This window comes from Arvicanthis niloticus, chromosome X (assembly GCF_011762505.2).
Source record: "Arvicanthis niloticus isolate mArvNil1 chromosome X, mArvNil1.pat.X, whole genome shotgun sequence".
NCBI classification, from domain to species: domain Eukaryota; kingdom Metazoa; phylum Chordata; class Mammalia; order Rodentia; family Muridae; genus Arvicanthis; species Arvicanthis niloticus.
In genome coordinates, this window is record NC_047679.1 from 9,975,332 (window position 1) to 10,119,510 (window position 144,179).

The window sequence follows — 144,179 nt, forward strand, 5'->3', positions numbered from 1 at the left end:
GCTCTAGTCTTACAGCTCTTGTGACAGAAACTCTCTCAGCCAACGGGATGATTCTTGCACACCTTTTACTTCTCCTGAGTTAGCTCAATATATACAGTATTGGGGTAAGTTAAGGTCTGGTAGTAGATAACCCCTATTATCTTGGTTTGAAATCTTGGGGATGCCTCATCTACATATGAGAGAGCTTGAGGCACTATTCCTATGTGACCAGTGGCCATAGACAGAGATCTATGGGAGGGGCTGTGGGTGACTGATTTTTGATTAGTCACTGAACTTCGGAGAGGGATAAGGGGGTGGACAAGAACATCAGGTTCTTTTCCTAGGGTTTGCAGGGCTCTATCCCTGCCATTTTAAATTATATTGACGAGTGTATCCACTTCATTTAAAATTCGGGGTGCACCAACCATTGGGGTATGGAGCCATTCTAGCACCCCATGTGGTTGGTAAAGGGCTCCTACAAGCGTAGGGGAGGTGTTAAAGATAAGGAGGTGTTCAGGTATTGTTGGGTCATACCTAGCAAGAGCCATATCTTTGAGGGCTGAATTGACAGAATTTAGGGCTTGGCCTGCTTCCGCGGACAGTGTTCTTGGGGAGGAGGGACTTTTATCTCCTTTCAGGAGGTTAAAGAAAGGTTGAAGGATGCTTGTGGGGAGGTGGAGCCAGGGTTGAAACCAATTGAGGTTGCCCATAAAGCTCTGGAGGGAGGAGAGAGTTAATTTTTGAGGGAAGGAAAGGGTGGGTTTGAGGGGGGTGTATTGAAGTAAGGGAGATCTCTGTTCCTAAAAATGCAATGGAAAGATTAAATTGGATTTTGTGAGGGGCTATTTTGAATCCTAGGGCAGATAGGGAAGGTATTAGCTGGTCCTAAGTTGGAAGAGGGAGGTGGAAGCATCTCCCCATAGAAGGATGTCATCCATGTAATGATAGATGTTGTGTCCTTTGTCTAAATAGGGTTTTAATGCAGTGGCTACAGCTTCCTGACAAATGGTAGGACTGTTGGCCATTCCCTGAGGGAGAACTGTCCATTCATATCATGAGGCTGGGCCAGAGTTGTTAATGGGGAGCACTGAGAATGCAAGGCATTCACAGTCCCGGGGGTGGAAAGGGATGGGAAAAAAGCAGTCTTTTATATTTATTGCTAATAGTAGAACATTGGCAGGAATGGCTGTGATGTGGGGTAGCCCTCTTTGTGGAGAGCCCCAGATTTGCATGGTTTTGTTAATTGCCCTCAAATCTTGCAATCTCTACCCCCTGAGCTCTTTTTTTTTAAAATAGCAAACACAGGGGTGTTCCATGGACTGCAGAAGGGATGGATATGTTGTAGACAGCTGCTCCTCTACCAGTTCTCTGAGGGCTCCTTTGATAGAGGCTACTGTGGGACCCAGATGGCTTCGTTAGAGAGCCAATCAAAGCAGGGAATATTAAATCTAACAGTGGCCTCTAGAATTCGGGGTGATTTGGAAGAGGGTTTCTTGGGTCTCCTTGAGTACTATTTTCTTCATAAGTAATATCCTCTATCTTAATGTGGTCTCTTTCTGGTTGGGTGGTAAGAACCATGTCTAAGGCCCATAAGATATCTCTCCCTAAAAGACTGGTGGCTACTTGAGCCACCAGGGGGCATATGAGGCCCGTAGCTACATCTGGAGCTTCCCACCTATAGGTCTGTTTGATGATGCATGCATGAGAGGTACCCCCTATGCCTAGGAGCTGGGGCCCAAGGATCAGTTGCCAGTCTTGTGGGACCTCTTGCTGTCTTAAAAGTGTCCTATTTGTCCCAGTATCAATAAGACACTTGAATGATTTATCATGTATTTTAATGGTTAACTTTGGGTGGCAGCCTTCTGAGATGCTGGACACCCATAAGACTTGTACGGTAGTAGTTGTCCCTCTTACTGTTGGGGCTAAGGGTTGCCCCATTTGAAGTTTAAAGGCTCTAGTGGCTTTCCATCCTTATCATATAGAGTGGTACAGTGCTTCCTCCAGTGGAAACCTTTTCTGCAGTGGGGACAGATGGCCTTAGAGGGATTAGAATCTGTTATAAGAGGAGAGTTATGTGGGCATTCATTCCTCCAATGTCCTGCCTCTCCACATTTGAAGCAGATCCCTTCTGTTTTTACTGCTGCCACAAATGCCTGACCATGGATGCAACCTGGTGCTCTTTTTTCTCTGGTTGCCACAATCCACCTATCATGATGCTTTTCTTGGAGACCCTGGCAAGCTAGTCTAGACTCAGAAGTCATGCCTTCCCAAACAATGGTTTTAAGAAGAAGGTCTCTAGCTGTGGGGTTGGAGATTTTTCTTTCTAAGCTCATTTTAGTTCTGAGAATAAAATCAGATAGGGATTCCCCAGGCTTCTGATGGAGGGAAAGCAGGGAGTAGGCGGGGTCTTGTGACCCTGAGGGTGGAGTGAGCCTATTCCAAGCTTGAATGGTACAGAGGTGGACCTGCTCATAGTACCCTGCTGGCTGATTTGCCTGCTGTGCTCTAGTAGAGAAATCTTCCTGGCCAAAGAGTTCCTTAAAATCCCATGGGGTTCCATCACCCCTCTTCTGGTTTTGCCTGACTTGTTGAAGGCATTTGTCACAAAAGTAAGCTTCCCATTCTAGAAACATTGGGCCAGGAAGAACAGAACGGCAAATATCTCTCCAATCTTGGGGGGTGTTTAAGTTGGCAATATGGCTCTGCAGGAGAGATTTTGTCCACGGTGCATGAATTCCATCTTCCTTCACTGCTTGCCTGAGTTCTTTTATGTCTGAGGCTTGGAGTGAATACCAGTCAAGTGGTTTAGCTCAAGTGAAGTTGATATTAATTGGGAATTCTCGAGCAGTTTGGGTTTCAAGTTCTGTATCAGACTCCTGAGTAGCATGGGAGGCAGGGTTGGTTTTTTCATGAGAGTCCCTGAAATTGCAGAGTTGTTGGGTGGTTGATAGTGAGTGTAAGGGACTATGGAATTTGGCAGGGTTTTATCTACAGGTTCTGAAGGTTTCTCACTTTTTCCAGCTTGGAGAAGGGGGAGGGGATTTATCTCTCTTTGGTTGGTTGTGAGTTTGTGGAGTAAGGGAGGAGGCAGGCAGAACTCCTTTGGTATTTTAATGGAGTCTTGCCTTTGGATGGGGAGGGAGGAGCTGGAGGAGCAGACGGCTTGTTTGTTATTTTCTCCAAGGCATAAAGGGGGAGGGGGGAGTAAATGTATTTTATTTCTCTTATTAATTGGGTACAGACTGCGAGGTCTGAAATAGGGTGATTTTTGGGACCTTGATCTTTGGGTTCCTTTGACTAAGGGGTGTCAAGAGCTGTGTTGTTCTCAGTCTGTCCTATTTTAGATGGCCGTATACATTGGCAAATTGCAGCTAAGATCAGCAAAAAAAAAAAAAAAAAAAAAAAAAAAAAAAAAAAAAAAAAAAAAAAAAAAAAAAAAAAAAGAGGGTTTTTTCCTTCTTGGGTATTTCTGTTTTTGATGAGGGAAGCTACTCTGCTCCATGAGTCTGGGTTATAGATATTGTTGTCAGCCATGTGTGGGACTATCTGAAGGACTTCCTCCCAAACCAAGGAGGCTTGTTTTTTGGTTATTTTCATCCCTTGGGATTTTAGTAGGGCACATATTTGCCTGGCCTGGGGTGATGTTTTATGATAGTTTATGTGATGTTGACAGAAAAGAAGAGAAACACTTTGTCCAATGGAAACGTTCCCTTGGTCTATAGGCTTTGGGGGATTCCACAAAGGTCCAAAATACTAAGCCTTCCCACAGATTTAAGAACTGGCAGTGTAGAGTGAAAAATTATAAAGGCTATTTTATGAAATATGTGTAGATTTCTTTGCCCTTAGACCTGGGCAGAAAAGTGCAGATCCTAGAACGTGGAACTGAAAATAAGATTTCAGGCCTTCATACCCCAGGGCACTTGCTGGATGAATTACATTCCTCAAGCCTCAAGCAGTAGGCCCACCTATGGGTGGGAGAGGCCCAAAGCAGGAAGACACATTCCTGACCATAAAAAATAAAAGCCATCTAGGTGGGGCTATAGCAGGAAGAAGTAAAGATAGTTAATCTGAAATAGTTGATAAATGACAGGGTGGGACACAGTGACATGACACTAACCATTCAAGGTGGGTTTCTCTGGAATGTTTCACTATTCTTATGTTATGTATCCTTGGCAAACCCCTCACCCCCCTTCCCACTCCCCTGGTTTGTGGTTTTTCCCTTTAAAACTTTCCATGGACTGGATGTTGGGGTCAAACCCCACTCCTGCGCGAGTGCGTGGTAAACCGCTGGCTGCCAGGTTTCTTCCCTAATAAACCTCTGCTGATTGCATCCAGGTATGATTTCTTGTGATCTTTGGGTGGTCATGATTTCCTGAGACTTGAGGAAGGGTCTCCCGAGTATGGGGGGTCTTCAGCAGTCACCTTATTATGGCTTTTAATTGGCTGCTGTGTCACCAGGTTTTCTTTTTGTTTTAAAGAGAGTCTAGATAGAGAGTCTTTGCCAAGGCCCATTGCAGGCTGTTGGGATTTAAACAGAGGCCAGAGGGACCTTCACCCAGCACCAGGGAGTAGCTCTGGCCAGAAAGATCAGTTGTTCCTTTGGCTTATCTAAATCCATGCAATGGCTCCCACTGAAAGCACAGCAGGAAATAACAGGTTGCTTGTCTCCAGAGTTGGAGGCTCACTTTTCCCGAGGTATTAGTTCCTGTAGCTGCGTGGCTGTTTGAGCCAGATGTTTGGGGTACCAGCTGAAGATCCCTGTTCCAAGGGGTGTCCCATGAGGGTCTCCAGCAGGAGGGCTCACACTACTGCCTCTGCCTCTGCCTGAGTCTCTGCTGTCACCACCCAGTTGCTCCCAGGTGCTTCACTCATCTCTCTGCACCAAGCCAGTCCAGGCATCGGGGAGGGGAGAATCCCGAAGGCATTTTGGGAAAGTAGAACTCTTCCCAAGTGTTACAGCTCTAGTCTTACAGCTCTTGTGACAGAAACTCTCTTGGACAATGGGATGATTCTTGCACACGTTTTACTTCTCCTGAGTTAGCTCAATATATACAGTATTGGGGTGAGTTAAGGTCTGGTAGCAGATAACCCCTATTGGCTTGGCCTGAGAACTTGGGGATGCCTCATCTACATATGGGAGAACCTGAGGCACTATTCCTACATGACTGGTGGCCATAGACAGAGGTCTATGGGAGGGGTTGTGGAGGGTTGAGACTGAGTGAAAAGAGCCAGGTGCTAGGAGTGATGCCGAATGCCTTTCATCCCATGAGGGTCTGGAGTTCACAGCTTATGCCTGAACAGGCACCCAGTTGTTTCTCACAGCCCAGTGCCCCACACAAGTTGTAGGCACAGATATATTTAAGGAGGCAAAATATTAAATGAAACAGGGCATCCCATTCCAGTGCTAGGGCTGAGTGACTGATAAATGCAGGTTGATCGAGACTCCCAGAGAACCAAGCCATGACATCAATGCTTGGCATGGACTCAAACAGGCAAGATGGGACTAGGCAAACACTGCCTTCCTCTGTTTGTTGATCTCAAACCAGGAGCAGATCAAATGTGGGTCAGGCAGTACTGAATGTCTAAGGAATCCCTGGAAGAAGCCTCACATCAGGTAACTATTAGATCTGGGGGTCTTGTGAGTTTGCCAGTCAGAATATACTCCTGATACTGGTCTGCTAGCCTATTTCCAATGACTATTGTCCAGAGCAAGATCTGAGAAAAGTTAACAAATGTAATCCAATCCCTAACGCCTGAGCTGAGATCCAAATATATAGTATCTCCTGAACTTTGATGGTGGGCCTGCTTGGCTGACCTGGCCTCATGCATACACAGACAGGTTATCTATCACACCAAAGAGTTTTGTGTGCTGGTCCAGCCAGTAGCAAGAATCATCCATCATGTTGATGAGGGGATAATGGGATAATGGAGGTACTATTTAATACAGGCAAAGAACTTATAAAACATAAAGTAGAGCCTTTCACAATTATGTTGGCCACCATAATGGGGTGGGTCTTGTTGGGGCAGAGACTGGCATATTCTCAGTAGCCCTACAGAGTTTCAGCTATGTCAACTTTAAAACAGCCATAGACATTATGAACTGAATGAGGACATTAATGAACTGAAAAGAATAGCTCACTTAAAAAGATCGATGAACTCCCTGGCAGAAGTTTTGTTACAGAATAGAAGAGGGTGATCTTGTTGTTCTTACAGCAAGGGGGTGCTATGTGCTACTCTAAAAGAAGAATATTGTTTTTACATAAATCATTCTGAGGTGATAAGAGACTCACAGCTAGAATAAAAAATTAGATAAAGAACAGAAAAAAATATGCAGCACAAAGATGGTTCAAATCATGGTTTAACTATCCTGATTTCTAACTTATTTGGCCCATTATTCATACTATGCTTACTATTAACTTTTGGTCCCTTCATATTAAACAGAGTAATGTGCTTAAGAAAAGAAAAAATAGGGGTAATATATAGCTCATGGTACTTAGATTCCAATTTATCAAACTAACACCTAAAGGATGGAAGGAACAGCTTAAAAATATTCCCCTGACCCCATTGGGAGCCCCATAATTAGGCCTCCTAAAAAAAAAAAAAAAAACAGAAAATAGGGAAAATTGTAAAGCCCAACAAACTCTGTGTTTTAGAAGAAGCACCATTTTGTGCCAAGGGGTTAAACTCCAGTTCCAGGAAGGAAACCAAAGTCTACTAGAGCAAACATCCTATGGAAACCACCCTCATCTCTTAACAACAGCCCTAACAGGGCTATAACAGGGTCAAGGTACACATAAATAACCTAAGACATCCTGCAGAAAATAGATAACCTAGCCATCATGTTTGTCAGGTGGTTTTGCCCCAGTGTTTGGTTCCTGCAGGTAATGCTAGAAATGCAGTTTTTAAAATATTAATTTGCAGTCCCGTAGGAAAATTCACCAAGCTTACTATAATCACAATAAATAATCTGTACCCCTAGACTCTCGGCTTTCTCTTCTGATCCTGTTAGGAGCCACGGTGAGCGTGACAACATTCGCCATTACAAGATGGCACGGGCATCCTGTGCTCCCACAAGTAAACAACTAACTGTGCAGGTGCAAAAGGCAAAAGCACGCCAAGCCACTGCCCATCCCGGGGCGTAATATGGGGTGATGAGTGAACAGCCAATCAGAAGTAAACACACCACTCTAGGGTACATATAGCAGTGCCTTTCCCGGGCTTGGGGTCTTCCGCTTCTGCTGATACAAGAATAAAGCCTCGTTGTAGTAACTACCCGAACACTGCCTCACGTGTCTCTTTCGAGGGCGAAGGGGACTCGGAAGGGGCACGGAATATGATCCAAATGTGAATGTGTGAGTATTTTCTCAAGAACTCATAATAAAGGTCCTTAAATGTTTACATCAAAATGAGCTCTGCTGTAGTCTTTGGGATCCCTATGACTCGGGTATAAGTGTTTGGCTTGAACTGGTAAAAAAATTCTTTGAATTGGTGTAAACACAAACTTTCATGTGAATAAGATGCCTATGTCATCAGTAAAAGTAAACAGTGTTGTGATTGGTGGAAACATGGTCCTTCATTTGCATAGGAGGGATTTTGTGATTTTTAATAAACCTCTGTAGTGTGATTGGCCCAAACAGAAGCCTGTATATGCTTAAAGTGCTCACTTCTGACATTGATAAAATGGAGAATGCTCTAATTGGTGCAAAAACCACAGCCCATACTTTGTATAGTAATGCTATTGTGTCTTGGCTGAAAAGAACTGCTTTGATTGGTTTAAGCATAGGCCTTCAATTATATGAGATGCTTTGTTTTAACTGGTACAAAATATACTTTAAATTGGTCAAAAGATAAACCTTCCTGTGGATGAGATGCATGTGTCTTTTCTAAGAGTAAACAATATTGTATTTGGTGAAAACATGCTCTGTCATTTGCATAGGAAGCATTATGTGATTAGCATAATCATGACAAGTGAGATTGGTACATACAAAACCGTTCATTTGCATAAAATGCTCCCTTCATTTGGTGGTCAAATGGTGACTACGCTGATTGGTGAAAACCTAATCCTTCATTTGCATAATTTGGCTCTTATGAGTGGCATAAAGGGGAGTAAGGTGATTGGTCCAAATATAAGCCTTTATTTGCATAAATTACAAATTTTTACTCAGTGATCAAATTCAAAATACTATGATTGATGCAAATGCACTATTTATATAGTATGGCTATTATGACCGTTTTTAAAAGTAAGTGCTGTGATTGGTCCAAATACAAGCTTTCATTTGTATACAAAGCTTTCTTCTATTAATGATCAAATGCAGAATCCTATGGTTGATGCAAATAGAGTCTTTCATTTGCATAGTAATGCTGTTATGTTTCTTTTAAAGTTAGTGCTCTGTAGGTGAAAACACAGTCCTGTCTTTGCATAGTAATGCTACTGTGGTTTGGCTAAAAAAATCAATGCTTTGATTGGCTTACACATAAGCCTTCATTTGGTATAAAATGCACACTTTAGACAGTGGAAGAATATGATTAGTGCAAACAAATACCTTCATTTGAATAATAAGGCTCTTATGAGTGATTTAAATTGAATGCTGTGATAGGACCAAATATAAGCCTTTGATTGCATAAATTGCTCACTTTTTTAGTGATCATATGTCATGATTGATGCAAATACAGTCCTTTACTTGTATAGTAAGGCTACTGAGAGATGGTTAAAAATAAATGCTTTGATTGGTTGAACCATAAGCTGTCATTGGCTTAAGAGGCTTGGTTTAAACTCGTATAAATCACTCCATTTTTTGGTCTAAAAACAAACATTTATGTGAATTAGATGCCTAAATCATCAGTAAAAGTGAACATTGTTGTGATGGGTGAAACCAGGATCTTTCATTTGCATAGGAGCTATTTTTGTGATTGTTGTAAATGTGAGTAGTGTGGTTCATCTAAACACAAGCCTTAATTTGCATAAAATGCATACTTTAGACAGTGATAATATGGCAAATGCTGTGATTAGTTAAAACACAGTCCTTCATTTGCATAGTAGGTCTATAGTGACTGGTATATAAGTGAGTTTTATGATTGGGCCAGATATTAGCCTTTGTTTGCATGACTCATCTAAAAATAAGTGCTTTTATTGGTTTAACCATAAGCTATCATTGGCTTAAGAGGCTTTGTTAAAACTGGTACAAAACATTCTTTGATTGGTCTAAACACAAACCTTCTCCTGAATATGATGCCTATGTTATCAGTAAAACTAAAAATAATTAGCATTGTTATTGGCCCCAATACAAACCTTCATTTGCATAAAATATCTTATTATGATGGTGATTAAATGGAGAATACTGTGATTATTCATTCAGTCTTTCATTTGTATAATAAAGCTATTAAGACAGCTAAAAATAGTAATTTGTTTAGTTTTTAACATGATGCTTGATTTGCATAAAAGCCTTGGTTTTAACTAGTATATACCACTTTTTGTATTGATACAAAGACAAGCTTTCATTTAAATAAGATGTCTATGTCATCATTTAGAGTAAACAGTGTTATGATTGCTACAAACTCAGTGCTTCATTTATATAGTAATTCGAATTGTTACTGGCTGAAAAGTAGGTTCTATGATTGGGCCAAACACAAACCTTCATTAGCATAAAATGTGCAAGTACTAAAATGGAGAAGGATCTTGTGAAAACACACTTGTTCATTTGCACAGTAGGACAAAATTGGGACAGGAACAAAATGTGATTATTATGATCAGTGCAAACACATTCTTTAGCATGAGAACCTAATTTTGTAAGTTGCACAAATTACATTCTCTTGATTGGTCGAATCAGAAACCTTCATTTGCATAAGATGCCTATCTCCTTATTAAATTCTAAGAGTGCTATGATTGGTGAAAATGTGACACCTAATTTGCATAGGTGTCAATTTGTGATTGTTTCAAGTAAGTGGTTTGGTTGGTCCAAACACAATACTTCATGTGTATGAAATGCTTACTTTTTACAGTGATCAAACGGAGAATATTGTGATTGGTACATATACAATTTTTTATTTCCTTATTTCAGGTATTATGAGTTGGTTAAAGTGCATTGATTGGACTAAGATTAAGCCTTCACTTGTATAAAATGCTTACTTCTGACAGTGATTGAATAGAAAATACTGTGATTAGTGCATACAGAATCCTTCATTTGCATAGCAAAGCCATTGTGACTTGTCTAAAAATAAATCCTTTGATTGGTTTAACCATAAGTCATCATTGGCTTAAAAGTCTTGGTTTACACTGGTATAAAACACTCTTTGATTGGTCCAAACACAAACCTGTATGTTGAATAAGATGCCTGTGTCATCAGTGAAACTAAGCAATGTTGTGATTGGTGAAAATATAGTCCCTCATTTGCTTAGGAGATATCTCATGATTGGTATAAACATAAGTAGTGTGATTGTTCCATAATTAAGCCTTAATTTTCATAAAATGCATATTTCAGATAGTGATAAAATGTAGAATGCTTTCATTGGTTTGAATACATTTCTTTCTTTTTTATAGTAGGATACTTATATATGCTTTAAAAGCAAGTACTGCAATTGGTCGAGATACAAGCCTCTGTTTGCATTAATTGCTCACTTCTGTCAGTGATGAAATGGAGAATGCTTTGATTGGTGTATACACAATCATTCACTTGCATATTAAGTCTATTGTGACTGGTTTAAAAGTGAGTGCTCTCATTGGTCCAAATAGTAGTCATCATTTGCATACAATGCCTATTTTTGACAATTTATTTGTGGTACAAATTATAGGCAAATAAGGTTAAAATTCCTGGGTGTAGACCAAGCCTATGTAATTCTAATTGCACTCCAGAAATAGTTACTAAATAGGTTATCACTACAGCTTTTTGATGTTAATTTACCTGGTCCAGGCTTTCTGAAAGTTGGTCTATTTGACATCTGAGGCTGGATTTATTTGGATGCAAGGTTATCCTATATATTGTAGGATAAATATATCAACATATCTGATAACTTTCAATTATATGCCAGTAGTAAATTACTCCATTATTATGACAGCCAAACATACAAATATATGTATAGTTGTGAAACTTCATGATCATGTTCACCTCTAAACAGTGAGAAAGTCAGATGATTGCAATTTATTACTTTTGTCTGAGCTTGGGAGTCTTTTTTCCCTACTGAGTTGCTTTATCCAGCTTTGATATGAGGATTTGTGCCTATTCTTCTTATAATTTGTTATGCTATGCTTAGTTTATATACCTGGAAGACCTTCTCTCTTTTATTGACAGGGAATATTGGAGGAATTAGTCTGGGGAGAGAACAGGTGGAGAAGAAGTGAGAGGTATAGAGGCAGGAGAATCTCAGGTCAGGATGTAATGTAGGAGAAAATAATATTAAAAAGAAAAGTCCATAAGGTCATATATTTGAATGCGTAGTCACATTGGAGTGGCACTGTTTGTGAAGGATTAGGAGGTGTAAAAATTCTAATCAGCCCATGTGTATATCAATGGGTAAATATGTAGTAGGTATGTGTTAGTATTCTGTCTAAACTCCACCTCTACAGTTACCTGGCAACAGCCAGGTATGTTCCTTCTCACAATTACCTAGCAACAGCCAGGTAGGCCTGGTCCACTATAAAAGGGCTGCTTGCCCCCTCCTCTCTCTCTCTCTCTCTCTCTCTCTCTCTCTCTCTCTCTCTCCCTCTAAATCTCTTACTCTTACTCTCTTACCTTCTTGCCTTTCTGTCCCCTCCCCACTTCCTCTCTCTCCACGTGGTCATGGCTGGCCTCTACTTCTCTACTCCTCTGCTTCTCTACTTGTCTCTCTTTCTTTCTTTCTCTCTCTCTCTTTCTACTACCCTCCTGGCTCCCCTCCCCATGCCCTCAATAAACTCTATTCTATACTATGCTGGTGTGTGACTGGTCCCTCACAGGAAGAGATGCCTCTACATGGGTCCACCGAGACATCCCCTTCCCCATACCTCTCCACACACCCACAGAACATACTCTCTTTATCCATTTATCTTTTTATAAACTTTAGTATGTATTCCATATGCATAAATGAAAAAAACTTTATGTTTAGATGGATTGAGAATGCAGTGTGACCAAAATATGACAGGGATTGTGTACAATGTACTTAGGAAGGTATGAATGACCATGACTCTATAGAGAATAAATGATAAATAAATGATGTGAGAATAAATTGTAAAAATGAAATTTTAGGTCTCAACCTGAGAGTTTCTTAGGTTCAGAGTTTCAATTTACACTCAAGTGTTAGCTGCCCCTGGGGTGCATTCCAAGGGCTTGAATAAACATTTCAAAGGCACAAAAGACCCAAGATAGAGGCAATAAAACACCTGGGTAAACGGAAGTCACTTGAAAGGAATTCTCCCAGGAGCAAGATACAGATGTAAATTAGGATAATTGGGATGGGGGCTAGATGGAAACCAGGCTTGGGAATGGATGTTTGAAATATCCAATCATATGTAACCGCGCCAAACTTTCCCGCTCTCCCCAACCCCTACCCATAAATATCCCAAGTTTCCTGGGCTAGAGGTCGGAATCTCTATCTCCTGCGAGAGATATGTTCCGGCCCGTGGGCCCTCGTCATTAAACCTCCTCTGCAATTGCATCAAGATGGTTTCTCGTGTGTCCTTGGGTGTGTGCAGGTCTGGACTTGGGTGGGGGGTCCCCTCTGGGGGGTCTTACAGTAACAGGAAGCATATAAATACAATATCTTTTCTAGATTCACTCAGAGGACTTTAAAACAGGAATTCATGCCAATGTCTTCACTAAGAATATGGAAAAGAAAAGAAAAAGCTTAAAATGTGTAACAAGTTCAGTGGGGGGTGGGAGCACAATTGTTGCTCAGACCCATGGCATGACAATTGGGTTTAACTATAAATTTGATATAATCTAGAATCCCCTGGGAAGAATTTCAAACAAGGAATTATCTAGATTGGCCTGTGGTCATGCCTGTGAGAAACTATTTTAATTATTGTACTAGTTTGCTCTCTGTTGCTGTTTTACAGACTCCAAAGCTAAAGGAAAGGGTTCATGTCACCTTATAGCTCACAGTCTATCATGAAGGGAAGCTTAGGAAGAAACTGAAGCAGATACCATGGAGGAACACTGCTTCCTGCTTGAATCCATGGCTTGCTCAGATTCTTGTTTTATACAAGCCAGGACTACCTGCTCCATGCCACAGAGCACCATCACCCATAGTGGACTGAACCTTTCTACACTAAACATTAATTAAGACAGTGCATCAGAGATTTGTTTACATGTCAATGTGAAGGTAAAATTTTCTTAATTGAGATTCCCTCTATCAAGATCCTAGCTTGTATTACTTTTACAAAACACTAAACAAAACGATCAGCAATTAAAAAGGCAAACAGAAAACAAAATAAAGCAAAACCACAAACTAGCACACTATTGGTTGCTATAGAAAGACCTAATCCACCATGGCCAGCTGCATTATCTAAGCACAGGATCCTGAAGCATGTAAGAATTAAGAAAGCTAGATGAAGGCAAGCAGTCAAAGATACAGGATGCATTCTTTCTGTCTTTGCTCATGATTGTGAATATGGCATCCTTATTGCTTCAGCTGTTGTGTTGACTTCCCTGAAATAATGGACAGTAACCTGGAATTGTAGGTCAAATAAACCTTTTTGTTGGGATAACTACAACAGCAACAGAAATGAACCAGAACCCAGGAATAGCTCTGAGAATGTGCCAGAAAAGGACGGTCCTAAATACAAGAGAGAGAGAGAGAGAGAGAGAGAGAGAGAGAGAGAGAGAGAGAGAGAGATCCTTCATTCATCAATAGCTGATTAAAGGATCTGCATCAGCCCTAGGAAATGTCCCCTGCTGTGGTATTATGGTTTTCTATGCCCCCAGACAAAGCTTTCTCTATTAGTATGAGTGTTCTCCATCTGTAAGACTGGAGCTCATGGAAAGTAGGTATGAAAACTATGAGGAGCCATATTTACTAGAAAATACAGTATGCCATGCTGGGCTGCAACCAAAACTGGGGCATATCAAGTAAGCACTCTAGTGGCAGATAAAGAGAGGCAGCATTGATTAAATCTATATTGCAAAGCAGTCAGAAATGATTGAAGCTCCCAGAGTAGGTGTGGGAGATAAGATGATACTATCTTTTGTTGTCTGAAAAGACAGATCCACCCTTCATGCAGAAAAAAAAAAAACAGATTTCCCAGTGCATTTGCAGGTGAGACATGGGGATTATTACAGACAAAAGTGGCAATACTGCCAACTAAAGAGAAGCTTTTAGCTAGGAAATAACACCACAAAAAGTGTACATTTACTCTCTGCTTGAAGGCAAAATAAAAGAAAGTTTCCTTAGAAAAACCACTTAAGCTTGCTCTTGGATTTCAGAGGTTCTTGATTTCATAATAGCACCTTCTGGGAAGACTTGAATGTCAATTTATACTGGCAAACACTTCTTCTCTAACATTCAGAAGGATAATGAGTTATAGGCAATAAAGTTTCCCATGTCATACAGGATAATGGAAGTTACACTGTGAAACTAGTTTAAAGTATTCAAGCTTGACATCTTGAATCCTTTCTCTGTTGGCAACAATCTCCTCACTGGCTTCTGTTGTAATACCTAAGCCAAACAAAGCTCTCAATACTAAGGGATTGTTAGGAACACAATCAATACTGACATATCTTTTCCACTGCAAAAGGAAGTCAGTATTTTTGAAATATTATGGACTACTAATTCTGATCTTTTATCTGTAGAGGAATCAGTACTGATAGCTCACACTCCACCTTAGCTGGGTAATAGATTAAAAATGACAAGTCCCCAGGGCTGCTCCCAGGAAGTTATAAACAGCTGATAGACTGTACTGAAATGAGTGATAAGAAAGGAGACTGTTTCAAACAGTTTGTACTGAAATTTTTCTTAAGGTATGTTATTACCTTTATTTTATTTTCAGGAAAAGTAATATCCTTTGTGTAAAGTGAAATAGACTATACAACACATAAGAGAAAACTCTATAAACAGAATTAGTAGTGCCTTTCTAGGTATGCTCATACATGCCTTTAATCCCAGGATTCAGGTGTCAAAGTTAAGCAGTTTTCTGTGAGTTTGAAGCCAACCTGGTCTATGTAGTGATTTATAGAGCAGCCAGTGCTATATAGAAAGATACTTTCTCCAAAACAATAGTACATAGAAGTAAAAATGATCAGTGTCTTAATTGTCATTTCTCACTTTTAATCAATTATAATTATTTGCATTTAACCTTTGCCTTAGGGTTTTACTTCAGTGAGCAGACACCATGACCAAGACAACTCTTTTAAGGACAACATTTAATTGGGGCTGGCTTACAGGTTCAGAGGTTCAGTCCATTATCAAGGCAGGAACATGGCAGCATTCAGGCAGGCATGGTACAGGAGGAGTTGAGAGTTCTACATCTTCATCTGAAAGTTGCTAGCAGAATACTTACATCCAGGCAGCTAAGACCAGGGTCTTAAAGCCCACAACCACATTGGCACACTTACTCCAACAAGGCCACACCTACTCCAACAAGGCCATATCTCCTAATAGTGCTACGCCCTAGGCCAAGCATATACAAACCATCACAACTGAGATGAAATATTATCACATTAAACATATTAAAAGTACACAAATTTAACATTTTATCTCTCTAATACCTTTACATTGATCAGCTACTACTTCCTAAGTATATAAATGTTGATGAACCATTGGTGTATGTGTATGGTGTGTGTGTATGTGATGACACATCTCATGTGTGGAGGTAGGGGGCAACATTGTAGAGTAGGTTCTCTGTTTCCATCTTTCCTCTGCTTCTGAGGATCAAACTCAGGTGACCAGACCCATATGGTACATGCTTTTACCTGATAAGCCATCTTACCAGCTTGTGTTTTGTACAGCTTCCTATGTCTTTAAAATTTGGAAATTTGGGATCAGCAAGATGGCTCAGTTCATAAGAGCTTGCCAGCAAGCATAGGGATCTCAGCTTGATCCACAGCACCCACATGGCAGAAAAGTATGAAGTCTTATAAGTTGTTTTCTGCTCTTTACATATGCTCTGGGCAGGCACTCATGTACACACACACACACCACAGTGTAATGAAAAAATAAAATTTAGGGAATGTCAAAACCAATGCATTTTTTTTTAATTCTCAAAAAGGAATCCAGTTTTTTAAAATGTTCAACAGATTAACTAGCATTTTACAATATGAAAATAAATATGACCTATAATTATGTTGAAGGACATTTTAACTCATTACGAACTTTGACATTTAAAATGAAATCAATAAAAATTATTTGACCCAGCATACTAACAAAAACCACAATAACGTTTTGTAATTCAAAGTATTTCTGAGAACAAGAAAATGGATTATCAGGAGCTAAGTCGGCAGAGCCAGGGGGACACTGTGTGTTATTTCTTTTTTCTTTTTCTTTTCTTTTTTTTTATTATCAAATCATAATTTTTACTTTTTAATGTAGGGGTTATAAACACAAAAATGCAGGATGTGGGGAGCATAGGTATTCAGGCGGAGTACAGATATCTTTCAGAACAGGGTATCAACTGGATGAAGGTTCAGGGTCACTATGACTCTGCCTATGATTCACTTGTCCTTATCTAAGTTGGTACTATCCACCAAAGCTGCCTATTTACAAGGTCTATGACTACTCAGGCTGGTAGATTTCCACGAAAGCTGCCTGTTTACAATAGTTTATAGCCACCTGTTCCAGTGTTTTTCCATAGAGACCCAAGACTTTGTGTTAGCAGGCATGAATGTCAGGCCTATTGCTGATTTTAGGCTTATGGCTGATTTTAGGCCTTCAGTGTATAAGCAGGGCTGACCCTGACATCTCCTCCCTTCTCCAAGTATAGAAGGGCTGTGGTGATTTTAATTTTGCAAGGCGGGGATAGAGGCCTGACCTCCAGTAATTAAAGGGGATCTTGTAATGGCTCCAGTCCTCCTGTCGTCCAGTGAGGCATGAGGGCCATACCCATCCCGATGTCTTTTTCCTGGAGAGGGGATACTTTTGACATCAACCCCTATGCAGTCAGGCTTGTCCCTCAGGGAACCCAGAAACATATTTTTAACTTTTATTTATATTCCCTTGCAGTGCTTAGCCTCGCAGCCTAAGCAAGAATTCAGATCACCAGACAGAGGGGGTTCTGAGTGGCCCCTCTCTGCTTGGTCTAGGGGCAGAAGTCCCCTCTTTTAGGTTGGGTGGAGATGGGACTTGGGAACACCCTGGATAGAGTAACAACCTTATCTAGAGTCTTGTGATCCTCCATAGCTAACTTATGATAATGTATCTGAATAGATTTTGCTATCAGATTATCTATCTGTTGTTTCACAAAGTTAGTCAGCCTATTTACGGCCCAGGGACCTAAGGAAATAAGCAAAAATAACCCAATTAATGGCCCCTGTGCCACGCTATCCCAGAGCAGCTGAAAATAAGACACGGACAATTGAGTCCTTCTCTAGGTGGTTTAATCAGGTTGCTGGTACAGCTTCTTCCTAGTGACCCCAAGCCCTTCCCGTGCTCAGCTAAAATACTTTCTAGTGGATCAATGCAATCCGGCCACGTGGCATCTCTCCATATGTCCACGTAAACTGGGGCCATTCTGCTCAATATCCTCATAGCCAAATAAGGACTTGTTTGTCCTCAGCAAGCAAGCTACCAGCGCCATCTTAGGGCGAGGTCCAAAGTGCCTTACAGGCCCCAAGATGGAAGAAAGTAGGGTTAACAATCATGGAGAGGTTGAGGACCAATTCTTGTACAAGCTCTCATTTTTCTTTTTCTCTCTCTGTCTTTTCTCAAGACCTTCTCTGGCCTTTTTCATGCTCTCTTTAAACATCCTTGTTTTGTCTATGTAAAAGCAGCATTCTTCTTTAAGGGCTGTACACAGTCTAGAGCTGTACACAGTCTTTTCTATTGTGGTGGTGCACTCTGGTAGGATTTGCTGAAGGAGGCAGAGGCAGGAGGATCACAAGTTCGAGGCCAGCCTGGGCTACACATTTTTTCTGAGAACTCCCTTCTTTTTTCCTTTCCAGATGAAAATTAATCACCCGTCATGTCTGCTGTTAGGAGTTCTAATCCTGATGCTGGTCTCTGGACTTATACTACTCAGACCTCCAATGGGCCTTTGACAAGGACATCAAACAGGTATAGACTGACATCACTAATCTGAAGAAATTACTCATTTTGCTGTCTGATGTGATCCCCCAAAATTGCAAAGGACTTTACTGCATTGGTTTTTAAAATAAATACTGTTTCTTAATTCTCAAGCTATATGCATGGTAAGAAGTCGGCATCACTTCTTAAAGGCTGTCTTAAGTCACTGTTCATTTGCATGATCTCTTGTCTTACTGTGATCAAATGCCTGATAGAAACAACTTAGGGGAGAAATGGTTTACTTCAGCCAGTTTCATGGAGGCAGAAGCCTGAGGCAGCCTGCTTATATCTCCTTGTGTCAGGAAGCAGAGAGAGAATCCTGATTAAACTGACGTGAGACTGTAGCCCTCATGCATCTGCCCGATAACAACCCACTTTTCTAGTTAAATTCTACTCTCAGGTTTTATAATCACCCACCAGCTGAAAACCAAGTGGGGGACATGTAAACCATAACGACAGCTGACCAAGTACCCTTATATTAGTTCCTGCTGAACATCTAAGAGATTTGTAGCTCAGCCATTGCTGCACATTAGGAAACCTTCTAACACATGGAGCCATTAGAAGATGGCAGAAGATGCCTCCTTTAAATCTTCCAGTTTATCAAACAATAGAGACGTGAAAATCATTATGACACTGTTTATCTTAGTAACAAGACACTTTTTTACTACTTGTTAATACTTCACATATTCTATACTTGTGGCATGTCACGTCATGCAGTTTGTATGACTGTAGAGGACTCCACAATATATGCGACATAGAAAACACATCATTGTATTGTTATAGCCACAAAGTGTCTTAGGTTTTAGACAAGTTTAGTTGACCTTCACTATTTGTTAACATGACATAAGTAGATAAACTTACAAGTGGCCAGCATGGTCCTTCCTTATTACATTATTCTTAAGGCAGATGTGCTTATTCTTTGTTAGATATTATAAATAAAATGTGGGGATATGGATCATTATTTGGCAGAGTACCTTGCCTTCCTTCATGATTTCTCCAGTCTTTTTGTCAGTAGACATATATGCATCAAAGAAGTATGAATCTGTAACTACATTCAGCTTATCTCCTGGTAGAAGAACCATCACAGTTAAAAATGTCTTTGGCAGCTATTTCTCAGCTCCTTCTAATGCACAATCTGATCAAAATCTGTTTAGAGCTGAGAGAGAGAGAGAGAGAGAGAGAGAGAGAGAGAGAGAGAGAGAGAGAAAGTGTCAAAGTTTTCAAGTCTTCTAACTTGGTAGGAATATGGTGGTGCCAACCATATTTCTTTTGAAAGAAAACTTTCAGTTCTGTTGGAGATGACCACCTATAGCTCACTATCTCTGACAGGTTAGGATATATACACATAGGATTTTTAAAAGGCAGTACCAAAGGAAGTTGATGCCAAGGCAGCTGCTCTGTTCATCCAGCTTGAGCCAGCCACTCCAGTCTTGCAGTGTTCAGATAGTTGTCATGTAGCCCAGTCAGTACTGAAATCTTTTTTTTTTAAAACAAGCTCGCATTTAATAAGTCTGAAATCATTCTCAGCACATGGCATTGTACACGGGCAACTGTGGAAACAGATTCATTTTAACAAGTCGTAGCTTTAAAAAAGTCATAGATACTGTGAGTTCTGTGTAATCTAGTGGACAGCAAGTTAGTTCCTTTTGATTTATAAGCATCAGTGTCGCCACAGAATAAAGAATGTAGTCAAAGAAAGCCTTATTGGACACTCATATAGGACAGTCTTGTTTCTATAATTTGAAGCTTTCTGAATGGACAGGTTCAGGCCTGATCCAACTGTAAAGAGATTACTCAGTGAATAGACTATATGGGAACTGGACAAAGTGTCATTAACTTCCATCATTAATAGCTTATCCAGCACTACATCACTATTGGTCGTTAAAATAACTTGCTTCTGAGTCCTCATGGAGGCAACCTGTGCATGCAGCCTCAATGCCCTGGCCACCTCATGTCCAAGGCATGCCAGTACAGTCTAACAGAGACTTTGGCTTTAGGAAGGAGTCACAGACATCAAAAAGAATGGCTTTAGTAGGAGGGAGTATGCTTCAGATAGCCTGGGCAGGGGGAGCAGCAAATCCCTCCTGCTGCCACACCTGCAGACATTAGTTTGTACATGACAAGACAAGGAGGGAAAGCAGTCCCTTTCAAACAAACTTGAAAAAAAATCGTTCACAGTGGTTTATATCAGCAGAATGCATTTATGACAATTACATGTACAGACTCACGCACCCTAGTGCTGTCTTTATATCCTAAAGAAAACAAGCATTTACATTATTCATGATTTATACTAAAATTAAAAAAATATCAATTGTACACTTTCCTCTCAGACAGGATAAACTGTGAGGGTGTACAGCTTAACACCATCATCAAAATTGTCCAAAAAAGGAAAAAAAGGTTAAAAACAAAAACAAAAAAACCCCAAACAACAACAACAACAAAACCATCTTGAGAATAAATGAAGTTCCTTTCAGTTGCTGCTATAATCAGCAAGTGCCAGCAATAATCAAAATAGAGAATGGCCTGACAGTTCTACCTGGGCAAGCTGACCTGCACACATCACAGTTTAAAAAGGAAGGTTATGGATTCTATGTTACAAGTCCCAACTAGGCAGTGTCAAGTGACATCTATTTCTTTGCTTGCTTTGTGATCATACCCTGTGGCAGTTGTGACAGGTCTCGTGGCACTAGACTTCTTTTTTCTTCAGCCTTTAAAATCTGGAAGGAAAACATGAGGGTTTCATTCACACTCATCATTTCTGCATTGTCAAACTTGCCACAGTAGTTGGGTGCAGAAAACAAAGTGACTAACTGACTCTTTGCAAAAAACGCATACCCATCTTCAACTACCTGATGGATTCTCTCTACATGTAAGATCCAAATCATGCTTATGGAGAAATTTTGCAACCATAGATTGAAGATCTGGTGATAAATCTCCATGACAGCAGAATATTTTCTTGTCCATGATGGTTGCTATTGGTAAGAGTTAAAACAGTCTGTGAACGTTTTCCACAGCTTAATGTTGTAACTTCTTTTACGTTCATCATAAAATCTGTAGATTCTATTGACGCTGGCACACTCATGGTTCCATCTGAGAAGAAAAACATTCTCTGGATACTTGATTTTGTAGGCCCGCAGGAGGCAGATCGTCTCTAGTGACTGTTTGCCCTTTTCCACATAGCCCCGAGAAACAAATAGTTGCTTTCTGAAAGGAAGCCACATTATTTAAACAGATGGAGCAAAGTTTAGTGCTGCCCTTGGATGTTACCACATATCTTGAGTGGTTCTTCAAGTTCTAAAAGGATAGGATGACAGAGGAAGATCTCCCGAGACCTCAGGCAGAGTCCTCAGATTTAGTTTGGAGCTGGACATTTTTGCCTGGCCTGGACCTCTTCTAGCAGCTGTTGGGTGATACTGTGAATGTTGATTTTATAGATATCTGCCATAGCCTTCCTGATGCTGACCCACCTATAGAGGCGGTGCTGCCACAGGCTAGCACCTGGGTCTCACTCACCCTCCTTCCTAACACCTCAAGCCCCATGACCGGTGGCAGCAGCTGCCCCCCCCACCCCCAGCCCCCAGCTGCCCTGCTCCCAGCTTCCTCCTCCTCTCTTTAATATCACAAGCCTCTGCAAACTCTAAGTAAGCTTAGAGTGTGTATACTTAGGTGTTAGAGGGAGAATACATGTCCTGTGTGCTTACAAAAGAGACTCACGTGACTGACAAAAAAGAAAAATTCCATAATTGGTACAAACATAAACCTTCCTTTATATGAATGATCTGCTATGACTAACTCAAAAAATATATTGCAAGTATTTGTGCGAAAAAGATAACCTTCATTTACATAAAGAAATTTCTGTGACTGGTACAAAAGGGAAACTATTGTGATTGGTGTAAATACAAATTTTCATTTGCATAAGAAGTATAATGGTCCAAAACAGATTCTTCAAAACTGATGATGTTATGCTTAGTTCAAACACAAATTTTCATTTCCATGAAATTCCTATGTCAGTTATAAAAATGAATAATGCTACAATTGGTATAAACACAATACTTTTTTATGCATAGGAGAGCTGTTCTGACTGAAATAATAACAATTAATATTAATATACATGGTTAGAACAAAAGCTTTCATTTACATAAGATTTTTGCAGTAATTGGTAGAAAACTGACTGGTAAGAAAGTGCTGTAAGTGGTTTCAATACAAACCTTCATTTACACCAAATGTATATTGTAATTGATCCAAAAAAGACTGCTAAAAATGATATAGTGTTGGGAGCTGACTTTTATCAGAAAGCCGCTAGAAAGCAGCTATCCACATGCTATCCATGCTATACATGCCTGCAAGGCGCACGTGGTATCTATGCCTGCAAGGTGCACGGTGCACGTGCTATCCATGCCTGTAAGGCTTACATCATATCCACATGTCTACAAGGCACGTAGCAAAAGTGTATAAATACCCCAGATTTCTTCAGAACTAAATGTTTCAGTTAGGATAGATGACAGAGGTGCTGGTTAGTCAACAAAATGATGGACTGGGTATTAGGACTATCTTGTACCTCACTGGTACAAATTGGCATAATTATGCTCTAATTGTATTTTGAGAGAAAAGTTTCATTTTAACAGGAAGGGTGATGTGTAGGAGGAGCTAAGGTAGGAGGAGTACTGAGAGCAAGAAAAGGAGTAAGAAGAGGAGGAGAAGAAGGATAGGAGAAGCTAGGTGATGAAAGAGAGAAAGAGGGGGGAGACAGGGAGGCAGATATTCATGTATCTCCACCAGTCAAAGATAGTTGTTATATCTAGGTCGGTCAGTGGGTTACACCTCTGATTGAACAGTTCCAAACTTATAACGCTTATGATTAACATTATTTTAAAAAAATGTATAAATGCAAAAAGGAAAAGGGGGCATGTGATAGGGGTTTTCTAAGGGGGGTGGGGGGGAATGGGGAAAGGGGATGGCATCTGAAGTGTAAATAAAATATCTAATAAAAAAAATACCCCAGATTTCCCTTCAATAAAAGAGACTTGATCAGAACCTCTGTCTTGTCTCCATTCTGTGTGTCTCATTTCTTCCCCTTATCCCACTCTCTCTCTCTCTCTCTAGACCCTGACCCGAAGACTGGAGCAGCAGTTTGAGCCGAACAGTGGTGGTGCACGCCTTTAATCCCAGCACTTGGGAGGCCAAGCCAGACAGAGCAGAGCAGGTTGCAACATTTTTGTTATAGTAACTATTCAGGCATTGTTAAGTCTTTTGTCTCTAGCCAGGCATAGCTGAGCAGGCCACAACAATACAGTACTGAGACTGGTCCAAACATAAATCTAAATTTGTATAAAGGTCATATGTCAGGTATAAAATGTGTAATGCTGTAGTACAAAACCAGTTCATTTGCATAAAAGGTCTATTGTTGCTAATATAAAGGTAATGGCTCTGATTGGTTCACACATAAGCTTCATATGCCTGAGAGGCATGTCACTGATTCAAAACTTACATTCTTCTGATTGGTACAAACAGAAACCTTAATTTGCATTAGACTTCTGTCAACAGTAAAAAGTGGATAATGCAGTGATTGGTGAAAACATGGTTCTTTATTTGCATAGGTGTTCTTTTGTGACTGGTACAATAGTGAATGTTGTGATTGGACCAAACTCAAGACTTCATTTGCATAAAGTTCTTACTCTGTCAGTGACCACATGGAAAATATGGTGACTGGTACAAATATAGTCCTAGGTTTATTGTGACTGCTGTAAAAGATAATTCCTGAATTGGTTCAAACACAAGCCTTCATTTGCATAAGAAGTTTGGTTGTAACTGGTACAAATCTTATACTACTCACCTTGGTCTGAACAGAAACCTCATTTGAATAAGATCCCTGTCAGTGCTAAACACAGTCCTTCATTTGCATAATAGGGATCCTATGAGAGGTTTAAAAGTGAGAAATGTAATTGGTCCCAATACAAGCCTTATTTGCATAAAATTTTTAATGATGGCAGTGATTAAAAGGAGATACTGATTGTTCATACACAGTCCTTTATTTAGATAGTAAGATTATTGTGACTTAGCTAAAAATATGTGCTTTGTTTGGTTTTAACATAAGCCTTCAATTGCATAAATGGCTTGGTTTTAACTAGTACAAAACACTCTTTGTATTGGTCTAAATACATTCATTTAAATAAGATGCCCATGTCACCATTTAAAGTAAGGCAACTGTTGCAAATGAGGTGCTTCATGTGTATAGTAAGGACATTGTGACTATACTATAGTAGGTTTTGTGATTGTTTCAACCACAAGCCTTCATTAGCAAGAGAGCCTTATAGTAGCAGGTATATAATATATATTCTTCTTGCTGGTCCCATCACAAACCTTCATTTGCATAAATGCTGCGATTGGTGAAAATGTGATCCTTCATTTGCATATGAAAAGTTTTTTGATAGATTTTTAAAATGTGACATGATTTTTCCAAATACAAACTTTCATTTGTATAAAATACATATTTCTGACAGTGATTAAATGGACAATATTGTCAATAGTACAAAGTCCTTAATTTACATAGTATGTGTATTTTGACTTAGCTAAAAATAAGTTCTTTGATTAGTTCAAGCATAAGCCCTCATTTGCATAAGAGGCTTTATTTTAACTAGTACAAATTTAATTGATCCAAACAAACACAAGTTTTTATGTGAATAAGATGCCTTTGTCATCAGTAAATTGAACAGTTGTGATTGGTGAAAACCTGGTCCTTCATTTACATATTTACATAGGAGGCATTTTGTGATTGTTATAAATTTTAGTAGAATGATTTGTTCAAACTCAAGCCTTCATTTGCAAAAAATAGAAATAGAATGTAGAATGATATGATTAGTGAATACCTCCTCTTTCATTTGCGTGTTAGGCCTCTTATGGCTGGTATTAAAGGCTGTGCTGTGCTTGGTTCAAATATAAGCCTTTAGTTGCATAAATTGTTCATTTCTGTCTGTGATCAAACAGAGATTGCTGTAATTCATGCAAATGCAATTCTCATTTGCATAATAAGGCTATTTTGACTGGTTTAAACCTGAGTGCTCTGATTGGTCAAAAAAAACCCCTTCATTTACATAAAATGCTCACTTCTGAAATTGAAAAATAAAGCATTTTCTGATTGGTCTAAACCCAATCCTTCATTTGCATAAAATGCAATTTTCAGATAGTCATAAAATAGAGAATGCTCTGATGGTGCAAACACGGACCTTCATTTGCATATTAGGGCAATTATGAGTTGTTTAAGAGTGAGTAGTATGATTGATCAAAATACAAGCCTTCATTTGCATAAAATGCTTTTCACAGTGATTAAAGTGGTCATTGTTCTGATTGGTACATACACAGTTCTTTATTTGCTTGGAAAAGCAAACTTGGCTAAAATTAAGTGCTTTTATTAGTTTAAACATAAGCCTTCATTTACTTAAGAGGATTGGTTTTAGCTGGTGCAAAACATTCTTTGGATTGATCCAAATACAAACCTTCATTTTAATAAGATGCTTATGTCATCATTAAAAAAGTAATGTAATGATTGAGGACAAGGATGGGTGCATGATATATTTATATATGATGTTTCTGCTTCTGCTATAACAGAAACATATATGCAATCCTACATATACTGGGTGGAATTTCAGAGGGTGCCAACTTTTTCTGTGTTCCTTGTTGTGCTGTCCCCTCACTTTCTTTCACTCACTGTCAGCAATGCAATCCTAAGGCCATATGTGATTTCATAACCAGTTTGTTATCACTGCCTTTGGTGTTTGGAACTAGGGAAACAACTTTCACCAACGGTTGCTGTTACCATTAAATAAAGATCTTGAATGTAGGAGAGGAGCAGTGATGATTCTGATTTTTCTGCTACATTCTATACAACATATAAATTGATAACATAACACTGTCTTACTGACTACTAATAGCTCATTGATCATTAATTCATCAGGCATGTATTGCCAACCAGCATAGTTCACTGATCCCAAGGTACATATTTCTTTTCATATTTTAACATCTCTGTAGTAACAATATCTTCAAAACAACATCATTCTCAGTCAAGGTCCTGGTGGGAAACATAACAGACTCAAATGGGAATTAAGGAAAGCATGAAATTTTTGTAGTATTTTGTATTTAGTATTTAGTATTTAGTATTTTGTAATGGTGTGGGCATGGGGAAAAGAACTCAATAAGAGATTTTGAGGCATTCAAATCTGGTAGCAACAAGAAACATTTATCCTAGGCTTGAATAGGGCATGGCTATGGGATCATAAAAGAACTGTGTGTGTAGGTTCAGTAGAAGTCACAAAGGGGAGCAGTAGTAAAGGAATACAACTTTTGGGCCAGTCAGAAGAAAGCACTCTAAATGAAAACCCAAACCCCTTTCTCCTCCTGTCCTCTGAGCCCTTGCTGTTGGCTGAAACCGTTCCAAACCAACCAAAACCCAGAGTATAAAAGGAACAAAGCAGAAAGTTTGGAGAATTTTAGAGAGAACATGTGGTAGGACAAACCAAACTTCCCATTACAGTTCATCACTTTAGGACCTTACCATTTATACTTCTTTGTGTGTTTAGTGTTTATAACTATTTATCTGTTAGTAGCTGGGAAGAAAGACATTCCTGTATACTGTTTACATGGCAGGGTGATGACAGATAACAATAATGAGTTTTACATTTCAAAATACTAGAAGTAAGTACATCAAATGTTTGTGACTTCTACAAGATTCTTTTGTCCAAATAAAATCTTACTCCTCACTACAGGGATCAGTTATCTGTTCCAAGAGTCAGCAGACTACAGCTCACAGGCTGGCCATCTGTTTTTGCTAGCTAAGTTTTAGTTGGGACACAGCCACACACATTCTTTCACATATTGTTTATGGCTGTTTTAGTACTAGAACAACAGAGAGGAGTCATTGTGACCAAGACCATATGGCTCAAAAAGTTCAATTTATCATCTTTCACTTTAAGAAAATGTTTTTCCCATGATTACTGTCATGGTAGGGCAATATCAGTTTTGTCAGAATCCTATATGAAATCTACAACCCTAGCTACCATCCTTTCTCACTATGCAGTATAGCCAGGAAACAATGCAGCTGGAACAAAAAGCTAATTAGTGTAATATTTATGGGCCCAGTCCCACCTTTATCTATTCCTGAGATCTGAGTTGATAATGTCACTCAGGTTCTCTTTAAATCTCTATCAGCACTTCAACTAGACTGGCTGCTTCATCCAGATGATTAATCCAAACTTCAACTTCTGGAAGATGTGTTCTCTTAGTGACCCTATTTTAATTGTTTGCTTGTAGTTTTCACTGGTTAGGATTCTTATAATGCCAAGAAGTGTTATCCTTAGGAAATTCTCTGGCCTGAAGACCTGCTTCTCTTGTAACCCTGTTTGTGAGCAACTCAATTTTCTTTCAAAAATCACCTTACCTCCTTCTTAACTCAATTAAGTTGAATGGTGTGAGGAATTCATAAATCACCAAGAGGCCTTATCAGCTTCAAAGGTAATAATATACTGACTGATTCCTATGCCAGCCTCCCTTCTTTAGGTACCAGAACACATGAACCCATTGAAGCAAACATTATGGAATTATGTAAAGGATATTTCTTTAGTGGATAATTGGGTTTAAAAATAAAAGGAGATAGTCATAGATCTAAATCATAGTTCCTTCACCTATGCCTTTTGGTATTCTGAGAGACAATATCACACACACACACACACACACACACACACACACACACACACACAGTTTTTAAGTCACACACTGTCATGAAACTATTTCTTCATTCTCATGAAATGTTGTTTATTAGCTGATTCTGCAACTGAACTTTGAGTAAAACATCAAACCAACTATTTTGAGATGACTGATGAGACATGGTAAAACTAATCAGTTTCATTGCATGAACCCAGAATTGCACATTCTTCACTGTGAGTTCTTCAGCCAGAGGTATGTAAGGTGTTCTTTGACTCTAAGTATGTGGTATATTCACATAATAGGGAAAATAACATGTCTCTACTTTCCAACATTAGGGCTACATCACCCATTTTACTTTTGTAAAGACCTTGACTATTTTTATATACAGGTTGGATTTTCATTCATTAAGGGGAGGCCAAAGTGAATGGCAGTGCCAGAGTCCAGATGTGGGAGACGAGTGAGCAAAGAGCAAAATGGGGGGGGGGGATAGCTAAGAGCAGAGAATTGTTCGGCACCATTTTTAATCTTTCAAATGGAAACTACACGTTTATCTAGTCCATGTCAGCTCAGCAAATGTTCATGTCTTCAGAGACAAAGAAGTGTAAAAACAGGAAGACGAGATGGCACATAATCAATCTTCAGGGACATGCAATCCATCTTCTGGAGCTCAGAAGAACAGGGAAGACAACATGGTAGAGATATTGGAAAAGTGAATTTAATGAGCAATACATCACAATTTGCATTGGGTGCAGGATGGCATACAGCTTTAGTCTCCCATAAATACTCCACTCAGAAGCTTAGAAGCAAACATGTTAAACATTTAAATATCATTACTAATTTTGTACTAAACATGTTAGGGTAAGCAAATAGAAACTTTGTAACCACCAACAACAAAATAGCCAAATGAATGAAGACTTCTTATCGTCTCTTGAGATTAAAACATTGATTTCTCAGTGTTCTATACGTTTATTGCCATATACTTAAAAATGAACACACACATACACACACATCACTGAAAATTCTGTGAAGAGGACTGATATCATATTAAGTGCACTTACTACAGGAAACACTGAGTATCACATCACAAAAGACATGAATGGACCTTAAATGCTAGGCAAAAGCAGCAAGTCTGTAAAGAGTCTTCATTAGGTTTCTGTATTTATCAAGGCAAGCAGTATAAAGGTCCACCTTAAGTTAAAAATAATGTTCACATATTATATCAAGTCTAAAGTAAATGTGCCCCACTGCTTCAAGGAGTTAATTAGGAGGAACTGTGGAGATAAATAGTATATCAAAACTCTCTGTAGCTTCTGTTCAGGTTTTCTATAAACCCAATTTTTCTCTAAGCAATAAAAATCTATTCACTAGAAACAAGCAAAATAGGCCAACTTCTTACAAGAAAAAAAAGTTACGAGACTATGTTGGCAAGTGGATGCACATGTATATAGATGATTCAATAACAAAATTTTGGGAAAATTGCCCCTTTTATCTTTCCTGAATAGGCCTCACTCTGTAACACAATGATTCATACAGGTTCGTGAGACATTGAAAATGGGCCTTCCTCGTGTAATTCACCAAATCCTTACATTTATCTATAGGTCCCAGAGAAAACCTTGGCTTGCTCATGTTCCTCAATTTGAGCAGATAAAAAAACAAAATCTGACCATCAATGTGCATCTTCAGCATATTTAAACATGTTCAGTAATATTCATCATCCAATCAGTTGAAACATGAAATCCTGGCCTGAATGAAAATATCACATGTGTCAGCATGTCATGGCCATCACAGAGACATGAGGTTTTAATCCATGGTTTGCTGATTTTATTACTTTTGGTTCTCTAGTGGCAAAAAGTGTGATAAAACTGTTTCCTTTATGGCTTGGATGGGTGGAACTGGAAGGGGTCCAGGATCCTAATAGCCCCTTCAAAGGCATGTACCTGGTAACTTGAAGATCACATGATCACCTTTAAAATATTTTACTACCCATCAATACTAATTAACCATTAACCTTTTGGGGGACATATAATATTCAACTATAGTATTTCTCACAATAGGTATTTTTAAAAACATATTTCATATACTGAAGGCCACTTTACTGTATATAGAATGTTTAATATCCAACCCAGGAAAAGGAGTTAAAGTATAATCTAAGTTAACTTGCTTTTTCATAGTAGTTTAAATTTTGCCAACCATATTTATGTACATTAATTCACTAGGTATCTTCATTTTTTTCAAGTATTTATTCATACATGTATACATGATTGTATCATAATATGCATATGAAGGCAGAGGATAATCCTTGGGAGCCACTGCTTTCTTTCACTATGGGTTCTGGAGATAAGATTATGTCATTATGCTTTCAGGGGTAAGTACTTGTATTTCCTGAGCCATCACGCTGGTCCAGTATCATAGTTATTCTAACTTAGACCAGTTATATCCATTTTAAAGTCAAACAGACCAAGACCCATTTAGGATAAATTACTTCAGATGGTTGGTATGTAGTCAATATTTGAACTAAGGACTTCTGAGACCAGGGTTAAGTTTTTCCGCCTTATCCTGTTTGCATTGTGCTGTGTTTGAATGAGACATGATCCCTTAGGTTCATGAGTTTGAACATTTGGAACCCAGTGGGTGGTGCTATTTGAGAAGGGTGTGGGATGTTTAGGAGGTGGGGGTCTGTCTTCTAAATACAGCATCTGTCAAATTATAACTCTTTTGTAGTGGAATAACACAGTTTGATAAAAAATTATCATGAATATTTTTGGAGATTTTTAGAGCAATGTTAGCATGCTTGGAGCAATGCTATGGAACCATGGTATTCATTTCATACTTCAGATAATTTTCCTAATTTTTAATATAACACAACATTTCTGATTTGTCAGTATACATTGTAGAGAAATTTTAATCCAGCAATATGGCTGCACTGATCACATCCAAAGACCTAGGTCTGTGTGATCTGGCTGGAATTCAGACACCACCTTAGTACACATCTTAACCCCTCTGGCTGGAATCCTTTAGTACACACCTTTATTCTAAACAATGACTAATTGAGGAGCATACAAAGTGATGGATCAGAGAAATATTTAACAGAATGAGTCACAGATAGGATACACTGAACTCTCAGGGGAAAAGCTATTTGTGAGTAGCAGCAAGAGAGAGAGACAGAGAGAGAAAGAGGGGAGAGAGAGTTCGACAGAGACAGACAGAGAGAGTTTGTCAGTTGAGATGGGAGTTGAATCATCAGTTTGTTAGTCAGTTGGGAATCAGTGCAGTGAGTGCAATGCTGTGGAGTTGAGTTCATTCATGAGTTCATGCAGGTCAGTGCAGGTCAGCAGAGGCAGTTGAAACAGGAGAATAAAGAGGAGCAGAAGATTAGAGCACATTGCCAGAGTTAGTTTGAGGCCAAGCAAGAGCAATTTGGTGAGAATCTAAGAGAAGCCGGATTGAATCAGTCTGCTTGCACAGGAATTTGAGCCAAAACAGCTGAGTTAAACCACACAGTTAAGAGTTCAGAAAGATCTAGAAAGGATGAGCTCATTCAGCAGTGAGTCCCAGAGGCTGAAAACATTCTAAACCTAGATTAGATTGTATAGAGTCTAGAATCTTCCATGACTAGGCCTACATTAGCAGATGGAGGCAGTAAGCCTCCAAGATGACAATTATATCAAGCTAATAAAAGTTACATTCATAAAACATTTGTCCATGTTGTTTCTTTTCTTAGTTCAAAGGCCATAAATGACAATATGGTAGCAGGAAATGTCCTACTAATCTCTAGTCAGTGTTCAGAACAATGTGTATTGCATGGAAAACAAAACAAAGCAAAACCCAACACTGATCACAACAGCTACAGATTTTCAGTTTCAGAGGATTCTTAGACTTGCTATTTCTACCAACTTTATTCCTATAAGTAGGGTTTGCCATTTTTCTTTCTATGGCTTTCTCCTTTCCAATTAAATATAAATCTTGAAGTATCAGAGGATTATATGATTCCCATTACTGTGAATCAGGTTAGTACAATTTATCTGTTACTTACTTAAGTACTTATTAGTCCTGTATTAGTGACCTTTTAAAGAAAAGGGGGTACAGCGTGTTCTAAACTGGCATTGTTTTTGTGCCCTAGAAAAATCTATGTCCTAATGAATAAATCCAGTGATGATAACAGGACGAGTACAATGAGAGCTAATTCTGTTCATATGTTGCAAGTGCTCTTTATGCATTCCAAGATAAAATCAGGCATTTAAGATTATCTGTCTCCTTATGCATTAGTTTTTAGTTTATTCATGGGAAAATCAAAAACTGGAATCTCCAAATAAGGAGTGAAATATCCCAGGCAAGGTTGTCTTCTGTTCTACTGAAAAGCTAATATGCTGGGAACACCTACTAGGGCTGTTCATATGATATTACATAAGGTTAATTTCTTTTTTAAATTAACTAACTAAGTACATTTAGAAGTCTATGATATATATATATATATATATTATATATATATATATATATATATATATATATATATAATCAAATAAAATTTAATTGGCATAAATATGGTGTATCAGGAAATTTTCCCCACAAGTTGGGAGGAGCTAAGGTGGAAGGAGTAAGGAGAGGAAGAGTAGAAGGAAGAGGAGAAGGAAGAGGAGGAACTAGGGAGGAGAGAGATGTAGGAGCCATGGATGACCATGCATGTACCGAGAGCAGTCCTGGGTAACAACTTATATCTAGGTTAGTTAATTGGCTAACACTTCCAATTGTGTGGGCATCTTGATATTTGAACATTACCAAATATATAAAGCTACTGGATAATCTTTAATCATTAGAGTCTCATTTCTATAGGGTACCGCATGGATGGTGGATGGTCTGGGCTCAGCCCAGCCTTGTGGACACAGTGTGGAGATGGCTCCCATGCTGGTGTCTCATGGGTGGCAGGGATGGTGTCTCTGGCTGCTGAGCTGGTGGCCTGAGACAAGTAGTAGTGAGAACACATGGCTTGTGACCTCAGGCCTAGCCTAGTTAAGAACATGATGGCTCTGTAACACAAGACAAATTAGGTGCCCCGGTTTTAAATATTATTGAAACACTATGGTGATCCCTTTTTGTGTTCATGAAATATTTATTAAATGCATTGACTAACAATAAAGAATAACATAAGAAAATTTAAATTTTTTTTAGTATTTACAGATTTCCTAATGAGCATTGACACAGTTCACCAACTTAGGTAATGTCTGTCATTTACTTTTCGATTGTCAACATTCTCTTCCTTCCACAACTTTTACTCAGATACCCTAGTAATCACAAGCATTGTGCCTCTAAAAGTGATGAAGAATCAGTAATCTTAATTCAAGGTATAGTTTGCCTGAAGAACACAGCTGTTTAAACTAGAGTAAAAGCCCCCCTTCTAGGATTTTGAGTGACAGGCCAGTTACATTCTTCTATAACTTTTAGATTGTTATTTTGTTACTTGTAGGAGAAAATAGCCTGAGTGTTGCAAGTTGCTATCTCTTCACCAAGTACTAGATACAGCAGTCAGAGGGATGCTGTTGAAATACATGCTATTTTGGCTTTCTTCAGCTCACAACTCTCAGTAGTTCCCATTTCATACTGTCAATGACCCAAACCCCTAGTTAAGATATGCAGATCCCTATCTACCTTTGCTCTGTTTGTTCCTTCCCACACTCACTTTGAAATGGTGTTTTTTTTTTTTTAAAATGTGATCTGTATATAAAGTGAGTAAATAAAGCATTTAACAGAAAAGAAAAAAAAAAGTGCTTGCTAATGTAAGGTTCTGTGATGTTGTTTTTGTTATCTTTTGCCTTATTTCACAAATATTTTTGATCAGCTGCTTTCAGCCACGCACTGGGGATAGAACTGTGAAAAATGTGTTGCTCCAGTCCGTATGAATCTTACATAAAGGGGAGATAGAAGACATGGGCATCAGGTTCATTGCATGAGTAATTTATTGTAATTGTGATAGGTGCGGTGGAGGGGAAATAAAGGCCAGCTTCAGAACAGGATCGAAGAAGTTTTCCTGACGAAGTAGCATTTAAGACCAGGATTGTTTATGGGGGTTTGGCTGATGAAGACAAGAAAAATACACAAGGTGTCTAAAAAGGAAAGACAGGGAGAGGAGGCACTGCCTGGGGTACACCAGAGAAAGGTAATGACCTTCTTAGGCTGGGCCATATACAGTAATAGTGTTTTATTTTCATTTTAGTTGAAAGCCCATGGAAAGTTGTATAGATCACTCAGGATGGTCAGATATAATCTCTATAATAACAGGCAAGTAAGTCATGTGCTAATGCTAGGTCATAGATAGAGTGTTTACTATATCATTTATAGTGTTTACTATAAAGTTCTTTCAATTTTCCTGTATATTTGGACATTTAAGATACCATTTTGAGATGAATCTTATAGGGTGGATATTGGAATGATGGAGAATAAGAATGTCTGTAAAAATAACAGCCAGAGCAATGTCTCATTTGGTAACATACTTGCAGCACAAGACTAATTACCTAGGGTCAATCCCCAGAGTCCCTGTAAAGTAGAAAGAGAGAACTGACTCCACAGAGCATGTAACACACCCATCAAATATATATATATATATATATATATATATATATATATATATATATATATATTACATAATTTAAAATGAATAAAGTTAGGAGACTTGCTCAAATAGTCACAAAAAGTAGTAATGTTAGTTTGGACTTAGGTGATATCAAGGGGATAAGGAAACTCAAGTAGACTTATGATTCCCTGACTGACTTTGCCTCAGGGCAAAGGAAAAGCAATAAATAAAAATCAGCAATCAGCCTGGTTGCTGTGACTTGTTAGAGGACAGATTCTCTAAGTACTTAGGTAGAATGAGCTAGAACAACAAGACTCCAGACCAAGAATGATAACAGAATGTTATCTTTGAATAATAGTTTCAAAGAAAGCACCTTGATGGAGATGTCATACTGGCAGTTAGATCCAGGTTGTCATCACTAAATAAAATTATAGAAATAAATCCTTGAGAAAGAAAATCTTATGTGAGACTGAATGGAAAGACAGAATGGAAAGACAGAATGATAACTAGACTGGGTATATAATCAGATACACCAGACTGGGCAGTCTCTGGTGTGTCTAGAGAAAGAAGGAAAATATTAGCATCTTATTGAGGAAAGCGGTAGTAATACAGATTATTTTGGAAGCAAGATCATATGTCAGATAGTGTCTTTTGGAAGTTGACAAGCTTAGATTGGTGATCAGTGCCAAGTGTTATGTAAATTTTGTCTTAAAGTCATAGTGTGTCTTTTGGTTGCATAAGGCTTGCAAGGCAATCCTATGGAACAGATATTTGTGACCTACATGTTATTCCCTATGATTTCTCAGCCTTATCCTGGGTTGTGACAGAAATAACTAAATTGGATTGATAGATTTTTTTCTCAGGGTCTAAAGCGGAGAAGTAAATCTTCATTGGGTATGCAAGTTTGAAGTTGTGAGCATATATTATCATGAAAGTAGTATAGAAACAAGGAGAGAGAGCTCCAAAAAGAAGATGTTAAGAGTTATGCTGAGAATTATTAGAGGCAGAAAAGAAGGAGCAAGTAATAACTAGAAACAGAGAAACAGAAAAAATCTGGAGTGTATGATTTTCACCCTTCTTTTCATCGATTTTGCTTTGTTTTTGATCTTTCAGAAACACAGGCATCTATGTACTCTCTCCTCGTATACATATCTACTTCTATAGGGTAGATGCATATACGTGGATGGCTGGGTGATATATATTTTTTATTTGAAATAAAATTACACACACACACATAATTGAAAAGAAAAGTCTGTTGAGAGAAGCCATTGAACATAGATGGCTTACCCATATTTCCGGTGTCATCTAATAACGCTGACTGAACATACTCAGTGGATTCCTATAAGGTAATAATCTGTAGGCACAGAAAAGACTGACACTGACTGTAATAAGTATACTTTCATGCAGAAGTGGTGGGCAAAACCACTACATAGTCTTTAAGCACTTGAATTCTATGTTCTTCATACACTATTTTACTTTTGACACTGAGTCTCATTATAGTCTAGGCTGATACTGAACTTGTGGTCCTCCTGAATTAGTCTCCTGAATGCTAAGGGTCCAGTTATATACGAGCATACCCCACTTGTATTTTGAGCTATTATTTTGCATGCCCATTTAGAAAAAGAGAGTGAGCTGAAGATGTTTGCCTTTTATTTACATGAAGACCTAGAGTGAGGGTTTTTTTTTTTTTAAATCTCTTTTCTATATGTGGAGTTTGTTTTATAGAAATACCCAGTTAGATTAGTTTGTGTATTTCCCTTCCTATGAAGAATATCAAATATATTCTTAAATACGTTTTCAAATTCCAAAAATGTGTAACAACTATGTAGAATGAACCTGAACATGATTTTCACTCTCCTATGACTAACATTCATTTGTTGTGTTTTAAAGAGTTTACATGTATTCAAATGAAAACATGAGCTATGGGGAATTGAATTCATTGTCCAGAACATATCTGGACAATGAATATGGGTTTTTTTTGTTTTTTTTTTTTTTTTTTGGTTTTTTGTTTTTGTTTTGTGTGTTTGTGTGTGTGTGTGTGTGTGTGTGTGTGTGTGTGTGTGTGTGTGTGTATGTGTTTTTCTTCATGGAGTGCCATCGAGATAAGGTTTTGGCTATATAGTCCAGAATACTTTAAAATTCTCTATGTAGGCTAAGGCTTACCTTGAACTCCTGATGCTCCTGCCTCCACTTCAAAGTGCCAGGATTACAAGTGCAATCCATGACATCTGGCATAGACCATGTATGTTTCAGTTTAAATAATCAGACTCTGATCTACTTTCTTTGACATGTGATCTTCTATCAACCTTGATAAGCACAGAGTCATGTCAAAGTTACCTATGGGTTAAAATCTGGATTCAGTCACAGCCTCTTACATGACCTTGGGACAAGTCACCTCAGCTCTTCGGACCACAGGGTTGGAACTCACAAAATGAACAAGCAGGCTTGGCATCCCTTCTGGGTTTAACTGACTTTGCATCTAAATTTGGTACTTTAGGTTTGGCATCAAAGTGCCAGGACTTAAAATGGATGAACTACTGGCCTCTGTTTCAGCATCTCTTCCACCACTCTCACTTGTGTCATGGCATCACTGTTGGCAAGGCACATTTCCTTCTTAAATTAAACTTTGGACTTAGCAATATGGCTTCCTTTTGACCAATGAGGCATAGCACACTTAAGTGCTTGAGTAGTGAGACCTATCCAATTATACCTCTGTCACCACCATACTCAGGCTATTCTTCTCATCTAATGAGAATGAGAGAGAGAAGCATCTGATTTAGATCCTCATGCTTATAAGTAGGAAGCAGAGCTTTCTTAGGCAAACTTCATAGGCATGAGAAAAAATTAGTTTTTATTTTAAGTCATTGACTTTTGGGTTGGTTTGTTACTTGCTGTTATAATAGCAGAAGAAAATAATAAGAACTTGGGGGAAGTGAAATTGAAAGAGAGAACATGGAGTTCTTGACTCTCCTACAGCAGCACAGGAAAAGGACAGCACAGTATCTCCCTTTTCACTCAACTAACCTCACAAACAAAATGTAGAGATATGAATTGACTGGCTCCTTATTTATTATTTCCATTTACTGAATGGTTTAAAATATTTTACAAAATATATATTTTGTATTTTCTTGTAATAGAGTTCTCAAATTCCTAGAGTATCATCAAGGTAACCTAAAACCCTATCTTCCAATTTTACTGCACACATGCTAGTATGTTTCTGTGGTGTGTGTGTGTGTGTGTGTGTGTGAGAGAGAGAGAGAGAGAGAGAGAGAGAGAGAGAGAGAGAGAGAGAGAGAGAGAGAGAGAGAGGAAGAGAGAGGAAGAGACAGAGAGAGAGAGAGATCACATATAATAATTTAGCTATCTTTACCTTGAAAAAGAGGCTGGAGTTCATGATAAATTTTGTAATTACCAAAGTCCCACAAGTACATCTTTAAACATTCCCATATCCATCCTGAAGCTTGTCACTAAAACAGCATTCTATCCTATCCTCCAAACCATCCCAGGGGTCATCCTAAACAAGAAAAAGAAGCCTAGTATCATTGTTATTCTTCAAGCAATCTACCTTCTTCACATTCCCTTCTCTTTTCAAACTCAATAAACTTTAAGTAACTCAGTTGGAAAAAATATGGGAACCCCCAATCTAAATAGTATTTTCCAATAAGCTTGTAACATTTCTATCAATATAAGGCCTATGAGCCTTTGCACAGTTTGATTGTTGGAAAGATGGTGTGGTACACTTCCTATTGTCTAATAAGAGATGCCTGAGTAGGGGAACATATAAAAGGATATTTTTTTGGCAATCAGCAATATTCTAAATGTTCACAACACTGATGTGTTTTTCATTATGGCCTAATACTCTTCGGTGAATTCAAAGTCCTAGTCCTTTCACTGAGAAGAAACTGCTGGCAACCAGAGCTGTAGTTTTTGGAGAACTGGTCCCCTCAAAACCTACATTTTGCCATGCTGGAACGTAGCATGAGAACTCCCTCTACAGATGTTCCTGGGTTGTCAGCCATCTTTTGCCAAAGCTGTTGTTCTTCCCCACGAGAGTCCATCCAGTCCACGGTCTTCCCATGGCTCATACCTGAAGAAGGGAAAGGGAAGGACAACATTTCACACAAGGGAGTGGACCTTCTAGAAGGTAAGAAACAATCTCTGAAGGGAAGTTTTAAGTAGAAATCCTCTTGGCCTCTTCTCAGTTCCCATATATAGTGAGGTGCTGAAATGAATCAGTGTTTTGAAGCCCCCATGATTTCCTTCTGCTTAGGTTGTGCAGAGAAATCAGAATGGCTCACAATATCTCATTTCTACCCTACCTTGACAGCTTGGCAGAGAACTGGTTCATCTAAACCAAGTTAATGTGAGTTCAGATACAAGGGTCTCTATTTCCACCATGACTACTTCTCTGACTCTGAAGATAGTGATTTTACTGACATACATATCCCTGCTTTCCTTAATATATAAAAAATTCTTTCATATAGATGGAGTCTTTCTCAGCCCAAATGATGCCACAGTATACGGCTGCCCTGAGATATGGGGTAAAGAGATTTGAGGTGACTGCATGTGCACTTAGTGCTAAAGCATTTGACCACTGCAATATGTCTCCCCACCTAGTTCGTACCCTGTTATACTTTGAGTTATGTGTTTTCATTGTGCGACACACTTTTGGGTCATTGAAAAAAAAATACACTGATCTGATTGGCCCCTGGGAAGTTTATAGACAGTCCTGTGTTATATATGAAACAAGCCGAACAAGCAAGTAAAAAGCATTCCCCCAATCTCCATGGTTCTGCTTCAGTTTTTGCCTCTGGGTTTCTGCCTTCAGTTCCTGCCCCGATTTCCTGGTCTATAATTTGGGAGGTGAAATAAACCCTTTCCTCCCAAAGTAGTTTTTGGTCATCGTCTTCATTAATGCAACAGAAAGCAAGCTAATACACATTGCTCATATGAACAGCATTAGATGTTGTTTGTAGAAAAAAATTCAGTGTCCATTCAACTTCATCATAATTCAGTTGAAGTACTAAACACAGCAAGAAGAAGTTGTAGTAATAGTGGTCTTTGAAGTCCCTCCTCTCCTATCAATGTCTGTGCTGTCTTGGAGATTTTTACCTGAGCAAAACCTGAGGTGAGAACCAAAAATGTACTTGAAATTCACTTACATGAATGTATTGAAGATTTTTCTATGAAGGGACCAAATATAAATACAAAACTTCTTCAACTTAAAGCCCAAGGATACAAGGGTACCATAGAAACACATCCATGATTACTTCAGGAGTTATTTGTAGCTCAAACTACATGACAATCTACCACACATTTACACCAGTAGTAACCGCATCATTTCCCACTCCTAGACATACACCAGCTCACCCAGGTCCTTACCACTTCCAGAATTTAAACGAACACCTCCTAAAAAGATGTTGCTGGAAAAGGCCTCCTTGTCCCAGATGGTGAGTTCTAGGCAAGCATTCTTTATATCCTGAGGATACAGGCCACTGAATATGAAGGTATGGTTCCATTGAGGATTGACACTTTTTTTTACAACTGCAGTTTTGTGCTTTGTGGCTTTGTTATCATCAGGAAGCAGGTAGCTGCAGAAGGAAACAGTCAGTGAGAAAGTAAGCAAAACAATTTGCTACCTTTTAGTTGTCATTTGAATTTCTCACAATTTGTTGGAACTGTGTGTGAATGTAATATGCATACTTGATATCCTCTTCCTGGTTTTCATAAACTTAAATAATTATTTTATTTGGAGAGATGACTAGTGCCACAATAGTAAACTTCTCTCCTTTCATTTCTGAATACAGTTTCTGTCTTTCTAAGCCCTTCCAAATATTTGGTTATCCATCTGGTAAAGAAAAGACCCCCCCCCCAGTGGTAGCCACTATTGAAAGCTTCACTTTGTATCTTCTGGGTCATCTGTTAGCTTATTTGCAGCCACAGTAGATAGTGTTGGCCTGTTTTCAGCTTTCTGCCTAAAATGCTGGGCTATCAGGTTTTACCTGGTTCTGTGTGAGTTTGCTCCATTATGTTCAGAGCACCTAGAAGTTACTGAACACTAAATACTTGGTCAATTCTCAATCAGTGGGTTTTGCAAAGGGGTTGGTGAGTTCCCCAGTTCTTTGAGGGATACTCCTAAGGACAGTTATATGGAGTTCTTGTTGCTTTCCCAGTGGAATTGAAACCTAGTGGTCTACAGTAATACACTTCCCATTAACAGATTTTTTAATGTATTTCCCTGTCTCTTTTGCTTCATGGTCTGCAGTCTTTCACTGGTGTTTCCTGCAAGCTCTTAGGTAGACTAACTACATGCATCCTAGGTCCCTTCTATTGTGTTCAAACTCTAAGTCACAAACCTCTTTGTGCCTTCAGGAAACATGGTTTAGGAAAGAAAATGGGTGTGTATATGTAATCAGTACATGAGACAATTACAAAAATACAAGTAAATGGCCAGGAATAAAAAAGGTAACTGTGTTATGTGGCATTCCATTTTCTATATCAATCAACACTAGTAAGTAGGGCAATGACAGAGTGCTTATCAAGGAAGGCCCTGGGTTTAATTCCAGAACTACTGCCCAAAAGGAAAAAAATTAATAAATTAACCAGTGAACAGTATTATCTCTCAATCTCCATTCTATATTTATTATCTCTTTAAAAATCCCCAGTTTTTTATTATTACCATCTTATAGTTTATTTTATTACATTTTTTTTATTTCCATCATTTAAAATCTCTGGTTCCAAATTTGAGTGTGCCATATTCCCTTACTCTCTCTTGCAACTCACAGAGCCACAGAACTAGGCTCTGGCCAATGGAATACTAGAAGTAGCTCTATGAAAAGTTATGGGAAGCTTCCTTCTAGCCCAGATTTGCATAGGACAGCTATACTTTGCATAGCTAGCTATCCTGATCCATAGGGAAAATCACATCAAAACAAAACAAAACAAAATAAAACCACGTTTTGGGATAGACTCCACTCCAGTTGTTCAGCACCTACATGAAGACCAAGCTGCACACCTGCTACAAATGAATACACACTTACCCTCCTGACTCAGTCTCTATAGTACTGGGACTTCAGGCATTACCATAAGGCCTGGATCACTTTTCCAAAAGGTATAATCTCTGCCTCAAAGACTTATGCCATGGCTTGGCATCATGGGAGCTTGCTTTACCTCCTGTGTTTCATGGTGCTCCATGAGGTCAGCTATCATATCTAATTTATTTTTCAAAGTACAGCATCTAACACTCTGTATATATACATTTGACCATTTGCTTGAATGAATGAAAACATATGCTTCTAGCCCAGGTTCCTCTAATTGCATGAGAAGAAACAAGGGAGTCCAGTAGTCAGAAACAAGGAAGATTTGCTATTTGGATTGCCTAGAATGAGCAAGATTATCCATTTAAAGGGTGGTACTTTCTCAAGAAACTGTCATTTACTGTATATGGTAACAAATATATAATATATACACATATAATCTAATTAGGTATATATAATATGCAATATATAATATATACCAGGTAGTCCTTGTATATATTATATATATACACAAACTCTTTCACACACATTCTTAGGGCAGATGCTGAAATTTTTCTGCATTTTACAATGTTTCCCAAGAGAGCAAACCAGCAAGCATTTAATATTTTTCTGTACCAAATGATAACAGAGCAAAAATAAAAGTCTAATTATACATAGAAAATCATGCTTTTTTTCTGAGAAATGAGTCTCCTGGGAAAGTCGATCTCAAAAAAAAAAAAAAAAAAAAAAAACTGTGCTGGAAACACAGCCAAACCTGAAACACAAACTCCCATCTATACTGACATTGCTTTAGATGTAAGAGCAAGGACTTAAGGGTGGCTCTTCCAAAGTACATTCGATAAGCAGATCGTGGGCCTCTCACAACTACCATTGTCTAATGGCTCATAGTTCCCCTCAACAGCAGTAAGTGTCATCTGAGATGAGCTAAAACAAAATTACCCCTTGACGAAGCTGTCAGAAGTGCCTCCTGATTTTACTGCTGTCAGATTCTTTGCTTCTTTGATGAACACTTCAAGTATTCCCCCAGAAATGGCAGGTGACTCTTTCTTCTTTCCCTTTTTAAAGATCTTCTTTCCTGCAGGAACCATCAGAGAGGAGGTGAAGGAGATTAGAGATTCTACTTCACAATTTACAGAGGGCATCTACAAATAATTACTGTCTTTTTTGACAGTCAACCTTTTTATTATATATAAATAATATGTAATATAAATAAATATATAAATATTTATGAAAGTTTCTATCTTAATAGATTTCTTCTGCATAGGTCTTTCATTTTTGTCTATACTGAAAGATAATAATGTAAACAAATTCAAACAAAGAAATACATTTTTATTTTTAATTTAAACTTAATTTAAATTAATTAAAATTTAAATAAATAAGTAAATAAAATTTTAGTGTTTGAAAATTTCATATATGTATACAATACTTCTTGATTATATCCACTCCTACTCCCTTTCTCCTGTTCTTTCCAGTGCCCCCACAGTATATTTTGCGCTAAAGTCATTGCCTCTCTTTAATTTCTATTCATTTTCTTTAAAAAAAATTAACCACAGGCCTGTAAAGATTCTAAAGGAATAGAATGGAAAAGATTCTTCCTGGTCCACCATCTTATTTTCACTAAGAAAGAACTATGGTGAAAACCAGACACAAGAGAAACATTTCTATGACTTTGATATATTAAACTAACTTACAAATAGAATAGTCTGTAACTCTCATTTTATACATTGTCAGCTTCAGGCAGGGTTAGCTCTAGATTCAGTTAAATTTTGTGGTTTGGAGAAAACTGTTTTACTTCCTATACTTATTCTGATGTGATAGGTTCAACATGAGCAGTAACCACTATGTGTCTGCCACCTTTATTTAATACTCTTTGAAATACCTTACATATATGAACCAATTTAATCCTCACAACATTATTTTTAATATTTTTCTTTTATTTCTAAAATTATATCATTTTATCTTGCCCTTTCCTCCATCCAAACTCTCCCATACATCCCTTCTTGCTCTCTTTCCAATTCATGGCCTTTTTAAAATAGAGTGTTATGTGTATACACACATACATATATTCCTTTCTATAACCTGATCAGTCTGAATAATATTATTTGCCTGTTTTCAGGGCTGACCTCTTGGCATTGCCAAAGTGAATAGGGTAAATACCATAAGGCCTCAACCTGACACAAAGAACTACAGACACCACTCTTTTGACATAAGAAAACTCATACCATGAGATGAGTTACTTTCACTGGGAAACACTGAGGAGAGTGACCATGAATAGCAAGATAAAAGAAGCTGCCTAAGATGTTAATGGAAGGAGGAAAAAAACAGAAAAAAAAATTTCAAATTGATTTCATTTGGATTTTCCCTTTGTTTTTTGTGTTTTATCCCAGATATTTTTCTTTTCTTTAGACTCTCTGAGTAACTGTGAATGAGTCTATAGAACAGTTTCCTAGAAACCCCTTCCCTCACAGAAGAGATCGTTCTTACTTTGGGAAAGATTATGTATCTTTTGAACTGATGAGAAGAGAGTCCTCCCCACCAGGGTTGGTTTCTAAGTATGAATTTCTGTCATGTATTCCTCTTGTCCATATACATTATAGTATGTTCTTCTCAACTCTCAAAAGGCAGTTATTCCAACCCTATTTTATCATTGTACTGGGAAAGTAACCCTAAACTTACATAGTTGTAAAAAAACAGAATGTTACTGATCAAGGCTATTGATTTTTACCCTACCTTGAGGTTGTCCTACTGGGAATATATGGTTCTCCTCTGGAGGAATATAACGCAAAACAACAGTTAGCTCTCCTTTGTATTGAAGGGTAATATCAGGAGCCAACTCCACCTTGCCAAGAAGAGATAAGTAAAAAGGAAGTTAGAATACTGCATATCATCTTGTTAAAAGAGCAACTTAGTACTGCCTGTCTAGGGGTGGAACTGTTGGTCATGTGTTCCCCAACCACATAAATCATTATTCAAGAAAATTCCCTCTTTTCAGATGATCCTAGCTTGTTGAGAAAAAAATAATCAGTGCATTTTGTAACATAATAATATACAAAACATAGTTAAAGTGTAGGGTCATTTTGAAGTCTGAATATATATATATATATATATATATATATATATATATATATATATATATCCATGGCATCATTTTTATTATCCAGCCAATTTCTGCTCAAAAAAGCATAGTAGAATTTAACTCAGTTTTAACTAATCCTGCTATCACATCCAAAATGCTTACTTTTTCCACAGGCCACTTTTATAAGACTTCAGGGATGTATTAGACACGGACCTTGCTTAAATGGAGTTTGGAAGCTGTGTTAAACTACCCATATTTCAAATTCATTAGATTAAAGAGCAGAATCACCGCTGCAAAGAAAATGTATTTTCCTCTGATAAAGCTGTGCTCACCAAAAGTTAGTTGTAGAAATCTCTAAGGTTTTTAATGGCAAGCACACTAGTGGTGGTAAGTATATAAACCAGTAAATATATAACTCAATATTACATATTTTGATTTGTGCACAAAGACAGCTGTCACGATAGAAATCAGGTTAAATACTTTACAGGAACAAATATTTGAATGCAAAGTTGTTTCTGGTTTATGTGGCCATGATTAGCCCAAATACAACCCTTCATTTAAATACAATGCTTACTTTTAACAATGATTTTTTTTTTTTGGTTTTTCGAGACAGGGTTTCTCTGTGTAGCCCTGGCTGTCCTGGAACTCACTCTGTAGACCAGGCTGGCCTCAAACTCAGAAATCCGCCTGCCTCTGCCTCCCAAGTGCTGGGACTAAAGGCGACAATGATTAAATGGAGAATACTATGACTGGTACATACACAGTCCTTCATTTGCATTGTAAGGCTATTGTGACTTGGCTTCAAGTAAGTGTGTTAATTGGTTTAGACATAAACCTTCATTTGCATAAGATATTTGCTTTTAACTGGTACAAAACATTCTTTGGATTGGTCTAAACACAAACATTCATTTACATAAGATACCTATGTATCAGTAAAAGTAAACAGTTTTGTTATTAGTACATACACAGTCCTTCAATTGTATAATAAGGCTAATATGATTGAATTAAAGGTGAATAATGTGATTGGTCCATATACAAGCCTCCATTTGTATAATATGCTTACTTCTGACACTAAAAGAATGCTCTGATTGGTGAAAACACAGTCCTTCATTTGCATAGTAAGTCTAAAATAGATGATATGATTGGTTTGAACATAAGCCTTCAATTGCACAACACGCAAGGTTTTAAACACTCGTTCAATTGGTCCCAAGACAAACCATCATTTGAATAAGATGCCTAGATCATCTGTATAAATAAATGCCATTGTGATTGCTGAAAATTGGTCATTCATTTGCATAGAAGGCATTTTATGATTAGTCTAAACACAAGCCTTTTTTTGCATAAAATCAACTATTCACTTAACAATTAACACTTCAGATAGTAATAAAAATGAGAATAGTGTGATTTGGGCAAACACAATCTTTTTTTGCCATAGTATGGCTCTTATGAGTGGTTTAAAAGTAAGGACTATGATTGGTTTAAATATAAGCCTTTATTTGCATAAAATACTTATTCAGATAGTGATAAAAAAGAGAATGCTGTGGTTGGTGCAAGCACTTTCCTTTATTTGCATAGTACTGCATTTATGAGTGGTTTAAACATGAGTGCTGATTGGTTTAAATATAAGTCTTCATTTGCATAAAATAGTTACTTCTGACAATGACAAAATCAAAAATTCTGTGATTAGTGCAAACACAGTCTTCATTTGCATAGTAAGACTATTTTTACTTGGCTAAAAATAAGTACACTGGTTTACATGTAAGACTTCATTTACATAAGAAGCTTAGTTTTAACTGCTACAAAACACTCTTTGGATTGGTCCAAGCACAAACCTTCATGTGAATGCTGTATAAAGAATGCTGTGATTGGTGATAACATGGTCCTTCATTTGCATAGGAGGCATTTTATGATTAATAAAAACTCGAGTAGTGTGATTGGTCCAAACAAAAGCCTTCATTTGCATACAACACATATATCAGACAATAATAAAATAAAGAATGCTATGATGGTACAAAAACAGTCCTTCATTTTCAGAGTAGGGCTCTTATGAATTGTTTAAAAGTCAGTGTTATAAGCCAGGCAGCAGTGGTGCTTGCCTTTAATCCCAGCACTTGGGAGGTAGAGGCAGGTGGATTTCTGAGTTCGAGGCCAGCCTGGTCTCCAGAGTAAGTTCCAGGACAGCCAGGGCTACACAGAGACACCCTGTCTCAAAAACCTTAAAAAAGGTCAGTTTTATGATGGGTCCAATATAAGCCTTTGTTTGCATAGAACATTTACTTCTGACAGTGATTAATTGGACAATGCTCTGATTGGTGCACACATAGTCTTTTATTTGCATAGTAAGGATATGTGGGGAGAGGAATGGGGAGATTCAGGATCAGGTGTGAGGAGAGACATGAGAGAGGGTCAGAGGGCAAGGAGCTGGTGGGGTTGTGGAATCAGGGGCAAATTGAAGATGTGCCAGAGATTGGGGATGGGGGAGTCTCTGAATAGTTAATGGGTATAACCTAAGCTGAGACTCATTTCAGTGGAGATATCCTATCTAAAGAGACCACTTCCTCTAGCCAGGTAGAAACCCCAGTGGAGGTCCTCCTATGCAAATGAAGAACCATGTTATCACCAATCACAGCATTCTTTACACAAGAACCCAAGTAGAGCAACACACTCATTAAATATTTGACCCAAAATTTATCTTGTCCACAAGAAAAGCAGGGAGAAAGATGAACCAGAATCTGAGGTAATGTTCAACAAACATAATTTTTTATCTATCCTATAATTTGAAATCTATCCCATGAGTGAGCACCAATCTCTGACACTAGTAATGATACTGTTATGCTTGCAAACAGGAGACTATCATAACTGTTCTCTGAGAGGATCCAATCAATAGCTTATTGATGCAGATGCTTGGATCCATAGAGGAACAATGGACAGAGCTGGAGGACTCTTATAGAAGAGTTGGGGAAATAATTGAGGGCACTGAAGGGGACAAAAACTCCACAGGACAATTAACAGAGTCAACTAACCTGGGCACATGGGGGCATTAACTGACTGAACAAACAAAGAGCTTAAATGGGCTTGACCTAGGTTCCCACATATATGTATCAGATGTACAGATCAGTATCCATGTAGGTCTCCCAACAACTAGGGTAGGGGCTGTCCCTAAAGCTGTTGTCTGTCTGAGAAATATGTTCCTCTACTGGGCTGCCTTGTCTGGGACAGTGGGAGAGGATTGCCTAGCTCTGCAGAGACTTGATGTGCCAGGGTAGGGGATGCCTGGGGGTGTGTGTACCCTCTCAGAGGTGAAGGGGATGAGGGAATATGGGGATAGAATGTATGAGGGGGGAACTGGGAAGCTGATCCAGATGTAAGGTAAATAAAAAAATAAATCCCTCTTAGTGATTCTAATTTATCATAAAATTTGAGAATCATAGGTAAATGTAAAACATGTGATATCTATCTTAAAAATAAGGGCCAATACTGGAAAAGGTAAAACATTGATAACCTATTATAGTAATATTATGCTAGAACAGACTTTTAAAGTACAAATCCCTCTATACTAGTTGCAAATAAAAGTTATAATCATTAGAGTCCAAAAGCTGAAATTATGTAAGTATAATTTGACTTGAAAACAAAAAAGAACAATTTTTATACATAAAAGAAATAGTTAAGGTTTTAAACCATCAGAAAAATGTATCTGCTTATTTTAATTAAAATATTGCTACTTAGAAAAAACAGCTATTGAAATGATTTCTAATGATATTCTCCTATCATAGATTGGTGTCTAGCCCAATTGTCATCAGAGGGGCATCATCCATAACTGATGGGAGCAGCTGCAGAGCCATAGCCAAGCACTACATGGAGCCAGAAGAACCCTGCAGAAGAGGAGGAGGAAGGATTGTGGGAGCCAGTGGGTTCCAAGACATCATGGAAAACACAGAACACAGAATCAAGTATGAAGGGCTCATAAGGCTTCATAGAGACTGAAGCCACAAACATGAGGGCTATATGGGACTGACCTAGGTCCTCTGTATATATGTATTTTTGTGTAACTTTGTGGTCATGTGGGACTTCTAATGCTGTGACTGTGGGATGACACTCTGACCCTTTCACCTGATCTTGGGACCATTTTTCTCCTGCTAAGTTGCTTTATCTAGCTTGGATATTAGGGTTTATGCTTAGTCATATTATAACTTGTTATGCATGTTCAGTTGATATTCCTGGGAGGCCTTCTCTGTGTTATTGACAAAAAGGGAGGAGGAATGGATTTAGGGGAGAAGGCAGGTGGGGGAGAAACTGAGAGGAGTAAAAGGAAGAAAAACTGAAGTCAGGATATAATGTATGAGGAAATAATAATAACAATAATGAAAAGAATAGCCCATAGACTCATATATTTGAATGCTTAATTACCCACAGTGACACTGTTTGTGAAGGATTAGGAGGTGTGACCTTGTAGTAGGTGTGGCCATGTTGGAAGTGACATTGGCTTTGAGGATTCAACTGCCAATTCCAGGCCCAGTCTGTCTCCCAACCATGCCTCTTTCTGCAGACCAGAATGGAGTACTCAAATACTTCTCCATCATCATGTCTACCTGTGTGTTACCATGTTCCCTGCCATAATGATAATGAACTAAACCTCTGAAACTGTAAGCAAGCCCTCAACTATAATGTTTTCAGCTACAAGAGTTGCTTTGGTCATGGTGTTTCTTCACTGCAATAGAACAGTGACTAAGACAGGTATCAAAACCAAACATGGACAAAAGACAGTATCTTCTAATAATACTGTTTGAAAGGTTGGATCTTTAAAGACAAGAATAAAACTAAATACTCATCCTATATAAGCATTATATACAGTATGTAAATAAAAACAAAATGGATTATAAATTTAAGAGTAAAACCATCAAATGGTAAGACAAAAATTGAATAATTTTGGAAGTATAAAGGAAAAGCTCAATGGTATAGATTTTATGTATCACTGTTTTGGAAAGGTGATATGAACTCAAAAGTATACGAAAGAAAAGCCAAAACAGACAAATGATGTCATACATTATAACCTGTAATCAAAAAACTTGAATATTCTGTACAGCAGTGCTTTATCCAAATACAAGCCTTCATTTGCATTGAATGCTAACTTCTGACAGTGATTGGTGCATACACAGTCCTTCATTTGCATAGTAATATGGTGTCTGGTTTAATGTGAGTGCTGTGCTTTTTCAAAATGCAAGATTTCATTTGCAATGCATCCTTACTTCTGTCAGTGAACAAATGGAGTTTTGATTGGTGCAATGATATCTCTTCAATTGTATAGTAGTTATATTGTAGCTAATTTAAAATGGAGTGCTGTGAATGGTTCACATACAAAACTTCATTTGCAATGAATGCTCACTTCTAACAGTGATCAATTGGAGAATGCTCTGAATGGTGCCTATAGAGACCTCCATTGACATAGTAAGGCCATTGTGACTGGTTTAATATGTGTGGTAGGATTGGCCCAAATACAAGCTTTCATTTGCATTGAATGTTTACAGGTATATGTGATCAAATTGACAATGCTTTGATTCCTGCATAAGGAAACAATCATTTGCATATCAAGGCCATTGCAACAGGTTTAATGTGTGTGATGTGATTAAGCCTTCATTTGCATTGAATGCTTACTTCTATATGTGATCAAGTTGACAGTGATGTGACTGGTGCATATACATACCTTCATTTGCATAGCAAGACCATTGTGAGTGATTAAATATGAGTGGTGAGATTGGTCAAAATACAAGATTTCATTTGCATTAAATTCTTTCTTCTTTATGTGATGAAATGGAGAATTCACACAGACCTTCATTTGAATATCAAGGTCATTGTGACTGGTTAAACGTGAATGCTGTGATTGGTGCAAATACAAGCTTTTATTTGCATTGAATGCTTACTTTTGTATGTGAACAAATGGAGAATGCTTTGATTGGTACATACACAGACCTTCATCTGCAAACCAAGTCATTGTGACTCTCTTAATCTGTGGGATGTCACTGAACCAAACACAAGCCTTCATTACTTCTATAAGTAACTAAATAAATGATAATCTGATTTGTGCATACACAGACCTTGATTTGCATAGCAAGGTCTTTGAGACTCTCTGAATAAAATGGTGTGATTGGTCCAAATCCAAGCCTTCATCTGCATTGGAATGCTTAATTCTGTAAGGGACAAATGGAGATTGATCTGATTGGTGCATACACAGACCTTCATTTGCATATCAAGGACAATGTAAGGGTTTATTATGAGTGCTGGGATTGGTCCAAATACAAAACTTCATTTGCATTGAATTCTTACTTCTTTGGTTATCAAATAGAGAATTCACACAGACATTCATTTGCATAGGAAGGCCATTGTGACTGGTTTAATATACTGCTATAATTGGTCTAAACACAAGCCTTCATTTGCATTGAATGCTTACTTACTTCTGTAAGTGGTTAAATAAACAATGATCTGATTGATTCCTATAAAGACCTTGATTTGCATAACAAGGTTTTTGTGACTTTTTGAATATGTGTGGTGTCATTGGTCCAAATGCAAGCCTTCATTTGCATTAAACACATACTACTCTATGAGAGCAGATGGAGAATGTTCTGATTGGTGCATACACAGACCTTAATTTGCATACCAAGTCATTGTGACACTCTGAATTTCTGTGGTGTCACTGGACAAAACACAAGCCTTCATTAGCATTGAATTGTTACTTCTGTAAGTGGCTAAATAAACAATTGTCTGACTTGTGCATACTAAGACCTTAATTTGCATAGCAAGGTCTTTGTGACTCTCTGAATATGTGTGGAGTCATTGGTCCAAATGCAAGCCTTCATTTGCATTGAATGCTTACTTCTGTATGGAATCAAATGGAGAATACTCTGATTGGTGCATACACAGACCTTTATCTGCATAGTAAGGCTATTGTGACTGGCTTAATGTGTATGCTGTGATTGGTCCAAATTCAAGCTTTTATTTGCATTTAATGCTTACTTCTGTATGTGATCAAATGAAAATGCTGTGACTGGTGCATATACAGACCTTCATTTGCATAGTAAGGCCATTGTGACTGGCTTAATGTGTGTGGTGTGATTGGTCCTAATAGAAACCTTAATTTGCATTGAATGCTTACTTCAGTATGTGACCTAATGGAGAATTCTCAGATTGGTCCATACACAGACCTTCATTTGCATAGCAAGACCAGTGTGACCAATTTAAAGTGAGTGGTATTATTGGTACAATTACAAGCCTTCATTTGTAATGAATGCTTACTACTGTAAGTGACTAAATAAACAATTGTCTGATTTGTGCATATACAGACCTTGATTACATAGTAAGGTCCTTGTGACTCTCTGAATATGTGTGGTGACATTGGTCAAAAATACAAGCCTTCATTTGCATTGAATGCTTACTTCTGTATGTAATCAATTGACAATGTATTGATTGGTACATACACAGGTCTTCATTTACATAGCAAAACCATTATGGGTGGTTTAATGTGTGTGGTGTCATTGGTCCAAATACAAGCCTTCATTTGCATTGAATGCATACTTCTATATGTGAACAAATAGAGAATGCTCTGATTGTTGCATATGCACCTTCATTTGCATATCAAGGTTATAGACAGTGGTTCAATTTGTGTGTGTGATTGGTCCTAATATAAGCCTTCATTTGCATTGATTGTTTACTTCCCTATGTGATCAAATGGAGAATGCTCTGATTGGTGCATACACAGACCTTCATTTGCATAGAATGGCCACTGTGACTGCTTTAGCATGAGTGTTGTGATTGGTCCAAATAGAAGCAATCATTTGCATTGAATGGTTAAATGGAGAATGCTCTATTTGGTGCATACACAAACCTTAATTTTCATAGGACAGCCACTGTGACTGGTTTAACATGAAGGTTGTGATTGGTCCAAATAGAAGCAGTCATTTGCATTGAATGCTTACTTCTGTATGTGGTCACATAAAGAATGCTCTGATTGGTGCTTACACAGATAATCATTAGAATATTAAGGCTTAATGTGTGTGGGGTGATTGGTCTAATTAGAAGCATTCATTTGCATTGTATGCTTCTGTATATGGTCTAATAAAGAATGCTCTGATTGGTGCATACACAGACAATCTTTTGCATATCAAGGCTTACTGTGTATGGTGTGATTGGTCCAAATATCTTCATTTGCATCAAATACTTCATATGTAATCAAATTTAGAATGCTCTGATTTGTGCATTCACAATCATTTGCATATAAAGGCCATTGTGACTGTTGAATATGTGTGATGTGACTGCTGACACTGATGTTGATATGGGGAACTTCATTTGAGTAGTCTCTCTAGTACTGTTTACTTTACCATTAGGACCAGAATATGTTGTAAATGTTTTTGTTCTAATCAATGCATGTTACCTCACCAGTGAGTCATTAGGGCAAAGGATAATATAATTAAAGTTAAAAGATCCAGGCAGGACAAAGGTATTGTTTTACTATTGGAAGTAGAAAAAAGTTTTCTGGACTACATATACAGAGAGCTAGCACCTACTTATAGCTAATAGTGTAGAGATTCAGCATGTGTAGAGCTAGATAAGGAGGTCAGCAATATGTGAACCCTGAAATTGAAGCCAAAGAAGAGTAGAAAGTCAATGGACTCCAAGGTCTAGTTAAGATGTGCCAATCTGGAACAAGCTCCTAATCAATGCAAGTACTACCATGCTTTTTATAACCAGCTTCCAGTATGCCTAATAGAATGCTGACAGACTTAAAGAAGATGCTTACTTAAACATAATGTCAGCTCTCTGAGAGGGAAAAACACTTCAGGTACCCCAGGTCTCAGAGCTGTAGCAACAGCTACCATACTAGTAGCTATGTTACAAATTAGAATACCAAGGTTTAGGAAATAACTTTCCCAAAATCACATAGGCATTTTCAAATTATAAGAAAACCAATACTAACTTCAGTTCAGTTTTTACCAAATGTTCTTTCTTTTTCTTCCTTCCTTCCTTCCTTCCTTCCTTCCTTCCTTCCTTCCTTCCTTCTGTTCTTTCTTTTTTCTTTCTCTCTTTCTCTCTCTCTTTATTTTTTCTTTCTGTTACTGCATATGAAGAATAATCACAAGCAGCACAAATGTAACTTTTTCACTTTCTTTCTCACTTAGAAACTGACTGTAAATGTGAAGAAAATCTAGTTGCTTATAACAAATCCAAATCACTGTTTTTCTAGGTTTGAACATATTGGAATTTTATGAATCCCCAAAGTAAAAATATTTTAGATAGTGGTCACTTTCTAATTTGAGCCAAGGAAACTATTCCTGTTTATCCTGTAAATTGTAAAGAATGAGAAAGAGATATAATATTTTGATATTGGTCATGCTTTATAAATTTGGTTTTGGTGGCATAAAAACAAAGACTTTCTCGTTCTAATGGGATCATATAGTATGGTCCTTTTAGCAATCCATAAAAATCTTCAATGGAAACAGATTTCAGTAATAAAACTCACTCATTTATGATTACATTTCTTCTTATAGTAGACAACATATATCTATGAAGAACTTCTAAAATAATAGATTATATTATATCTATCAAAAATTTAATAATCTTTGCAGATTATTACTCAAAATTTAGAAGTCTTTAGTTTCTTCAGGCCTGGGATATTAGTTTGCCTCAAATTTGTCTAATTGTATAGGTTGAAGTGTTTCCTACCTTAGGCTGAAGCACAAACCACTCATCACATGGATTTTCAAAGTTCCATGAGTCAAAAGCAATCTCCACCTCTCCAAGGAAACTGTTGCGTCCAAACCGATCATAGTGCCAGACTGAGAGCTGAAGAGTCCTTGTTTCCAGCTGGGTGTGGCTGATTGTATACTACAAATAAGATTGAAAACATCACACTCTGCAAGAGAGGTCTATCTAATTATAGAGCAGGATGAAATTTGCTTCACTAATTTTCAGACCATAGGCATCAGCAATAGGAATAAAAAGCCTTTCTGTTTTTCTTACGATTGAAGTTAAATGTTGCCAAACCCCCTCCCCCCACATTTTAGGTTATACCTAGTTAAGAAATATGTATGTATAAATATATTTACATATTTTTATATAGTTATTTCTATTTATTTATATAATTTATTGGAGGGGTCAACAAATGTCAGAAACAATATGAAAGTATTAGGTGATGAAAAAGCCTTTTTCCCATTTTACCTGCTTGGATTTGTTTTTCTCATGTCTACCTTGTATCTCCAGGTTTAATATAATAATACTCTAACTTACTTATTCATAATGAAAATCCTTAAATCTGGAAAAGTATTGACATCAGAAATTTGTAGCCTAAGCTTCATAAAGCCCAGTGTAAGTGTAGAAGTTAAAAAAAGTACACACAGGTTGATCAGAAAGTAAGTATTATGGGCTTGCTTTTTTCCCCCCAAAAGAATGTTAACCAGGGACATGACCACACACCCTCTCATTTGTTGTTCTATATGTCCATCTGGGTCATACTTCAGACTGACTGATTTCTGAGCTTGGCTTGGTGTGTATTCCTGTCCCATCTGTTACTAGCAGGTTGACTTTGGTGCTTTGCTCCCTGAATTTCTCTATCACGGTGTTTATATATTCTGCTTGGGCTCATCTTTGCTATCCTATTATGGCCACTGGATTCACACTCAGCCTGTGTTTGTTCATTTTTATTTGATCTGTTTTAATATTGGCCTCTGCTTCCACACATGTTTCTACTAATGCATGCAGACTACTGTCTTTCTTCCATATCTAACCCACGCTGTGATAGACTCTGAACCCTTTATTCTGGGCATAAGTCCATGCATTTTCCAATGCTTAGCAACACATTTTATCCTTCCTTTGTCTGCCTTACCAGACAAGATGGATTCAGAGTGAGAGATGAGGTTGTTTGTGGCTACCCATAAGAAATAAGAATTTCTTTAGAATTTAGAACCTAAAGTCTGACTCATGTTTAACCTAGGAATTTTCTGAGGCTTCTCAAATCTGACCTTATATTGCTAGTGTTGTTCATTGACCACACACCTATATTTAGCCAATATCAGAGATCCTGATGAGAATCCATAAATAACCCTTATTAGTAGTGCAATAAATACATACAAAGTGACAATGCCCCTTTAAGACACCAGGAAAGCAGATTTCTTGAATGTGCAACTTATTTTGTTACAAGATATACCAGCTTAGATGTAATTTGTAATTTTAATGGATCATTTCAACTTAAAGTCTAACCACAGCCACCGCAGAGAATGAACCAAGTATGAATCGTTTACTTTGTTTTTCTTTTCCAAAAACTTCTAGGAAATCTAATACCATTGAAATTCTAGTTTTCTAAAATACACACAAGTTTTGAAATGGTACAATTAGTTATTCTTTTCTTTTTGGCTTGTTTGTATTTTGATACAAGCGATGGTCTCAGTCTGAGCTGGTCTCCCAATATATGCCAGGCTTGCTTGCATGTCACTATGCTATCTCGGGCTAGCCTTAAACTCTTAATAATATTTCTGTCCCAACCTTCTTGCCTGTAGTTAATCTAAATCAATGATGTTCTAGTTAACATGTTCCTATGTTAGTATTTATTTACCTTTAATGTTTCGTTGAATTCTGGATTGGTACCTGTCCTGATTTTGGTCTTACGTTTACTGTTTCGGGACTTGTCCGGAAGAAGGTATGACTTGACATAACTGTAAATAACAAAGGATTAAAAAAAATCACCATTTGAAAATATACCTTGTTAGAAATATTCCAGGATTTCAGTAAGAAAAGGGAATGAGTAAGTGGATAAGAGATGGGAATGAAGAGACTTTAGTTTGTACAATAGGATACCATAAATATAACTCTGGGCTTTCTATAAGGAACAGTGATGAATATTAGTAGAGAACAAGCTTTGGCATCAAGCAAAGTTATGTGGGACCACCTATGCATCATTCCTTTTGATAGTCTTGGGTTTTTATACTGTATTTGTTTCCTTGAGTGTAAAAAGTGGGATAGTTACAATACCTAACCCATGAAACGTACACAAGGAGCTGTCGTATTATACTACTGCATAAATGAAGTCTGCTAACATCAATAGTCTCACAACCTTTTCTGGGGATATATGTCTCTTCATTACTAGTCCTATCTTCTGATGTCAGGACATAGACCACTGGAGTGAATGAATGAAAAGAAACAGTTAAAAGGAAGAAACAGAAAATGACAATTTTACAGTTCAACCCAATACCTTGGCTTGTGCTAGCTAGCTTTTTTAGAAGCCTCTTGGGACAGTGACATCAGAGTAGACAGGGATATGTACAAGAGTGAAACATATTATACCAGAGTTCTGAAGCACATGTGTTAGGATTTCAGATGGTTCTATTTATTTCCATGCTAGCCAAAATAATTATATTTGTCACTTAGCCATTTAAAATCTAGACAATAGGAAGTGAACAAATAGTCACACCACTAACTGAGAAGCTCTTCATAACTGATAGATTCAGGGAGAGAGATAATGGCTTTCTTCAGTAGAGTGATACTAGGTATAACCAAGTATATTCCAAGGGAGGTCTCATGCTCAGTAGTAGTTGACCAACTCTGTGTGTGTGTGTGTGTGTGTGTGTGTGTGTGTGTGTGTGTGTGTGTGCTTTTTTCTGAGAGAGAGAAAGAACATGAAGTTCACAGGAGAAATCTGGGAGGTTCAGAAGGGTAAAGAATGTAATTAAAATGTATTATATGCAAAAAATTTTTAAACAATTAGCACGATACTCTTAAGACATCCTGGTGTATATGTCAGTTTGCATCTTCCACAAGTAGCCTCTCTCCTGAATCATATCATGGCTTCTTTCAAGTCAAGTAACAAGGATACAAACATCATCCTCATACTTCAGATTGAAGGGAGTTTTAAACCTCTTCTGAAAAGTAAATATGCATGCAGACAGAGAAGGCAGTGCTAGAGACAGAAGAGGGGCATCCTATGTGCTTACGCATCTGTCCTTTGTTTCTTTTCATCTCCTATGGCCAGGTTTCTGCAGTTCTTGACAAAGATGTATAGCCCACCAGTTTTGTAGCAGTAGCTGATGTGGAGGAGAATCTCACCGGTGACTTTCACGTTGCCATAGTCTCCTGTTTCACTGTAAACACTCATCATGCTGTTAAGGCTAGTCTGAAAAAAAAAGATGACAGAAGTGGCCCAGTGCTATTCTAAGGCTCTAGTCACAGAATCCGCTCCTGTTAATCAATTCCAGTTGCTGCTCTATGTAACTATGGAGTCATTTAGTGATTTCTAATATAATCTTGTTTCTTCATCCTTGTCACTATCTGCTTTTTTGCTGTGAGACTCAGGTGCAATCTATTTAAATATCTAGAATTTAATGATCAGGAAAAAGAAGAGCTTATTCCTTATTATGAGTTAACAGAAATCTTAAAGCATCTTTCTCTACACTCACATGGTGTGTGCCATCACTCCTGGGAGAACCACAGCTGCATCCTTAACAAAGGTATGGCAGGACATCCTATACTCACAAAGGCAAACTTAGTAGCTGAGTGGCTACATAGATAGTCCATGACTCATAGCTTTGGTATTCCATGGAATAGTAATGAGCAAAACATAACACCAAAAATTAAAGTACCTCAATTAATCAAAAACATAAAAATTCTATAAGGATGAATAAAGATTTTTGTCAAGATATTTGTGACATGAGATGCATATTTTAAATCATTATAGCATTATTACTCAGTGCTAGAAACAAAGACTCTACCTCAGTAACATGATGGACATAAAAGACCAGTAAGATTTGTGAATGATGCAGTAGTTTCATAACCTCTGTTTCATCACTGACAAGCAAGGACCATAGCAGTACAAAACTAGAGCTGGGATTTGTTTAAAGAGATAGATATGTAGGCATGAATGCTATATATGGAACATATATCCTATCTGGATATATGGATATATAAATCATGTGTGGACATATGAATGTACCTATGTATCTTTCTATCTATCTTACTATGTATCTGTCTACCTGTTTATGAATGGATTTTATTGTTATTGTTTTACAAAGGCTTTTTTATTTCAAATACAATGTTCTTCAAGGAACAGGATGAATCTGACTTAGCTCACAATCTCTTTTAAGTTGAAGTCAAAAGTAAGAATAACCCAAGAATTCTAAAATTGCACACAAGCTATTTCTTAGAGAGCCAATAAGTAACTGAATTTGTTTTTCCTATTCTTAAAATAATGTAATGCAACATGAATTTTAAGTTTAAACTACATAATAAATTACCTGAGGAAGATTTAAAGGAAGATTAAGTCTTGGATAGTCTGACATTTTAATTTTTTGACATACAGCTAGGTCTTAAGGACCCAAATTATGTGTGTTTGTATTCTAGGGTACCACTGTAAATTCATGGGCATATCATTGAAGATTTGAAAGGAAAAAATAGCATCCATCAGAAATATACAGAGGAAGCAAGGTACTAACTAGCAGTCTGTAGTGTCATTATTAATATTATGAATTCCTATTTGTGATATGCTTTTGACAATTTCTTCAATCTAAAACAAAACTTTATATATGTGTGTATGTGTATATGTATATATTCATTCCAGTGGTGGTACATGTACATCATCTCAGAACTTAGGAGACAGAGCCAGAAGACTGTTGAGTGTTCTCAAACACAATGAACTGTCTCAAATACAATGAACCAAGCCAAAAAGGCAGAAACAAAATATTAATGTTGAATGGCAAGTGAACATGGTAGTAGCTGTTGAGATTCTAAGATTTGACACGCTATATAGTACTTAGAAATTACACTGATCCTATTAGTAGTAAGTAACAGAACAAATTTAAGAACAGAATAAAATGTTTACCTGAATTATTGTTTTCAAATAGCTAAGTTCCAAAGAGATTATTAATTTTGGGGGAAACTAGTCCTTACTTTTAACCTAGGAGTTATATGAGAAAATAACTGAAATGCTAGGAACTCTATAAATTGAGAAAGTTTGGGGTCTAAGGTTTTACAGTAGTGTTGATCCATGAACCATGCTGTGCTTCAAGTCTTAAGAGTATCATGAATTGCCCTCAGCCATATTACACAAGGAAAAACTCTGGTTCAATAATCTTTTAGCAATAGCAAGTCATGGGGAAAAGCTCGGGGTTTCTAGTGAAATGTCCTATAGATCACAGCTCACTGCCTCCTACTACAAATGACTTTCTCAGTACACACCATCCCTCTGTAGCTACATGATCAAAGAGGGATGTGGCGGTCCCTATGATTAGAAGAAAATTTAAGAAGTTACAAAATCTGAGACTTGGGGGGGATGTAAAATAATTATAACCATTTTACTACTAACAACCCCTTTTTTCTTTAGAAAGACATGCCTGTGACTTAAGGACATGTCTTTTGCCTAGTACCCAGATCATTATATTTAATAAACTGGAATCCTGCAGACATGTTAGCTCATGAACCCCTCCCAAAGGGAGTATCTGGCTTTGTACAAGTCAGGCAACAGGTGGAACCTCTCATCCAATCGTGTTTCCCAAACCATGGAACGTGTGCAGTATGGTTGGGAAGAGGGAAATGACAAAGGTGAAAACTCACAGTGTCTGAATCAGCATCAGGCACATTTAGGTAGCTCCTCTTCCTATCAGATCCTGCTTGGGAGTTCTTTAAGGATGCCATCCATTGACCAAAAGAAAAAGCGTATTAGAGCATAGAAATCATAGAATAAAAGAAACGCACAGTTTGAAAGGTAGATACGATGACATGTAGATTGCTAAAGGCCTGCTCTCAAGGGAGATAGATCTTCAATTCAAGGTAAGAGCAGAATTTTCCCTGCAGACGGTGGGATGCTCTGGAGAGGTTTTTGTTTGTTTGTTTGCTTGCTTGCTTGTTTTGGTTTTTGAGTACAAAAGAAAGCTGCGTAGGGATGTGTTGCGGTAATGTGGTTGCCGGTAGTGTAGAGAGCGGTTGGGGTGCTGAGAGAATGGTAGGAGGGCAAGTCATCAACACAACTGGAATAATCTGCAGACTTGAGATGACTGGGCATTAAATTAGAAAATGAAGAAATTTAAGAATTTCTTGGGGTATTTACGAAACAATCAAGTATGTTTATGGCTCATGCAACTGTCAATGGTCATATCATGGTAATTATCTTTGCTGTCTCCTGCACCATTTAATTCTTTGTGCTTGGAGTCTTCAAGCTACTCTTACCCAGTTCTTTATAAAATGGGAATGTAGTGAGTTCCAAAGCTGTGTGAGGATCATGGCTAAAGAAGGAAGGATTCAGGAATCAGAGTGTAAGTTGGTGTGAGGGCACAGGCAAAGCAGGAACCTACAATAGATTTGGGCACACAATCACACCTTACTATCTCTTTTGAAAAGGCACTGGGAATGAACAAGAGAAAGAAAGATTCTGTGAGAGTGCTTACAGTTGACAGGCCACTTGCCAGACTCTGGGTATTTGCAGAAAACCTGGAGGACACTAAGTCAACACCGTCTTCAGTGTCTTCTAAGGAGTTCTAGGAAAGGATGGAAAAGACAATGCCTTAGTTTATTTCTATCATAGGAAGCTTTCTTTTACATGAAAAAAAGAGATTTGTTTCACAGATACTCAGAAAATCAAGGAAAACTAAAGAAATCAACTCTCAGGTTTAGGCTTTTGATCATCTTAATAACTAAATCAAAGGGGTAGACAGGGTCAGGGCATTGTGGGTAGTCTTTTCCCTAGTAATGTTTACTTGATGGAAAGAACATAAAACTTGGAATGGTAGACATGGGTTTAATTCCTACCTCCCTGGTCTCTAAGGTGATCCAATTTGGACAATACTCTTAAGGTAGTTTTAGATAAAACCCGCCTCTCCCTAACACACTTTCCCTCACACAAACTCTCCCCACCTCTCCAGTCTCTACCACCACCTCTTTGTTATCATTTCTTCATTATGTGAATAATTGCTTAGGAGTATATTTTTATCATGAAAATTCATGAATTATTTTTAACTTACTTTTTTGATGAGAATTTAAAAGAGAATTTAAAGACTTGTTTAATGTGTATATGTATCTTTTTTTTTTCTTCTTTGGTCTTAGATTTACTAATTTATATAATGACATTTGTTTTTAAAATGTTTTGCAACCATTCCAAGATTTCTTTCTTTTTATAAGTATATTTGACCTTAAACTGTTTTTAATGTGGGCTTTTGTTTGATAAGTCTTAGAGGTCATGTTATCTTTAAATAGGATTTTTTAAAAAGTTCTAGGTTTAAAATAGTTTTCTTTAAATACTTTCAAAATATTACTTTTTTCATCTTGAACTTAGTATTACCATAGAAAACTGCTATTAATTTGATGTGACCACAGACTATCAGGCATAAGTTAGAGCCCAGCAGTTCCTGCTGAGATAGTACAAAGGCTATTTACTTATCCTTTGCTGTTTTTAGGATGAGGTGCTAAGTGCCAGAGACTGCAGTTGCTGGCCTCAGAGGATCACAGAAGGGCAGGTCAGCTACAGTAGTATAGTAACTTAGATACGTAAACTTTTATTATAGAGCAACCCTAAATATCTTGTAAGACTAGGTCTTTCCCCCGAATCTTGTAAGAGCAAGTCTTATCCCAGCCAATGCTCTTCCCCCTCCACTGCCTCAAGAAGAACCGACAAGAAAGAAGAAGACTCCCCCCTCCCCAAGCCAGGGCTGGCCCCTGGCAGCATATACTGATATTTTTAATATTTAATATTTGAAATCATATTTAAATGGCTTTTATCAGTTTTAAAGTAGAATTTTATAGGCATGACTAAAATTTTATCAGAAGTTTTTAAGTTTTGGATTTTTAAAACATTTTTAAAATTTTTTCAATATATTATTATAATATGTTACTTTATTTCATATATATATAAATATTGTTTTTAATTTTTACTTATTTATCTTTTTGAGGCAGGGGTTTTCTGTGTAACAGCTCTAGAACTCAGTAGACCAGGCTGGCCTCAAACTCATAGAGATTTGCCTGTCTCTGCCTCCCAAGTGCTGAGAATAAAGGCATGTGCCACCACCACCAAGGTTGGCTAAGGTTACCAGCATATGTATATGTATTATACAATTATTAATTTTGCATATTATGTATTATATGTTTAGAATATAGATTATGGATTATGGATTCTAGATTATAGATAGATTATAGATTATGGGTCATAGATTATAACGTATATAGCATATAGCAATCATATATTATATACCACATATCATATACATTATATAATACATATTATATATTATATTATTTTAATTTTTACTTATTTTATGTAATTCATTTATTTAATGCATTTTAACACAGTGCCAAGTCACTTTATATTATTTTAAGTTATATGTATATATTCATAAAGTAATTTTACTTGTAGTATTATTTTTACTTTTTTTTTTTTGAGACAGGGTTTCTCTGTGTAGCCCTGGCTGTCCTGGAACTCACTCTGTAGACCAGGCTGGCCTCAAACTCAGAAATCCGCCTGCCTCTGCCTCCCAAGTGCTGGGACTAAAGGCGTGCGCCACCACCGCCCGGCAATGTTTTTACTTTTTAAAAAGTATACTGTTTTAGTTTCTCTTATAGTTGACAGTGAAAACTACCAGGAAGACACACTTTATGCCTTTTTTTACTCTAAACTTATCACCTAAAAGTGCAAGGGCTTGAAGCAAGATCATGCTCTCCTTTCCACATCTTACTGAACTTTCTTCTATATCCAACTTACCAAGTCTTTGTCTAAAGCCCCAGGGACAGATCTGCTTCTTATGCTTGAAGTGTCCTCTAAGTCTTCTGCAAATGACTCACTCAAATCTAACTCAGATCGACTCCGCTCTAGAGAAATATGAAATGTAGATGTGAATCAGTTTATTTCATTTCCGTTACAAATATTTCAATATTTCAGTTTTACATACAGACAGACACACATATACATACACACACATACACACATACACACACACAGAGAGAGAGAGAGAGAGAGAGAGAGAGAGAGAGAGAGAGAGAGACAGAGAGAGAGAGAGAGAATACAGTGTCATAGAAACCACATCCAGGCTCATAAACATCATGCTGTTTTACATTAACTTACTTAAATTTTTATAGTGTTTTGAAATTGCCTTGGTATGAAGACGAACACGTCTGTGTTCATTTGGCCTTTGATCACAGGGGATTAAGTGCTCTGTTATAAAATCCAAGGATAGCTTTAAGCTGTTTAAAGATTCTGATATACTCCTTCCTAAATAGTAAAATTGTTCATAGATTGGGTCTTTAAGCTTCATGAGAAAAATTATCACTTTTGAAGAGAATTCACTGTTTTCACATTTGACATAAAATGAAGTCAACCAATCATAAATTTCCATTTTAAATGATATGACTTCCTTTCATGCAAAAGGGAATGACTATAGAAAGGGGTTCTGATTTCATTAGTTACTTGAACATTCCTTCATCAATAGAATATCTTGCTTGATATTAGTTTTTAAAGTATCAGTTAACAAATGATGTGCTTCTCAACAATGCTGTAGACAGCTTAACAAGTCAGGGTAGTTTACTTGCACCGAATATTTTTGTTCTAAAGTCCTGATGAGACAAATATTGTTGCTTACAGAGGAGAGAGACTGGAGATAACAATCAAATACTTAAGCGTGAAATGGCAAATGCAGTGATAAAGTGCTTTGTGTGGTGCCTGACAGAGATCACACTGAATGATCAGTTCTGGAAGATAAGCAGTAGAAGTTGACCTTATGATGCTAGTTTCTAGGCTACACTAATATTTTTTTATTGAACAGGTGAATTTATTTACAATACTTTTCTTTTAAAACTTGATTGATTGATTGATTGATTGTATGTTCACAGTCATTTGTGCCATGACACAAGAGTGGGAATCACAGGACAGCTTTTGGGAGTTGGTTCTTTCCTTTTGCCACGTGAGCCCCAGGGAACTGACACACACAGGTTGTCAGGTTTGGCAACACATGCTTTTACTCACTACATCATCTTGCTGGGCTATTTTCTTATTTTTGAGAACATGCATTTTAGAGGGCACTGGTCCCCAGTGCCACACAAGTGCATGGGTACACCCACAAACATGTAAAAACATGCACACACAAACCATTTGGGAGCCTGTTGCCTAGGAGCAGCCTCCTTGAAATTCAAGTTATAAGCAAGAATCTAGCCTTGTGCTGCATGGAGATATTGTCATTGAACAACACATAATGATTTAATATTGAGGGTTTAATTATGAATTTAGCTTAATATGTGTCACATAAACATTATAATAGTGATGTATTTTTCTGAAGAATTTTCTTATAGGTAATATTCATATGAAATAAAAATCTTCTCACTAACATCTTCACTATGTGTGCTGGCTAGTGTTTTTCTTTAAAATATAAAATTCCATTTATTGAGATGATATTGTACTTAGGTATTTTTGTAATAATGTATTTAATAATACATATATTGAGATTATAGTGTAATTACATAATTTTCCCCTTCCCTCTCCTCCCTCCAAACCCTCCCATGTACACCCCACCTCAGCATGGAAGGAAGAAAGCAGATCACTGAAGACAGTACCGCCCTTGAGCAAGTGGTGCTGGGGTATATTAAAGCAAATTGAGCAAGCCATGCAGAGCAAGTCAGTAAGCCACACTACTCCATGGTCTGTGCTAATTAGTTCCAGCTTTCCCTTCATGATAGACTGAGATATACAAGAAAATAAACCCTTTCTTCTTCAAATTGTTTTTGGTCATGGTGTTTATCCTACCAATAAAAAGCATGCTAAGCCAAGCTACTTACAAGTAGTTCTAGTTTAAAGGATGGAAAAATGTGTCTGGGTATATGGAATGTCCAACCACTCTATAGATTAAGTTATTATTCCCTTGATCCATGGGTGAGAGTTATTACTTGTCCAATCAAATGTACCTTAGAACTATTTATATTTTTCTGCATTTCTATGCTGATAATCTTGTATAGCTTTGAACCGTAACAATGACTTATGACAAAGCTATGTACTCAATAAGTAAATTTTTCATAAATGCAGTGGCCTCATTACTTGGGACCACCTTTAGAAAATGATTTTGTTGGCCTATTACTATAATGGATGATTGTTTTCTCAAGTCTAAAACATACACTTACTACTATATAAAGCAGGAAATTCAACCCAATTTAGTCTTTTTTTTTACAGTACATTCAGTACAATGAGTATATTGTAACTACCCACCTGAAGAGAGCGAGGTACCAGACACTGCGATGGAAGGTGTACCAGATGTGTTTCTGCGGTGACTCTTTGTGAACTCCTCAGAAGTGCTTTCAATGGTAGCCAAAATCATGGAATTTTCAAAACCTTGTTCCTTCCCACAAAGAAAAAAAAGAAAGAACCATTATACTGATTGAGTTCTCTTAAAAAACATTTTCATATAAATATACTTTAGTATAAAGATATTTATGTGTATTTTGGGGGGGAAGGAATGAAATAAAATTTGAAGGACCTTTATTAGACGCCTATGCATCAAAAGTTACCATATAAAATTGCATCTAAGAATGTTTTAATTTAACATGAAACATATTTGATATTTTGATTCATAAAACTAGTGATATTAGATTAGCGAGAAAGACTGTATAGGAACTTCCAATCTTACATGGAGTAGAGTGAGCCCTAGAATTGTTTGCTCTTGTGTTTGTCTTCTGTCAACATCCCTTCTACTTAACCTCCCTGTTGTGTTTCTTATAAAGACTATTTCCCCAAGTTACAAACAATGGGTTCTTTGATCTTTAGGTTGTTCATATTGGATTTTTAGGGGTGTGCCAAGTAGAAGGTTTTAGGTAATTGACAACCATGAGGGGAGCAGCTTTCCCCACAATGCATTGCCTGCCATATTCTGTTTCATTATATGCCACAAAGGAGGATGTCTTTCTTTTCTTTTTTTCTTTTCTGTTTCTTTTCTTTTTTTTTCTTCCTTCCTGTTTTTACTGAGCAGAAACCTCAAGAATTGTAGGCTAAAGCAAAATTCTATTTTGAATTTGTTGTATCTCAGACATTGTTGCAGTAATAGAAAACCAATCGTGTAGAGTCTTTTTATTAATTTTGTGTCTAGCTAGAGCAGTGGTACTCAACCTTCCTAATGCTTCAAGCCTTTAATACAGTTCCTCATGTTGTGTTGCCCTCTAACTAAAACATTATTTTCATTGCTACTTCTTAACTGTAATTTTGCTATGGTCATGAATTGTAATATAAATATCTGTGCTTTCTGATGGTCTTAGGAGGCCTCCATGAAAGGGTTGTTTCGTCCCCAAAGAGGTTCATGGCCCACAGTTAGAGACCCTCTGATCTAGACCCCAGAATGCTGACTCACATATGTCTTACTTTCTCTGCCAACATTTAAACTAAGACCCTGTTACCTTTTCCACCTAGAAGGCTAAGTGATTAATATCTAGTCAGTTACAGGTATGCAGAAATAAAAGTGTCATGCATAATGCCTAGCAATGTTTATAAGAATGGAGACTTGTAAACAATAGGTGAAGAGCTGAGTGAATGTGTTGTTTGACATGAGAATGGCCATGTCAAGAATATGCCTCATTTGTGTGTGTGTAACTCACTGCGTTAGTTTAGCGTTGCTCATGTATACATGTGTCCAGTGCTGACCACTTGGGATTCAAAAAGCTATGCAGGAGCACAGTCTTAGAGGAGACTGATTCTCCTCAGCAGCCATGTTGTTAGGATCACATAGGTACATTTTCTCTGTCATATCTATTGGCCACTCTCTAGCTAAGCTTTATTTAACATTTAAAAAAAAAAAACCTGTGGGCCTCTTAAGAACTAGGCTAAGCTTAAATGCCCATGAGAATGGCATTATGTTGTGATAACTGTTAAAACCAAGAGAGATTTTTTTTTTACCATTTTTCCTTTATAAACAGTTAAATAGTGTCCACGGTCTGAGTTCACTCCTGGTTGCCTGACATCGTAAGACATCCGGAAATACTTTAGTGAAGCCTCCACAGATAGGGTTGCCTCTTACTTGCTTAGCATGCTAATCAATTCTGCTCCAGTAGACTCTATTTGCTATTTTATCATTTCCAACATGTAAGCCTATAGCAGAAAGTATATTTCTTCTAATTCCTCTAATTAGCATAGGTCACAAAGTTTATCCAAAGTGTGACAGAGGTCAAACAGATGAATTAGTTTAGGTCCATTTCAACAGCTCATCAGAAAATTCTTAACACATGGAAGACTTCTAATGAAGCAAGACTAAGCTCCTTACTAGCAATTATGATGATGGAAAAAATTTCCACAGGCGATGTGATGGTACCATTAATATTGAACATTAATAGGTCACTTAACATTGTACAGTCATTGATGGTATAACACATGCTCTAGGGAAGTGGCTCTTAGCCTGTGGGTTTCGACCCTTTGGGGAGCTAAACAACTCTTTCACAGGGGTTGCCTAAGACCATCAGAAAACACAGATATTTATGATTCATAAGAGTAGCAAAATTACAGTTATGAAATAGCAACAAAAATCATTTTATGATTTGGGGTCACCATGATATGAGAAACTGGATTAAAGGGGTGCAGCATTAGGAAGGTTGAGAACCACTGCGCTAGAGGTTCAGGTGAAGCATAAACTTAGCAGTTTATAATACAGCACAAAGATACTCATATTCCAAAAGCTTTTTCATTTATAGGAAAAACTGTGACCTGTGTCTCAGACACACACACACACACACACACACACACACACACACACACACACGACACCTGGACTGGCAGTAGGCTGCTACTCACTGCACAGGCACAGTAGTTGATAACTTTTTTGAACACTTTAGTACCATAATAGTTGTAAAACATTATCATTATATTCAGCCCCTCCTTCCTCATAGTTTCTCTCAGCTTCTTTATAAGGCATGCAAGGTCCCTGAACCTTGAACAAGTATCTTCTCAGCGTCTCCTCACTACCAGCTCATAAATACATTAAGCATCACTCCTTGTTAGGCTACCAAAGAAGGAAATATAGTCATCAACGATCTATGCACTTTTCTGACTGCTGAACAGAACCCACTTGCTGATAAATATGTATGAAATTCAAGATGTGCTTTTTATCTAAGGGAGTGCAATTTAGTCTTTATTGAAACAGATCAATCACTGATATTCAATCTGTCCAAAAGTCTTTTGATTCTTCCTCCAAAATACTTAAAACAGTCTGATTGCCCCCTACCCTCGCTGCTGCTGCCTCCCTGTTCCCAAGCCTCTTCGAATGGCTGCAGTATGGTATAAGGCTTCCCAAACGGTCTCTGGGTTTCCCTTACTTCACTCAGCTGTTCCTCAGCGGCCCCATTTCAAGGTCCCGCCTAAACAGATGGCAAACCACATTGCTCTGCTACTTGAACCCAAAAGTGTCACCTATCTTAACCAGACTAAATGTTGAAGCACCTTTCAAGGGCCTTGCTGACCCTCTGAACCCACCTGTGAGTATTCTGCCCTCCATTCCCTAACAGAAGTACACCGGCCTTTTCAGTTTTCCTTTAGCAAATCAGGCATGCTTTCACCTCAGGTTCTTTATGCTGGCAGTAGCAGCTGACTGCCAGTCCAGGTGTCATGCGTTAACCCAGTTTGATCTCAAAACAAGGATGATCTGTCTTCCCAGGTATTATTTGAGGGAAAAGAACAATTTTGTCCAAATGAATCTCCTACAGTGAAATCGGGAAGGTTTACTATGACTAGACAGTGATGGCGTGGAGCTTGCTTGCTCTGCTATTCTAGCTGGTCTAAGCGGGTGCTTTCAAAGAGGAAAAAAGTATCTTCTTGTTAATAAGACAGAAAAGCAATTCATAAATCACATTATTTTCCTGATGAAGGGCATATATGTGTTCAGACATTTTACAGACATTTAAGCCAGAGCACTGATGTTCAAGGGTGGAGCAGCCTTCTTGTTTGTATGTCTCAAACACTGCCCTTGTCTGGAGGACACTTTGCCCAGACATTTGCATGGCTATTTTTTTTTCACTTATTTTCAATCTTTCCTTATCCAGGGCCTTTCAGGAGTTTCCACTTCACTAAATTATGGCTAAATCAAAAGACTAAAGTTCATATATTAAGATTTCTTAACTATAGATGCCACCAATATTGAATTTCTTGCTTAATAAAAAAAGTCTAGTAGATGGTAACTTAATTTCAAGAATGACTTCCAATAGAATAGTTGATAAAAGAAAGTATCATTCCCAAATGCTTGGTGCTTTTTTGTCCTTAAAAGAAAAAAATTGTGATACAAAAGATCATTTTTCATATATGTATATATGTATATATATGTGTGTGTGTATACACATATATAACAGTAATTTAAGTCTTAATTATGTGTCTGACCTCTCATTTCAACATATGTACAAAAAGGAAAATTATAAAATGACTTTAACGTTCCACTTTTTCTGTAGACTATTAATTAGCTTAGAAAAAAATTAGCATAGCTAATTTGTAAATATGTCCTCCAAGAAGCAACATGAAGGATGGAAGTCAGAGCTTCCAATGAACTCTTTATATTTGTTTAAATCACATAGACATTTAAATACCTTTCATATGACACAACCTTTAAAACTTGGCTTGCCTTTTTCCTTCTTTTTTTCTTTTTGACTTTGAGTTTCTGGGCCAATGCTAAGGATACATTCCACTCAATAACAAAAGCAATATACTCTGACATACAGAGAATTTAAACCCAGTCATGGGTGGTAGTAAAGCCAAGTCCCAGAGACTGGGCAGCTCTTCACAATTTTTTACTTACCCTACTGCTGATAGAGGTCACACTACGAGCACTTGGGGCTGGTGACCTCTGAGTTCCTGGGATTCCACCATTGCCATAGCTGCCTTTTGGTATTCCTCGTCCAGCCTCCTGGACAATGAGATCTGATGAAGTAGTACTTCCCCTAAATGAGAGGACAAAGCACATTTCAACTTTGACATCATCTAAAGACACTGGCTAGGAAATGTTTAGGAAGAAAATGATGAAAGATGCAAACCATACCAGTTTACTAGGACCACACTGGAGCTGCTCAGTAGTTTTCAAGGTACCTTCCTCAAAGACCTGCAGGACTTCACTAGGTCCTGTGCCTCACATCCTGACTTGTCTAACTCCACTGTCTTTATTAGCTTCATCTTACCTTTCATATTTTATTCCCCAGTTTTCGTGAGCACTCTGAACCATTACATATCTCTAAACTGACCAAATTTCCATGAACATCTAAGTCATTTGTCCACACCTCTTTATCATTCTTTATCTATATATCTATGTGTATTGTTTGGCATCCTAATTCCTGTGCATATATCAGTCTTGAAGGTATTCTTGTTAACTGTAGGCTATCATCTCCAGCATCTTTCTTGGTACAGAGTCACTCAGTTATACTTAATCAATGGCTAGAAAATAGAGTTCAGTTCTTAGTCTGACTCAGCTATATAATAGTGACACTGAATAAATTGACTCAAATCGCCTTCATGTTTGAGAAAATGGTGTGATTCTTCTATTCAGTGAGGAGAAACACAATTCCTGCTCAGAAGATGATCACAGAGTTCTTCTTCAGTGGAGTAAATATAGAATTCAAACAAATTAGAATTTAAAAGAAAGATTTATCCCTGGGAGGTCTGCTCTTTTCTGAAGGGAAATGAAGGAGAAGTGGATCTGGGAGACAGGGGTAGGGTTGAGGAGGGTTGCCTGGGAGGAGTGAACATAGGGACACAGCAGTTGAGATGGAATGTATGAGAGGAGAATACATTTTAAAAAATCATTCATCTTTTATTCCTTATCCACAGTTGTTGGGTCCCACTTCAGCCCTGGTTTGGGCCTTGTAGACAAACCCAAGCCTGGCTTGAGTTTCTGCAGCCTTGTGGGAGAGCCTAAGCCTGGCTCGAGTTTTGAGACCTATCTCAGCACTTCTGTATTGGGGTGACTCACCAAGACCTGTTTGGTCTTGCCTCTGCCCCGCTGTTACTAATGTAGAGCTTTGCCATTGGCCCTGTCAATCACCCCATACCCTCTGTCACCCTTCCCAGCCTCCTACGTCAAATAACCCCACCAAAAATCCCTCTCCCTATGCTCCGAGTTTATATAAGTGAGAGGGTGATGCAATAAAGTTGAGTTCCTGCTTCGACAAGACTCCCAGCTTGGTGTGTTTCTTTTGGGCTGTTGACATTCATCCCACTCAGCCCCAGAGAGAGACCAGCAGGACAGGGACCTCTCTCCTCTCACCTGGACCTGCAGTCAAGGAGCCGACACACAGTGAGTTCAAAATAGGATAGTAAATTAAAACGATAACCTTTTTTCAATTACTATTTTTGTAAGTTATAATAGTAAGCATATAATTGATAAGGTATACCAACAATTAATGGTGAATAAGGTTTATAGGTGAGCCAACTAGAGGGGAAAACAAATGGAATAAAGAAAGAATTTTCTTTCCTGTTTTGTTCTTTGAAACAAGGGTCTGTCTCCCTATTCTGTTGTGGTTAGCCTAGAACTCACACAGATCTGTCTGCCTCTACCTCCTAATGGCTGGCATTAAAGATGTGTACTAGCACACCAGACAAAGCATGGATTGTAACAATGTTTGAACCTATGTATACTACTACCAGAAAAATAAATCTGGCAAAAGAAGGAACAGGCAATGACATCATAGCTGTCAATCATAATTCCTAAGTATTTTCCTGACTGGGTACTAGAGAAGCTACCAAAGCAAATTATTCCCTGATTGACCAACCCCCTTACACACAGCAGCAGTATTTACTATATTTCAAGTTTTCATCAGTTTCCATTTCCTCAAAATAAAATTTCCATTTTAATGATGAGAAAAGTGAGTCTTACAGACATTAAATACAAGCAGGGCATGATGTTCCCTACTATTACTGCTGGTAATCCAGGGGCCAAGGCAGGGAAATCATGAGTTCAAGGCTAGCTTGGATTAGTTAAGTGGGATCGTGTCATAAAACAAAAAAGAAGGGAGAGAGAACAATCATTCTTGCTCTTTCTACTCCAGTAGTTTTTCCTTCTGGTCTGAAGACCAGTAAAAAGGGGGAAGGGAAAGGGCACTGGGAAGCAAATAAAGATAATGTATGATGATATAAATAAATGAAAATTTTACCATCAATTCTATTATCTTCTCTGCTAACTAAAAATTATTAATAAAAGAGCTATTGTATATATGTGCACACTACTGTATCACCTTGCTATCACTAAGTTAAGACCTGAAGAAGGAATTAAAAACAATAGTGTAATCCAGCCAGAAAAAGCCTGAGCTGATTTCTTCAGCTTTTTCACACTGACCTCACGTCACCTCATCAAGTAACCCTAACCAGGAGAATTCTGCAGTAATACAATGCACTAATAAGAAAAGGACAAAGGAACACTGAAGTGCACGTTGGTTTATTGATATTTCACTGAGAGAATATTGATAAAACTTCTATGTGGCATCCTTTTGTAAGCACTTAGCATCTCTGGTCCCCTCTTTCTAAAGATAACTCCAAATTATAGTGCTATGGACATTTCTCAGAGCAGTTTATGGCCCTGGTTTTTTGGGGGGTTGACAAGAACCATATTCTCTGACTTAATCACTAGATGTAATTTAAAAGCCTAAGTTTTAGGGACAATTTTCCTAGACCCTCCTCTAGCAGGCACTGCATTTTTGACAGCGGTTTAGCCACATTCATACTTTTCCACACACTTCTGCTCATCTCAGAGTTCCTACTTAGTTTAGGAGACCAGCTACCTACCCAGTAATATGTCATGACTACAGGTTGTTGATCCTCAGAACAATATTATTCTAGGAACACCTCTCCCTATTGTTTTAGGGAAAAAACCCTCCTTTAAAATACATCTAATGGTGAATCTGGTTTTAAAAAATATCAAGAAATTACAACCAAAATGTGACTATTTCTGCTTCTATCTGTGTTAAAGGCCTTCCCAGATATAAGCAGTTTTGGCAAAATTTCCATCATGGTTTCAATAAGTCTGAAAGTGAAAGTCTTATCATTGCAGAAGCTCTGGTAGCAGTTGGTTAATCAGAGTGATGACATTTAACAGGCTACCCTGTAATAAGGAAACAATTCTTGTGATCCTAAGTCAGCTACTGGAAATTATTTTTGCCAACAGCATTAGCTCAGAAATGACATACACTTTCACATTTGTCCTTGACATTTACTGTGAGTGTCTCAACATATTTCCTTTTGCTTGATTAGACTAAGGAAAGGTTTAATCTAAAGAGGCACAGAATTTTAAATATGTAGGTGTCAAGTGTTTTAGATGTTATTTAAATACGACATAAATACAGGAACCTTTGCCACTTAAATAGGAAGACGATGATAGCATCTGCATCAAATTTAGAGTTTGAAAGCCAACATGAAAGCTGCTTTTTTATGCAGATATCATGTTTCCATGATTTAAATACATTTTAGAAACTAGTGGCAACAAATGTTCAGGCTAACAGAGTTAAGGGGAAATGGCAAGAAAGAGATACATTTGACAGGGTCTTTGGGCTTAGTTATATCAGCTTACTAAGAAACACATTTTTTTTCTAGATTAGGCCAGTCTTATCTACTTTTATTCATGAAATATACTTTGAAAAGCCTATGCATTTGTTATCCCTAATTCCGCGATGTCCCCAAATATTGATGATGCCCTTGAGATGTATATATTTGTTTAGAGGATCCAAGGATAAGAAAGACAGATACTATAATTTAATGCATTGTCTTTCTGGTTTATATTATACACTCATGGGAGTGGCATCTAGGAAATCATTTTCTGGTACCCTCCCATTCTAGAATGGCTGTCAATTTTGAGCCTGCACTATCTGGTTAACTGAGTGTGTCATGACACCATTAATGTGAGAGCTACTATTATTAAGACCAAGGTATAATACATGGTGCCACACAGAGAATGCAGGGTATTCCTTCTGAGGCTTATAAGCATTTATAACTTCTTTTAGTTATTTTTAGTTATTTAGTTATTTAGTTATTTATAACTTCTTTTAGTTATATATTTAGTTATATGAAATGAATGTATGGGGAAAATGGGGGAAAGAAGTAATAGTTGGAAATGAGATAAATCTGATAAATGAGATAGAAATATCAAAAATCTAAAAAGAAAAGAGGGCAAAGTTAAATGTTGTTCTCTCTCTCTCAGTCTTTGGTGACCCAAAATGCTACATCTTTAATCTTTTCTTATGTGAGATAAGCCTTGACCTCTTGTGGCACATCTGAAACCTCATAGGGGACACTTTGGCATGCAAACTAGAAATCAGTATATTTTAAAACTGCCTAGCTGGTTCCAATATACAGAAAAAGCTGGACAACATTGTGCTAAACTGCTCAGTAAGTCCATTTATCTCAGACATGTGCCCACTTGCACTCATCCCTTTCCATGGACCAGCATGCTTCCTATTTATCATAGTGCTCACATGAAAAGTGCTGAGCTGTCCTTTTGGTGACTATGATAAATGAAGATATATTTTCTCATTTAGTGAATGACTATGAGATACTAAGATTTGGCAAAATGGTCTGTGGATCGAAGTGATGCCCATATAATATTTTTCTAGTTAGCAAGGTAAGAATAATTTCTCATGTTTAGATTGATGATAAAAAAGAAAAGTATCTTATGATACATAAATATGTGAACTTTACATTTCAATATCAATAAATGGTGTTAGAAAGCATTTGTTTATGTATGTACTACTTTCTTTCTTCAACCAGAAAATTGATAAGTTAAGATAGAGAATTTATGAGCCACAAAGCCAAACATATCATCTTGAATATAAGAAGCCATCCACAGAGATATATAAACACACAGACATGCATGTTTACACTTTAAAAAAAATCACACTAATTGGAGAGGCCAACACATTCTGAAAAAATATGGTATAAATGGGTTATAAATATAAGCTTCTTGGTATGGAATATTTGTTGAACTCTAGACCTCATTTGTCTCCTTCTGATAACTATGAGGATAAATCCATATTTCTCTCTGTGCTCTATCATTATCCTCACTGCACTGCACCAAGATGCTGTCTTCTTAAGCCCTCAATTGTCTGATAATGTGTTTTAGGATGTTTATGACAGTTTGTAGCTTTGATTGTCCATCCCCTGCTTCCATTAAAGGGGGATCTACTTACTCAAAAGAGGTTAAAATAGAAAAATAAGAATTAGTAGATCTGAATTCTAGAGTAATGGTAGCAGAAAGCTTATGGGGATGGGAATGTTCAAATAATAACTGATTTGATGTAAGGCCCACTCCACAAGATGGAAATAATCTCTGGCACTGTTTGGGTGACCAAGAACCAGAGACTAGACAGCCCAGGAACCTAGAATAAAACCAAAATACTACCAATCTTTTTTAAAAAATAAAACTACAGTGATAAAATAACTCCTAATAATATTCCGGTATGCTTATATGTCAGTGTTTTATCCAGCCATCATCAGAGATGCTTCCTCCTGCAGTAAATGGGAACAGAGACCCACAGCCAGAAAGGAGAGAGAGAGAGAGAGAGAGAGAGAGAGAGAGAGAGAGAGAGAGAAGAGAGAGAGCGTTTTGAATGTGCATTGTGGGTGGAGTCTGTGTGTGTGGAGGTCAGCAGGTAATCTTGAATATTATTTTTCAGGTGCCATTTACCTGTCTTTTGACACAGAGTCTCACAATGGCACTGAACTCACCAAGTAGCCTAGCCCGGCTGGCTATGGGGCCCCAGGCATAAATCTATTTTAGCTCCTCTCCACAGTTGCTTGACATTTTAAAAGTAAAGTATCAATACAGAACTCAGTTGCTCTATCCCCAACACTCACAGGTAAATGTATAGAATAAAATTCACATGACTTTAGAGATACAATATACATGAAAACAATTTTTAAACCTTGATTTTTTTAAGGAGTTTACTGAGTAAATTATAGTGTGTCATCTAATGAAAAGGTGGGAAGAGGGCAGAGAAACCAGTATTGACTATGTATGTGATTCTGACTTCAACTAGAACACTCCCACCTTGCTAGAGAATATTAGCATGGAGGAGATGCTGCTTACCAGAAATCTCAGTTGCAAAGAGAATAATAAAAATCCTACTTAAGACTGGAAAACAATATTACTTGTAATGCAAGTACAGTCAGTATTACATCATATGATGGATTTAAGAAACCCACTTTCCCCAAATAACATGTATATGGAAATATAGATTTTTTTTTAAATCATGGTAGTAAAAATTACAACTTATTTCTGGGACACGATGAAACAGAGACAAGTAAGACTTGGAATAAGAGTGAGGTTAGTGAAGGGCTGGATTTAATGGTGTCCTCTCTGTTTATGGTTTGGAGCCAAGCAAAGCAGCTTGTAAAACTTCACAGATAATCAGGAAGAGCAGTTAAAAGTAAAAGAATAATTTGTATGTGTGTGTGTGTGTGTGTGCGCGCGCGCGCGCGCGCATGCGTATGTGCGTGTGCTCATGCGCATGTGTTTGTAGGGGACCAAAGAGGAAGGAAGAACAACAAAATGGATGGTTGACGGGTATGGTAGAATACAAGGGCTCACGGTAAAATGCTTACCATACTCTCCAGTAACATGAGCAAAATGCTGCCTAGAAATAACAGCTTCCCCCTTCTACCCACTTCTACTACACAACAGATTTCAAGTGTTCTGTGATTTACATGTGATGCTAAGGAGATACTGCTAGTGTCCCACCTCAGCCCTTATATTCTATTTCTAGTTCTACATAATTCTCCATAGTTAAGGGCCTTTCTGATGGTGTTTTGCACTTCATGCTTTTAACATTTGTCTACTGACTACAGCTATAGGCCTAGAAATGCCTTGGAATTTTTCTCCTTTTCACCCACATGGTAGAAAACTTAAATAAAATAGAGAACTCTTAGTAAAATTTGAATTTCATACAGACAAGCTTTGTTAACAATTAAGTCTAATATTTCACTGTGTATACTTATACTAAAAAGTTATCTCAAATTCTTATTTATCTGAATACCCTTTATCTTTATTTGTTAAAAAAGGAAACCCTGTATGGAGGAATCCATAGTCAGTGACTGACTTAAGTCAGAGTAAAATGGCCTGACTCCTTCAAATGCAAAGGGACATAGTTTGTATTCCTAAGGCTGTGGCTAGGGCCTCAGACTCAGTCTAAACCTGCCTTACATCATTACCTAGCCTTTCCATTCTCTCTTCTGCCTCTGCTAATGCTATCTCTATTTTTCTCAAAATCAGTTGGGTGGGAGCTGGAGAAATGGGAGATGGCTTGAGGGTTAAGAGCACTTCCAGCTCTTCCAGAGGACCTATGTTCATTTCCCAGCATCCACATGGCCACAGCTGACTACACTTCATAACTCCAGTTACAGAGGATTTGATGCTCTCGTCTGGCCTTTGTGGGCACCAGGCTCACTTGTGGTGCAGAGAAATACAATCAGGCCAAACACTCAAACACATCAAACAAATTTTAAAAAATTAAGTCAATTGGCTGATCAATCACTTACATGAATCCTTGTCTGGAGGTCTGTTTCTGATAGAGCATAGCAAGCACTCACTAGAACTTACAAGGAGCTTGGAGGAGCTGCTGTGAGTAGCACCCCATTTATTAATGGCAGTGGACAACCTTTTAAAACTATCCTTTGTTTCATATGTCTAATCCCTAGAAAGAAGTAAATAGCCATTTTTTTATACTCTCCTGAAAGGCTCCTCTGCCTTTCCCATCCTGTTTATATATCTCCAACTTTGAAACTACTGAAAAGAAAGAAATCAATTAGGCATCTGATAAAACATCATTTCCACTCATATATGATGTGAGTTTTTAAAAGGAATGTCTTAGCCCAGCTGCTCTAGGAAAAGACCAATGAACTATGAAGAAATAACATGCTTTATCAAGAAAAGAGGAGAATGATTGCTAAGCTGGGTCAGGTCATAGATGAAAGAGATGAGTGTCTCACAATTTCTTCAGATGAGAGTTAAAAAAAGATAGCTCCTCCACCTCAACATTTTAAGGAACCACTTGGACCAAGGGAATGAAGCTCATTCTGGCAGTCCATTAGTGAGGCATTACCAAGGTCAATACATCTCCAGGGAAAGGACAGTTTGTTCTTTGAATCTTTTGAGCATCTTCATTTTTCTTAATAGGAAAACATTGCTCTTGACATCCAAGAGCCAAACAACTCTAATATTTCAATTGTCTACAAACTATTTTAGCTATTCACAACTTAAAAGAAAACTGTGATAGGATGCAGAGATGTCACCCTCCATAATAGATGGCTCCCAGTAAGGATTTAGTTCTATTTAGGAGGCAGGCCACTAAGAGTTTGTCCATAGCCCAGTGACTATATAGATAACACAAATGGGACTTTTTTTTTCTTGCTAGAGGGGAAGTCACAAGGGTGGAGGCTAGACAGGGAAGAACTGGTAAGTGAATATGATAGGGGTTTTATGAGTCAATAAAAATTACATTGAAACAAAAAGATAGTCTTCTTTGGGGACATGAAAGAGATCTCTGGGAGAGGTTAGAGGGGTAAGTGGGGAAGGAATATGATACAAATAGATTGTATGCATGTATGAAATTTCCAAAGAATAAATACAAAGATTTTAAAAGTCTATTTACAGTCTGTCTTTCAGTTTATAATTACAAGAAAATTTTGTGTCAAAACACCAGTATTTGATGAAGCATGCCCATATGGTATTACTGCTTTGTAATTACTCACGCCTAGCAACAGAGAAGACAAAAGCCACAAACCCAGACAACGTGATTCTGGAATAAGAGCATCAACACCTTGATCATTTGGAGAAATCTGCTTGTCCTTGACGAGTTAATATAAGGCTAATAATTCAAAATCACGATATCTAGTTTTGCTTGATAGGCAAGGGAGTCCCTTGTTCTTTAAACTAGGAACTCATCCTTCCCTCTTTTTATATACTGTCTCTCTTAATATGTTAGCCTGAAGTGTGAAACAGTATGATGTGCTGGGGAGACAGATGGTTCAGGGGTTATGAACTTTGGCTGCTCTTCTAGGGGACCCAAGTTTGATTTTGTGCACCCACATGGCAGGTCTGAGCTACCTGTGATACCAGTGCCAGGGAATCCAATGCCACATTCCAGCCTCATTCAGTGCACACACATATGTCCAGTACAATGCCATAGACAGAATAATAAAGTTAAATCTATTACTAAAAAATAAAACAAAATGTCTCAATCACAGGGGCCCAAGGAGGCTGAGAAGAAGAGACCAATATCTTTGAATACCTTTCATATATATTCAGAGTCAGGGAAACAAATAGAAAAGGCAAAGCTTAGATCTCTCTCTCTCTCTCTCTCTCTCTCTCTCTCTCTCTCTCTCTTCATTTTGAATTTTTGAGACATGTTCTTATCATGAAGCCACAGCTGCCCTTTCACTCATTATGTAGCCCAGGCTATTCTGAAATTCTCAGCCATCATTCTGCTTTCTCATCCTGGAAGCTGATTTGACTGGTATGTGAAAGCATGCCTGATTGAGGTTTTAAAGAAAGAAAGAAAAAAAACTAATGAAGGCAGCATAGATAGAAAGCCAAGTGAAACTATTTCACAGACAAAGATGCTTTGGTTATGCTTTAATCACACGGGGGATATTTTTGCATTTTTAAACATTTGGAAAATTCTGGATACAATACTGATTCTCTGATAGTGGATAATAAGTGATTTCCTTCTTACATATTTTTTCTCTACAGTCTTATATAAAGTGACATGTAGAGGAATTCTGGAGGAAAAAAATGAAACTCATATGAACAGTTACCATAACACTAATAGAAATGTCAATAGTCAAAAGAATATCTCTTCTCCAGAGAAGTTCCAGCCTATATAATAGATGCCAACATGTGAGGTGTTTGGCTCCATCCTCAGTGCCACAGTGAGAAAAATGGGGCAGTGTTATAAGAAAAATAAAATTCTGCTTGTAGAACCTAAAGAGAAAAGACTGGAAAGACTAGCAGGACTGCTGTAACCTGAGCACCCAGAACCAAAATGGAGTCAACATGTGCACAAATCAATGTACCATGAGAGCAGATGATTTTTTTTTGTTACCTTTAGCTTTGATAGTAATGAAAAAAGGCCTGACGTATGCCTGACGTATGCGAAAACAAGACAGGCAATCAGAACTGATTAGAAGTGACTATGCTCTTGGCGATCTTCACATTTTCTCTTTGCTTCTCCTGACAAGTGATGACATTATGCCCAAGACAGTCTCACTTGACCCATCTGAAAATCAGGGGCAGTGGAACCAGAAATAAATGGAACTACAAAAAAAAAAATTCTCTGGGGCAGCACACATGATGAAATTATTAATGTTTTCTGAAAGCTGCAAGGAGTGTGTATGACACTTAGAGGATTTTGTTTTAGAAGTTGAAACAGAAAAAGATTAAGAAATGGATGAAAGAATTACCTGTCATGTACATCTCTGTTTGAACTATAGGCCCAGCTTCTCAAATGTGAAGTTGTATTATTTCAAATGACACAAATCTTTCTAACAGCTGTAAATTGGGAGGGAAGGTTTCTTATAACAACTGAAAATTTTTTTGTCTTCGTGTAGCATATGTTAGGTATTTTCCGTGTGCCAAAGCTTTACAGATACTTAGACACCCTACAGGAGTGAAAAGTCATTAACTTAATTCCCAGGTGGTGCCATTGCTCAATTTGCATGTCTCTTACCTGTCTGAACCAGAGGCTGACTTGAAACTCTGAAGATTTTGACTGTCTAAGTCCAAGCTATAGCTCCTTCCGCTTTCAGGTTTTGGAGTTCTGATTTCTCCTCTGGTTGCTGATCTGAACTTGCTAAGAAGAAAACTGGAAATAAACATGTGAATTTAAGAGTAAGATAAGAAAACTCTTACCATCATACCTGTAGACTAATGTACCTGCCAACCCCCATCAGAGAACCTTCTGTTTGCAGTAGATGGTGATTAATACAGACACACAACTTGGAAAGGCACAGAAAATATGAGACTGCAGAATACATAGCCCTAAAAGGTATATAAACACTCCACCACCCCTCCCAAAGCTCAGGGGTTACTGTAGAAGAGGGGACAGAAAGAGTGTAAGAGATAGAAGTGGTAGACAACTGCAAGGAAACAATATCTTCTAGACATGTATGAACACACAATGGTTGTGACAGCATGCAAAAACACACAAACAAAACAAGTCAAAAGTCAGACAAATTCCCAGTGTGGAGACAGGAAATAGGCACTAAATCCTACCCCTGTCAGTAGAGCAATTGCCAATCTCTAGGGAGAGAGAGAGAGAGAGAGAGAGAGAGAGAGAGAGAGAGAGAGAGAGAGAGAGAGATGGTTTTCTCTAAGAATGTAGCCCCGGGTAAGTCAACTGCATTCAAGTGGAAGGCCACATATCTAGAATCTTTAGATATTACAAATATGTCTTGATGGGTTAATAAAAGTAAAGGAGGGGCTGGAGAGACAATGCAGCAGGTAAGATCACTGATTGTTCTTCAGGAAGACCTAAGTTCAACTCACAAGGTGGCTCACAACAGTGTGTAACTGTTCTGACACTCTCTTCTGGCAACCTTGGGTACCAGGCACACACACACAGAGAACATCTTTAGCAAGAACAACGAACAGGATTTGATTACCCAGTACCAAAGTGAATAATCAAATAAAATTTATGTCTCTTTCATCAATAAATGATTGTTCAATAAAAGAGTAGGGCTAGGGGTTTTTAGGAGTTGGGTTAAAGTCCCTCCAGTTCCCCAGCAAACATACTACTTGTTCATAAGCCAGGTCTCTGCCCCTGCTAAGCAAAAGACTATCTAGTTTGGAAACTCATCAGTATAAGCTGAGAGAGAGAAGCGTGTTCTGGGCTGGGAGTCTTTGCAAGAATTCTGAAATAGGGAATTACATATAACTTGCACAGAAAGGAACTGATTTTTTAGGATGAACATAGGTGGCAGGTTAGAGAACAGCCTGTTAGAGTAGTGACTACCTTTCTCATTAATGGAACCCAAAACAACTCTGGGGGAATGAAAGAATATGCTATGTACATTTTCTCTTCTTATTAAGCGTGTTCTGTACCACTGAGCTATACTGTAAATGGCATATCTTTTAAATTTATTAGTTCTTGGACAGTTTTATACAATATGTTTTCATTATATTCAGTCCCCAAACTTGTCACTAATCCTCCCTCCCTTCCCCTTTGACCCAAATTTGCGTTCTTTCTCTCTAGTGCTCTCTCTCTCTCCTTTCATGTGCATGAGTTTGCATGTGCATGTGCGTGTGCGTGTGCGTGTGTGTGTGTGTGTGTATAAACTCTTTGTACATTCTTTGATGGAATCACCTTTATCTTTTCCTCGCCATCTCTCCTGTGGTAATGAGGTTTACACAATGAAAGCTCTTGTGCTGAGTGAAATCTGATTGCATTACTACTTCATAGAGTTAATTGGAAATAAAACACAAAGAGCTTTTGAGGAAATGGAGTTCAAGTCCTTGTCCAAGATATTAGCATACTTAAACATGGCTGTTTCTAAATACATTTGAAAATGGTTGGCACTAATTGGACTCAGGGGTCTATTAATAATAACAATAATTTTACAAAGAGCATATCAAGTACAGGAAGAGATGAGTTGATAAGCCCTAGAGGGAGTTGGTGGGAGGGAGATAAGATCAAAGTATATTATATACAGATGTAAAATTTTCAAAGAATAAATAAAAATATTAAAAATAACAACAAAATCTCAGCTGTATTCTTTAGCAAGATAATGCTGGGTGCAACCATTTCATTTATTTTATATTCAACTGTGTTCTATATGAATAAATGGATTCCAAAGGTACTGGAATAATCTTAATAGAATCTGCTAAGTTGTCTCTGCTTCAAAGGATCATGCCAAAATGTCACTGTTAAACTGTCAGAACCTTCACTTTATTGAAAAATTATATTTGGGGTGAGAATGATGCTTAATATAATGTTGCTGCTTAAAGAAGCAGCTTTCACATACCCTTGCCTCTCTACTTTTTAAGGTATCTCCTCTGCTCAGAATCACCCCTTCTTCCTTTTGATAGCCTGAATGTGACTCATTCATCAAGCCTCTTGTCAAGCTGCTTGTAATCTGATATATGTGTCTTGATGTCTCTTGTAGCACCCTAAAAGCAGCTATTATCTATTTAATATGTGACATTTATTGCCTGTGACATCTCTGTGACTTATTAACACATCATTGTTTTTAGAGAGAGCTCGATAGCTTGTATTATCATGTTATATTTTCATATACGACTTTAAAACAGTAACTTTTTAGGAGTTGAACTTTCTTCTCTAACTGGATGTTACAATCTTTGAAGGCAGAACCACAGCTGCTGGTTTAGAGGTCAGGCAGGACTCAGCCCAGTGCTATGGTGGTTTGGATGAGTCAGAATCGATGCAACTCATTATTTTTGTCAGTTATTATTTCCCAGCTCCAAAATTCCTTATTTGTGTGACCTCATTCTGTGACAGTTGAACAAAGTTCTGAAAACTATAGCTCTTAACAGAATCAGTAGGCTCTGAGATCCTTATTTAGATCCATTGATTATTTCTAAGGAGTTAGGCACTATTGTTGTGGTAATTATTTATTAAAAAAAAAAACCGGCCACCAGTCAGGCCGACTGTCTAGGCTGTGGCGTCTCTGCCTAGCCCAGCCACCTGGCCAGAGGCCACATGTGTGCTGCAGCTAGAAATGGCCAGCCAGAAACACCAGCCCTGCCACCCACAAGATGCCAGTGTGGGAGATGGCTTTGCCAGTCTTCCATACTGTCTCTGCAAGGCTGGGCAGTGCCTGGACCATCCCACCAACCACATGGGCTCAGTACAGATGAGACTCTAATGCTTAGATTATCCAAAGGCTTATATATTCAGTAATGATCAATAACAAGATACTCTTACAATCAGAGGTGTAACCAAATACCCAACCTAGACATACCAACTACCTTTGACTGCTACAGACACGCGAACATTAGCCTCCATGTCCACTTCTCTCTTTCTCCCTTATCTCCTCTTCTTCCTTCTCTGCTTCCTCTCCTTTTCTCCTCCTCTTCCTCTCCTTACTCCTCCCACCTTAGCTCCTCCTATGCACTATGTTAGTTGTTTTAACACCAAAGTAAGGAAGGCCCTGGGAAGCACTAAAAGAGCTTACCATTAAGTGGATGTGTATTGGGCAAGCAGAGTGCAAGGTGACAAGAGATGCATATGCATAAGGCATTGTGGGAATCCAAAAGAATAAATAAATGCATTAGGATAGTGGGGATTAATGTCTAGGATAGGTATTTGAGAAATTCTAGAATAATGTTTGCTTTTATCTCTGCTAATTAATGAACAATGGTGTTAGTCACAGACTTTGAGTTATTTTACACTTTTATTTCATCCCCGCTCATAGTTCAGAACATGAAAAAAAACATTTCTCTTAAAGCTAACCACAATCTCAGCCATTGTCGTCATTCCATGTTGGTTTCTGCTAAGAAAACAATGCAGTGCTACCTAGAACAGAGCAACATGAGACTTGGCATATCTTGGAACCCTTGCTATACAGTCTTCATTTTGTGGCGGGGGTTGTGGGGAGGTGGTTCTGAGGTTCTGATTCTTTTGTGGCACCTGGCTGCTGATTCCCAGTGCCTCCTTGAATCTTGTTCTCTAACAATATCTTATTGCTTGTTACAATATTTAACAGGAATATTTGCCTTCTGAACTAAGTTGAAGCACTCGACTGTGATCTATTTTCCCTTAAGGAAGCTTGTATATTAAATAAGGAATAGAATGTTTGAGTAACTACATTTTAATTGGGGTTGTTTAATATATCAGCAGGGAGGTTAAAGGAGAGGAAGGGTGACATTTGAAGGCAAAGGCTCTAATATGCTGCTTATAGCCATGGCTGATTGTGACCAGAGATATGCCTGGAAGTAATGGGAATCACTTTGAAGTAGTACAAATAAGTCTAATAAGATAAGAACTCTTTCATGTTCAGGTCAGCTGGGGAATTTATTTATATGAGGTTGAAAGTATTTAAGATTGCATTTCCCCACCCCACATGCCCACACCCAGTAACAAATTGACTCCTAGGAGGTCCCTTATAACCAGGCTCAAAGATACCATAAAAGATACTGACACAACAGTCAAAGAAAATACAAAGTGTAAAAAGATGGTAGCCTAAAACATTCAGGAAATTCAGGACACAGTGAAAAGACCAAACCTAATAATAAGAAGACTAGAAGAGAGTGAAGATTCTCAATTCAAAGGGCCAGAAACCATCTTCAACAAAATCATAAAAGAAAACTTCCCTAACCTACAGAAAGAGATGGCCATAAACATTTGAGAGGCCTACAGAACACCAAATAGATTGGATCAAAAAAAATTTCTCCTGCCACATAATAATCAAATCACTAAATGTACAGAACAAAGAAAGAATATTAAAAGCTGTAAGGGAAAAAGGCCAAATAACATATAAAGGCAGACCTATCATAATTAATCCAGACTTCTCAACAGAGAGTCTAAAAGCCAGAGATTTTGGACACATGTCATGCTGACTCTAAGGCAACATAAATGCCAGCCCAGGATACTATACCCAGCAAAACTCTCAATTACCATAGTTGGAGAAAACAAGATATTCTGTGACAAAACCAAATTTAAACAATATCTTTTCATTAACCCTTCCATGCAGAGGATAATAGAAGGAAAACTCCAACACAAGGAGGAAAACTACATCCAATGAAAGCCAAGAAATTAATCATCTCACAACCAACCTAAAAGAAGAGAACTACACAAACATACCACCTCCAACAACAAAAATAACAAGAACCAACAATCATTGGTCTTTAATATATCTCAATATCAATGGACTCAAGTTCCCCCCAAAAAGACATAGGCTAACAAACTGGATACATAAACAGGACCCAGCATTTTGCTGCATAGAAGAAACACATCTCAGTGACAAAGACAGACATAACTTCAAAATAAAAAGCTGGATAAAAATTTTTTCAAGCAAATATTCCAAAGAAACAAGCTGGAGTAGCAATTCTAGTAGCCAATAAACTAGGTATTCAATGAAAAGTAATCAAAAGAGAGGGGAAGGAGGAAGGACACTTCAAAGGAAAAATCTACCAAGATGAACTCTCAATTCTGAACATCTGCCCCCCCAAATGCAAGGGTACCCACATTTGTAAAAGAAATGTTACTAAAGTTCAAAACACATATTAAACCTTCACACAATAATAGTAGGAGGCTTCAATACCCCACTCTCACCAATGGACAGATCATGAAAACAGAAACTAAACAGAAACACAGTGAAACTAACAGAAATTATAAACCAAACTGATTTAACAGATATATACAGAACATTTCACTCTAAAACAAAAGAATATACACTCTTTTCAGAACCTCATCATTCTTTCTCCAAAATCGACCATATAATTTCCCAACTAGAACACCAATGTTTCAGGCTCTAAGATCAACAATTGACAAATGAGACCTCATGAAACTGAAAAGCTTCTGTAATGCAAAGGACACTGTCAATAGGACAAAATGGCAACCTACAGATTTAGAAAAGATCTTTACCAACCCTACATCTGATAGAGGGATAATATCCAAAATATACAAAGAACTCAAGTTAGACTCCAGAGAAACAATTAACTCTATTTAAAAATGGGGTGCAGAGCTAAACAGAATTCTCAACTGAGGAATCTCAAATGCCTGAGAAGCAGTTAAAGAAATGTTCAACATCCATATTCATCATGGAAATGCAAATCAAAACGACTCTGAGATTCTACCTCATACCAGTCAGAATGGCTAAGATCAAAAACTTAGATGACAGCAGATGCTGGATGTAGAGAAAGAAGGACACTCCTCCATTGCTGGTGGGATTGCAAGCTGATACAACCACTTTGGAAATCAATCTTGCAGTTCCTCAGAAAACTGGAAATAGGTCTACCTGAAGACCTAGCTATACCCCTCCTGGGCATATAACCCAAAAGATGCTCCAACACATAACAAGGACACATACTCCACTATGTTCATCACAGCCTTATTTATAATAGCCATAAGCTGGAAACAACCCAGATGTCCCTCAAAAGAAGATTGGGTACAGAAAATATGGTACATTTACACAATAAAATACTGCTCAACTATTAAAAATGACAACTTCAAGAATTTTGTAGGCAAATGGATGGCACTAGAAAATATCCTGAGTGAGGTAACCTAGACCCCAAAGGACACACATGGTATATACTCACTAATAAGTGGATATTAGTCCAAAAGCTAAGAATATCAGTGATACAACTCACAGACCATATGAAAATTAACAAGAAGTAAGACCAAAGTGTGGATGCTTCAATTCCACTTACAAGGGGGAACAAAATCATTATTGGAGGCAGAGGGCAGGAAGGAGAGGGGGAGAGAAAACATGGGGGTAGGACCATGTATGAAAAGAGAGAGGAGAGAAGTCCAGAGGTCCAGGAGATTAAATAGAAATGAGTAGCAGTAGGGAGTGGGGAAAGAGCGGGGGAGGGGTCACTAGAAAGTCCCAAAGGCCAGGAATGCAAAAGGCTCCCAAGAGCCAATGAGGATGACAGCCAAAATACCCAACAGCGGGGAGATAAAACCTGAAGAGACCACCTTCAGTAGATAAACATGGCCTTCAGTAGAGGGATAGGGCCACCCAACCATCTCAAAATGTTTAAGCCAGAACTGTTCCTGTCTAAAGAAAATGCAGGGACAAAATAATGGAGCAGAGACTGAAGGAAAGGCCATCCAGAGACTGCCCCACCTTGGGATCCCTCCCATCTTCAGACTCCAAACCCCAACACTATTGCTGATACTAAGAAGTGCTTTCTGACATAAGCCTGGTATGGCTATCCTCTGAGAGCCTCTGCCAGCACCTGACTAGGACAGATGCAGATACTCACAGCCAACCATCAGACTGAGCCTGGGGACCCCAGTGGAAGAGTTAGGGGAAGGACTAAAGGAGGTGAAGGGGATCGCAACCCCATAGGAAGAATAATATTAACTAACTGGACCCCAGAGAGTTAGTTCCAAGGGACTAAACTACCAACAAAAGAGTATACATTAGTGGATCCATGGCTCTTGATACATATATAGCAGAGGACTGTCTTATCTGACATCAGGAGGTACTTGGTCCTGTGGAGGCTTGTTGCCCCAGTAGAGGGGGATGTTGGAGGAGGGGTGAGCAGGGAGTAGGTAGGTAGATGGGGGAGCACCCTCTTAGAGGCAAGGAGAGGAGTGTGGGGAGGGCCTTGCAGATGGGGAGACTGGGAAGGGGTACAACATTTGAAATGTAAATAAATATAATTAATAAAAATATCAAAAATAAAAAATAAAGATTGTATTTCCCTAGGATAGAATGTTGCCCCAGTTGAGTCTTTCACCTCCTCTGGGCCACTGAAGTGACATCAGACATAAAACACTAAAGATCATTTATTTTAGAGATGCTTACCCCTTTCTCTTTGGTCCATCATGAGTGACCTTCTGCCTGACAGAAGGCAATGTATCTGACTTGTCTACACCTTGATGTGCTTGCTCTTGGTTTTGTATTTCTCCAGACCCTCATGGAAAAAATAGAAAATAAATTTATATACAAAATTGATCAGAAAGGATAACAAATTTCTCTTCTACACTCATTTTTCTAGATTACCACAAGACAAAAAAGATTATAATAATCAGTAATGGCAGGTCAATCCCAAGTTATTTTGTATATGTAGTTATTTCTAATTTGTTGAATGCTGTAGAAATAACTAAGAATTAAGACCAGGACTCATCAGAGGAAAGTTTGATAAGATAAGCTTCTCTAGGAAGACTGCAATTAAGGAACATATTCTTTATGCTTCTACAGATATTTTTAGGGTATGATATGTTGCATTCAAGAAATTTCTAAATCCATAGACTACAGGCACTTTTTTGTAGGAATTTTTTTGTTTTTGTTTTGTATTCCTAAGGCTTGTCTGGAACTCACTATGTATCCCAGGCTGCATTTAAGTACATTACCCTTGTACATCAGTCACCCAGCGGTAATAAACACAAGTATGCTGCAATATACCACAACTGGACATCATGAACATGAGAGCCAGACTTCATGGAATGACAGACATGTATGTTTGCATTTTATGCCTAGAAGTGTAGTCTACATACTAGAAGTCTCTGAGGTTTACCATAGGAAAAGGCTGTAGCTGACTGGATAATTTTTATTCAAACTGACTCTTCTAATATCAGACTTGATATTACTCATCTTTAGGAGCCTTTCTTTGTGGCTGCCACACCCAAAACTGACACAGGGATCAGCTGAAAGCTTCCCACACTGAAAGATACCCATTCTACCTTTCTTATTTAAACCATGCATGGGAAATCTACACTCAGAGATTAATTCAATAAGGAACCAATTAGATTGTAGTTTGAGTACACTGTAAAGCAGTCTCAAGCTGGTTGTTCTTGGTATTTGGGGCCAGTATAATTCCTTATTAACTGAAACTTTTTTGCATATTTTAATCCAATTAGCTTATCATACTTGGTTACTGTCCAATAAATGCTATCGACTCAATCTAATCATGACAATCAAAAATGCTCCTTGGCATTTCCCAGTGCTCCCATCTGTGAGACTGAGACTTTAGAGTACAATGCTAGTGATTGGGGAGGATGGCCTTGTTGGGCATAGGTGGGAGACAAGATCATTGGTACTCTGAAGGCTGAGCACTGGGGGGGGGGGACCTGAGGGGGAAGGGGGGCTGGGGGTAGGTGGGTAAACACCTTCATAGAGGCAGGAGGAGGGGGGATGGGATAAGTGGTTCCTGGGTGGTGGGGGAAATATGGTAAGGGGATAAAATTTGAAATGTAAATATTATATCCAATAAAAGAGGGGAAAAATAGAAAAGCGGTTAGAACCAACATTCTTAATAAAATGTCAGCCCTCTTTAAAAAAAAAAAACCTATCTTGATACTAAAATTTGTTTTGAGAATTGTATATTGCAGAATGATCAGCCTTGGTGTATCTACTCAACAAGCAAGCTGGGCAGACCTGCTCAAACCTCTGAGGTCCGGGAATTCCATCTGGAGGCAGCGAAGACAAAGCATCAGAGGATTATCAATTTGTTCTCCCCCCCACTCCACTTCTAATATCTCAACGCCCATAATCAGCTTGAAGAAGCTAATGATGAGTCAGCGCCCCTATTCTCTGGGCATGGGGACTAAGGTGGTAAATGTTGGGCTGTCTCTCTAGGGAAACGTAGTGGTTTTGTTGGAATAGAGAGGATTAGCTAGGGTTTATTGCATAGCCATAACCTATTAGTAGAAATCTGTATAATTAATATCAAGATGAAGATATAAATTCTTAAATGGCACCAATTTACTTTGTTTACAAATTTTAAGGTTTTCATTGGCATGAGCTTCTTAGTGATATAAGAGTGAGATGAATATTGTTACTCTCATAGGCATTGTACCAGTATAACACATTTAGGAATACAAAGCTTAGACCCAGTCCTTCTTTAACTTTTTTAACTGATTTGAGATGGTCAGCCTGTGAGTTAAGGGACTATAGCAAATTCATGACTTGGAGTTTATTATAAGGATGTTCTCTATGCTTTATTTAGAAATAGCTGAGTGGAGTTAACAGGCAATAGTCCAGATTACCTTACATGGAAGAACCAAGAATTGGATTTAAAAAATTACCACTTTAAAAATCTGAAACTAAACCTAGTGAAAAATCAAGAATTTCTTTCAAAATGGGAAGCATTTATTTCATCTGTTTATGTTGCTTTCTTAACTGTTCAGCAAAACATGAGAAACACACTTGGAAAAAATAACTTGCTATGATGAGAATGAATGGCTTCTTTGAAAATCTCAGCATGTCAGACATGTGGAAATCAGTACAAAGTTTATTTTCTACTGGATTCATTTGCATGATATTCAGATTTAGATTTCAAGCTACCAAGTTGTGAAATGAACTAAGGGATGGAGGAGGGAAGAATCCAACTGTGTTCACCTGCTTCGTTTCCACAGGGAAGTTATTTAAACCCAACCATATATCAACTCACAGTCTTGGAGACACGTGATTCCATTAGTTACCTGGACTTCTTCTTAAGATGGACTGTCGAACTACATCAGTGCCTAGAACATTGACTTGCTTGAAACGCTTTGCCTTTTCTTCTATGAACCATTCTCCACTTATAATCTTTAGCTGCCTGTTCATGAAGCAAAGGGAAGATTGTCAAATTAAATTATTTAGCGGCATAGATAACTTTCAAAAACTAGTTAGGTAAAAACACTGACAGTGGATAAAAAAATCTTCAATATGGTAGACAACCCAAAGCTCCATATGAGATAAAGGCATCAATAAGGGTCTGTTTGGGGAAGACCTCTTCATGGAATACAAACATGGGGCTAGAGTAGAGAACAGGACAAAGATTATCGCAATAGTCCAGGAAAAGGGTGATGGGATGCATTCCAGAACAAGGGAAAAACTAATAGAAGTAAACAAAATCAAAATACCCATGTTAGGAATGTCTTCCTAGATTTCATAATCAATTGAATGAAAAGGGTGGGAAAGGACCCTTGAATAACCATGTGCTGCTTGGGTTTTGTCAACTCAACACAACCTGTTACCTGGACAGGGAAACTGCAACTGAGAACTGCCTCCATCAGATTAGCCTCAAGCATTTTCTTGACAGATGTTTGATGTGGCAGGTTCAGTCCACTATGGGTGGTGTTACCCCTGGGGACTAGGACCTGGGTTATATAAAAATGAAAGCTGGGAAAGGCATGGAGAGAAAGCCAGAATGTCCATGGTTCCTGCTTCTGCTCCTACTTGAGTTAATGCCCTGACCTCCCTCGATGATGGATGTGTTTGGAATGTATACATCAAATAAACCCTTTCCTCTTCAACTTGCTAATGGTCAATGTTTTATCACAACAACAAAAACTAAGACTTGCCCTATCCATCTTTTGAGCTGTACCTATAATGGCTATATGAAATCACCTTCTATTTTCCCTCTAGAAATATAGGTTATCTTCTTTACTTTCACGATTCCTACAACATAGAAAGCTTTAAACTTTATCTTAGGATTGTAAGTCATATCTATTGGTCTGTTAACCTACTAAGAGAAAATCTCTATGTAACTCAACCCTTCCCAACAGTATTATAAATAATGGACTTTCAGTAGATTGTGCCTTGAAGTAATATTTTCTTTTTTTATTATCTGTACTAACAAACATTTGTTACACAAATGATGGAATTCATTGCAGCATTTTTATTGCTCAAATATTGAATATAAGTGGTACTAATCTATACTTCTTCAAGTTATAACTTTTACTTGAAACAGATGACTTCCTTCACTCTTTTAAGACTTTAGCTTCTTTTCATATTTTCACCACAAACCTAATTGTCAGTGACATGAAGGCAAAAGCCCTGGCTTGTTAGGATACTCTTTCTAGCAGTAATATTTGGTATTGTAGTTTATAAATGTTTGTGAAGTAAATCAAGTTCCTTGAAATACAACCCACAGCAGCTATGCTGCTGTAAGGCTCATGTTGAGGTTTACAATAAAGACTTGTTACAGCCATAAGAGTCATTAAGTATTCTAAAATTATTTCTAACTAAACATGAAGAAATAGCTTATGAGGGCATGATCTGAGGACTGAAAACCCGTAATACTCTGTCCTTTATACAGAGTAATGTATTAAGGGTACTATCGGGTAAATGAATTCTAGAGGGTTATAGTAGAAAATGTGGTAGAAAGGTAGGTCCTCGCTATGGAATAGTAACCTTTAAATGCCATGCTAAAGACCTGTAATGCTGGATGCAATAGGAAACTTACTCTACAGTTTCCATTTGATGATATGATCTTTGAGGAAACACATAGAGAAATGGGAGAGTGGCAAACCAATTAAGAAACCAGTTGACAAGACAAGAAATGATACAGTATAAATCAAGGTATCTTGAGCATGAGACTGTACAAGAACTGGTGAATTTGATATGGTGGCTGAAGAAAGGCAACTGAGAATCAAATACAGAGCTCTAACCCCAGAGCCTCATATCTAGATTTATTGACCAATCATCCTTTAAAATCAGCAATTGGGTCCCAAATAGAAAAATGTATCCTGGAGCAATGTCAGCTTTATTCCTTGCAGTAATTGAAACACTGCTTCTTACTGTAGGAGACAAAGGCAGGATTTAAGTGTACCACAGTTCTACTACTGGCTAAAATGTCAAACTGTTAACTTTAGAGAAAGCATACAGTAAAAATGTGACCATAGGTTGTGTACCCCACACCCACCTCCTGGTGGGCAGATAACATTCCAAGTGGCAGATGACTGAGTGATTATTCATAACTGTAGAGGCTACAGAATGTATCAATTCTAAGGAAGATAGAATCCATCAAAAGAATAAATTTGAATAAGATATTCCTGGATATATCTCCAGGGATATAAGGATTTAGATATTAATACTTATGTTAGAAATGCAGGCATTTGTGGAATGTTAATTTCTGAAGGTAGTCTTTCAAGATTACTGTCAATCAGAAACTCATACTAATGTAATCAGATTTTCCAGCTAGAATGGAGCTACTAATCAACACTATCCTGGGTCATTCAATGTGGATTCCAAGTAATCACATGAGCTGCTGAAACTTGAAAACCACCTAATAGGGTATGCAGAAGTCTTGGCTTTTATGTGTGTGTGTGTGTGTGTGTGTGTGTGTGTGTGTGTGTGTGTGTGTGTATGTGTGTGTGTGTAGTATGGTAACAGTTTAATGTGTGACAGTCTACATTCTATGGGAAAAGGACCTCCATATCATCTTTACCATACACCTATAGCTGCCAACAGATAACACAAATCCTATTTCTCCAGAGTTGTTAGTCACTACCTCCTACCATCTGTGTGAAAACTATAGCTATACCTTTTACTCATCTCAACGATGAACTTGAGTAATTTGTCATTGTTAGAACTCTGAAAAATCAGAGACAATGGGATTTTTCCACTCACAATTTCTGGATGGAGACAGAAAGCTTAACAGAAAAACAAAACAAAACAAAAAACTAATACTGAATACCTACCAAGTACCAAGTAATGTGCTAGGCACATTATATGTGTTATCTCTGATCCCTACTGTGAGATGTAAGGTAGCAATAACAGTACTCACTTTATAGACTAGAAAACTTACATGGGTTAAAAAATGTTCCTCAAAGTGATAAAGGTATGATGGCTGACACATCATTGATACACCAAGCTTCATACTTTTTCCATTTGGCAATATCATCAGAAGAGAATTTATGTTCCTCAACTATAACAAGGCTTTTATGAGGGGTGAAAATGTATGGAAGCTAAAAATAAACAATCAGCAATTGCTTAGCATTTCAAATGTGTGTGTGTGTATATTTCCACATGTGTGCACACACTGGAGGCTAAGTAGCAAGAGTAAGTGGTGAGAGAGGACAGGAAATAAATGTGATGCTCACTATAAGATTTCAGTTTGTCTGACATGTCACTGTAGTATTCAAACAACTCAAGGCTTGAAATAGACTCTGCTTCCTCTAAGTTGAACTCTGAAGAATAGATTTGACTGAAATTACAGCGTGTCACACTTATCTGTGAACACTGATTGCTGACTATTAGAGAGTTCTGGTTTTATTTAACATTAAACTCCTGGGGCTTATGTAAGGTTCCTTCCCTTGGAAACTTACATAAATGTGAAGAAGTTCTAATCTCTTTGGAATAGGACAAGTAGGTGGTCTTGTTGAAAAAGGCATAGTAACCAAAGCGTTTTTGTTTACTTATCTACACTGGACCTGTAATAGGATACACTAAGATATTAATTTCCATCTGTTTATTACAAAGAAGCTAGTTAAGCTTATTTGTTGTTTATAAATTTATTCACTACACAGCACATATTTATTGAATTCCTACTATGTGTCAGACCTATTGTTGGTTGAAGGAACAGAGGAGAGAAACACAAACACTCTGTCCATATAGAGAAGGTGGTGAGTCTAGGTTCCTATTTTTTCCAACCAAAAAAATTGCAAAGAATCCCCTGTGCATATGATACCGAAACTGCAAACCACTTACAGGTGAAAGCACAAAAATCTTAAACAGAGTTGAGGAGAAACAAAAAAAAATGGATTAGCTTCAAAAGGAGTCACCTCCCTCTACCAATCCTTGCTATAACCATTTCAGTGCTTCAGAAATCAAACCCTCTCCAAGGTAAATGACAATAAAGGTTATTCTTCCAACTGGCTAGAGCATGACTCACACCGTGACTCATCTCACCTCTTAGAGGTTAGGGTGGGAATTTCAATTTAATGGTCTATTAAACATGGAGACAGCCCAGTAGGGCTGTAACATTCTCTTATCACAAACAAAGAACATTTACTGCCAATAAAATATCATTTATGCTTCCTTATTGAAAAACACTCCATGAATAGCAAACAGGATATCTCCAATACAGAAAGCTTTAGTCTCAGAGAACACACAAACTACTAGCTTAAATATTAGAGAAGCATTATTAATTGATTTTTTTAGCTATAAAAGTAAGCTTGAGCTTTCATATTTTAAACATTCATATAAATTCCCATTTATTGCAGAAAAACATAACTATAGACAAATTGTTGCTGGAGAATTATATGAGTTCACTGACAGCTATTTTATCTTTAAAATGTCTAGAATGACAAAGAATTTCTTTGATGGGTTTAAAAATAACATAATAATCTTATTTTTTTACATTAAATTACGAAGCCATTAAAGGCATTCCATGCCCATTTACCCATGGATCTTGCTCATTTTATACCAATAGGCTAATAACAAATGTGTAAGAGGGATGGCCAGGTGTGCGGATGAAGAAATAAATTAGACAGATAGATGGCTGGTTGGATTAAGTGAATGTTTCACCATAAAAAGAATGCAATTCATTGTGAAATTTTCTATTAATATATTACTACTTCCTAAGAAAAGCATCCTGTTCAATATCTTAATATTTATGTGAGCATATTCTGACAACTTCTGTTTATCTCTGATAGGTAGATATTTATTCTGTTTAAAGAGCAGACTCTACTTGTTTGTCATGGCTCTTATTTTTCCCCAACTTTATGTTCCCATTAGAATAAAATCATGTTCATTCTGTTTTTCTTCCTTTCACTCCAGTGTGATGATGTGCTTTAGCAGAAGACATTCATTCATCCATTTTTCATTTTATTATTTTGCTCATACATGTATCTGCTCATTTAACAAACACACACACACAGAGGACCTACTTTAGGCATTCCTTTAGTCATGAACACATCATCGATGAACAACGCAGATTTGAAGCTTATATTATAGTAGAGTAGGAGATATAAGAAATAATATAAGTGAAATAGGTAGCAAATGATCTAAATGAGAATTATAGGAAAGGGTTCTTTCATTTTGGGTAGGCCAGCTTTTATGATAATCTTCAAACTCAACTCAACATGTTGAGTTAATTTCTTGCTAAAAATAATAAAAAAAAAAAAACTCAAGAGAAACTAACTCCTGTCTTTCAGAGGAATGATATAATGAATTAGACCTTTAGTAACCATATATACTACTTAATAAATGAATTGATTGAGAAAATACAAGGCCACAGGTGTTGTGATTTAGTAATTACAACCAGTATAGATAAAGTTAAGTGATTTCTTTTCTGTCTATATTGAAGTCTGAGGCTCCATGTAATAGATAAGGGGTTTTGGAGTCTTAGGCCTTAGGTACTTTTGTCAGAACAAATGAGAGTCTGGGCTATACAAGAGAATAAACAGAAATGGGATAAAGGGGGAAAGAATGCATAGTAAGAGTCAACACAGAAAGTATTGGATAAGAATTGGAGAAATAAGTATTGAGATATTTCTCATAAATCCTTGGAATTTTCAATTAAGAGATCAATTGTGTGAGCAATTCTACTAAAATCAGGAACAAGACAAGGTTGTCCACTCTGACAAAACCTATTCAGTATAGTACTTGAAGTCTTAGTTAGAGCAATAAGACAACTGAAGGAGATCAAGGGGACACAAATCAGAAAAGAAAAAGTCAAAACATCCTTATTTACAGATGATATGATAGTATATATAACTATCCCTAAAAGTTCTATTGGGGAGTCTCCTACAGCTGATAAACATTTTCATGAAAATAACTGAATACAGAATTAACTGGAAAAAAAAAATCAGCAGCCCTCCTATATACAAATGACAAATGGATTGAGAAACAAATCAGGGAAAGAGCACCTTGTATACTAGCTGCCCAAAAATAAAAATATCTTGGTGTAACTCTAACAAAGAAACTGAAAAATCTGTATGACAAGAACTTCAAGTCTCTGAAGAAAGAAATTGAGGAAGATATCAGAAGATAGAAAGATCTCCCATGCTCATGGATTGGTATGATTAGTATAATAAGAATGTCCATCCTTCCAAAAAGCAATCTACAAGTTCAATGTGATTCTCATCAAAATTCTTGAGCAATTCTTCACACAACTTGAAAGGATAATTCTAAGTTTCATACAGAAAACAAAAACAAAAAAAAACCCTAGGAGAGCTCAATCAACTTTGAACGTGAAAAAAACTTCTGGAGTTTTCACCAGTCCCAATTTCAAGCTGTACTGCAAAACTATAGTAATACAAACAGCATAGTACAGGCATAAAAACAGGCACATTGGTTAATACAATCAAATTGAAGACCAAGACATAAATCCACACACCTATGGACACTTGATTTTTGATAAAGAATCTATTAATATACAATGGGAAAAGAAATCATCTTCAGCAACTTGTGCTTGTCAAAGTGGATGTCTGCTTATAGGAGAATGCAAATACCTATTACCCTACACAAAACTCAACTCCAAATGGATCAAAGACCTCAACATAAAACTGATACAATGAACCTTATAAAAGAGAAAGTGGAGAATAACTTTGAACTCATTGGCACAGGAGACAACCTTCTGAACATAATACCAATAACATAAGCACTAAGATAAATAATTAATAAATGAGACCTCATGAAACTGAAAAGCTTCTATAAAGCAAAGGATTCTGTTATTCAGACAAAGCAGCAGACTACAGAACGGGAAATGATTTTTTTTTTTTTTTTTACCAACTCTACATCTGATAGAGGACTAATTTCCAAAATATATAAAGAACTCAAGAAACTAGATACCAAAAAATAACCCAACAAATAATCAAATTAAAAATGGGGACCAGATTTAAACAGAACTCAAATTTAAACAGAAGAAACTCAAATGGCTAAGAAATACTTAAAGAAATGTTCAACATCCTTAGTCATCAGGGACATGTAAATCAAAACTATTTTGAGATTCCATCTTATACCTGTCAGAATGGCTAAGATACAAGTGACAGCTCATGCTGGAGAGGATGTGGAGTGAGGGAAACACTCATACATTGCTGGTGGGAGTGAAAACATATACAGTCACTATGGAAATCAGTACGGTGGTTCCTCAGGAAGATGAAACTCAATCTACCCCAAGATCCAGTTATATTACCCTTGGGCATATACTCAAAGGATACTTTCTCCTACCTCAAGGATATTTTCTCAACCATGTTAATTGCTACTTTATTCGTAATAGCTAGAAATTGGAAAAATGTCTAGATGTCCCTTGAAAGAATGAATAAAGAAAATGTGGTACATTTACACAATGGAGTAACTGGGTTTGGGTTACACCAAATTCAATTGTTGGTCAAAGGCAGTGGATAGTGCTTTCTGTTGTGGATAGCCCTGGCCTTGTATTTTGATGTTAATTCCACTTTCCTGGGAGGGGATGCAGAGGAGGAGTGAATCAGTACACTGGTGACTTCTATTGAACCTTCTGCCCACCTTAATTTGTAAAAAAAAAAAGGTTAGAGCCAGTGATTGGGCAGAGAAGGGGAAGTGGAGAAATAAAGGTTGGTGGGAAGAGAGACAGGAAAGAGAGAGGACAATGGAGGAGGAAGACTATGGAGGAGAAGATGATGGAGGAGCAGGAGGTGGAAGGACAAGTGTGTGACTTGTAAAACCCACAAGTTATAAAGGATCTCATAGCTGGGGAATAGAGTAGTGTAATGGTAAATCTGCCCAATCTAGGCATGCAGCATATATTCATAATTATTGAGTTGTGTTTTCATTGACTGGTCTTATTTGGGTTGGAGATTTACCACAACACCTTTCTAATGCTAGGACCCTTTAATATAGTTCCTCATGTTGTTGTGACCCCTAACCATAAAATTATTTTATTGCTACTTTGAAACTGTAATTTTCCTATTGTTATGAACCATAATGTAAATATCTGATATGTGACTCCTAAAGGGGTCATGTCCCAACCACAGGTTAAGAACCACTGGCTAATGGGGCATCTCATGGAAATCCCCAAACAAACCAGGCTGCTGCCAAGACAATAGGTTCCTCTCTGAAAACTGATAGCAAGGGCCCATTGCTGATGGCAACACACACACACACACACACACACACACACACACACACACACCTCTGCACATGGAAAGTTCAACCTGGCACCTACATAGAACCTTTACCCCTACATTCTACTGTGGTCTTTCTGAAACTGCAGGTTGCAGCTTCTGAAAAACACAGATATTTGCATAGATCTTACATTAGGAAGGTTGAAAACCACCGATTTAAAGCAAAACACAATGAGAAAGCTTCCTCCCATTGTTCTGATACACAGCTAGGCCTGGAGAATACTAAGTAACACTTCTAGTGTTGTCCCTCAGCTGATGTGGACAGCATACAGGATGTTTGATGCCTATCTTGACAGTTACCTCAAATGCTTAAGAATGCCAAGAGAGTTCTGTCTATGCCTTTGGAGAAGCCATGTGGTGTTTAGAGGGGCTTAAAGAGGAGAAAACACATTACTGTTTTTTAAATACGGGGAGATACTTATTCTATTAGGTCTCCAACTTTATTATGCTTCAGGGTTGCTTTTACCATTCATTCTGTCTTCTGTACCTGTACTTCTCCTACTAAACACTTCTCTATGTCTCTGTCTCTGTGCCTGTCTATCTCTCTCTCACACACACATACATACCACACACTTTCATACCATATACACACACACCACACTCACAACACACACAGCACATACTCATATCATACACTCACATCACATACTACACACTCATTCAAACCACATACATGCTTGCACACACACTCATACATACCCCCACATACATTCATGTCCCATATACTCATGCCACACAGAGGTTCTCATATCAAATACACTCATACCAAACCAGTCTCATACCATCATACCACAGTCACTGCAAGCATAGATACAATACACACACACACACACACACACACACACACACACACACACACACACAGAGAGAGAGAGAGAGAGAGAGAGAGAGCAAGAGAGAGAGAAAGAGAGAGAGAGAGAGAGAGAGAGAGAGAGACCTGTCAAGCCTGTAACTAGGCTGTGATTTTCAATCTACTCCCCTCTCAATTTAAAATGTTTTCTCATTTCTTAATTTCCCTATTTGAATCTTCTCAATCATCAAGCATGAATTTTGCACAGAAAGGCAGGAGACTCACGCGACTTTGGCACAGACAGTGCACTTCCAGCTGCCGTCAAGTCCCTTAACTCGACACTCACTGCACACCCTGAGTGAGCAGACTTGGCATGGATCTCCCCGGTCAAAGATGAGGCCAAGGGTTTTCTGACAGTGAACACAGACTCTACTGGTCTCTTGGTGAGTCTTCCCACTCCTACGCTTTGCTTCTAAAAGTTCATTTTTCAGCTTCCTGGTAAGAAAAAAAAAAAGGCACATTGAAAATGCAGGAGAGGACTGATAAGAAGCTTCAGTGGATTGCTGCAAAGTATGACAGCGTGACTTTAATGCTTGGGACCCACATGCTAGAAAAAGAAAACCAACTCCCTCAATTTGTCCTGTGATCTCCATGTGAGAGACACAATGTGTATGTGTGTGTGTGTGTGTGTGTGTGTGTGTGTGTGTGTGTGAGAGAGAGAGAGAGAGAGAGAGAGAGAGAGAGAGAGAGAGAAAGAGACCCAACACACAAATAAATATACAACTATAACTAAAACCTCTGCATAGGAGCACATCCTTCTTTATTTAAAAATATTTTCATTCTTGAACCAAGGAATCAGAATCAAGTAGTTTCAGTGAATACGATTTCTCATTCCAGGCTGGATGACCTTTGGAATAGGTGGTTGAGTGAGTATTGTGTTTTACTTACTTTTGTCATTCTCCAGCACCGCTTTTCATCAGTGTGGATTCTCTTGTTCAGGACACCCTTTGACCTTATAATCCTGGAAGTGTTCCCTATGTACCCACATGATAAAAGGCATTAAGCCACATTGGTTCTTTCCTTAAGTAAACCAACGAAGAGTGTAATTATAAATACAAACATATTCTACTATTTCAGTTCTACATACTTCTACTGAGCATTTAAGAGTTTCCAACAATGCCCATTAACCTTTCTTGTTGGGAGCCAACTTTAGTAGAAAGCAGCTAGATCAACTTTGCAGCCATCTGGAACCATATACCCTGATGAAAGACTTGGTTGTCAAAAGCCTATAACAGCTGAAGCACACTCTGATAAATATATTGTTTATCCCGCATAGCTTGTTTTGCTGTTTAGTGACCTCAGCTGTATGGTGCACGTGGTAAAATGTTTTCACCTGTGTTCTCCTGCTTGCGTATATAAATACCACAGAATTCCCTTCAATAGAGAGACTTGATCACACCCTGTCTTGTCTCCATTCTTCGAGTCTCCTGCCCCTGCAGCCCCACTCTCTCTCTTGACCAGAGCACTTAGCCCCAAAAGCGTTGAGCCAAAGCGTTGAGGCAGAGCACGGGCCGCAACACTTTCTGACAGGTACATCTATTCCTGAGTCCAGGATGCAACATAAATTAGCTGTTTACCTACAGGCATGATTTGCCCACTTTTAAATCTCCCTTTTTATAAAATAGGACAAATTATATTCTCCAATGGTTGTTTTATGAGTTAATAAGAGTAAATTTCCTAGCATGACTTCTGTCACATAGGTATTAAATGCATTCCATTTAAAAACTATTTGACAAAAAATATATTTATCTGCCCTTTAGAAACTTGGGATTGTAAGCATAGTCCTTTCATTAGAGGCAGCACTTAGGCAATGGTTGGGGACACTAAATATCAGGAACTGGTTTACTGGATCAAAATCTTCTTTTAAAAATTCTGAATCTGCATTTCATCTAAATATGCCATTGATGGTAGCATGAGAAGTGCAGCTTTGGAAACTGTGTTCTCTAACTTGTCCAGACAGACACGGATAGCTTGGAAATACTGATGTTCAAGTCTCATGCCCATGGATTTGAACACTCTTGGTTTTAGAGATACCCTGGGAACTGCTGTGTCTAAAGTGTCTTTATTTGTTCTAGTATACAATCAGCTTTGGCAAACACTGCCCTAGAAGGATGGCTCATTCCAATTTTAATATTTCATAGCTGTGCCATTGCTATAGGTTACTGATCTCTTATCTTCAATGCCCAGGAAGAAAATTCAGAAACATTCTACACCTTTCATACTATTTCCCTCTCACATTTGTGATATTATGTTTCATCAGACTCAACTAGACTAGCATGTTCCCAAGTGCAGAAAGGACGACTGTATTTTCTTGACCATGCTGTTCAGGGTCTAACTCCATGCTAGGTTATAAAGCAGTTGGATGTGGTAAACAGTTTGTCTCCTCAGAAAAAGTTCACATAGAGAACTGATATATACAAAGTAATTGAAATAATTATAAGAAAACAACAACCCTTGAGAGCAGCCTTATCTGAATAGGTTGATGGGTCAATGTGATAAAGAGTCTACAGAGGGGAGTGGAATGCAAATTCTCTCCTAGAAAAGAGCATATCTTGAGATACTCAAAGTTTAACCTCTTATCAGCTCCTTTTACTAGAATAGCTAGGTCCATGTGAGGAAGTTAGACCCATATACAAGTCAAACATTTGCTTTCCATTTTTGTGTGGTTTAATTTACAGTCATTTATTTAACCGTCTGTCTTAACCCAGAATATGGTTACTTAGCCTGAAAAGGCCCGGGAGTCAGAACAGTACAGATTAGAGGAAAGAAATTATGCAAGGTTCTAAACATCTTAGATAGGCAATTCCTAAGACAATTGATGTTTATGATGTCAACTGCCTCTCACAGGCTAATACAGAAGATGAAAGAGCTTGCTGATTTTTCAAACCTCTCCTAAACAGTGAATTCAATCCCATCTATCCTAATGCATGTTAAGTACACAGTCATTTTTCAGACATTCATGAGGCAAAAGGGTCACTGAAAATATCTTTCAGGCTGTTTCTCTGTTGCTATGACAAAGTACACACAAAGTAATTCATAAACAACAGATGTTAATTCCTTATCTGGGAGGCTAGAGGTGCAAGTCTATAATGCCAGCTAATTACGCAGAATGATCACAATTTCAAAGCCTAACTTAAATGAATTCAAAGTCAGCCTGTATTTTAGAGGCTCTGTCTCAAAAGTAAAGAGGAAAATGGAGAAGTGAGGCTGTGCCGTACTGGCAGAGACTTGCCTAGCATGTTCAACCCTAGGTTCAATCTCCAGTATATGCAAAAGGGAATACAGGAAGGTGTGCTGATATCTGGCTATGGCTTTTTTGCTGTATCACTCATGGCAAAAGGTAGAAGGGCATAAGGGGTCAAGAGAAGACAAGTGAGGCTCTAACTTGCTCTGATAACAAACCCACTGTTAGAATAATAATGAAGATATACATCTATTAATATGGAGGACAAAGTAAGACCTGATGGTCTAAGCACTTTCCATTAGACTTCCATTTCTAAATATGATGTATTGGGCATTAAGTTTCCAAAACATCAATATTTGCATTTTTATTTTGCGTATGAGTGTTCTGCCTGTGGGTATGCATGTGGAACATGTGTGTGCCTGGTGCCTTAAGAGGTCAGAAGAGAGCATTGGATTCTCAAGAACTGGAATTAAAGATATTTGTTGGTGCTGCAAATGCAAGCTGGGTATTCTGCAAGAGCAACAAGTGCTCCAAACCTTTAAGCCATATCTCTAGTGTATGCATCACAAGAGTTCTGAAGGATATAATCAAATAATAGCAGCTAGTAATTAGAATAAATAAAGAAAATATACAATTGGAAAAATGGTCCTAAGGGGAAAGGGAGTGCAGAAAGCAAGAAGAATGGGATAAGCTGAGAGGTCTATTTGTTTTCTCTTCAGGTAGCCAGCTCTTAGAAACCAAGGTGGATTCAGTTCATTTATATGTGCATGACTGTAGTAGCATCTGAAGAAAGTATTTATCAGAGCAATAGAAAGTAAATGGTGGGTTCTTTTTAGTTTTCATCATCTATTACCTTCCGAGTCACTTGCCTCATCCTTTGACTATTTTCAAACTACCATCTTTTTTATATGCTCTACAGAATAATTGCCAAACATATCAGTTCCTAATATTTGGAACTTATAAACATTACAGCATTTGGAACTTTTAGTATCCCCAAAACAGAGAGAAAAAATATATGGATTTGAGTAGGTGAGTAAGTGGAGATCTGGGGGAGTTCAGTTAGGGGAAACTATAATCACAATATATTACATAAAATATTTTTTTCAATTAAAAATCTTCTAAATTAGAAAAAGCAAAAAGAGTATTTTCAAATGTAACAAGACTAAGAATCTTAAGATTGGGAAATTATCCTGGATTTTCAAGATAGACAATTTAATCACCAATGTTCTTTCAATGTTGATGTAGAAAAAGATATTATATAGGTTCATAACAGTAAGCCATGGAGAGAAGCCACTGTGATCTTAGCAGTAGAAACTGAGGCAATGTGACCACAGCCAAAGAATGTAAAGAAACATCAGAATAAAGGAGTCTAGGGACAAGAGTCTCCTGAAGATATTCTGGAAGAAGTAATGTTATGCAAACACTTTTGTCCCAGTGGCAGTTATTTTGGATTTCTGGTTTCTAGAGGAATGAAAATAAATTTACCTAGCATAAAGCCACAGCATTTGTGATAATCCATTATAAGACACCAGGTATAAATATGCCCTTGTATGAACCCAATTTCTTAGTGACTGTAACATCTTTGTGCATAACATGTCCAACTCACTGAGTTCTCAGGTTTTTGGCCTGTTCATCTTTGGCTTTACTTTTTATTATACTTGTGAATAATGCACTGTCACAAAGAAGCCTTGGGGCCTGTCATCTCTAGAAAGAATATTATATTCAAAATCATGAGTTCAAACAGTTTACATTCTCAGAACTAGATATTTTTTCGAAGCCTATTTTACTCCGGACTCTATCACTTCCTCATATCCATCAAACCCATAGGTCCTTCTATTGGACCCCTTCTGCTTGAAATCCAGACTGAAGAAAGTCTTCCTGTACTGGTTATCACCTGCCCTACAGGCCTAGAGTCAGAAATCAACTTTATGGTACACACAAGTATATTAAATAGATTATATGTCATCAGCCTCATATGAAGAAGCAGTCATAGCAAATGAGAAACAGTGAACCTAAAATGCTTCTGTATAGCAAAGGAACAAATAAACATAGTGAAGTAGCAAATTCTAGATTGGCAGGTATTATTTTCAAATTATTCATCTGACAAAAATTAATATCAAATAAGCCAAGGAGATGGCACAGTATGTAATGGAACCTCCCCACAAGGTTAAAGGCAAAGGTTTGAATCCTGGGACCTACATGGAAGGAGAGAGCCAACTCTTTTTTAAAAAGATTTATTTATTTTATGTATAAGAGTACATTGTAGCTGTCTTCAGACACACCAGAAGAGGGCATCAGATCCCATTACTGATGGTTGTGAGCCACCATGTGGTTGCTGGAATTGAACTCAGAACCTCTAGAGGAGCAGACAGTGCTCTTAACCACTGAGCAATCTCTCCAGCCCCAAGAATCAACTCTTACAAGTTGTCTTCTGACCACATACCCTACCCATGATGTGGCATGCATATTCTCTCTCTTTCTCACACACACATTCACACACACAAAAAAAATATAATGAATTTTAAACATTAGGTATGAATAATATAAGGGAGTTTAAAATTTTAACAAAAACCAGATACAAACAACTACTCTCCCTTAACTTATTTCCTAGAGACTGGTATAAGACCTAAGGACTTATCTTGAATCAAGAGACAAAGTCTAAAGATGATAGAACAGTAAAAGACAATGACTCCAGATGTCCCCTTAATAAACACTGCACTAAAGCTGTCACTCAACACAAAATTTTACATTAGTGAAGACAACTAGAAAATTTCCACATCGTTTAAGTAATTATCATAATATCTGTCATTTGTAGCCAAATCTCTTTCCAGCAAATCCAATGTGGACTCAGTAAATATTAGTTCTTGCACTATCCACTTACAAGAGGGGTACTCTTGAGATTTACTTCAGTCACTGCTACAATACATTCAACTTTAAGCAAACTAAATCCAGTCTACAGACAAACTTTCACACTCCATTAAGAAAGCAAAAGGACGCCACAAGAAAACTCACAGAATCAACAAACCTGGACACCTAGGGACTCACTGAGACTGAACCAACAACCAGGGAGCCTGCATGGGTCTAACTCAGACACTCTACATATATGATATAGTTGTACAGCTTGGTATTTCTGTGGGACTGTGAACAGAGAGAGTGGAGGCTGTTTCTGACATGTTTTCCTGCCACTGGGGACCCCTTTTCTCCTAAAGAGTTGTCTAATTCAGCCTTGATATATGTACCTTAGTCTTATTGCAACTTGATACGCCATGTTTGGATGATATCCCTGAGAGACCTGCCCTTTTCTGAAGGGAAACTGAGGAGGATCCGATGGGGATGAAAGAGGTGGAGAAGTAGGCAAGGTGGACACTGGGAGGAAAAACTGAGGTCAAGATGTAATATTTAAGAGTATAAATAAATTAATTTTAAAAAAGAAAGCAAAACTGATGGGATCGATCAAATGAATGGCAATGACAAAATGGCAAATGGCAAATGAAAGCAATAACAAGAAAAGAATCGCAGAACTCATGATACACAGGCAGGATAATATGCCAGCAGCTCGAAGATGATGACTCCTATCACTCCTTTTGTTAATATTCAGAGGTAGTGCCATCTATTCTAAAGCTATTTCATATCTGCTTGAAGAAAATTCTGTGTGGATGGAATCTTCTTCCTGTATTTTGGATATAAATTTGTTAGCTTTTATACCCATGATGTGTTATCAACATGGCTGCCTGAATGTAAGCTGCACAGGAACACCACCAGTAGGCAAAGCCAAAGTGAATAGGAGGAAACAAAAAAAAACAAAAAAAAAACAAAAAAAAAAACCCAACCATACAAAAGGAACCACAGGCAACTACGTAATGGTGAAAGATATAAGTCTTCCTTAGGAAACAACACACCAATGAGTTATCCAATGCAAAATGGTCATCTCTGAAAGCATATGTACAAGTAACATTATTATAAACAGAGCAGATTATATTTAGGCATGTATTTGTACATAAATATACATGTAGGCATATAACACAAATTTGAAAAAGAGCAAGGTGGGGTATGTGGGAGGGTATGACTGGAGGAAGATGAAGGGGGAAACAATTTAATTATATTGCAATCTCAAAAATATTTAAAAACAATCAGGTTTGGGGGGTAGAAACTGTGGCTCAGCGGTAGAGTGCTTGCTTACCACATGTGAGGCCCTGGGTTCCATCCCTAGCACCAAAAACTGAAACCCATACAATATATATACACACATATACATATGTGTATATATATATATATACATATATGTATGTATATATGTATACATGTATGTATGTATATATATTATAAATTGTATGTATGTATATAAATGTACACACACACATATATATAATTTTGTTTTTATAGCAGCTTCTGTATGTATAATTACTATATAAACATTACAGTGTATAGCTACAATAATGACATGCAATCTTCATTATGTGTCAAGCCATTAACATTGGGCAACCTATAAGAAAGGTATGGTTTCCATTTTATAGGCAAGAAAGCAGAAACACAGCTTGATGTTGGTCAGAATTTGGAACTAGAATTTAGTATTTAAAACAAATAAGCAAACTGCACTCCTTTCTATGCATAGGAGTTTTACAGGCTATGTGATACTAAATGGGTTCTGCTCCGAAAGGACTGTGTTTTGTGAATGCTAGGTATTTCCTAGTGGTATAAAGCCATGTTGAGCACACTCAAAAATAAGCTGCAATAATCAAAAAAGCTTTCTTTTGCTGGTCTATTTCTTCCATAAAACATCTGTCCAGGTTGACTCATGTCACAAAGCATCTTGTGACAAATATCCCCTATGGAGCTGCATTTATACCACTGTCATTTTAAGAGATTTCATAGAGATTTTGATTTGTTTTCATTAAAAAAGGCTATTAAAAATCAACATGTGAGAATCTGAGGAAGGGTAAATCCTGGATTTGAACCAAAAGAAAAGACTCTTAATAAGAGTCCTATAGAATATGTTCCTATCCAGATGAAGAAATCTCTGTGAATTCTGCCCATCTCATGTCTGGAGATTGCCTTGAGAAATGGAACAATCTGAGCCTATTTTAGGTCATTCTGATGAGAATGCCTTTCTTACCCATAGGCATTATCCAAAGCAATGCACTTCTGTCTTAGGTTGGTAGGGCTCTGTGCAGAATCTTACCCGTCCTTGGCTTGCCAGCCTGTTAATTTAATAACTCTGTCTGGGGATCCATTTTCAGGTTCAAGCCATGTACTTTGGTTGCCAACATGTTGATGTTGTTAAAGACAAGCTTTAACACAATGGGCAGGAATAAAAGTATTCCCAGGACAAGAAGAACTTGTTGGGGGCCGACTTTAGCAGAAAGCAGCTATCAGCTTTGCAGCCATCTTGAGCCATATACCCTGACATGAGACTTGGGTTACAATAGCCTACAACAGCTGAGCACACTCCAATAATCTTGGTTTAGATACCTTGGGTGTGTGAGATTAAAGGTGTGTGAGATTAAAGGTGTGTGATTTAAGAGTGACCTAGAGATCAGATTTAGAGACAAGACCTAAGGGCATGATTATAGGTGTGACCAAAAGGCATGGCTTAGAAGTGAGACATATAAAAGGCAGGGGCAGACAGAGATCAGAGAATCAGACAGAGGAGACAGAGAAGCAGACACTTCAGAGAGTACAACTTGGAACTAGGAATAGGTTAGAGAGAACATCTTGGAGTTAGTTATTAGACATTAGGCACTTGGCACTTGGAAGAAGAAACTTGGAACTTGGAGGCACTAGGGACTAGGAACTAGGGACTAGGAACTTAGGACTTGGGGCTTGGAGAGAGGAAGAGAGACTGAAGAATAAAGGGGATTGAAACACATTCTGTCTGGTCTCCATTCTTCGAGTCCGGCCTCACTCTCTCTCTCTCTCTTGCTGAACCCCGACCCACGGACCAGAGTGGCAGCTTGGACCGGGATACAGTGGCCGTCAAACGCGGGGCAGCCTGGGCCTCAACATTTTGCTCAGGCTGCGACATTTTTTGGCTGCCCGAACGTGGGCTAGTGCGGTTCCCAACATTTTTTGGCCACCCAAAGTGGGCCAGCTTAGGTCCCAACTAGAACTAGCCTGATCATGCTATATATGCCATTCTTGACGCTTGACCTAAATGGAAATACTGACCTCAGGCCATGGGTAATTTTATCAGCAGTATCTGCTGCTTCAAAACTCAGCAGAGCAACATTCTTTAAATTCATAAGCCCACTATGCAAAGTTAAAACATTCAGAGAGGTGTTAGAATTATGTCAAATACACTGCAAGTGTCTTTAAACTTCAGGCAGAGAGTCTTCTGGACTGCTTGGCAAGAATCTGACATGGGCCAAGGACAAGAAAATAGGCTGCTTGGCAGGAATCTGACACTGGCCAAGGACAAGGAAGTAGGCTTCAGGCAGGAATCTGATATTAGACTAGAACAAAAAAGTAATTTCAGGCAGGAATCTAAATATTAGGCAAAAACAAAAAAGTAATTTCAGACAGGAATCCAAATTTTAGGCTACAACAAAGGAAGTAGGCGTCAAACATGAAAATGACTTTGGGCTAGGATAGGGAAGTAGGCACAGATATTTTGGTCATCCTGATAAGCCCTTAGAAATAGTCATCTCAGGAGTGATCACAGAACTTTGTTTATTGCCTTACTTGTTCTTTGACTATTGGTGTTTATTGCCTTGCTTGTTCCTTGACTATTTGCATTTATTGTATTGTTAGACCTTCAACCTAGAACTGACCTTAATACATGCATGTAATTAAAATAGTATAAAAGCAAAAAGGAGGAGGCGGATGTGATAGGGGGTTCTAGGGAGGAGAAATGGGAAAAGGCGATGGCATCTGAAATGTAAATAAATAAAGTATCCAATAAAAAAGAAAATGGAACAATCTGAAATTGATTCCCAATCTGAACATGGTGTAAAGTAATTAATAGCAGCATCAAGCTTAGCTTCCAGTAATATGCTAGGAGTTCCCTCCAAACCATGTGAAAAGCTAGACAACTGGTATTTTGCCAGTTGTATGTCACCATGGCACAAGCTAGAATCATTTGAGAAGTGTCTCAATTGAGAAAAGGCCTACATTAAGAGTCACCTGTAGGCAACTTTGTGGTTAATTTTCTTAGTGATCGATATGGGAGGACCCAGCTTATTGTGGGTAGTGTTAACCCTGGGAAGGTAGTCCTGGATTCTATAAGAAACTGAACTGAGCAAACCGTGAGAAATAATCCAGTAAGCAGCATGGTTTCTGCTAAGGTTCTTGCCTCTGGGTTCCTTCCCTAAAACATGATAGAATGACCTGAGAATTGTAAGATGAAATAAACCCTCCCCAATCCTCATAGTGGTTTTAATCATTGTGATTTAACACAGCAAAGTACTTAAAATGTACGTACATATGTATGTATGTATGTATGTATGTATGTATGTATATATGCATGTGTTGGCATTTTAAGTCAGAAAAGAAATATCAAATACCATCTGCCCTAGTGAAACTCTGTCAAGGTTCTCTTTGCCAGATGCTGCTTAACATGCCACCTTTGTTAAATTACTTTGCCTTCCCTGTCTTGCTTTTCCTAGGACTTCAAGGTTTAATGGTTTAAAAAACATAGATCACTTGCACTCAAAACTTAGGCTCAAGTTCTCTTTTTGGTAAACCCAACCTAAGGCAAGTGTCTGAATAATAATATTTAGACAAGTGTCTAAATAATATTTAAGACAAGTGTCTAAATAATATTTAAACAAGCGTCTAAATAATATTTAGACAAGTGTCTAAATAATATGACAAAGATAACTCATTACAATTCTAAAGAAGTGAGAAATAAATCAGTACTCTTTGGATGTTTGCTGTTTATTAATTCTTATCTAATATCACAGAAGAAATTGATTTCATATATAATTACCAAACTGAGTCTTTCACTTCAAAAGACCTGAAAACAGCTATTGTCTTCTATCCTGACCATCAAAGGAATAAGAATGCTTTTTCTGAAAGGCATCTTTCCTGGACATCACAACAGCAAAGCATCATATTGATAATAGGATAAATTACTTAGAAAACACAGACACATGGAAAGATCAGTACAGCAAGAAGTATGAAAATGGCATTTCTTTTGGAAACAACAAAGGACAAAATACTGGGCTTTAAAAGATGGTTGCTATGACAAACGGAAGAATAGGGCTGACTTGATGGAAAGGAATTGGGCATTTATGAAAAAAAAAGATCAAGATGCTTTAAAGAGAACACATTGCCCTTGAAAAGATCTTTCAAAGCTCTTCTGCCACTGGTACAGGTACATACTAAAAAGTTACAGTTTTAGTTTTTGCAGGTATGAAATGTCTCTAAATTGAATTTATGCAAATGTGGGTTATTTTCACTATGGCAAGGAGACTATGCACAGCAAAAAAATTCAGTGCTTAATTTCCACATTTTAATCTTAAAGAAGATAATTATGTGAATTCAGGTTGTCACAGATGAGACATTACAAAAAACATTTTTTCCTGGTTGTTGGTAGAAGCATATGGTATAGGAAAAGTCAAGCTACCATTTACTTAAAACTCACTGAGGATTAAGATTAATAAATGACTTAAATGTGCATAAAAGATTTAAAAAGCATGTTTTTGGAAAACTATTATTGATAATTAAATTTAGATTCTATAACAGGAAGATGAGATGTTCATCTTGAATAAAAAACAAAACCAATACATGAAATGGATATTCTTATCAAAAGTTACTTACTTGAAATTTAAAATCTGAACTGTGACCTTTAATAATAAAAATTTACTTATACTACTTATTAGAAAAAAGTCTACCTTCCCAATAATACAAATATATTATATATTTTCTTATGAACTGACCACCATTGCAGCTGGGAGAGGCAAATATTTTTCAGTTCCCACACTTAGCTCCAATATTTAGTATTCATGTTCTAGATTACAGGTACTTCAATATACTGTCTGTACAATTTACAGTAAAAAGAGAATAAAATTGTCCTGGCTATTGGTACAGATTACTTTCTGCTACCTAGAGGTTTGACTTCAACATCAATTCTCCTTAAAGACAATACATTAAAAAGAGAAAAGACTAAAATGGTTATACCTGGAGGAGACAAACATATACACTTTGATATACATACATATAAGGAAGACAGGTGATTTTCCTGTATATTTCTATATCTATTGTTTAACTTTAAAATAGTAATATAAATTGTAAGTAAAACAGTATACTATACATCTCTACAGAGAAAGGTACATGAATATATACACATTGTTTATGATTATAGTGACATTATTTCAAACTAACACTAGTTCAAGCATATATAAGTGCATTTTGCAGCCCAATGCTTGACATGTCTCCAAATATACCTTGACAATAAAATGTCTCTTAAAAGAAAGATTCTGTAAAATCAAATTTTATATATAATTATGTTTTTCTATATGGAATGTAACATGGAGTCCAACTGAATTTAGATGCAATATATATAAGCATATATATTAAGTTCTTTGTGTATAATTTAATATATGTTTAATAATTTATTTATAATATAATAATATAATAGATACTAAAATTAGTAAGCTCTGGGTAACAGAACTTTTTCTTTATTTTGAGAAACTTAATAAGAGTTTGAATTCCACTAAACTAGTATATTTACACTGGTATTTCTTATTTTTAATTATGTTTATGTGTCTATGTGTAAGTTTGTGTGCATGAGTGTGTCAGTGTTGGTGACCAAGGAAGTCAGAGGTGTCAAATCTACCTGATGCTAGAGTCACTGGAAATTGGGATCCCCTCAGCATGGTTGCAGGGACTGGAACTCAGGTCCTCTGCCCAAGGAGCACATTCTTAACTCCTGAGCCATCCCTCCAGAGTCAATCATGTTGGGATTTCTGTAATGTATTAAGGGGCTTTGTGACAATTCTATTGGGATGAGAATAAAAATGTTTACCAATCTATAAGTCCAGTCCAATACTTTTCTGCAAACAGAGGCAGTGAGTCTTCAGGCTTTTGAGAAGGTCAAAACTTATTTCATTCTTAGTGCTAGAATGATAAATTTGGGAAAAAACAGCTTTTCAGATTAAAAATTTATAGAGTATTAAAAGAATGTTATTCTTTGCACTCATTGCCTTCCTTGGCTTTCAGGAAGAATATATTATCCCTGAAATCACATTTAATTCGTTTGAACCAAATGTTTGATTTATTTGCTTTTCTCTAATCTTTCTCTGCCTGCAGGACTGAAATGAAAGAATGAACTACTTAAAGGTAGTTTCTTGGGCAAGGTGTACAAATTATTAGTGCACTAAGGCCAGGGCTTACTTAGTGGCCCATTCCAGTGGAACTAGGCCTGTGGAACAAAACAATAAATTTGTGCTTTAGAGTTTCAGTGTCATCATGCACAGATCAACTTAAAGTACTTTCTGTCCTTCTTTAAATGTTTGATAAAATTCATAGTCACTTTGGATAATAGCATACAGCTAACAGGTCAGAACTATCATTAAATGCCAGGCTAAAGAAATGTATTCTGTTCTGTTCCATTTTACTGATGGGGAGTGGTAAGGCCATGGGTATGTTTTCAACAGAGCCACTAAAACAGCTATAGGTTTTTGAAAAGCACCTGTTATAGAATGTTTCCAGCCATTGCATGGCCACTGATCCATTCACAAACCATAAACAATTTTGCTTATCAATAGGAGACCTGCATTAGGTTAGAACTATTCATTAGGTTAGAACATGGAGGTGGGGAGGGGTTCACGAAGCCCTGATCATCCTTGAGAATTTATAAACAGTTAACAGTTTCTAGAGATGAGAGCTCATGAGGCCACCCCATGTTCTAGAATCGAACATGCTCTAGAATTTGAAGGTTGTTGTGGGAGGAGCTGAATTCACAAGCATATTTATAAGCTTCCTTAATCTTTTCAGCAGTGATATGAGGAGCAACGTTATCATTGTTTTATTGATGACAAATCTAAATCAGAAAAATTGGGTGCAGTAATATCTAGTTCTTCTTTAAGTAGAACAAAATGATAAGAAATGATAAAATTAAAAATATTTGACCCAGGAAGTGGTGGTGCACATTTTTAATCCCAGTAGATTAATTGGGAAGCAGAGGGAGGTGGATCTCTGAGTTTAAGGTCAGCCTGGTCTACAAAGTGAGTTCCAGGACAGCCAGGGATACAGAGATTAACCCTGTCTCAAAAACCAAACAAGAGAGAGGAGAGAGAGAGAGAGAGAGAGAGAGAGAGAGAGAGAGAGAGAGAGAGAGAGAGAGAGAAGAGAAAAGAAAGAAAGAAAGAAAGAAAGAAAGAAAGAAAGAAAGAAAGAAAAAGAAAATAAGAAAATTTGTTTTAACTCAATGAGATCTCATTCAATGCCTATTTGGCCCTGCTTTTGTAGATTATAGCAACATTACCATGCCTCCAAGAACATGTAGTTGCCTATATCTCATGGTAGTCAGAAAACAAGAAACCAGTGTCCAATAATATCTTTGAGGGTCATGCTTTCAGTGACTAAGGACCCCTAGCTAGATTCAGCCTCTTAAAGATTCCACTCCCTCCAAGTCATGGTACCACCTTGGGACAATGTTTTTCACACATGAGCTCTTGGAGAATGCTATAGATTTGTTAGTTTGAATGTATGATGTCAGTCTATGAGTTTGTATGTTTAAAAACTTGGTCCCCAGAGGGTAGCATTTGCTATAGAAGTTTTTAGAAGCCTTCTAGGCATAAGTCTTAACTGGTGAGTGTAAGATTGCACAAGTGGGAGTTGAGAATGATGGGCCAGCCCTGCTTCTAGTCTGCTTTTGTAATTTCTGGACTGTTGAGATACCATGCCACCCATGTTGTTACCACTATGGACAAAAAGGCTCATAATCCTTTCCTCACCATAATGGATGATATTCTCTGAACTATAAACCACGTTGACCCCTTTACTTGCTTGTACAGTTACAGCGATGTAAATATAACTAACACCACAACAAGTTGCTTAAATATCACACAAGCCATTCCAGAGTTGGTACTCAAAAGTGGGGAGTCTTTCTTCTTAGCTACAAGGTTTGCTGTTGGCAAATGGGTGCCTTCATCTCACTAGCATCTTATTATTAACTGATCTCTATCCTCTTTAGCTAACTGGAACAGAACCAAAAACATTGTCAAATATTTGCAATACTTTTGAAAAGCCACAAAGTCCCTGATCAATATCTGTTTCCAGTGTGACTGTCAAATTCCCCATCAGAATCACTGCAAACAAATAGAAAGCAGTTGAATAAGGGCAAAACAAGAAATGCACATCACCTTATCCTCTTGTCTTCCACTTTTTTCAAATATTCATCTCTCTTTAGGACTCCCAGGATCATTTCCTTCTCATGATCTAATAAAAATGACAGATTGATGAGCTCCGAGTTCTTAGACATGGTATTTCGGCAGCAGCTCTGTGTAGCAGTGGTTGAATCTTCCAGAAGGTGAATGGATATTTACTATTGTTAACGTTCCCCTCGTCAACTTGGTGTCCAAGCTGTTCAATTTAATGGGATTTCTTTCAAGGTTTCTGTTGATTGGCTGACAAGTACTAGGTATTCTTTCATATTACAGAGAAAACATGTTTTGCTGAGATTACAGCCCATAAAAGTCGTTGTTTGAACAGAAAAACTTCTCTAAAGCATTTGCTGTGTAGATAGTCAGCAGCTAAGATTCACTAATGATGCTGAATTTTGAGCTCTCAAAAAGCTTCAGAACAGGACTCAATTCTTCTGGGCCCAGAATGTAGAAAATGCTGAAAAGGTAGATAAAGCAAAGGTGAGAAAAATTAATTAGGTCATACCACACATAGCACTTGTTCAACTATTTAATTTTTGAAATATCAGTGTGTCTAGCTTAAACAAAACATTCAAATTAAAAAAAATACATGGACTGTGGTGTGTGTGTGTGTGTGTGTGTGTGTGTGTGTGTGTGTAATACAAGTCCCAGTTCTAGATAATCACTGGAAGTGTTATAACATCCCTTTCAAATAGAAGAAACAAGCATGCTAAAACCAGATGGCCTAAACTACTACTCTTGACAATATAAGAAGCTCACCAGGCCCTAGATCACATCCTTAACTTCAGTTTTGTGCCTAGATTCTCTGAGTATACCCACATAAGAATGATAATTTTTACAATTGTTTGGTAGATTTGGAGATTTCTATCTGAGAGATATTTCTACCTGAGGTACTGTCCCTCAGGTTTCCTTTATACCTATGAACTACAAACTATGCCGTTTCCTTGGCTCTTATCAGAATTCTAGAAATAACTATTTATTCAAAGACTGCTATGGGGATGCTTACCCATGAGGTCAAACCAACCTTAAAAAAAATGTTAGTTGATTTAAAAGGATAGAATCTCTTTCAGAATCTCTTTAACTCTTCCAAAAACTTGTGTTATGTCCAGTGTTCACCAGCCAGAACTCCAAACTGAAATGGCTCCTACAGACCACAAAGTAGCTCCATTTGAACTAATGTCCCAGGAGCCTCCAGATTGGATTTATTTGAGGCTTTTTGCCAATCTGCAAAGACAATGAGACTGTGGGGATTAGAAATTCGGAGGAAGCAGCAAGGGCAAGGGAGACCCTACAGAAAATGCAATGCTTTGAATTTTCTACCAGTGACAGCTGCTGTCTCCCCAAATAAAGTACACACCTTGCTTTTCCATTCTTGTGTGTCTCATCTGGCTTTAAGATGAAATGGAAAAACAAATAAATAAATTGGAAAGTCAGTGACTGAATACATCATCTTTCTAACTCCGGTTCACTTGCAACATACTTTATGCTTAAAAATGTCTGGCTTAGTGTGTTCTACACACATATTTTATAGAATGTATTTTTTAAAATATTCAAGGGGTTTAAAATGCTTCAGCTATACTAATACTTATGCATGTGTTGACCAGAATATATAAATCTACACTCTCAAAATCTATGAGTATGTCCTGTGACTGAATAAATAAAGAAAAGGTTGACAAGAGGAAGCAGTGAGTAAAGTCCTTGCCACCAAGCCTGACGTTCTAAATTTGGTCCCCAGGACCTACATGGTGGAAGGGGTAAACTGACTCCAATGAGCTGACTTCTACATGCCCATGTCTCATGTACCTACCCACCCACTCACTGAATAAATAAATGCATGTAAAATTGGATAATGGAAGAGAAGCAAACCATAAAAGTGACTGAAAACTTTAAAGAACTTAAGAGAAACAAAATTGGATTGGTGGGGCTTAACAATAGGATCCTTTGCCCATATATGGACCAATAGGCTAATATAGTAGTACCTGGATTCGTGTATAAATGATGACCAAAGAGATCATAAGTAGTCCAAACTTTATTGAGAAAGTCAGGATATTTCCTCCAGAAGGCAGGGACTGAGCTGTGATAATAATTTAGTAAGACGGAATCTTACTAAAGATCCTGGAGAAACACAGAGTGGAAGAAGGAAAATGGTAAGCATGGGCATAGAAACTGCAGGAGATAGATGCCCCTCCCATCAGGGAAAAAAACCTGGCTCTAAGTGGAAATAACTTGCTACCTGAAACACATTCCATGTTTAGTAATGGTGCCTCTGTCTAGAAAAAAATTCATATCATTAATCTCTAAAATAATACAGCCAATCCCCCTACTCAAATTCCGTTTTCTTGTAAATCCTTCTTGTATTAAGTAGTCTGGCCATAGAGTTGGCCCTTCAGGAGTAGACTTTCTAGCCTTGTTTGCAGAGCCCTGTCTCCTTGGTTTAGTTTGAAAGCACATCTCATCTACATGATCAATATGTGCTCCCTAAATTGCATCAGTGAGCATTTGCACTGAGGAGTGAAGTGGGGTGCAGTGCGTGTACCTAACTATCTGTCAATTTGTGAGAAACCCCTTCAGCTAGATTATAGCTCTACTTGGGGAATTCTTTACCACTGATGCCCTTTAACAAGTCTCATCCTTCTTAAACACACAATGGGCACTGGTCAGATTAAGAGGAGTAAATTCATTTTTACTTTACTCCTATTGTCTTATGTAAAGAGAGCTCTGGGATTACACACTACAAATGTGAATTCCTCCCTGTGTGGTTCATGATAAACTGGGATAAGATCCTCAACTTGGGACATTGATCATTTTGGATGTACTGAATCTGGTGGTAATCAAAAAAGGAACAGCTAACGGGTAGGCCATTGAGAGTTTGACCATTCTCTGTGGAGTTTGTGATAGCACAAATTGGACATTTTTTTTCATTTTTTTTCTTGTGGGATGAGGAAGGAGATAACAAGAACCAGGGGCAGACCAAATGGAAGGACCCGGAAGTGAGTGTGATCAGGGGTGCATGATGTGAAACTCCCAAAGAATCAATGAAAACATTATGTTTAAAAAGCTACAGTAAGAATTACCACAGCTTCAAGTATACATATGAAGTTTTAAATGTATCTGTTTTTAACACTACATAGTAGAAAATAACAAGGGCTAATAATATCCTAGTTAAAAAGTAACGTCTCACTACTAGCTATTTTATTCAAAAACAAACACTCTCTCTCTCTTTCTCTCTTTCTCTCTCTCTCTCTTTCTCTCTCTCTCTCTCTCTCTGTGTGTGTGTGGGGGGGGTGGGTGTATGTGTGTGTGTGTGTGTGTGTGTGTGTGTGTGTGTGTGTGTGTGATGTGGGTGTTCTCATGGGCCAGAAGAAGGTGTTGTATCCCATGGAGTTGGAGTTAGAGATGCTCATGGTGATCTTCCTTACTTGGGTGCTGGGAAAAGAGCCTCAGTCCTCTGGAATAGCAGTAATTGCGTTTAACTTCTAAGTCATCTTTTCAGCTTCATTATTAGTTGTTTTAAATGAACCTTTAAACTATAATGTTTCTGACTGGACTCTTAGTATAAAATTAATAAAAAACAACACCTATCTGTTGTGTGCCCGTTTCTGTGTGACATCAGTCAGACAGATTTTCAACATGCTTAGAATGATGTTTAGAATGCTGGCCAACAGCATATGCAGTTTACTTATAGGGACTTTGAGGTAGATAAGCAATTATTTACAGGCAACAATAATTTGAGTACTACAAAATTTACATACAAAACATAGAAAAACTAACATGGAAATCAAAACAAGGTTGGGAGCAGGGAAGTAGCTTGTTCTTTTCCATTTTTATTTATTCTTCTCTCATATATCACATTTAAACTCTAGTTTCCCCCTTCTTTCACTTCCCCAAGTCTCTGCCCTCACTTCCCCTTTTCCCTAGATCCACTCCCTTCCTCCCCTCAGAAAAGATCAGGCCTTCCAGGGACATTCACCAAATATGGCATAACAAGCTACAATAAGACTAAGCACATAACATTACATCAAGAATGGAGGACGGCAACTCAGGAGGAGGAGAAGGGTCCCAAACAAAGGCAAACGAGTCGGAGACAGCCCCTGCTTTCACTGTTAGGAATCTCACAACGCTACTGAGCCACCCAACCATAACATATATGCAGAGGACCTAGGTCAGACCCATGAGGTGAGGACTGAACAGCAGATGATGTGGAAGTGCAGATATTTTGACTAGAGCAGTTTCTTCCCTTGTGAATAAGTCTATTTCATATATCATCTACCAGTGCAGTAGCTCAGATTCTTTTTTTAATTGTACAATAGCATTGTTCTCTAAACTAACAGACTCATTAATGTAAAAAAAACAAAAAAAACAAAAAACACTATGTCTTGGTGTCTTGTGTGTGGCCCAGGCTGGCCTGGCCTTATATGTATGAGCTTCCTGCTTCAGCCTCACCATCACTTCTTGGCTTTTCTTTTGGGGGGCTAAGATTAAGTGTACCCAACAGCCTTCAAAGTACTGGGATAACAGGTGTTTGTCATAACATCTAGCCTATCAGCTTTGTGTTGATGCTTCCTTTATAATCCCTTCATGAAACAAAGCATATTATCTCCAATTTTCAGATGATAAAGCCAGGGCAACTTTCCTAAGGCCAACTAGCTACTTGGCACAGTATGCTTTCTGAGATTAACCCCCACATTTAACTGCCTCTAAGTGCCTCTGTGGAACAACAGTAGCTCACAAGATGGTATGCTGTGGTATTTCCCCAAGGGCTTTAGTCTAATGAAATATCTGAATGATGCTGGGAATATAACTTAGTAGTAGAATGTTTGCCTACACTGTGAAAGACCATGGCTTCAATCTATGATACTGCAACAACAACAACAACATGGATACATGACCTTTAGAGATTCCTAAATATTTAAACTGGGCGTAGTGATATAAATCTATAATTCTGACACTAGAGAGGCTAGAACAGGAAGATGTTGAATTTGGGGGCTGTGTTGGCTCCACAGTGAATCTATGTATTTAAAATAAAAAAGAATGAAAATATCTAGGCAGTGGTGGCACATGCCTTTAATCCCAACACTTGGGAGGCAGAAGCAGCAGGATTTCTGTGAGTTCCAGGCCAGGCTAATCTATAGAGCAAGTTCCAGGATAGCCAGTGCAGTTATGTACAAAAACCCTGTCTTCAAAAAACAAAGATAGCAAACTAAAAACAAATAAACAAAAAGAATAAAACAAATATTCTGGCTATACATAACTAAGCCAACTTATAACATTTTAAATGCAAATAAATAAAATAACCAATAAAAAATAAAAATATAGCCAAATGCAAAAAAATGTAGTTCATTCATAGAACATGTCAGAAACAGTTCAGTTTGGAAAAACATACTGGCATAAGATGTTTCAGTATTATTTAAGAAAAGACCATTGAAAAATGTTTGTTAGAAGAAAACCAAAAATAATAAATTCAAAAAAATACTTGAAAGGAAAAATAGAAGATGCACTTAAATTATAGCAATATTATCAGTAGTATATATCTTGAAATGTTTATACTTACAACAATGTCATTGTAACTTTTTAAATGAGGGGCTCAAAATATATCAACATATTATTAGTTGAAAATAAGAAAATAGGGCTAGGGAGGTAGCTCGGTATTAGAATGCTTGCCCATCATTCAAAAGACTGTAGGTTCCATCCCCAATATTGAAAATAACAACTACCAACAATCAAAAAGAAACTTAAGAAGATAATTATGATTTTAGATGCCTATATAATTTATACAACAGATATGTATATATGTGATATATGATGCTGCACAGAATAAAATAAATGATAATGCAAATAATAATATTGAACTTGGATTATCCAGGGTTCATGAAGGAATAAAATAATGCATATTTACGTATTCATTATTTTGGACATGCTCATATAACAATATATTATTTGTTATTTAAGCCTTGAAGAAGTCATAAAGTATCTCAAATTAGAAGCAAAAGAAGAAAGCCATAAATAGCTTTAAGTTTCCAAGAAGAATTCAAGTGATACTACCAGCAATAGAGAAACAGGGATGTGCTGCTGTGAGTTCCAGAAATATTAGGAATTATGTGACCCCATACCAGCCCATTGAAGTCTTCCATCTCCATTCTTGTTCCTCCAAATGGTATTCACCCAAACAGAATTTTTAACAATTATCACAATCACTTGAAAACAATCATGTGCCCACCCCAGCCCCCAATACTTGCCCTCACACTCAGGTCAGGGCACATTGTAATTTAGGTAACTCCTACTTCAGATATAGAGCCTTTTATTTATTGTAGACTTATACACATGGGCAAATCTTGTGTATTGAGAAGCTGGTGGCCATTAGTTTATAGTTCTTGGACTATTGATAATAATGCTATCCTTCCCCACTTTCTCATTGTCAACTGACACAAATTCTAAAACTGAGTCAATAACAGTCCCTCAATGACTAACTCGAGATAACTGTTAAAGGTTTGCTCTTCTACCAGCATCTCTTAGTCCATGTCTGGCCCACACATGGGCACTGGCCTGAGACCATGAACATACCTTTGTGCATGCATCTCCTCTCCTTTGTGCTCTTGCTTTCATAGTGCAAAGTCTCAAAGCTGGGCCTTGTCCATGCTAGTTAAGCACTCTATTACTTTGATATATACCCCAAACACTATGGTCTTTACTCTTAAAAGTCTAAATTGTTTTATATAGTTTGCAAACCTTTCACAATTCAGACCTTGACTATCCCTCTCTTATAGATCTATTTTTCTAGCTACATTCAATATGTCATTCCTCTAAAGAAGCCATAAGTTTAGCTATTGGGCTTTGTTTTGTTCTGGTGAATCGAAGACATGAAAGTAGAAGTAGACATAGTTAGGATAAGGAAGGAGATAGGTAGTGGGAAAGGACAAAAAAGGTGAGGAATGATAAAAATGATAAGAATGAATTACATAGAAGGAAATATCACAATTAAATCAATTATCATTTAGAATTAATATATGCTGATGGAAATGTGCAAAGGAAGTCATGACCTTTCTTGCCTTCAGCTCTTCCTACTTGCCTGCTTAGGACTGTTTAATAGATTTTAAAGATGCCACTTTGTAATCCTCAAAATTTATGAATATATTACTTTCTGTAGCAAAAGAGGATTTCAGATAGAGTTAAATCAAAGAGTCTGAGGTGGTAAAATTAGTGTAGATTTTGTAATGGCTTCTGCATAACCTCCAGCATCATCACAAAGGGAGGTATAGCTAGATGTGATGATGTACACCTGTTACTACAGCATTAAATATACTGAAGCAAGTGAATCACAAGGTCAAGACTATCCTGTGCAACTTAACCACAAAATGTAATGAGATTCAATACCTTCTATACAAAATTTTAAATTAATAAAATACATTTTAAAAATATTCATACTTGGGATGACATCGAATATGCAAGAAGATATTAGACACCAGAAAAAAATCACTTGGATGAACAAAATTTTTTAATCTTCTACTTGATATAGCTCAGTAATAAAGCACTTGCCCAGCATATGTCAAGCTCTTGGATTATCATTACTATCGCAAAAGAAGGGGAACACACATATTAGAGTCAGAAAATTAGTTGGGACAGGACCAAATATGGAGTAATGGGCCTTAAATAATTTCACAAATGAGAAGAAAAATAAAAAGTTCTGTAAAAATGCCCCCAAACAAACACTGGAGTATATGGTATTTCATCTAGAGAAAGGGCAATTAATTGTCTATGTGAGATGCACTGTACTGCTACTGGGCTTATAGTGGGTCATTCTAAAACTACTTATGGTGGCCCCTAACATGGACAGCTCATCACTTTCACATAATATTGTAAACCCTAAAGAAAAGCCTCTGGATGTGGAAGGTCTCCTCTTGTCTCACCTCACATGAATTGGTTTATAGAAAACTAATATATTTGTCTAAAGGAAAACTCAGAAATGGATCTGGCCTTCTCTCTCTCTCTCTCTCTCTCTCTCTCTCTCTCTCTCTCTCTCTCTCTCTCTCTCATATAAACACACACACACACACACACACCTGTCATTCCAAGTACCAGGGAGACTAAGATATGATCCCAAATTTAAGACCTACCTAGGCATCTTGGTAAGATTCTCTTTTGTAAAGATTTAATTATTCATGTATTTTATTATGTATATAATAAAAGTGTTCTGTCTTCATGCACACCAGATGATATAATTAGATTCAATTACAAATGGTTGTGAGCTACCATGTGGTTGCTGGGAATTGAACCCAGAACCTCTGGAAGAGCAATCAGAATAGCCAGAGTAATTAGACAACAAAAGGAGGTCAAAGGGATACAAATTGGAAATTTCACTATTTGTAGATGATATGATAGTACATTCCAGTGACTCTAAAACTTCCACCAGAGAACTTTTAAACCTGATAAACAACTTCAGCAAAGTGGCTGGATATAAAGTCAGCTCAAACAAATCAGTAGCCTTCCTCTATTCAAAGGATAAACAGGCTGAGAAAGAAATTAGGGAAATGACATCCTTCACAATAGTCACAAATAAAATAAGATACCTTGGAGTGAATCTAACCAAGCAAGTGAAAGATCTGTATGACAAGAAATTCAAGTCTCTGAAGAATGAAATTGAAGAAGATCTCAGAAGATGGAAAGCTCTCCCATGCTCATGGATTGGCAGGATTAACATCGGAAAAATGAGCAGTCAAATACTCTTAAGCACTGAAACATCTCTCCAAACTGGTAAGAGTCTTTTAAAATAAAAAAAGCATACTTTATTTTGATCATGTTCTTTCCCTTCACCCAACTTCTCCTGGATTCTTGTCCCACCTAATTGCATAGCCTTTCTCTTTCTTAAAACCAAAACAAAGAAAAACCACAAACAAATAAACATGTCATGTCATTGAAATACTCAGTGTTGCTCCATTGAAGAAAACAGATTTTTCTTCTTCCAGAATCCAGCAGGTAACAACCTTCTTGGTTACAGACTTTGTCTGGCTTTAATGTGTGCAGGTCTTGTATATACTATCACAATTTCTGGGAATTCCTATGTGCATCACCAGTTATGTTAAAAAAATACTGTTTCTTGGGAGAGGGAGAAACTATATAATCAAAATATATCGTATGAAATTTTTTAAATAAAAATATTAAGTAAAAAGGAGTATTTTGGTGTGTAATTTAGAAGTAGAGAAATTGCTGCAGGGATGAGGTCTTATATTCAATCTCTGGAACTGGAACAAAACCAAAGCAAACAAGCAAAACTCAAGAAGTGTGGGTCTAAATTGAAGAAAAGAAAAAGAAAGTTGAAATCTGGAGAGAAAAACTTGCCAAGTAGGAAGGCTTTCTACCTATTGTTTCACTGTAACCTCCTTGATAACATCCTTTATACTCTTAAGACCACCCAAAGAACAGCATTTGGGACCAAGAACTCCTATATGTTCCCCAGATCTAGCCTTTAATTAATTTACTCAGTCCACCAACTTCTGTGTCCTGACCTATCCCCAGGAATACAACCCTTCAGTGCAAGTAACACAATACAACATGTAGTTAACAAAGCCCTCATCCAAATTTCCTTGGAAACATTTGTTCTACAGCCAAGCACCCCAAATCACAGTGGCTCAAAACAAAATAAATAATAAGTTTTAGTTTGGTGTGTTGAATGTGTTTGACAGGAGGCTACACATTTGTGTCCCTCTCAAGAGTTTTTGGTCAGAAGGCAACTGAGGATACAGTTATTTGAAATGTTTATAGATAAGGGTTAGCTATTCTTTTAGCTCTTGATTGGAATGGAGATGGTTTTGTACCATGATTCTTTAATAACTGTTATTACTAATCAATTAAAAATATATTGTCATTTCCTTTGATATACAAAACACCTTGGGGTATCTCTAGCTTCCTAGATTTTCTATGAAGACATTTTAGCAATTATTGAGAAATATGACACCTTATTACAACTAATAAAAAATTTAATAGTACAAAGATATCTTTAAAATTTATGAAGTCACATTGGAAGGTTCAGAATCCAAAATCAACAAAATCAAGCATAAAAGTAATTATGCAGCCAGGCATAGTGATGTCATGCTTTTAATCCCAACACCTAAGAAGCAGAGGCAGGCAGATCTCTGAGTTTGAGGCCAGCATGGTTTACATAGTAAGTTCCAGGACAGCCAAGAGGTACTTAGTCAAATCCTATCTCAAAGTAAGACAAAATGAAAAGTAATTGTATAATGCCCATCATTCTAATTATAGTAAAATGCATGCACATGCATGTGGTTATTATAAAAGAATCAACAGCATTAACTTAGCCAAAATACGAGGTCTATGTGTGAATGGTTGCATTATAAATGTTTTAATATTTTCTTCTTTTTTCTTCTTTTGATTTTACAATGAGTACACATTACTTATAAAAATTACCAATAAAACTCGCTTCTATCAAAAATAATATTCTAGCCATTTTGAGCTCAGCTTCATTGTTCATGACACATGTACACATATCTCCTGGTTATCATGTTCAGCCACACATCATAAAAAAGAATATTTTGTTGAGATTCCAGATCAATCCAGTTTATTTTTAACATAATACTCTATCTATTTATGCTTTTAAAGCATATAAAAGAGAGAACTAGTCACAAAGTGTAGAAATGTTCATGCAATAGACTTGTGCAAAATCTTGTATCAGAAACTGTTCTGGATCTAAAGTAATAAGTATATGAAGAAAGCGTGGATCCTAGACTGAGGAGCCTTATCTTTTCCTAATAGAACTAGGGATAAACAGAAATAGCTGCGAATGGTAAGACAAAATAACAGTTAAGAAGAAGAGAATTGTAATTCTAGTTTGTAAGGACAGAGTATGAGAAATTCACAAGAAAACACACCCAGTTCAGGATAGGCTGTTACTCCCTGGCCTGAGGTATGGAACAATAGGAAGGCAGGAAGGAGAATACTAAAGGACTGGAGATATTCTGTTCAAATAGATAGCCCTGGACTCCATTGTTTTCTGAATCTCACTTTGGGAACATTTTCTTGTAAACATGGCAAATGGAAGCTGTCTGGCCAAGTCTGTGCAGCTGGCCTCTATTTCAAACAGAACAGCTCTGTTTTCAATGTTCTGTTAGTTGGACTCCAGATAGGATTTTATTTGAGGAAACAGATTCATAGCCTTGCAAAGTCAAAGACTGACCCTGTGCTTTTAAGCTGTTGAATGCTTTGAAGCCGAGGAATAACATAAATTCCTATTTTAGGCATGTGTTTTGAGAGACCAGCACTACTTAATGATTGGTTGAAAGACCAGTCAGGCAAAGCATGACGAGGTCTGGGAGAGTGCCAGGTATCAATGAGTAACTGAGGCTCTGTTATGAGAAAGGAAATGAGGATCATTGTTGAGATATATGGGAATAGTTGCAACAAGGTGTTGTGACTAGCTGTGTGTGGGTGGTATACAAGAGAGAATCGAATGACTCTCAGCTTTCTCACAGGAGATGCAAAGCTTCTTACATTTTAATGTACATAACAATAACTAAGTGTTTTGTTTAAAATAAGGTTTGTCTAGGTTTGTGATGTTCTTATATGCATTAAGACTCCATGCATGTTGATTTAACAGAATGTGTAGAAAGCATAGCAATAATGATGTTAAAAATGTTAGCAGAGTTATCTGTATTACAAGATAAAATGAGAAAAAACCAGAATTAGTTTTCATTCAGACCTGAGGCCACTGTGCTTCTGACTCAAACAACAACAAAGATCTGTAACTAATTTGAAATATGGAACTTCTAATCATCATCTTAGAGTTCATCAGAGAAACAAAGATTAGTGAGGTTTTATTGGGAAGCAGTAGGGTCTAGATAGTAGGCAGTGGCCGAATCTAACAAAAAGTGAGATTACTCACAGGGAAAGGGCCAAGGATGGAACCAAAATGAGGAAAACCATAGAATGTAGTATAGTAACAATACAGTAACAAATAATAATAGTAAGAATGGATGGAGCAGCAGGCATGATGATACACACCTGCAACTTCAGCATTTGGTTGACAGAGGTGCAAGATCAGGCATTCTAGGCCAACTTGTGCTATACAGTGAGTAGTACAAGACCAACTTCTACTACAGTGAGACTCTCAAAAACAGCTTCTATGGGTTTCCTAGATTCCCACCTATTATAGCAGGATATTTTCCCCACAAGTTAGGAGGAGCTAAGGTGGGAGAAGTAAGGAGAGGAAGAGGAGGAGTAAGAGAGAAAAAAAGAGAAGGAAGAGGAGGAGGGAGAGACAGAGATGGAGGAAGATGGAGAACCACGGTTATATCGGGAGCAGTCCTGGATAACAACTTATATCTAGGTTAGTTAATTGGTTAACACTTCTAATTATGTGAACATCTTGTTAATTGAGCATTGCCAAACACATAAAGTCTTTGGTTAATCATTAAGCATTAGAGTCTCATTTTCTACCAGGTACTGTTGTGGATGGCAGGATGGTCTGGACTCAGCCCAGCCTTGTAGAGGCAGTGTGGAAGATTGGCAGAGCCATCTTCCATGCTGGCATCTCGTGGGTGGCAGGGCTAGTGTTTCTGTCTGGCCATTCCTAGCTGTGGCACACACATGGCCTCTGGCTGAGGAACATGGCGGCAGAACTAAGCAGAGCCACTGCCATATAGTCAGCCTACCCAGCAGCCTTCATTAAAATCTTTCTCTCAACAACCTATATTACCTATCATTTTGCCATATTTGCTTTAATATTTTAAACTTTTAGTATGGAAAATTTTAAGGTGGGCACAATGAATAAACCTTGTACTTTCAACACTAAGAAAATGGAGATGAGAAGAGATTGGGCATTCAAGGTAATCCTTAGCTACATAGTGAGTACCAGCCAAGACAGAAGAATAGGGAAGATAATGAAAAAGACTAAATGTTTAGCCAACAGAGTTGGAGAGATAGTTAAGTGTATTGAGCTTGGAGTCAAGTTTCCCACTCACAGATAATGGTACAGATCATTGATACATTTAACTTTCAGCTAATCAATAAAGTAATCTGTTACAAATACCTCAAGGAGTAAAGAGTACCACACTGTAGCTACAAAAGCTATAACTTTTATAACTGCTTTTATAAAAATCAGATAAAAGTACTATTAACTCAACCAAATCCAGTGTCATATAGTATTTTACTAGCCTAACAGCCCACATTTATTATAATATAAGTTTGTATATCCTGGAATCATTTTTGCTTATGATCTAGTTATGTCCAATTCAAATCTTGTGCTTTTATTCTTTTGGAACATGCTAAGCTCTCATAGCTATAGACATTGTTCTAATAAGGATTATTTGGAAGAAAATTGGCTATTAGAATGGGCAAGCCCTTGGATTTAAAATAAAAGAAGAGAGGTTTGCATTTAGTTATGAGATCTGAAATTAATATTGACTAAGGTGAAAGAAAATAATAGTTCAAGAAGGACACCTGAGCAAAGGCCGAGTGAGAGAGGATTAGTACAATGTAGGAGACTACTGGACTTCTGGAGAATTATATGAAGGCATGAATATCTAGTTTGAGCCCAGTAGAGGTTCTTTTCACAGGGTTTAAAATGAGGGAATGTTGAAGAATAAATGGAAGTAAGATGAAAGAGAGAGACACATGTCTCCCTGGAACACTCAGCAGGTGTTGAAAAGTGTTGAAATGGGGACTGGAGAGATGGCTCAGCAGTTAAAAAGTACTTGCTGTTCTTCCAGTGGCCTGGAGTTCAGTTCCCAGCACCCACTTCAGGAGGATTACAACAACCTATAACTCCAGCTTTAGAGACTCAGACACCTTCAGCCTGTAAGGACTCCTGGACTCACATGCACATACCCACAGGTAGATAAACACATCTACATATGATTAAAGATAATAAAAAACCGCTTAAAGCATTAGAATGTGTTTAAAAAACAAATCAATATTAGTATTAATGAGGTGAGTAAGTTCATTCTGTAAGCAGACATTCTCATGCTTATTTTCCTGTAAATAAGTAATGATTTAGAGGAACAGGGCAAAATAGCTCTCTAGTTAGCAGCTTTGAGAATCTCTCTGCTTCTCTGGCTTTCGTGACCAAAATAAAGTGTTTCTATTTAATATTTAGCTGTCAACTAATCAGGTAGGTTAGTCGACATACTTAAGAAAATTATATAGTTCATAGCTGACTGTCTGTGTTCTTAATTAAGCACAACTGGCCGGGCTGTCTGAGTTAGTTTGTACCAGAATTTTTGCTGTCATAAGCTTTGATAAATTCTAGATGTCCTCAGGGACAGTCCCATGTAGGACTGGAGGAAGCACATCTCTTGGTGGTCTGGCAGGACTGCTGTAGTGGTAAAGGGGCAGGGCATGAAACAAATGACCACAATTGGTTCTAATAGTCCTTGTCAGGCTATATAAGCAGGCTGCTCAAACTCAGTTGGAGACATTCTCCAGTGTTGACTTTGTTATTTGAGCAACAGACTCAGTAAAAGACTTTTATTTTTTAACCTACTTTCAGTTAAGCAGGCAGAGCTGGTGCTATGAAGAAAAAGGCATAAGAAACAGCACAATATTGGGAACAGCACAGAGACAGCAGTGGCAGAAATGGCAGATCCACTGGAAGGCTAAGCTAAAAAAGTTGGCTGCTTGACAGATGAGAAAAAAACAGCTGAACAATTTAAGAGCAGACATGGTAGGAAGCAGGGCAGGAGAAGTAGAGAGATGGTAAAACACAGAGCCTGAGACTGAAGAACTAAATGGTTACTTGGCATCAAAATACAGAAATGCAGGATCTGATCACCGGAAGAGTCCCAAGGATCTGTCAAGTCCTTAGGACAATAGGTCCTAGACCACAGGTCTTGAGCTGTGATACTAGCTGATGTTAATGAACCTTTTACCTCTTAGACCTGCTACTCAAGTAGCACTGGCTACTTATCAAAGGTTGATAAATCTCAGTAATTAGCCCTACTTAAGAAGCTGCAACACCATCTGCCACCAAGGAATCCTAACCTACTAGGCCCATACAAGAACTGTAGCAATTTTGGAATTAAAGGCTCTGATACTAGAAGCTTACACCAAGAGTGTAAAACCAAAGAACACCAACTGCTAACTCCCCTGACATCCTTGAAGAGATTCCCCACCTAGGATTTTTATCTGCATAGATCAAAATAACCCTCACCAAATGACTGTCGAAACTCAATATCCTAAATATACCTTAAGTAAGTAAGCTGGTATAAAAAGATGTACCACCATTCTACCTGGAAGTTCTTTGGGCCACCAACCAACCACAGTGAGTCAATCCCTCTATAAATACTAAAGAGAATCTTGATTTCAAGCCTGCAGAGACAAATGACTGAGCCAAGGAACCACAAAGGCCCTGCCCAGCTTCCTTTTTCACTGGTGTGGTAAACACCATGACAAAAGCATCGTGGAAGAAAGGGCTTATTTGGCTTACAACTTTAGATCAGAGCCCATCGTTGACGGAAGTCAAAGCATGAGCTCAAATGGGAACCTAGAGGCAGAAACTGAAGCAGAGGCCATGAAGGAGCACAGCTTGTTCTCTAGGCCCTTGTTCATCCAACTTTCTTATACCTTTTCTCAGATGAGCCTGTCTTATATCAAGTTGACATAAAAATAACCAACCTAGGTCCTTTATGGAAATCCATACATAGTGTACACGGTGTACATAGTATACATAGTGTTACCCAGAAAGCAGATTGTAACTACATGAGTTAAGTGTTAGAGATTAAATATGGAGCCATTCATGTCTCCCAGGAAGCTGTACCACCAGTCACCATCAAGGCACCCTAACTTCTTATGCCTGCATAAAACTATAACATTTAAAGCTGAGGGTATCAATAATCAAGTCCTAGTTAGATATTCAACCACAGAACTACAATAAATCCTGAAAGATTTATTTTTAAATTTACCTCAAAGTTGACTTTCACCTGCCCAGATCATTCTTCTAAAAGAGCAATTCTCTCCAAATACAGCCAGCTTGCTCCACACATATGTACTTCTTGGTAATAGTTTGTTTACTAAATATAGTATGAAACTGTGTAGAGTAAGGTGAACAATATTTCTACTCTGAAAATATAATGTTATACAATCATCTATGCAAATGACAGTAGACAACAACTAGCAAATATTTCAGATTTTTAGGGCCAAGGCCCAAATCATTGTTGTGCTATCAATTAAGATAAAAATCTCTGCTATATTTTTGACAAAAGTTATGAAATCCACTTCTTTTTATTTTCATTACATACCTCTACTAATGAGGATAAAAGAATTCTAGATGGTATATAACATCTGTTAAGGTGCAAATTTAGTAATCTTATCACCAAGATTGACACTAGTATGCCTTACCCTACACTTAAGGACTCTTACTGAGATACATGTATTTTAGAGATTGAGAGTAGTATAAAGTTTCTTAACACTTTCTTGGTTAGGTTTCTGTTCCTAAAAAGTACTCAGAACTGAGGGGAGGGGGCAGGGTGTCTTAAACTACTAGACATCTGTTCAAGACCTCAGGGACCCTGTCATATTTTCTCCAGAAGAAATTCTAAAGTTCAATTAAATTGATGGATAACTAATTTGAACATATGACATTACAACAAAACCCCACTGAACTGCACCCTTTGAATGAGTGAAATGTATGTTATGTGCATCTTCACACATCAAACTTGTCTTCTCAGTTTGTGGTCCAAACACTAATTATAAAAGTTTCCTATGGTGGTCCAATAGTTACCTCACATGGGGAGTGTCTGCAAGATCTGATATCAGATTACATCTCTGTGTTGGAGAAACAAAAGTGTTTCATTATCCTCATTTTTCCACCTACATAATATGACGATAGTAAGTAATAACATTTTCCTGGGTAAATTAAAAGGAATGTCTAATATAAAATTCCTTCAAAACCCCATCATAAATTCGTTTTTCTATGAAATTATGGGATTCCAGAGACATCAAACGTAAGCCAAATAGAAATTATTACACACTTCAAATATCCAAGTGTTTGAAAGTCACATGTTTTATGGTCTATGTTGTATTATATTTTATACTACAATGTATCTCTACCACTCAATGATTCTATTACCTTAAGTCCTTTTTCCTTGCAGCCCCTGGCAAAGATAATCCTCACAGGAGTCAGATCTTGTCTAAGGTCTTGATTTATAAACACAAATTGATTCAACTTTCATATGACCTCTTTGAGTTAATTTTATTATTTCTAAATTACAAATAAGGAAAACAGAGTAGAGTGTATTCAGGAACTTATAAACTCTGTGCCCATGGCCACAGAGTTTATAAGTGGTAAAGCTAGGATCAAGTGTCTCTAATGATACTATAATTTTATTGTTGTTGAATTTCCAAGATTGTAGCACATTGTGAAACAATGTGTTTAGTTCATCTCAGTTCCATCACTGTCCAACCTGGGGCTAGGGACTGCTTCAGTTTCTTTGACTTCTCCTTGTGTACACAGATGGAGTTATAAAAGTTATCTACTGGCATGAACTTTAAGCTTTGTAATATCATTGTTGCACTTTTACTGACAGACAATGGCATCCTTCTCCCTTGCTATGTGCCAAAAATATCCCCAATTTCTTCAATTTGGAGTGATCATGATGACAAGGCATAAAAGGAAATTATAGTCTGGTTGTGCCAGGACACTCACCCTAGTCACTATGTACTCAATAAATCACCCTACCATATTGTACTATTATGCTTTGTGGGCTATTTAGTGATGATTTGAAAACTCTCTCTCTCTCTCTCTCTCTCTCTCTCTCTCTCTCTCTCTCTCTCTCTCTCTCTGTGTGTGTGTGTGTGTGTGTGATATTTAAATTTTTTACATGCTGTTAATATTTATATATTCTTTTGAGATTTTTTAAAATTAAAACAAAGAAGCTAAGTTGCTCTACCACAGATATTTTAGGAAATACCACTATAAAGTAGTCTCCAATATATTTGTTTTAAAAATATTGCAAGTTCTACATTCTTTCAACCAATACTACTTAGAGGTCTGACAATTTGAAATTTTTGTTAGTATACAGAAAATTAGGTTATAAAATTGGAGCAATTCTCCCTAAGGAAAGAAAGGAAAGATTTAGACTGTAGATTAAAAAATCAATGAAAACGGGGAAAGCCTGGCACTCCTTGGCATCTGTGAACACAGAGGTATTAAGGAGCTAAGATGGAGGAAGAAGAGTTGAGGGTCAAGGGAATAGTAGTGCTGCAAGGGCCAGTAGATTTGAAAAATCTTGATTAATAGGGTGCCTAGAGACTGAAAGAGCCCTTAGCAGATCATTGTCAGGAAGCCAGCCAATGTGAGATGCCAATGTGAGATGCCAATGTGAGATGCCAGAGACAGGGCTACAGTGACAACAGCTTTGCAAATATCAGTGTAGGCTAAGAACAAAGGAGAAAGATAGTAATTAGAGAAGCATAAAAATAGATGACAGGACATATCCATCAGAAGTTACTTATATGACCCTTAACTTTGGGTCAAAGCTAAGTCTCAAATGTATCAGCTGTAGGATCTTAAATACCTGACTGAACCTCTACATGTCTTGGTACCACAGAAACAAGTGATGGAGAGATGGAAAGTCTTCAGAAACCATGAGTAGTTTCTAGTATTAGTAGCAAGGATGGGTGTACCTTCCATGTTTACAGACCCAGGCTGAAAATTTTTCCTCAGTGAAGTGAAAGGGTTCTACTAGATTCCATCCCTATCGCTTCAGAACCTATTCTGTAGAATGGAGAACTGAGTTGCATCTCCTATGGTACTTAAGTTTAGAGCCAAGCATATGAATATTACTCATAAGAACAATGACAGGATTTTACTTGAATCAGCAATAGCCATGTGGATTTTTGGTAAAACTGATTTACACACACACAGAGCAGGGGGAGGAAGAGGTAGAGAAACAGAGACAGAGAGAGACAGAGACAGAGAGAAAGACAGAGACGGAAAGACATAAGAAATAAAATGCAAAGAAAAAATAGAACATCTAATTATTTTTATGTAGTTAAGATAAATAGTACTTTCCAACTTATAAAGAATTCAGTAAAGTGAGTATTCATTATAAACTGAGTTTTCAGTAGACACCCAGCTTCAATTAATTGATTAATTGAACTTCAATTAATTAACTTCAAATTTTAGATCATACATTAATTTTACTGAGACTTCAAGCCAGTAGCCAAAAAAAAAAAACAAAAAAAACAAACAAAAAAAAAAAAAAACAAAAAAAAAACAAAAAAAAAAAAAACAAAAAACCACCAAGCATGGTAGCTCTTGGGAATATATATTAAGAGATTTAACAAGACTATGTGAATTAGAAAATTTAATGAGCTACTTGAATTAGAAAAATGTGTTGGCTACAGCAGTCTGTTTACTAAGTGGGTGGTTACTGAACTTTTATTTATGATCCATTTAGAGGTATGTGTCTATAAAGTCTACTTTTGAGTCCTATCAGTTTCATGATAAGGTGGCTATGCTCAGAGTCCGACTTCTCACCAGCACTCCATCTGTTACTCCAACTCAACTCTACTTCTGATAAAGTCTATTACCCTTCTTATTTGGAAAACATGAGCAATGGTGAATGCTTTTAAGAATTATATTGTGTGGATTTGAAGATTTTTTAATTGCTTTAGAATGATATGGATTTTAGAGTTGCTTTCTTGTTAATTTCCTGCTTCCTTCCAAGTCCTGAACCTGTCTTGGAAATATTTTTCTGATTGCACAGCTCTAAAATGAATGCGCTACTGAAGTCTATTTACACAAACTGCCAAGCCTGAAATGAACTGGATGTGTTCTTAATGTAGGAACATAGTATTTCCTGACATTCCATTAGACTGATTAAATCGAATTAGCCTGGATAAGTCAACTGTTTCAAGGAATGGAAACTGCTAAATTAAACTTTAACAAGAGTTGCAAATAGGACTGTACTAGTTGGAAATGAATAAGGTCATTAAGACTTCAGCCAGTGAAGCTAAGTTGGACTTTAATATTTTTATTCAGTGAAGAGAAAAATGAAGTAAAATCCTATTTATTTTGTATCCTGGAAAAATTAAAAACTCAGGTTTGAAAGAACATTTAAATGAACAAGAAGTAATTACAACAGTACACAGTGCACCCATTAAGATACAGAGTCATGTGAATTTTAAAGGGAGATTAAAATTACTTAAAATCTTGAAATCAAGTAAAAAGCAAAACCAAATTTTCATTGTAGAAAAACCAGAATTTATTGTTTGCTGGCTTAAAAGAGTGTTTTATTATGTAGCTCAAGCTGGTCTTCAACTTGTAATCCCATGGCTTACACATCCTGAGTGCTACAGTCCCACGTTAAACCACCATATTTACAAGCCGAAGTTTATAAGGTTAGCAAGAAAAAAATGGAAACTAACATAGACTCATGAAAATATCTTCATGGATTGCAACATTAGGCACAGGAAAGAACAGCATACTACATTCATGTAGAAAATAGAATGTGTCAGTACTGGAAATATTTAATTTTAAAATATAGTCACAGATGAGAAAACTCGGACTCTTCCTGCTAACCACAACTGGATATTGGAATATTTAATGTTAATATTATTTAAGGTTGTGATGGTATGTCTATAATCCTAGTGGTCAGCATGTTGATCTCCAGTTCAAGGATGGCCTGGGGGATATAGCAAGACCCAGTCTCAAAAAATTATACAAATACATTTTAATATACTATGAAAAGAATATTAAACATTAAATATTAAGCATCAAAGCTGGATATTGTGGCTTGCACCTGTAATCCAAGTGTTTAGGTATATTTTGGTGAATTCAAGTCCAGCTTGGTCTATATAGTGAATTTCTGACAAGACAAAGCAGCACAGTAAGACCTTATTTCAAACAAATAACCCACCCCTCAAAACAAACAAACAAACAAAAAAACCCCTATAAATAGTGAAAACTGGAGCTATAGCATGTGATACCAGTTCAGCATTCCAGGCTCTAGGGCACAAAGACCCTGAAATAATAGCTGAGAATATGAGAGCTGTCTGGATTTGAAACCTTGTTAAGTGACCCATTCATAGTATATAACCTTGATGAGCCTCACATGATCTTGATGTAAATGGAATGCTGATGCCTGTACTATGGCATTCTTACGACAATCAAATAAGGTTTTAAATTTTAAGCCATTGAAAAGTACCATTTGGTCCTTCCGGTCTGGGCCAGAGCACTGAGCAGATCTTGGGTGGCAGCTCTGTCCACAACCCCCAAGAACCCAGAGGAAGCAGGGATCCCAGGCGCTCTAACTTGGACAGTGTCTTAGAAACTAGTTCTTGGATCTGAGGCCTGGATCAGACCTCTGCCAGGTCAGCTGTTGTGTGGACCCCAGATTCCACCTCAGACATACTGGAAGGTCCACTCAACCCAGAGCCACAGAGGAACAACTGAACTCAGAGCATCAGACAACATATCCTGAGATATTCTAGAGGAGACACTGCACCCAGAACAGCAGACATCTAGCTGGACTGCTACCTTGGAGGCACCATATCCTGAGGCATCCTAGAGGTACCACTGTAATCAGTGCAGCTGGAAAAGATCACAGAGACATCTGGACCCCTAGGAGATCAGACACAAGCTAGATAACTGGAAAGGCAGGCTTCAGTCAGAGACAGCAAGTACAGGCAGCACTAGAGTTAACCAGATGGCAAAAGGCAAGAGCAAGAAAGTAAGCAACAGAAACCAAAGTTACATGGCATCATCAGAACCCAGCTCCCCCATCAGAGCAAGCCCTGAACACCCCATCACACCAGAAAAGCAGGATTCAGAATTAAAATCACTTCTCATGACAATGATAGAGGGCTTTAAGAAAGACACAAATAACACTCTCAAAGAACTTAAGGAGAGCACTGGTAGACAGATAGAAACCCTTAAAGAAGAAACACAAAAATCCCTTAAGGAATTGCAAGAAAATGCAACCAAATGGGAGAAGGAATTAAACAAAACCATGCAGGATCTAAAAATGGAAGTAGAAACCATAAAGAAATCACAAAGGGACAATACCCTGGAGATAGAAAACCTAAAAAAAAAGATCAAGAGTCATAGACACAAGTATCACCAACAGAATACAAGAGATGGAAGAGAGAATCTCATGTGCAGAAGATACCATGGAAAACATTGACACAACTGTCAAAGAAAATGCAAAATACAAAAAGCTACTAACCCAAAATATACAAGAAATCCAAGACACAATGAGAAGGCCAAACCTAAGGATAATAGGTATAGATGAGGGGGAAGACTCACAACTTAAAGGACCAGTAAATATCCTCAACAAAATTATAGAGGAAAACTTCCCTAACCTAAAGAAAGAGATGTCCATAAATATACAAGAAGCCTAAAGAACTCCAAATAGTTTAGACCAGAAAAGAAATACTTCCTGCCATATAATAGTCAAAACATCAAATGTACAAAACAAATAAAAAATACTAAAAGCAGTAAGGGAAAAAGGCAAAGTAACATATAAAGGCAGACCTATAAGAATTACACCAGACTTCTCACCAGAGACCATAAAAGCCAGAAGATCCTGGACCGATATCATACAGACCATAAGAGAACACAAATGCCAGCCCAGACTACTATACCCAGCAAAACTCTCAATCATTATTGATGGAGAAACCAAAATATTCCATGACAAATCCAAATTTATACAGTATCTCAACACAAATCCAGCACTTCAAAGAATAATTGGTAGAAAACTCCAATACAAGGAGGGAAACTACAACCTAGAAAAAGCAAGAAAGTAATCTTCCAAAAACCGTGAAAGAAGGTAGCTACACAAACATATCTCCACGGATGTTAGCCCAAAGGCTTGGATTAGCAAAGACTCAACTCGCAGACCACATGAAGCTCATGAAGAAGGAAGACCAAGAGGGGATGACTCAGTTCTACTTAGAACGAGAAACAAAAATGCTCAAGGGAGCAAATAGGGAAACAAAACATGGAACAGAAACTGAAGGAGGGGCCATCAGGAGACCATTCCACCCGGGTATTCATCCCACATACAGCCACCTAAGCTAAACACTGTTGTGGATGGCTGGAAGTGCATAATGTGAGGAACATGATATAGCTGTCTCCTTAGAGGTCTGCCAAAGACTAACACACTCAGAGGACGATGCTCACAGTTAACCACTGATATGATCAGGGGTTTCCCAATGGAGAACTTAGTGAAAGGACTGAAGGAGCAGAAAGGGTTAGTGACCCCAGGTGGAAAGCAACAATACCAAATAACCAGAGCCCCCCAGGGTCTAAACCACCGGCCTGGAAACACATAGGGAGGGATCCAAGACTCCAGAAATATATGTAGGGGAGGATGGCCTTGTCGGACATAGGTGGGAGAGGAGTTTCTTGGTCCCATAAAAAAAATGAACACAGAGTGGGGCGGGGGAATGTGAGGGTGGGGAGGGGATAGTGAGGGGGGGTAGGTGCGGTCACTGCCTCATAGAAACATGAGGAGGGGGATGGAATAGGAGGTTTCTGGGTGGTGGGAGGAAGTAGGGTAAGGGGATAAAATCTGAAACGTAAATACTACAACCAATTTTAACAAGCGAAAAAAAAGTTGTCAGAACCAACATCTTTAAAAAGAAAATGTCAGCCCCCTGGGGGGGGATTTTTTTTTCTTTCTTGGTACTAAAACTTGTTCTGAGAATTGTATATTGCAGAATACACAGCCTTGGTGTATCTACTCATCAAGCATACTGAGCAGACCTGCCCAAACCTCCGATGTCCTGGAATTCCATCTGGATTCAGTGAAGACACAGCATCAGAGGCTTATCAACTTACTCTTCCCCCCACCCCTCTTCTAAAATCTCAACGCCCTTAATCAGCTTGAAGAAGTTAAAGAAGAGTCAGCGCCCCTATTCCCTGAGCTTGGGGACTAAGGTGGTTAATAATGGTCTGTCTTTCTAGGGAAAAGTAGTGTTTTTGTTGGAACAGGGGGGATTAGCTAGGACTTATTGCATAGCCATAACCTATTGGTAGAAATCTGTATAATTATTATCAAGATGAAGTTATAATTTCTTAAATGGTACAAAATTTACTTTGACTTCAAATTTAAGGTTTTCATTGGTACGAGCCTCTTATTAATATAAAAATGAATGAATATTGATACGCTCATGGGCATTGTGCCTGTATAACACATTTAGGAATACAAGGCCTAGACCCAGCCCTTTTTTTAACTTTTTAAACTGATTTGGGACGGTTAACCTATGAGTTAAGGGACTATAGCAAATTCATGGTTTTGAGTTTATTGTTACAGTGTTTTCCATATTTTATTTAGAAATAGCTGAGAGGAGTGAACAGACAACAGTCCAGATTACCTTACATGGATAGTGGGTTTTCAAAACATCAGAAGTCCATAGAACTGATGCTACAAATATTTATATATTAATGTTCATATTGATTAGAGACCTGTCTGCTCCTGACAGCTTCCTGTCGTGGATTCTAAGAAGAAATTGAGCATCCTTGGAGTTACTCCAGTTGTGTGGTGACAGCCACTAGGCAAGAATTGCCTCTCTCCATCTACAGACAAATTACTGTCCAGAAAAGGACACACATGCAGAATAGTCGACTGATTATATCTGCCTAGACAGAGTAATCAACCCTTAATAATCTTGTATCACTAAGGTCTGTCAGATGATTCTGGGCCAGAAGGCTGAAGATCTGATGCTCCAACGTTCGGTAGTATAGGGGCTTTTCAGGTGTTCAGCGGTCTCTATAAATTGGCTAAGTTTTAGAAGCTATGCTTAGTGCTTCCCATAACTTCAGTTAACTCAGTCATTCTGTATTTCTGATGGAGTTGAAGACCTATAGTCTCATAGCCAATCCTGGCTATTTACTTTGACAGAAAAGATCTGAGTAGATGATTTTCAGCTGACATTCATTCTAAAGCCAAAGAAGCCAGGATCAAAAGTAAGTGTTTTAGTTATAAGAGATAACAGAGGTTCTGGTTAGTCAACAAAATGATGGACTGGGTATTAGGACTATCTTGTACCTCACTGGTACAATTAGGAATAAGTATGCTCTAATTCTATTTTGAGAGAAAAGTTTTACTTTAACAGGAAGTATGTATATGTATGTATATGTATATACATATGTATATGTAGGAGGAGCTAAGTGGGAAGGAGTACTGAGAGGAAGAGATGGAACAAGGAGAGAAGATGAAGAAGAGGAGAAGCTAGGTGATGAGAGAGAGAAAGAGAGAGGGGGCATGGAGGCAGATGTTCACATGTCTCCACCAGTCAAAGATAGTTTTTATATCTAGGTTGGGTATTGGGTTAAGCTTCTGATTGAGCATTACCAATCTTATAAATCCTTTGATTAACATTTTAAAAAAATCGTATAAAAGCAAAAAGGAAAGGGGGGGCATGGGACAGGGCTGTTCTAGGGAGGGGAAATGTGGAAAGGGGATGGCATCTTAAATGTAAATAAAATATAAAATAAAATTTTTTAAAAAAAGAAAAGAAAAGTACCATTTGGGATATTCTAAGCATCAGGTTTTTTTCTTTCAACATGGAAAAAAGGCAAAAAAAATATCATCTGAGGGAATTAGCATGCATTACTAAGAAAACACCTCGAGTGATATAAATAAACATTGAGGTTAAAGGTCTTCTTAAGACCCCTTCACTCCAAAATGCTAACACCTATACTAGGTAAAGGAGTAATAAATAAAACTCTTACTGTAAACTTGTTCCTTGTCACCTTTATATAAGAACAGCTATATATGAGGAAACTGAAGCTAACAGAGAGTACAGAGGAGGCAGTGATTGGTAGAACCGTATTTTCACCCCAGGTCTTTCACTTTGTTCTCTCTACCAACTCCATTATTCTTTTTTTTCAGGGTTCCGGAAAGATATTTAAGAGTTAGACACATTCTGATGAATATGTTGCTAAGACAAGATTTTGAATTAAAAAAAAAATTCTTAGATTTAGGGAAGAAGATACTTATAAAATAAAGAGTAAAAAGAAAATTAATGGAAAGGGCACATGAGAATGGATAACCACTAGATGAAAGAAATAAAAGTAAAAAGACTTGGTAGCAGTTTGGGTCCAAACATTAGAACATTAGAAGAAAATTTGTCTCTAAAGTTTCAAATATGAAGAACCATGATGTGAACGGCATTATCAGGAACACAGATGAAAGGGAAAGTGTTTGACACAAAGACAGTGATGTTGGCTGCATAGTTATGTACATCAGGTAGAACTGGGCAAATGTATAACTGCTGGAAAGAATAATGTCTGAGGATAAGCAGCTGCTTTGAGGTGACACTTAAAACTGGAGGTTGCAGCACTCAGGAGGGAAAGGCAAGATGATCAGTTCAAGGCTATCTTTTGGTACATGCCATGTTCAAGTCTCACCTGGGTTGCCTGTATATTTATGACAAATCAGAAGCAACGGAAAGAAATGGATTCAGGGCTAAATGTTTAACTAATAGCGACATCCACGTGCAGCAAAAGAAGAAGAAAAGGAGACAGAAGGGAAAGTGATAGAAAAATAGATGAAGAATTGGTATGTAGAAATGGACAACAAGGAAGGAAAATTTTAAGAAATAGGAACTGATCTTAAGTGCCATACACAGCAAAGGAAATGTTTGTAATGAAGAGTTGGAAGAGTATTCTTTACTAAGCTCACCATAATTTTTATTAATTAATCAGTAAATTTAGACCTTTCCTAACTAGACTGGAAAAGCAGAATGGCAAACTCAAGTGTTCACTATTGTGACTCCAGTGCCAAGGAGTTCTGGTGCATAGTTGTCACTAAATAAGTGTTCACATCGGACTTAAACAAAAAGTCTAATTGGACTACATAGCAGAATGATATGGTGCTTGGAAGTCCAGTGTCAATAAAATGGCCAAGATAGATGAGACATCATAGAGGAATTAAAAGAAAGTACAGTCTTACAAGAGAAAGTGAAGAGGCAGTAGGAGCATCATGTAAGGTATTATCTCTTAGCGATATTTTTTCTGAACGACAAGAGAAACAATATGAAATAAACACCCTTTGCTAGTGAACTTTATATTCATCGCTATTGTCAGTGCTAAGGATTAGACATACCAGGCAAGTACTGTACCAGGGACTAAATTATTTTTATATTGGGTCTCATTTTATTGTCTAATATTATCTTGTACTCACTCTACAGCCTTGGTAAGCCATAAGCTTGCAACCTTTCTACCTCTGTCTCCCAACTGGATGTGGTTATAGGTCTGTATGTCATCAGGCATGGCTGTATTTTGTTTTTCTAAGCTCTACCTTCTATCAGGTTTTCTTCTGGAACTTAAGATGGCCAGTAGTATTACTCAGCCTGTAATGGGGCTCCTCTTTACTGATGTCTTCTTTCATGGAATCGGAAGTTGAAATGAAACAGGAAGAGAAATCATAGTCAGAAGATATGAAGGAACATATCAAAAGAAACAAAACAGCAAAGAGAAAGAGATTACCTAGGAATAGAACCAGAATGAGTACACAGTTATGCAAAATCAACTAAAATGTGTGACTTTGTGTGGGAAGGAGGTGTGAGAGAGGAAGAGAGCGTACACACATAGAACATATGGATGTACAAAAGATGGCTATAAGCAAATCTGAAATAGAAGATACTAAAGATGATTAACCATGTGTTTACACCTGTTGGCAAAACAGTTGCAACATATTGCCATCGTGTGATAAAGCTAGGCAAGTAAACTGCTCATTTTCCATATTTTAAGGCAGTATTTTCCTCCCTTCTCTTTACAGAGTAAATAACTACTATACGATAGTAGTTGCAACAAAAATACTAAATGTTCTCAAACATATGAACAATAGAAAACAAATCAATTAGAAGACTTTATCAAATGTGAATAAACTGAAGAAC

General features: G+C 37.6%; 1 protein-coding gene and 1 pseudogene across 1 annotated transcript; both read right to left on the minus strand.

Annotated features, from left to right (window-relative positions):
- Positions 1-20,588: 20,588 nt before the first annotated feature.
- LOC117694848 (serine/threonine-protein phosphatase PP1-gamma catalytic subunit pseudogene) lies at positions 20,589-21,607 on the minus strand (annotated as a pseudogene).
- An 11,338-nt stretch (positions 21,608-32,945) lies between these two features.
- Positions 32,946-118,440, minus strand: Sytl5 (synaptotagmin like 5). Its single transcript, XM_034485632.2, has 18 exons — positions 118,307-118,440; positions 116,307-116,784; positions 101,043-101,252; positions 91,574-91,689; positions 88,956-89,064; positions 81,188-81,322; positions 70,288-70,429; positions 65,739-65,868; positions 63,252-63,358; positions 60,949-61,038; positions 60,119-60,184; positions 57,508-57,686; positions 56,133-56,232; positions 54,248-54,409; positions 44,191-44,299; positions 42,400-42,535; positions 39,806-40,014; positions 32,946-38,510 (listed from the first exon to the last, which is right to left on the minus strand). The coding sequence occupies exons 2-18, from the start codon at positions 116,423-116,425 to the stop codon at positions 38,368-38,370; spliced, it is 2,262 nt and encodes a 753-aa protein (XP_034341523.1). The 5' UTR covers positions 116,426-116,784; positions 118,307-118,440; the 3' UTR covers positions 32,946-38,367.
- Positions 118,441-144,179: the final 25,739 nt, after the last annotated feature.

Bases quoted from the DNA above. Each gene is read 5' to 3' on its own strand.
- Sytl5 (XM_034485632.2), bottom strand. From the start codon at position 116,425: ATGTCTAAGAACTCGGAGCTCATCAATCTGTCATTTTTATTAGATCAT. The intron at 81,323-88,955 runs GTAAGCATCTCT...GTTTATTTCCAG, and splicing joins GATGGACCAAAGAGAAAGGG to TTTTCTTCTTAGCAAGTTCA. The intron at 54,410-56,132 runs GTAAATAAATAC...TCTTATTTGTAG, and splicing joins AATTCAACGAAACATTAAAG to TATACAATCAGCCACACCCA.